At 37.3% G+C, this 144179-nt stretch overlaps 4 protein-coding genes across 7 annotated transcripts; 1 reads left to right on the forward strand and 3 right to left on the reverse strand.

Annotated features, from left to right (window-relative positions):
• Positions 1–8813: 8813 nt before the first annotated feature.
• On the reverse strand, positions 8814–10025 carry LOC107802094 (zinc finger protein 1). Its single transcript, XM_016625534.2, has one exon. The coding sequence runs from the start codon at positions 9724–9726 to the stop codon at positions 8977–8979; it is 750 nt and encodes a 249-aa protein (XP_016481020.1). The 5' UTR covers positions 9727–10025; the 3' UTR covers positions 8814–8976.
• A 21902-nt stretch (positions 10026–31927) lies between these two features.
• On the reverse strand, positions 31928–39207 carry LOC107814325 (Golgi SNAP receptor complex member 1-1-like). Its single transcript, XM_016639725.2, has 5 exons — positions 39032–39207; positions 37095–37325; positions 35764–35931; positions 32496–32609; positions 31928–32204 (listed from the first exon to the last, which is right to left on the reverse strand). The coding sequence occupies exons 1-5, from the start codon at positions 39068–39070 to the stop codon at positions 32091–32093; spliced, it is 666 nt and encodes a 221-aa protein (XP_016495211.1). The 5' UTR covers positions 39071–39207; the 3' UTR covers positions 31928–32090.
• A 4082-nt stretch (positions 39208–43289) lies between these two features.
• LOC107828321 (CHD3-type chromatin-remodeling factor PICKLE-like) lies at positions 43290–102250 on the reverse strand. Of its 4 annotated transcripts, none has more exons than XM_075246446.1 (31): positions 102058–102250; positions 101311–101457; positions 93990–94127; positions 93726–93880; positions 93338–93499; positions 92439–92680; positions 92245–92340; positions 91932–92068; positions 91609–91818; positions 91417–91524; positions 85565–85615; positions 85369–85468; positions 84320–84462; positions 84147–84244; positions 82145–82283; positions 81877–82046; positions 73377–73443; positions 73099–73221; positions 64978–65087; positions 64166–64247; positions 62341–62538; positions 61977–62133; positions 61780–61885; positions 61502–61576; positions 60723–60784; positions 60524–60600; positions 50206–50336; positions 48912–49380; positions 44290–44422; positions 44120–44193; positions 43290–43976 (listed from the first exon to the last, which is right to left on the reverse strand). In XM_075246446.1, exons 2-31 carry the CDS (start codon positions 101452–101454, stop codon positions 43482–43484), a joined length of 4452 nt encoding a protein of 1483 aa, XP_075102547.1. In that variant the 5' UTR covers positions 101455–101457; positions 102058–102250; the 3' UTR covers positions 43290–43481. The 4 variants fall into 4 exon arrangements, with proteins under 4 accessions (XP_075102547.1, XP_075102545.1, XP_075102544.1 ...); XM_075246444.1 differs by lacking the exon at positions 102058–102250 and adding an exon at positions 101824–102047; XM_075246443.1 differs by lacking the exon at positions 102058–102250 and adding an exon at positions 101920–102046.
• A 7731-nt stretch (positions 102251–109981) lies between these two features.
• LOC107828322 (U-box domain-containing protein 45-like) lies at positions 109982–113172 on the forward strand. Its single transcript, XM_016655604.2, has 2 exons — positions 109982–111853; positions 112092–113172. The coding sequence occupies exons 1-2, from the start codon at positions 111267–111269 to the stop codon at positions 113005–113007; spliced, it is 1503 nt and encodes a 500-aa protein (XP_016511090.1). The 5' UTR covers positions 109982–111266; the 3' UTR covers positions 113008–113172.
• The last annotated feature ends 31007 nt before the right edge of the window (positions 113173–144179 follow it).

Genomic DNA, 144179 nt, shown 5'->3' on the forward strand with positions numbered 1-144179 from the left:
CTACGGACACAAAGTGGTATTGGGTGCAAGACAACTAAGTTTGATTTTAAAGGAAACATTGTCTTGCCTTGGGGATAAGGGTCAGCGATACCATAGACATCCATGTATGAAATAGTGGGGGGAGATGTCGGAAAGTCCAGGTCTCCAGAAAGCGATATAGAGTATCCGATCATCTCGATACCACACAGACAGAATCGCTTCTTCGACAGCAGTGGCCGAGAATTCAAGCCACTCAAGGCATCAAGGCCATAAACCCACCACCACATTCAAAACTCACAAATTTTCTATGTTTGAAGCAGGAATAAAGCAATGCAGCAAAAAGATTCTCAAAGGACGAATGTCACCAAAGGTAAGTTCTGCAAAATCTCCATTTTCTTTTATTCACTGCTGTTCATACAGACCATTTTTCGTAGCTTAACCCAGGTAGAACCTTTTCGCCTAGGGGGATCCAGCTCATATTTTCGGACAGAAGTACTCTTCACTCAGTTTGTTTTACGTAGCTTAACTTAGGTAGAACATTTTTGCCTAGGGGGATCCAGCTCATATTTTCGGGTAGAAGTACTCTTCGCTCAGGCTGCTTTATGTAGCTTAACCCAGGTAGAACCTTTTGGCCTAGAGGGATCCAGCTCATATTTCCGGGTAGTGGTATCCTTCACTTAGGCTGTTTTACGTAGCTTAACCCAGGTAGAACCTTTTTCCCTTGGGGGATTCAGCTTATATTTCCAGGTAGAAGTACTCTTCACTTAGGCTGTTTTACATAGCTTAACCTAGGTAGAACCTTTTCGCCTAGGGGGATTCAGCTCATATTTTCAGGTAGAAGTACTCTTTGCTCAGGCTATTTTATGTAGCTTAACCCAGGTAGAACCTTTTCGCCTAGGAGATTCAGCTCATAGTTCGGGGTAGAAGTATTCTTCACTCAGGCTATTTTATGTAGCTTAACCCAGGTAGAACTTTTTTGCTTAGGGAGATTAATCTCGTCCAATTTCACTCCTCTATTTGAAGATATGAAAACGGTAAAAGCAATAGTAATACCCAACAAGAGTCGGGGTCGAATTTCGCAGGGAGCTATGTGAATGGGTGTTAGTAGTATATATCTTAGTGCGTGAGTTTGTATATATAAATTTGCACTTCTGCAATAATTGGTTTTGTTTGAAAATCTAAATTAAACTACGATTGCGATTTAAAAAATGAAACTAGGAAATTATTTTTGGTTGTTTTTTAAATGATATAAAAGACATAGGGCTATGACCTTCACCTAGGTATTTGCCTAATGGGTTGTAAACTTTAAAGCTTGTTTTATTGGTCGGGGTATATTATATCTATCAACATTCAAGTACCCACTCAATACCTCTCGGTCAGAGAGTGGTTTCGCCTAATTTGACTTTCTCAAGTCCAAATGGGTATTGAACAAAATAGTTGATAATAAGTTCAAGTCGGGTTTTACTATATCTATGTTCAACCCATTAATTAGGCTTATCAATCTCTCGATTGACCTAATTTCTCGCTAGCCAAGTTTTCCTAGACTAAGTCTCTCTTTCTCAAGTAGAGACCAAGTCTAATAGGCATGAAATAATATTTGTAACCATTAATTCTTCACATAAAAGCGAGAACTAGTTTATATAATCAACACCCAAACATAAACAAGCAATAAATCAAACACCCATTAAGTTTACACACTAGGGCTGGATCACAAACTTAGTGAAAATCTAGCTACTCATGCTTAAATTGGAAGAAAAAGAAGAAGAAGTGATAATTAAACCCATATTGATAACTAAAATGATGAAATCAATATTCAAAAAGCTCAAAATAGCAAAAACTACAAAAAAGAGTAAAAGAAACCGTCTACTGTAGCAGCTGATGTCAAAACTTAACCTAAAAAAATGAAACTCTTCTATTTATACAGTGCTGGAATTTTCATACAAAAATTCCCTTTTATGAGGTTCTGCGGCCGTACAATTCCATGTGCGGTCCGTACTTTGCTTCGGCCTGACAGGATTGGAAACCTGCGGCCGCACAATTCTGAACTGTGACTGCACTTCTCTCTTTCTACGGACAATACAAATATGTATGCGGCTACACCATGCTCTTCTACGGTCCGCACAAATATGGTTGCAACCGCATCATGCTCTTTTACGTCTCTCCGCATTCTTGTTGAACTTGAGATGCAGGTTCTCTGAACTTTGGCTTTTATCCAGTTTCTGCGGCAGCACAATTTCATGTGCGGTCCGCATCTTGCAACCTTCTCTGATGGAATTGCTTCATGACTTGCGGCCATAGATGGTAATATGCGGACCGCACTTTTAGCTTTCATGATGTTTTTGTCCTTAAAGTTCAGATTACTCCTTCTTGAAGTGAATTTCATCTTTGGAGCTCATCTTCTAATATTCCTGCAATTAAGCATATTTTATCAGTTTTCGGGAATACAATTTAGCGCTTTTGGACTAAAACGAAAGCAAAAAGGCACTAATAAGTAGTCAAATTTCTCAATTATCAACTCCCCCAAACTTAAGCTTTTGTTTGTCCTCAAGCAAATAAGGTAATTCCCACATCTACAAGTTAAGACCCATTCCAACTAATCAAAGGTGAATCAATCACACATCAATTGGGACGAACAATTACCCACGACACTTATGAATTATCAACAAGGCAACAAGTTAAACTTTTAAGCACGAATAGTTCTAATGTGACAGTTGAGCATCAAGAGTTGACTTTATTTATCAAGGAAGCTATGAAGGCTTTTGGATGCAATGAAGGCTTTTGGAATAAGGTTGGATAAGCTATAATATAACAGGTTCATCTTTTCTTAAGCACTCCATTTTCTTTTATCACCTCATGTTTTTGCCAACTCTTTGAAGCATTTTCCTTTCCATAGGGGAACTAGAGAGACTTAGCATCACTCTTTCTTGGACATGTTATTCATTTTCTCCTTCTTCACTTTTTCCATGCTTTGCATCCTTACTTTTCTTTGAATCCCTTCAACTTTTCAACTTATTCAGTTTCTTTTTGTTCTTTCTTTTTCTTGCCTTTCCTTCTCTTCATTTCTTTTCTCTTTTGCCTTGATACTTTTTTTTTCAAACTTCTCGTCTCTCCCCCAAACTTACAATTTTAGCCAATTATTTTACAAGAGTGTTAAGGAAAGCTCGGGTGCAAAGAGAGGGTCACAATAAAATGGGTAAAGGCTTGTAACGTGATGATCAAATGAGAAAGGATTTAGGCTCAATTGGGTTGACTAGGGATAACAACTTTAGTGGGCCATGGAAAACTTCAAACGGATCAAGGAGAGCCTACAATCACTTCTCAATCCAAGCAAAAATTAAAACTTCACCTAGAAACGCATTCGGGACAAGTTCTAGACCATTTGCACGGATACTTGGACTTGCACCAACAATATCTCACCTCTCACGCAGCTGGATTGTTAAAGCGAATAGAGTCGAGGGCCCATAATGACCATATTCAAGATTGAAAATCACTATGGTTCGACTAAACCACTCGATGATTGCCTAAGTCAATACAATAGTCACAAGGTCACTAACTAGAGCTATTTCTTTCCAAAAACTTTGTTTTTAACCATAAACACGTAGTTAAGTGTGTTGGTACCAAGTGAAGCATGTTTGACTCTTCGAGCCTAACTCAATTAGGTCTTTTTATTCATTATTACTACTATTCGTACCTAAACACCAAAAACGGACTCAATCCCTTAAGAAGGTTGCCACGCCATCCATCATTGGGAAGAGACACCCGTTCACACAAAAATTATCTTTGGAAAGAACCGTGGCATTAAGAAAACCAAAGGCTTATTGTTCACTAAAACATAAAAAGAAGCTACAAAACTAAATAGAAGCTACTAGATTAAACATAGACTAATAAGAAAACAGAATAAAGAAGCTAAAAGGAAAACTACTGAAAGCATAGTGAATATACATAATGAGAGAGGAAAAGAGAGAATATATACATCAAAAGAGAACTGAGAGAATATATATACAGAATATAGAGAAAGAAGAAAATATTATCAGTTATTACAAACCAAATGTCTAAAAGTCATCCAAATAGCAAATAACTCCCCCCCCCCCCCCGAATAAAAATAAACATTGTCTCCAATGCTTAATCATAACAAGAATAAAGAAGGGTAAGAGTGCAAAAGACTCCCTATATGGCCTTGGACACCTCCGTGTCCATAGCAGCGTCACTGCCCTCAGTCTCCTCTAACTGGATCTCATCATCATCGGCTCTGGGAGTAACTAGGTTGGTGAACATCTGGCGCACCGCCTCAGCAGTGTCGGCAGCCAGGTCTGTCTCCTCAGACTGGCCAGCTGGTGCCACTGGAGCTGATGGTGCTGCTGGATATGCTGGTGCTGGTGGGTCTGACCCTATGAGCATATCAAATGAAAGATCACTAACTGCTGCTATCTTGGTCGCTCTCTCCTCAGCATGTCAACTGATTTCCTGGATGCCTAGGATTTTTTTATTTTCTTTACCTGCTTCCCCAATTCCTCAATCACTGCTCCATGTGCTACCAAGGTGTCCATGATGGTGGTCTGGTTCTCTAAGATCTTCTTCAATGTATCCTCTAATGTCGGAGGAATCTGGGATGCCAGAGTGGATGACTGTGCTGCAACAGCACTGGATATGTCAGATAGCTTTGCAATGGTTGTCTGCATCTAGTTGTTGAGGATCTCCAGTGTTTGGGAAACTCGCAGCGCAGATAGTGGAATGAAGGCTTGTTTGGTAAGAAAATATATACTTTTGGATAGTTTTTGAACAAAAGTCTATCTTTGAATAGTGAAGAGCAGATTTTATTTGAAAAACTCTCTTTTGGACAAGATTGAACTAAAAATTCTTACCTTTTGAATTTTAGAGCAGATTTTATTGAAAACTCTATCAAAAAAATAGATAGATTTTTAATCATGAAATGCATATTTTTTTCCTATAAAAAACTTACATCTTTAGAGTAGCAAGGAGATATCTACGGACTAGAAAAAAAGGAGAGAATTTTGAGAGATAAAATTTAGTAAAATCATCTTTAGTAGGTGAAAATTGTGAGCTTTGTGAGTGTCTCTTAGAATGCAAAACCTTTGAGAAAAATATAAAGACACTTCAGGCAATTTGTGAAGTTGCTTAGCCACTAGTTTCAAGCATCTTTGTTGGTTTTCTCGGCTGTCTTAACGCCGTTTCTGCTACTGTTTTTTTGCTGCTATTCTTGCTCATTCTACGACTGTATTTTTACAACTCTGCGATCCAGGTATTTGTTTTTACTTTGTATTGCAGATACTTTCAGAAGTAATAAAGATTTGAATTTAGTTTGGATTGTTGGAACATGAATATATTCAATTTTGTCTAAGAATAAATATTATGATTGTGATTGAGCCTGAAAACGTGCTAGAAGTCAGTTAATATTAACTCTCTTTTACATGGGTGGTTGAAACCAATTTTTTTATGTTTATGGATGTTAGTTTTGAATGTTTTATGTTTAAAGTATTAAAAATCGATTAGTACTGGATTTTTGGACTGCCACTCTGATTTAGATCTTAATTAAGATAAAAGTAGTTATTTAGTAAAGTGGTTATTTATGCAGTCATGACTTGGTAGAAATGGTTATAGTAAAATTTGTTGGGTTAATTAATAATCTCGCTTCTAGGTGACTGTCTATGCAAACCCCAATTTCAAAGTATCCTAGGCCAAAACCTAAATATCTGTAGGCCCAATTACAACAAGTTAAGGACTAGCCCAATGTTAAAGTTGTCCAAAATGGGCAAGCAGTGTAAATGCACCAAAATTGGCCCAGCAACTCCAATAACAAAGAAAGTGGCCCAATGCCATTTTAAGCCCAATAAACAAAACTGGTCCAAATTTTCAATTATCAGTTTTTCAGATAATTTTTAATTTATCATATTTCCTTCTAAATTATGTAGCTTAATTACCTATGTAATTTAATAACCTTAGTAAATAATTTAAGCACAAGACAAACACTAGGCGCGCTATAATTGTTTTTCTTCGTCTCGGTCGCACATTCGCTTGCGTGGTGCGGTTAGGATCATTTGATATTATCCAGGTCATTATATAATAATTTTAATAATCAAGCAATAAAAGCTGACATAGAAAAAAATATAAAAATCTTATAAATCACAGTTTGTCCAAAATTAATTCATGCCAAATGTAGTAATTGTATGTAAATTGTATTATGTTGTAAACTAGAAGAAGAAGAAGAAGAAGAAGATCACATAGTCCATGTGATATTCTTCTTCTTCTTCTTCTTCTTCTTCTTCTTCTTCTTCTTCTTCCATGTGATCTTCTTCTTCTTCTTCTTCTTCTTCTTCTTCTTCTTCTTCTTCTTCTTCTTCTTCTTCGAGTTTCAATATGAAATTTAGCCAAAATCAAGTCCAATCTTCACCAAACATTCTCAAAATTGAGATATAAACTCCAAATAATATTTTTAATTGTTTGTAACAACACCCAATCCAAACAAATAATGGTTTTGAAAACCCAAATTCGAATTCAAAGTTTCAAAACTTTTTAATGGTTGTCAATGGTGGAGAGTCAAACACATGAATACTAAAAACTCTTTACTGCTCATCGTCGAGGAGGATTTTCATCCAACTTTGGACAGTAGTATAATGTTTCAACAGAGCCATTCAATGGAAAAGTTAATCACATTCAAAGAGTTCAATACCAAATTTTGCTTATCACTTGTACATACAATTTCTTGAAATGTTTGGAGGTGTTGTAAATATTCTCATCAATGTCTTTACCTATTTTAATATTTCTTTATTTTTTCAATTTTTTCTACATTTCTTGAAAGGGGAACAGACTGCTGGTCAAAATCTATTAGTAGATTTTATCTCATATGGTTCTCGCGGTCCTCTGTTTGATTGAATTTGGAAAGGAAAATACTTATTGAAAGAGGTGTAGAGAGAAAATAGGAAAAAAGGATGTAACTAAATCCCCTAAGGCATTAATAATGGATTGTATATAATTTGTAAGTAATCCTTGTTTAGGGCGGGTAATATACAAAATTAGGACAATTTTGGTAAATAAGTTTCAAATATTGTATAGGAAGAAAAAATGCCTCCATGTTTTCTTTCAAAGGTAGGCTTAGGCTCCCAATCTTTTCAGCTACCAATGTGAGATTTTGTTCGCACACCCAACAATCTCCCCTCGAAGGAAGTTCCACGTGGCTCATTATCACGATCTACAGGTCAATTTTTGAGTTTTACTGTGTGCGACGCATATTATTAGAGTATTTATGGCAACCGAAACCCTCAACAAACTTCTTGGGGGAAGTAAATTGAGTCTCACGCCATCACTCTGCCATTGTTGTACGCGTTCCGTCGAACTTGGGTTCTGATTCCAGTTAGTTGGGCTAAAATAAGTCAAAAATATTCTTAACGTGTTGTGATATTATTCGTTTTGAAATTTAGGACAAACCTGCACGAATTTCTCTAAAATGCCTCACACCTCTTAGAGGTCCTACGCATTACGTATAAGCTTCCAATCTGTTGCAAAACTTTAATTTGTTTGCACGCTCAACATAATACATGTTCGGCCCACACATATATAAGGTCAAAGCAAGGTGTCAAGTGAAAGTCATAAATAAATACCCTATACTTCCAGGCTGGATCATCCTACCAAATGTGAAACAATTATGTAATAAAAAACTAAAATAAATAATTATTAGGCAAAAGTGGACTCACTATCATATTAGATTATAACACAAGAATCAAATCTTGGAAGATCTAGCAATGAAATAATGTAATGTGACACCTTACAGAGTCATTGAAGATGATAAACATTATCTCTATTAATTAATGGCTGATGACAGGGCCATTCAATAAAATATTTGCGTACTGCGACAAAATAAACAGCCAGTTTCTTTAACAACTTCAACAGTTGAAACACTGTCCAATTTGTTCACACATTGAGTTTCTTAATTATGCTGAAATCCAGTTAAACCTAACTAATGGTTTTATTAATAGTATTATTATTGTTAACATGAGTTGTTTAATATGTGGAAACAACCGACAGCTTGCTGTAATTACTGGAAGTCTTGTGAGGGTGCCATAATTGACAAACTCTTTGATTGCAACGTGCTAGCTTCTGGATTAAGTTTTCTTGATTGCTGAAAACCTGGTACTGTTGTCGGGGTACATTAATGATAACTGTAATTTTGTTTTGATACGAGGTCCCATTTGCCTACCTCTAAGACGAGGGACATAATTGAGACGAGGGACATTAATCTAGTAGCTTCTAGATTTAATGATTGTAATCTTATTACATGCATACATTTTAGTTTTTGTATGCAAAGATACATAATTTGAGACAATTCGATCCATAAAACTCGCCCTAAATCCACCCGTGTAATCAATGTCTTCAAATGACAGTAATAGCTACTACTCCCTCTTGTCTAAGGAAATACGATCTTTTAGATAAAAAAAATATATTCATTAAATTAATCTTATTATCTTGACATGTTAAAATACGAAAATAAAGATAAATTTTAATAAAATAAAATTAATTCCTTCTTAATTATATAAATGAGAATACTTTTGAAAAATTGATGCGAAAGGAAAGTACGGTTAAATGATTTTAATTCGACTTTTATGGCTTCTAGAATTGAGAGTTAAATCGTGTTGGAATTCAGAAACTTGGCCCAAAATTAGCCTTATGTTAAACATGTACAAAAAAGAATTTGGTGTTACTTGAAATAATTTGAAAAACCTCTTAACAGAAGGTTGTAATTTGTATGAGACTTGTGATCTAAAGTGGTAGCTTGTATTGAATTTAGCATCATAAATTGCTGAAACAGCTAGAAGTTTGAATGATGGAATCAACAAAAGCTAAAAGGGTTTCTTGATATCAAATGATATATCGTACAGGACAATGTCATACAAAATTAAGAGCTAGCGAAAAGTAACCAAAACCCCGAATTTGACTGAATAATATCACAAAATGAAAAACATGGGTTTTGGCAAAAGGAAAGAACTAGAGCTTGAGAGAAAGATCAATCTTTTGCAAGTCACTTTTGTTCTCTTCTTGGGGAATGAAGTGAATATTTCCTTTAGGAATCATAGACAGTTTTCCTACACCTGGTTGGTGTTTGATGAATTGCCTGTTTGACCAATTTCCACTACTATTTGTTGCTTTATGAATCATAGAATGTGCCTGAATTTCCAGAGAATTGTTCTGATAATTTGCACCATTTAGAGGCAGGGTAGACATACTGCTAACAAAATTATAGTTATTCTGATGCTGTACTCTTAGATATGGATGATGGCCAAAAGCAGCAGCAGCAGCTGTTGGGGTAAAATTGAAAAGGTGATGTCCAATTGGTCTCTGACCAGCTCTTTTGGCAAGTGTTCTTTCTCTCTTATGTGCATTTTGATGTCCTCCTAATGCTTGTGAACTGTAGAATTTCCTTTGACAATAGTTGCACGAGAATACTCTTGGCTCTGCACCATCTGATGTTGGATCATTTTCATTACATATTGGACTATTATTTGTGTTTAAACGTTCAAGCAGATTCAGTTCCGGATTCTTTCTATGGTCCGACTCATCTCCATCGCCATCGCCACTGCTTTTCCCACGGAGTCTGATATCTTCTGTGGCATTCTGATGATCTTCTTCTTGTTTACGATAGTTTCTTTCATCTTGACAAGACGAAGACGAAGAAGAAGAAAGAACGTCTTGACCACCTTTGGGGTGTAAATGTACATCTCTTTTGAGGGTTACCATTGAACTTTATTTTGTTGGAGCCTATGGCTAGAAAAAAAAGAGCTCCAAGTTAATTTGACAAGTACTTTGTAGGAGGAAGAGATATGCTTTTATCAGTGTTTATAGAATAATAGAATACTGATATATGAACTTGATTGTGGAATTGAGAAGAAAGTTTGATAGGATTCTACTTCTATATTTTTAGAACTCCAAAAGTTGATGCTACTGCAATTTTCTATTCTTGACTTTACGCTTGTAAGCAATACCTACCCTCCAAAGCCTTTTACATAAGTCATATAAATATACTACTTTTATCTAGAGTCGAATGCGCGCCTATTGATTCAATCAATTTATTTTAGGAAGGGACCCCAAAAAAGACTAAATAATTTTAATAGGATAATGTCAAGAGAATTACAATAATTTAGAATAATACTATAGTATGTGAAGTTCATTTTGAAGGATAACTTTACAGTTTTGGTTTCTAAATTTAAGACAAAAAAAGAGGGTTTTAAAAAAAATTAACAACAAAATATCGAATAGACTTCCCGGGAAAATTTATGTCGAAGTGGAGAGCAGGCCTAAGTGCAAATTTAACGAAGGTATGTGACTCATATGCTTGATTGGAGAATATAATAAATCTAGGTAGAATTCATTTTCCCTATTATTTGATTATGCGAAAGTCACCTACTATTTGATGTGACTTCAATGATAGACGTACGAAAATAATAGTTTGATTTAATTAAAAAAACTAGATACTAAAGGAAAAAAAAAACTAGATAACATGTCCAATTTCATGCTTAGCAAAACTGTGTAACGTGTGAGATCCAGAGAAGGGGAAAGAGGGGAAGAGGCGTTTAAATTAAAAAGGACAATTTTTATATAGATGTTTGAGTTTTATGCATGTTGTTTTATTATTACGTAAACTTCCTAATTTTAGAGTTAGTTGTCGAAAATTTAATTTTCAGGAAGTAGTCGCATATTGTAGTAGAGGTATATATGTGTAATTATCTTAAACTATAAGTAAAAGACAAACTGAATAACAAAACCTAAATTTTTAAAAGACGATTGTACATAATGACCATCATTGCTATCTAAGAGTCCGAGAGAAGATACTAATCACCTATCACTTAATTCATTTTACAAAGCAATTGTTTAATTCAAGAATAAAAAAACAGCAAATTGAGTTTTCCAATTTTAATTTATATTCATGGGAAAGTTCAGCCTACTTTCTAAAACCTGCTTTCTCTTGTATTTGGAGATATTAGTTATCTCTCTTATTGTGATCTTATTAAACAATTACTAACTTTGTCACTAAAAACTACATCAAATGATTAACATTGATATTTCAGAAATACTCTTTAAATCATCTATTTTTCACATTTATCTCATTTCTTGGTTCTATAGAGACCCTAAACTCATGTTTTCATAAGTAAAGCCTAATATCATATTTCGTCAACCATGACACCTTCTTTATTAATTTAACATTTATTTTTATTTGGCGGTTTTCCCACAACTAGTAATTTGTCATTTCTATTTGTAGTTTCAAAAGAAAAAAATTATGAATTTACGTGTCAAAGACAGATGTGGTTTGTCGTATGTAGTCGTGGATGTCAAAGAACATGAGAAGTGGCCGACAAAGTGAAAGGGGAAACTTTCTTTGATTGTGCCTCGTTAATTATATTTTAATCCTCTAAGTTTAGTGATTTTGTTTGTTTATCATCATCAAATCTTAAAAGTAAACCCTTGAGATAAGTATAATCTTTGCTTTTTAATTACTACTATAATATATTTCCATGATGTAAGTCCTCGTTTACGGTGTTACTCCTTTTCTCTTTTCTTTTTTGTCATGTTCACCCTATTGATGAATGAGAGAAATTTGGTTGTAGTATTATAGAAGTTGAAGTTAAATCCTGATTTTAACACGTTATTAAGATAAGATTAATTTAGAAAATTGGGTTGTTTGAGCATAGCATTTTCTCATTTGAGCCTAAACTGCCTTAGCTAATTTTTCTCCAAGGGCATGCAGTCTGTTTGGCCAAACATTTACAAAATTCTATAGAAATGTCATTTGTCTGGTAAAAAATAAGTACTTATTTTGAAGAGTAAAAGGTGTTTAATCAAGCTTGTGAGAAAAAACAAGTGATACTATTTTTGTCTTATTTTATGTGATTTTTTTTTACTCTCTATCGGAGGATATCTTTATATATTTAAAAATAATTTATCTTTAAATTTTTTATGTTATCCTTAATGATTGTCATGATTTTATAGTTATACAAAGTATCTATGGTATTTTTTTTAGACTACCGTAAATACTTTATACATAAATATATGATAAATTTGAGACTATAAATGTAAAAGTTCTTATAATGCCGAGTTAAATTATACCAAATAAATTGAAAAAAGAGAGATTAAATGTCAATTTAAAGAGCTTTTGGTCGAGGTGCCTCCACTTTCATGCTTGAACTTCTACGTACTCTTTGATTGTTTTCTTTCTCAGTTCAGCACAGGCTAGCTCTGCTGCCTCATTATAGGCGGATTCAAAATTTAAATTTTATGGGTTTAAACTTTAAGGATTTTAACACTTCTATTATATTTTTTAAATTATGGATTCGGTCCTATTATTTATTACAATTTAAGTAAGATTTTGCATTATTTTTACTGGATTCAAATGAATCCGGTGGTTCAATATTGCATCTGCCCTAGCTCATATACCAACAGAAATACTTATTAATCACTTCCGTTTGAATTCCCTTTTTTCCCCCTCAATTTATATACGTGGAAATTGGAATTATTTTCAATGAGTAAAATATCCTGAGAAAGATATCCCTACCCACTATCCTTCTCACGAGAAAGGGGCCGGTACTCAAAGTTGACTTAATCGATTATGAATAGCAAAATCTGAATTACTGAAGATATTGATATAATCAGCTGATATACTTTGAACTTAACATATTTAAAGGGTAAATTTTATGCTGGTAACTCATTTTAAAAAGAAAAAAGAAAAAAGAGAATAGACTCTTTTAACAATTCCTTCATAATCCTAATATTGATATAAAATTTTGAATTATGGTGGATGTCCATAACCACCAAAGGAGTAATGCTCACTACTCTTCTCCATTATCTCCATAACCTCCCACATGATCTTCCTCTCAAATGCTTAATGACATATTCAATGACATATTTATGTAGTGACCATTCCACTCAATAGAGGCCATTTCTCTCAATAGTGGCCATTCCACTCACTATTTTACAATAGTGATTCTTCACTTTTCATGCCTATATAAAGACCTTGTAATAAATAGGAAATAAAAGACAATTGAAGAAGAAATAAGAATCTCTCATCTCTTTCTCTCTATATCTCTGAGCTTGTTTTTCCTTGTTCTATATTGTTACTTTGAGCTATATTTTATAACACGTTATCAATACGAAGTCTCTAACCTCAAGGTTGAATTCCATTTCTGGTAAGGTATATCTCGATGATCTATTGTCAAAATTATCAAGCCTAACAATTCTTTTAGATTTTCATGTTAGATATACATATGAGTATATTCCGCCGAATGAATGTTGGTTCCTTCATTTTTATTTTGTTGTGATATTTCATCATAATAAAATTGAGCATCTTGTTCATGAATATAGTATTGTTAAATTTTCATGAACTAAATAATAGGTGGCATGCGGTAGACTAAATAATCTACAAAGTTAAAATTATACTTTATTATGTATGCTTATGGTTTTACCTTATAATACAATTTTAGTATGCATAGTATAATGATTATACATTAGTTTATTGTCAAATATAATATAATAATAATACTATCGTCACGACCCAAATCGGAGGCCCGCGACGGGCACCTGGTGCCTTACTCCACCGAGTACCAACGTAACATATCTTTCTTACCACACCATCATAGATAAATGGGCCAGAAGGGCCATCATGAGATAACTGGAATAAAATATAAGGGAATACTAGACATAGGACGACCCAACATGATATAAAAACTTATACATGTGACATACGGGCCTATAAGGGCGACATGATCATTTGTACACTCAAAACACAGTCCAATAAAGCCATACAAGTATCCATATACATGACATCTGTCTACAAGCCTCTAAGAGTACATAAACGTCATAAAGGTCGAGACATGGTCCCGCCATACTAATCAATACATGTCCAAATCATACTGACCAAATAGGCAACTCCAGAGCAAATGGAGTGCACCAACACCTTCCGTTGAGCTGATAGCCTACTTGGAGGACTGACAACCTGTCTATCGGGACATGTGAGCATGAAACGCAGCATCCCCAGGCAAATGGGACGTCAGTAAAAATAAAGTACCAAGTATGTAAGGCATGAAAAGCAGTTTATAATAGACATGAAAGAAACATGGAGTAAACGACTCAACCTGTAAGTCTGAATAGCTCTGTGAATCATGAAACATTTCTAATGTCATGCATATGTGTATAAATGTCATACCATGCATAGGTATATGCGTACATAACATCATCAAGCCTCTGAGGGCATCCCATTATATTATCTCGGCCACTGTGAGCGAAATCATCACCGTATACCAGCTGATCAGGTGGTGGTGCGTATATAACGCCATAACCTTTTCCCACCCCATATACATATAATATACGCGTATATAATGCCATTTGGTCATGGGTCAATGTAGATGTATAAATGAATGCAATGCATAAGAAGTAAGTCAATAAGATCTCTCGGAATGTCATAAGATCAATATGCCTTCGAATAAACTTTATCAACTACGTATTTTTCTGAGACCCATGAACAGAAGATACAATAATAAGAACATGGAGAATCAAGAACATAAGCACCCCTAGTGCTTCTATGAATAGAGGTATTTATGAAAGTTGTACGTTTTCTCGTTTTGTTTGTATCGTATGAATCATGCCAAAAGGAAAGAAGGGATAGCCTTTACATACCTTTGTCGTTTACCTAACCACACGACATCAGTTCAGCCCGTTTGTACTTCAATCTACAACAAACAATAAGGGACCATTGTTAAGCTTACGGAAGCTAGAACTCAACACAAATGAGCGACTAGCTCATCTACGAAATTTTGGACAGCACCTCCCCTTATTCTTTTCATTTTCCTCAAATCCACAAACAAGACCAACATGTCTAGAATGCGCAACAAATATATATATATATATATATATATATATATATATATATATATATATATATATATATATATATTTATGAAAGTTGTGCGTTTGCTCATTTTGTTTGTATCGTATGAATCATGCCAAAAAGAAAGAAAGGATATATATATATATATATATATATATATATATATATATATATATATATATATATATATATATATATATATATATATAGAGAGAGAGAGAGAGAGAGAGAGAGAGAGAGAGAGAGAGTTATGAAAGTTGTACGTTTTCTCGTTTTGTTTGTATCGTATGAATCATGCCAAAAGGAAAGAAGGGATAGCCTTTACATACCTTTGTCGTTTACCTAACCACACGACATCAGTTCAGCCCGTTTGTACTTCAATCTACAACAAACAATAAGTGACCATTGTTAAGCTTACGAAAGCTAGAACTCAACACAAATGAGCGACTAGCTCATCTACGAAATTTTGGACAGAGCGACTAGCTCATCTACGAAATTTTGGACAACACCTCCACTTATTCTTTTCACTTTCCTCAAATCCACAAACAAGACCAACATGTCAAGAATGTCAACAAACATATATGTATCAATATTTAACCTCATATTCATTACAATACATCACCAAAACAGTCCACACCATCTCACCCAACAACCAAGTTCTAACTTGCACTTTCCAAGCCTTCTCTTCTTCTAAACACATCAACCACAATAGCAATAGTATTCTTAAGTTATTTCTATTGATATCCAGCCATAAAACATCAAGAATTCAACTCCAAAATAGTCCAGCAACTACAACACTTCAACATGAAGTTCAACATACTTAACAAGTTTCCTTTATCAAATCAACTAGATATACATAGATGATCTTAAATACATATAGGAGAAGTTAAACTTTACCTTGGCAGCAAGAACACTTGTCCAACTAAGCTTTACTTTAAGCTCAAACAAGCTATTTACCCCAAACAACAAAGTAGAGAGAGATAACTAGGCGATCTTGATCTTCAAAGAGAGAAATCACCTTAACAACTTGTGGATTTGGTCTTGAACCCTAAGATAACTTTGAGAGAGATCTTGGGATGATATTTTGGAGCTCATTCACATTGCAATAGAGTGAGAGGGATGATGAATTGTGCTTCTAAGTGAAATTAAGATATATCTATATTTATATGGCCCCACTAATGGGCTTGGGCAGATGGGTCTTGGGATGCCCCAAGACTTGTCCATCTCTATCCTTTTCCATTCCCTTTTAATTTTATCCACAAGCTCTAAGTAGGTGATGCACCTACTTAATCAAGTAGGTGATTCATGTTAGTTTTTTTTTTTCATTTTGAAACATGTGTCTCATCCTCATTAAATAATTTACACATGTGTCAAGTAGCTCAAACAAGTAGGACGGAAAGTAAGTTGGTGAAGCAGGCACGTCGGGTAGGCAGGCGGCTTGTTTTTATTTGTCCAAAATCTCCTTTCTCGCGTTTAAGTGCATTTGTCCTCAACCTAGTCTTTTGTATGCTAAACGAAAATACAGATGTAATATCATTAGATCACTTTATATTCTTTCAAAGATAATCTCATTTTCGAGCTTACATCAATTGACTTATGGCGTACTTTCACGTACGAAAATATGGGGTGTAACATCATTCCCCCCCTTTGGAATATTCGTCCTCGAATGTTGACTGATACACTTATCATTATCATATCCTATAGCTGTTGCGAATACTTTAGTACTATCCTTGCATATAGGCAACTGTTATGTGAATAAATTCAAAGGCCAGGGCATTACCCACTTTAGGCCTCTTTCTCACACCACGGCTTGTGGTCGAATTCTTCCAATCTCGTAACTGTTACTACCTTCTATCATGCAGTCTGTAAGACTTTATCCTTATATGTGCGCCTATGCGACTCTTCTCTCCTTTTTTCTCCCGCTTTAAGCCAATCTCTAGGCCTCACTTTGTGAACATAAACAAAATTATGACAAGTTATCCCTCTGGGCGTCTATGGCTTTACTACATCTAAGTAGGTCATACTATACCATAACTCTTACTTTGATTTATCGTTACCGAGGCCTGCTACCAAACTCCAGGTTACTCTAATTGCTTATCCTATATGTATAAATCTAAGTCCTTTAATGCTTCCTAGTTACTGTTCATCTTAAGAATGACGACCTAATCCCATCTCTTACTTTGTAACTTTTATCCATCCATTGTTGATTCACCTCAATGTTGATCTAAAATCTACCACTGATAACTTGAACCTCTTACGTAATACATTGTTACTAGGGCTCACGTTGCATCGAGTAACATTTGAAGTTATTTTCCTGATCCACCTAGGGGTGATACTATACTTTAATAACCATATTTCATGGCATCCCTTCGTGGTTCATATTATGGGGGTATTATAATCCAATGCAATTCGTGAAATCCCTTCTCTATGAATCATTACTCAATCGAAGGACGTCATTCTCCTATCTATCCCAATTGCACCCTTATTCTACTACCAGGGAATCATTCCATTCTTCTAAATTCTCCTAGTCATAGACTCCTCTGAGTTCATTCATGCTATACTGAGCATTCTATAACTTACGGAAACCATCAGCTCTTTTGTTTTGATGGGCTTAATCCCGAGGCCTTACCTATTCTTGTCGCCATAACCTCTACCTCTTTCACAACCTCCCTTCCACATAGGTATAATTCACATACACAACTTGAAGCTCTATTATAATACTTGCACCTCTGGTGCATACATAATCTGGTGGGAGCTTCATACTAACTTCTTATGAGGCCGGTACTCTTTTAACTGGCTTTATCGTAGAGCCGTTATAGAGTATGGTTTCTGTACTATCTCTCTTGTACCTCTGATATTAAGAGTGATTCTGTAATGTTCTCAATCACGATTTCTATAATTTTCTAGGTCCAATAATCAGGCTCCTAATTTACTTAGTTGATGTAACTATTTAGTTTCCTCTTCCCTCTAATCAACCTTTATGTAGGCTTAGCTATCTTCCAATCAGCGTCTCATGGTATTAGTTATTACTTTAGCCTTTCATGGGCGCTATGGAATATCCGTGATACAATATTCTAACAATTCAATCCTTTGTCTATGACCTCGACTCAATTCTTTCTTTTAACTTATATCGGAGTCTTCTACGGCCATATGAATGTCAACATATATGCTTCATGGATAATACTCCGAAATCCTAAGTACGTTCATAACGTAACTAACTCTCGATCATTGATTGAATAATTCCTTTCGTTCCTTCTCAACTTTCTTTAAACGTGAGCAATTACTTTTCCTGGTCTTTCTGCCCCCTTGTTGCGTGCATGCTTAGCTTATCTTAGTTCCCACGCATGCCGAAATTTTTGTGCAACTCATATGTTCTCGAATATTACTTTTGATTTTACTTCCCGTTCATTAGCCACGGTAGGTGCCACTTTCTTATGGAGTGCATACAATGTTGTAGTGAGACTGTTTTTACATGACCATTTATTCTTCAAGTTACTGTACTTAGGTTGAAGCCTTCTTCCTTATTTCCTCTGCTACTCTTTCATTGTAGTACTTAGAGAGGACCTTCTGACTCTTGTAAAGCTGCGAGCTTATTACATCGTATACTCAACAAAAATTTTGGTGTTCTTCCTCGCCTATAATTATCTGTAGTTACTTACCTCCACGCCCTTGTGCTTGTAGGGTTGCTTCTGAACTGATATTTTGACTGTTTTCCCAGTGGCACTCTCTTTTATTTCCGTAACACTCATACGGTACCTTTAACTACCCCAACTCATATCTGAATATATCTCAAGTATTACAATGTCATAACTGCGAGGCCGAATTCACTATATTGGGTTTTACTATGTTTATCTTGCATGATCTGCTGATTTGTCTATAACCTCTTGTCTAGTCATAACGACTCTTACTGAATCAACTACTAACTGCTCGTTAATCCATTCTCATATCTATATTCTGCGTAATCTCTCTTGGGTTATTTTCTTTGTCTAAATGTGCCTTTCGCACTGTCTCTTTATATATCAAGTGTTCATTTGAACTTATTTATCAATAACATCTGGGCGAGAACCCTTACTGCCTCTCCATGTCATCGTGCTTGCGTAATGTTCTGGAGTCATAACCTATATGTGGGATTTGAATAAGTGCAATCTCATCCCTTTCTTATTTTTATCGCCTTCTTCCTTTACTACTCCATAGTTATCTGAACCATATAACTCTTACTTAATACCATATCACAACATCTTCCCCCCTCTCTTCATCTTTGGCGTCTTTTCACATCTTCTTTGACTCTTACTTGCCTTGCGGTAACCCTTCTGTACCAAGGATAATAAAATTTCTTACTCATGAGGGTGACACCTAGTGTAACTGGCACAATTAGTCCCTTAAGCTTAACTCTGCTCACAATGCTTGCTTTAGGGAAGCGTCTTCCTGAATGAACTTTAAAGGTTATTCTTTTGTTGTCCATTCTATTATTACCGGAAAACTATCTCTGAAATTCTCATGATGCTAACTATTATAAAATCCTTCGATCCCTAATTCATGTTCAATTTATCTTATTCACCAGCCCATACTGATTTCTATTACTCCGGGGGTCTAACTTTTCCTTCTCGTAATCACGTTGGAGTCACCAACTCATTTCTCGAAATGGGGATATCATTTTATGGATTATACTCTTTTATTGCCTCAAGGCTTGTCACCTCTTGTCACGACCCAATTCTTCCTTCGTAAGACGTCATGACGATACCTAGTATCTACGACTAGGTAAGCCTAACAAAATACGGAAATAACAAAAAAAAAATGGAAGCAAAACTTAACAACTAACAGCAACAGATAACTAAATAACTGGTAACAATGCTGTTCGGCATGTACAATAACCAACAATCTAGTAATACACAGTATTCCCAAAACCCGGAACATCATAAGTCACAAGCTACAGAAGGAAACTAGAACCTCTATACACCAGAGTCTAATAAAAGAAATACGGAAGGTAAATGACATAGAAGAGAATAGAGGGGGACTCCGAGGTCTGCGGACACGGCAGATGTATCTTGAAGTCTCCGTACAATAATAAGCACTCTCAGCTAATAGCGGGGCTGATAAGAAACACCTGGATCTGCACACAAAACATGTGCAGAAGAGTAGCATGAGTATACCATAATAGTACCCAGTAAGTGCCAAGCCTAACCTCAGTAGAGTAGTGACGAGGTCAGGTCCGGGCCCTACTGGGATATAATAATAAGATAGATGATATAATAAAATGAACTAAAATGGAGAATTTAACAAAAATAATTCACAGAGAAATAACAACACAACACAATGTGATAATAACAGGGGCACTCCCGAGATACTGTCTCGTAATTCCAAAAGTGAATACTCAACAAGGGATCTCCCGAGATACCGTCTCGTAGTCTCAAAAGTAAATATACGAGAAGATCTCCCGAGGTACCGCCTCGTAGTCCCAAAAGTAAATATGCAGGGAGAACTCCCGAGGTACCGCCTCGTAGTCTCAAAAGTAAACACACAACTCAACCGATAAATACAACAGTTAACAGCAAAAACCCTACAGTTAAGACCAATAAAAATCAAGGAGAAACAGGAATTCAACTAGGCATGCTGCATAGAGTTCAAATAAGCAGATAAAGCACGTAGACATGTGATATTAGACTAAGCAGGATAACTACACATGCTAGTATAACTAAATTAAGATGAAAACATGTTACTACTCAGTAAAAATCGGGTCTTACAACAAATGGCCCATGTACGCACTCGTCACCTCACGCACACGACGCTCACATATCACAACAGTATCAATCCTAAGGGAATTTCCCCCACAAAAGGTTAGGCAAGCCATTTACCTCGAACCAAGCTCAATCAATTCGTAAGAATGCCCTTTCCTCGATTATCCGACTCTGAATGGCCCAAATCTAACCAAAAACAATTACATATCATAAATAAAACTATAATAGACTAATCTAATTAATGAAATCAAGATTTTAACAAGAATTTCAAAAATCATCCTAAAAGGTCGACCCGGGCCCACGTCTCAGAATCGGGTAAAAATCAAAAAATATGAACACTCATTTACTCACGAGTTCACTCGTACCAAAATTATCCAAATTTGATATCAAAATTCCAATCAAAACTCAAAAATTTAGTTGAAGAACTTCTCCCATATTTTCCAAATTTCTCAACCAAATTCCTTAATTAAATGATGAAATCAACTATAGATTAGTGGAATATAACCATAAACGAGTTAAGAATCATTACCCCAAAGTTCTCTTTGAAAAATCCTTGAATTATCGCCTCAATCCGAGATCTCAAAGTCCCAAAATTAAAAATGGGATTAAACCCTCGAACTTGGCCCTTTTCTACCCAGCGATTTCGCATCTGCGGGCTTCCAGTCGCACCTGCAACGCTGCACCTGCGGAAATTCCATCGTAGGTGCAGACTTGACTTAAGTCCCCTGGGTCCGCATCTGCGAGAGGAGGATCGCACTTGAGGATGCGCTCCCATGACCAAGGATCCGTACCTACGACCTCATCGCTTCTGCGCACCTTCCCACCGCAGAAGCGAGGTCATTTCTGCATAAATCTTTCCGCACCTGCGAACCCAGCCTGGGCTGCCCAAATCCGCTTTTGCAATCCTCCATTCGCACATGCGTGTCTGCACCTGCGGCCAACCCCACCCCAGGTGCGATGACACCTGAAGTTGAAAAACTTTAGCAACTACACAAGTCTAAATTTTTATCCGTTAAGCATCTGAAACTAACCCGAGGCCCTCGGGACCTCAACCAAACATACCAACAAGTCCTAAAATACCATACGAACTTAGTCAAGCCCTCAAATCATATAAAACAACACTAAAAACACGAATCACCCTCCAATTCAAACTTAATGAACTTTGAAACTTCAAACTTCTACAACCGATGCCGAAACATAACAAATCATATCTGATTGACCTCAAATTTTGCACACAGGTCATAACTGACATTACGGACCTACTCCAACTTCTGGAATCGGAATCCGACCTCGTTATCAAAAGTCCACTTCCGGTCAAACTTTCCAAAAATTTGACTTCGCTATTTCAAGCCTAAATCAGCTACAGACCTTCAATTCGCATTCCGGAAATGCTCCTAAGTCCAAAATCACCCAACAGAGCTAACGGAACCGGCGAAACTCCATTTCGGAGTCGTCTTCACACAGTTCCAACTACGGTCAAAGTCCTAAGACTTAAGCTTCCATTTTAGGGACTAAGTGTCCCAAATCACTCCGAAAGCACAACAAAACCTCCCGGCAAGTGACATAAGCAGAAAAAGATACGGGGGAAGCAGTAAATAGGGGATCGGGGCTAGTACACTCAAAATGATCGGCCGGGTCGTGTTAACCTCCCCCTCTTAAAACAATCGTTCGTCCTCGAATGAGCATTGAGACATACCTGAAGTGGTGAAAAGATGAGGATAGCGGCTGCGCATATCATACTCGGTCTCCCAAGTCCCCTCCTCGATCGGCTGACCCCTCCACTGAACCTTCACGGAAGCAATGTTCTTCAACCTCAATTCTCGAACCTACCTGTCCAAAATAGCCATCGGCTCCTCAGCATAATATAAATCCTTGTCCAACTGGACTGAGCTGAAATCCAACGCATCTGACGGATCACCATGATACTTCCGGCGCATAGAAACATGGAATACTGGATGAACTGTGGAGAAACTAGGTAGTAGTGCAAGTCTGTAAGATACCTCTCCAACCATGAATGTAACATCGCGAACCCTCCGATCCACATAACTCTTCTGTCTGGACTTGGCTGTGCGAAGTCGATCCTGAATCACCTTAACCTTATCCAAAGCATCCTGAACCAAGTCTGTACCTAATAATCTAGCCTCGCCCTGCTCGAACCAATCCACTGGAGACCGACACCGTCTCCCATATAAGGCCTCATACGGTGCCATCTGAATGGTCGACTGATAATTGTTATTGTAAGCAAACTCCACAAGTGGAAAGAATTGGTCCCATGCACCCCCAAAATCTATCACACAAGCACGTAGCATATCATCCAGTATTTGAATAGTTCACTCAGACTGTCCGTCCGTCTACGGGTGAAATACTATGCTCAACTCAACCCAGTACCCAACTCCTATTGCACAGCCCTCTAGAACCATGATGTAAATTGCATACCCCGGTCAGAGATAATAGATATTGGTACGCCATGAAGCCTGACAATCTTGCGGATATAAATTCGAGCCAACTGCTCAGAATAATAGGTAGTCATCATAGGAATGAAATGAGCTCACTTGATCAGCCTATCCACAATCGCCCAAACTGCATCAAACTTCCGCTGAGTCCGTGGAAACCCAACAACGAAATCCATAGTGATCCGCTCCCATTTCCACTCCGGAATCTTTAACTTCTGAAGCAATCCGAATGGCCGCTGATGCTCATACTTTACCTGCTGGCAATTCAGACACCGAGCTATATATTCCACTATGTCCTTCTTCATTCTTCTCCACCAGTAATGCTGTCTCAAGTCCTGATACATTTTTGCGGCACCCGGGTGAATGGAGTACCGCGAACTGTGAGCATCGTTGAGAATCAACTCACGCAGACCATCTATATTGGGCACACATAGCCTGCCCTGCATCCCCAGTGCACCATCATCTCCAATAGTGACCTCCTTAGCATCAACGCGCTGAATCGTGTCCTTAAGGACAAGCAGATGGGGGTCATCATACTGACGCTCCCTGATACGATCATAAAGAGAAGACCGACAGACCACACCAGACAATACTCGACTCGGCTCCGAAATATCCAATCTAACAAACTGGTTGGCTAAGGCCTGAACATCCAATGCCAATGGCCTCTCTGCTACTAGCAGATATGCTAAGCTCCCCAAACTCTCCGTCCGGTGACTCAAAGTATCGGCCACCACATTGGCCTTCCCGGGATGGTACAAAAAGGTGATATCATAATCCTTAAGCAGCTCCAACCACCTCCGCTGACGCAAGTTAAGATCCTTCTATTTGAACAGATGCTGCAAACTACGGTGATCAGTGTAGATCTCACAAGGACACCATACAAATAGTGCCGCCAAATCTTCAAGGCATGAACAATAGCTGTTAATTCAATGCAGTGGATTGGATAGTTCTTTTCATTTACCTTCAGCTGTCTGGATGCGTAGGCAATCACCCTACCATCCTGCATCAACACCGCGCCGAGACCAATCCGCGACGCATCACAAAATATAGTATAAGATCCTGAACCTGTAGGCAATACTAATACTGAGGCTGTAGTCAAAGCTGTCTTGAGCTTCTGAAAGCTCTCCTCACACTCCTCTGTCCACCTGAACGGAGCATCCTTCTGGGTCAGCCTTGTCATAGGTGCTGCAATAGATGAGAAACCCTCTACAAATCGACGATAATACCCCGCCAAACCAAAAAAACTCCGGATCTCCGTAGTTGAGGATGGTCTGGCCAACTCTGCACTGCCTCAACCTTCGTCGGATCCACCTGTATCCTATCACTCGATACTACATGACCCAAAAATACCATTGAGTCTAGCCAAAACTCACACTTTGAAAATTTTGCATATAACTTCTTTTCTCTCAGGGTCTGAAGCATAGTCATTAGGTGCTGCTCATGATCCTCCCAAGTCCAGGAGTACACCAGAATGTCGTCAATAAACACAATGACGAATGAGTCAAGATAGGGTCGGAACACACTGTGCATCAAGTGTATAAATGCTGCTGGGGCGTTGGTCAGCCCAAATGACATCACAAGAAACTCGTAGTGACCATACCGAGTCCTGAAAGCAGTCTTCGGGATATCTGTCTCCCGAATCTTCAACTAATGATAGCCTGAACATAAGTTAATCTTGGAAAACACTCTGGCACTTTGTAACTGATCAAATAGGTCATCAATACGAGGCAACGGATACCTGCTCTTCACTGTGACTTTGTTCAACTGGAGGTAATCAATACACATACGCATAGAACCATCCTTCTTCTTCACAAATAAGACAGGAGCACCTCAAGGTGACACACTGGGCCAAATGAAGCCCTTATCAAGCAACTCCTGTAACTGCTCCTTCAACTCAGGAGGAGCCATACGATATGGAGGAATAGAGATAGGTTGTGTTTCCGGCAACAAATCAATGCCAAAGTCAATATCTCTGTCGGGCGGCATGCCCAGAAGATCAGCTGGAAATACATCTAGAAAATCCCTCACTACTGGGACTGACTCAACTGTAGGGGTATCAACACTGACATCTCTCACATAAGCTAGATACACGTCACACCCCTTCTCAACCATTCGTTGAGCTTTAAGAAATAAAATAACTCTGCTGGGAGTATACTCTAAGGTACCTCTCCACTCTAATCGCGGTAATCCTGGCATAGCCAACGTCAAGGTTTTGGCGTTACAATCAAGAATAACATAATGGGGTGACAACCAGTCCATGCCCAAAATAATATTAAAGTCTACCATGCTGATCAATAATAAATCGGTTCTGGTCTCAAAACCACTAAGAATAACCAAACATGATCGATACACACGGTCAACAACAATAGAATCTCCCACAAGTGTAGACACATAAACAGGAGAACTCAAAGAATCACGGGCTACACCCAAATACGGAGCAAAATAAGAGGACATATAGGAATAAGTGGAGCCTGGGTCAAATAAAATCGATGCATCTCTATGACAGACCGGAACAATACCTGTAATGACAGAGTCAGAAGCAACTGCCTCTGTACGAGCAAGAAGAGCATAATATCTGGTCTGGCCTCCCCCTCTAGGGAGACCTCGACCTCCCCGACCTCCACCTCGAGCTGGCTGAGTAGGTAGAGTAGTAGTTGGTGCTGTAATCATAGCCTGAAGATCCGGTGGAGCACGCTGCGCTTGAGAAGTTTGTGGAGGTGCACCTTTCCTAGGTTTGGGGCAATCCCTCACCATATGGAGAGTGTCGCCACACTCAAAACAAGCTCTCGGAGGGCGTGGCTGCTGTGACTGGATCGGGCCAGGTCTGCTGGACTAACCGCTAAAAACATCCAGTGGAGGAGGTGTACTAGATACTGGCGGTACATAATAAGGCTCCTGGGGCCTAGAAGGGGCCAGAATACCACTGGCGGCTGGAAGTGCTGAATGAACGGGGCGACTCACATAACCCCTACCATGACGAACTGCAGCTGGGGCATGAGTACCACTATAAGTGCCAGACTCTCGAGACCTCTTGGCCTCCTTCTCCTCTCTCTCCCGAGCAAGCATAACCTCCAATCTCCTAGCAATACTCACAACCTGCTGGTAAGAAGTATCCATCTCCAACTCCCGGGCCATGCTAAGCCCGATACTGGAGTGGATTCCCTGAATAAACCGACGAACCCTCTCTCGAACTGTAGCAACCAAGGCTGGTGCATGTCAGGCCAAATCTTTGAAGCGAACTGCATACTCTAACACAATCATAGCACCTTGATGCAACTGCTCAAACTCCGCGCGCCATGTGTCTCTGAGACTCTGGGGAACATATCACTCAAGAACATGTCTGAGAACTGGGTCCATGTAAGTGAAGCTGCCTCAGCCGGACTACCCAACTCATAAGCACGCCACCACTGATAGGCTGCTCCTCTAAGCTGGAATGTAGTAAAAGAAACCCCACTCGACTCTGCTACACCCATAGTACGATAAATCTTGCGCTTATCCTTGCACAGGTATACATGTGAAAAACTTGATATGCGTATAATGGCGTACATGATTTATTTTTGTATCTAGTGAAATTGGTGCATTATTGTATCTTGCTAGAACTATAAGTATAACAATATACTTGCAAGATATAGTTTAATCCCTATATGAAGATATTGGAATACTATTAGGATTATATTGTAAAAGGAATCCTTGATATAGATTTATTTTTTCTAACAAATATTGCCAAAGTTTTGTTGGTTATGCAAATGCAGGCATTGTTTGAAGTTCGTTCTTCAAACAATCTATTTGTATGTGAGGATACTACCATATTATTATTTCCCAAGGCAGTCAATTGTTGATACTTATTCAAGTCATGTCAATTTACTAGCAACTGATAAATCAAGTCACTCAACACACAACCGATGTGTGATTTTTCTTTGAAGAGAAGACTCCGATAATTGTGAAGACGATAATGTTTGTTTATCTCAATTGAAAGAAGGATATATTGAAGGAGACATAATAAATCATATATTTCATCAAAGTTCTTTATCAGACACAATCTTCACCGAATGGTGAAATAGATGTTCAATAAATTTGTTCGTTTGATAATTTGGTGATTCTATTCAATGAAGCATGATTAACCTCAATATTTGAGAAGTTGGTATACAGGATCAGAACACATCATCTCGGTAAAATAAATTGATGTTTTCATCAGGGGGAAGCAAATACGCGATGTACTCTTTTTCCCTTAGCTACGGTTTTATCCCACTGGGTTTTCCTGGCAAGGTTTTTAATGAGGCAGCAAGCAATGCGTATTACATGATATGTGTACTCTTTTTCCTTCACTAGGATTTTCTTCCCGTAAGGTTTTTTCCTAACAAGGTTTTAACGAGACACATTATCTATGGACATTCAAGGGGGAGTGTTATAAAATCTTGAATTATGGTGGATGTCCATAACCACCAAAGGAGTAATTCTCAATACTTTTCTCAATTATCTCCATAACCTCCCTCCCTCCCCTTCCCTCCCCCCCCCCCCATCTTCCTCTTAAATGCTTAATGACATATTTATGTAGTGACAATTCCACTCAATAGTGGCCATTTCTCTCAATAGTGGTCATTCCACTAAATAATGGCTATTTCACTCACTATTTTACAATAGTGATTCTACACTTTTCATGCATATATAAAGATCTTGTAATAGATAGGAAATACAAAATAATTGAAGAAAAAATATGAATCTCTCATATTTTTCTCTCTATATCTCTGAGCTTGTTTTTTCTTATTCTATATTGTTACTTTGAGTTATATTTTATAACAAATATAAAAAAAATCTCCAAAGTAGTCGACAATCAATCATAGTTATTTATCGATTATTAAAATGTTGATTAAATCACCTGAAATAATTCGAACTTAACTTTCTTTGATTGTGCCTCGTTAATTATATTTTAATCCCCTAAGTTTAGTGATTTTGTTAGTTTATCATCATCAAATCTTAAAAGTAAACCCTTGAGATAAGTATAATCTTTGCTTTTTAATTATTACTATAATATATTTCCATGATGTAAGTCCTCGTTTACTGTGTTACTCCTTTTCACTTTTCTTTTTTGTCATGTTCACCCTATTGACGAATGAGAGAAATTTGGGTTGTAGTATTATAGAAGTGGAAGTTAAATCCTGATTTTAACACATTATTAAGATAAGATTAATTTAGAAAACTGGGTTGTTTGAGCAGCATTTTCTCATTTGAGCCTAAACTGCCTTAGCTAATTTTTCTCCAATGGCATGCAGTCTGTTTGGCCAAACATTTACCAAATTCTATAGAAATGTCATTTGTCTGGTAAAAAATACGTACTTATTTTGAAGAGTAAAAGGTGTTTAATCAAGCTTGTGGGAAAAAACAAGTGATACTATTTTTGTCGTATTTTATGTGATATTTTTTTAGTCTATCGGAGGATATCTTTATATATTTAAAAATAATTTATCTTTAAATTTTTCATGTTATCATTCAGTGGCGGACGCACGTGGTGGCAAGCGGGTTCAACTGAATCCGTTTCATCAAAAAATAATATTGTGTATATGTATAAATTAAGATTAAAGCTGCGTAAATTTTGTATAAATATTTTATTTGAACTTACTTGACAACTACTATTTTACGACTAAAGTTATGTACTTCTAAGATTGAACCCGCTTGCACAAAATTCTGGGTCCGCCACTGTCATCCTTAATGATTATCATGATTTTATAGTTATACAAAGTATCTATGGTAATTTTTTTGAGACTATAAATATAAAAGTTCTTATAATGCCGAGTTAAATTATACCAAATAAATTGAAAAAAGAGAGATTAAATGTCAATTTAAAGAGCTTTTGGTCGAGGTGCCTCCACTTTCATGCTTGAACTTCTACGTACTCTTTGATTGTTTTCTTTCTCAGTTCAGCACAAGCGAGCTCTGCTAGCTCATCACCTACGGATTCAAGATTTAAATTTTATGGGTTTAAACTTTAAGGATTTTAACACTTCTACTATATTTTTTAAATTATGGATTCGGACCTATTATTTATTGCAATTTAAGTAAAATTTTACATATAAATTTGTACTTCGCGTCAAAAGTATTGAATTCAAATGAACCGGTGATTCAATATTGCATCTGCCCTAGATCATATACCAACAGAAATATTAATCACGTCCGTTTGAATTCCTTTTTTTTTCCCCTCAATTTATATACGTGGAAATTGGAATTATTTTCGATGAGTAAAATATCCTGGAGAAAGATACCCCTACCCACTATCCTTCTCACGAGAAAGGGGCTGACTTAATTGATTATGAATAGCAAAAGCTGAATTATGAAGATATTGATATAATCAGCTGATATAATTTGAACTTAACATATTTAAAGGGTATTTTCTATGCTGGTAACTCAGTTAAAAAAAAAGGAAGAGAATAGACTCTTTTAACAATTCCGTCTAATCCTAATAGTATAAAAAAATCTCCATAGTAATCGACAATCAATCGTAGTTATTTATCAATTATTAAAATGTTGATTAAATCACCTGAAATAATTCGAACTTAACTTTAAAGGTATCTTTTTTATGTCAGGAGCTCATCAACAAATTCTTTTAGCAAATATTTTCATACTAGAAATTAAATCATTCTTAAAATTAATTGGATATAAAATACAAATTACTAACTCAATCATGTTAGTATATTAGTGATATATTAAAACATATAAACTCTACTAGAACCTAGCTTAATTATAATCTAGTCTAAAATTCACGTTTATACCGTTTGTTTCTTTTCGTCATGTTTATACCATTGGTTCAAAATATTGTTGTCAAATTGACACGAAGAGTTGTCGTTTGTCCTCATTTAAGTTTTAGGAATTAATGTTATGTATGCTTCCTCTAATCAGAAAAGTTAAATCAAATCTCTTACGAGATCTGTCTGTCTTATCTTAAACGGCCCCCCTTTGAAAATACAGCACAGGAGAAACCTTTGTAAGGACTATAAAAAGAATTTTCAAAAATTACTATAATTTAGAGGCTAATAACTATAATTTATCTAATTATCATTCATAACTACTGTTCAATTGTTAATAACTTGTATCACTTGTATTCAAACGCGCAATGAATACAGCCTGTGTCATCTATATTCGTTCGCGCGATGAACAACCTGTATCAACTGTATTCGGTGACGCAACTGTATTCATTCGTGCAGCGAATACAATATATATTAATTGTAACCAAGACGAAATACAAGGGTGTATATAAAGGATACAACTTGTATCAACTGTATTTGTTTTCGTGCAACGAATATAATTAAGGCGAAATACAAAAATACAGAAAAATAAAATATTCTTGTTGAGATTCGAACTCTTACCTTCACTAACTAAGCATGTACTCTAACCAACTGAGCGATGAAAGCTTGTTGGTCTCTTATTTCAGTTCAAAACAATTAATTTCTTATTGCTATAAAATTCAAATATAGCTACGAATGGTAAATTTGCTGAAAGTATAGCTACGAATGATAAATACAGTGTAAATATTTGATATATCGTGTAATTTTCCCAAGAAAGAAGCATATCAGTAATTTATTTGCTTTTATTTACAATGACAAGACCGAAGTTATGGTCTTGATTAAAAAAAAATTATGATCCTGGTTCTTGCATTGTCTAAATTAGAGTTTGTTTTTGGCGTAAAGTTGTTGCTCAATTCAACAATAATTTAACTGTTGATATGTATGCTTTGACAAATATAATGTACTTAAAGTACTGAGGCATAAAATTTTCTTTCCAATTCAATTACAAACAACTGGATCCTTGTCTAATCATTAATTCTAGAAAAAGATTTTAGAGAACAAACTTACTGTTAAAATATATGTACTTACGAAAAGATTAGTTTTAAAAAAAATAATTGACTGACAAATATATTGTACTTAAAGCTGTTTTCAACCAAATACCAAGATTGGAATTTGTTTTTATATTCTTTTCTTGTATTTTTTCGTATTGCTACCTAGTGTTTTCACTTTAAATTGGGCTATTACTATCACATTTTATATTACACCATTAAAATATGCAACTTTTAGATTATTTATGTGTTTAGTAAACATAAAATCTACTTATAAGTCAAAATCAAGTAAAGTCACAAGTTAATCAACTCCATTTCTGACCGAGAGAAAAAGAAAATTCAGATTTTTCGCAACAAAAAAACACGATTTTTTTTTTTTTTTTTATTTTTATACTGCTATGGGTAACTACTCCATGCCATTTTATATTACACCATGTGAATAGGCACTTTTTGTCTTCTATGGGCGTATTAAACACAAATGTCTTCTATGGGTGTATTAAACACAAAAAATGATGGGCTTTTTTCAATTTTAGCATACGCAAAAAATTATTTATATTTGGTAGCCGAATAAGCATATAAAATTTATATAATTTTATATATAACATATAGAATGTATATGTATACAAAAAATATACATTTTATCGGCTATTATTTTGAGAGCAGCTATACAGTGTCATTTTTCCAAAAATAAATGCGTATGATTTAAAATCAGTTAATTGCCCTCACATATGGTTTTTCAGCTTATATACACTTCTATTTGTGATTGAATCAATTTGGAATTAAAAATCTTGCGATAATCAACTCTTTCTTAGTGATTTAATTGAAGAAAGTGTTGATGAATCATATTAATTAATTATTTATAAGATCAGCTTCTACATTTCAAGTTTATTAGCTACTGTCAATAAGTTAAGTCACACAGACTCCATATAGAAAATGTGCAAGATAAGTTGGAGCAAAGAGTAATAAAAAGAGAAAACAAAGACAGTTACAACTGAATCATATTCATTCCTACAAATCAATAATTCTCCAGAATTAGCATTTATAAGTTGTATTTGAGAAAATCGGGTGCTTGATAAAAGAAATCAATAAACCATCTTAAATGTGTAAGAATGAAAAATTACAAAAATTACTCTGGTGCGTAATATACAAACAATAAAAATGAGCAAAGACCGTGCTCATCCTTCTCTATCAAAAAGACCAGCATAATACCTGATTCATCTCGTCAACCAGTAAATCAAAATGAGAAACAAACATACAGAAGCAACTAATGAAAGAATGATTGTGTCCATTGATTTTTTCTTCTTTATTGCTGAAAGAATATGATTGACCTGCAAAATTGTGTGTCAAACAAATTAGATTAAAGCAAAGAATACATGAGAACAATCTCACCTGCAACAAATCCAAATATATTAAGAATACCGCTCAATGGGTGGTTTACACGATCACTACTGTATCAAGAATTACTTTTATCGTAGTTTTACGTGGACGAGGCATAAGATATTTAAGATCTCAATAGAATTTTCTATCAAAATAATGAGAACTTTAACTTCCCTAAATGCTGGTCAATCTTGATGTTAATGAAATGCATAAATGTTGAATCTTGAAAAGAGTTTCCTTACAGTTGGAAGGCGACTGGTGACATTGCTGAGTTTTGAATTGATGCCACCAAATGTTGATCGTTGAAACACAAGTGCCTTCATGGTTTCTTGAGCATGAGAAATTACACCATCCATCTATACCAGAATAAGTCAACATTTAATCATAAAAATATGCGTAGATACAAGGTAACGACATAATGAAAACCCCATAAAACAAGTACTCAGAAATACAGGTCCAAACTTGGAAGTTGTATGACCATAGGAAGAGATTTACTCTTCTTTTTATTTCTTCATTTCAAATTTTCCTCGACTAATTTTAACTCAAAAATTCATCTAACCATTTTGTTGCAAGATTTTGTATCTGTTAAGATAGACTTTAAACTTAACTCAACCCCAAAATGCTAGCGCACGAGGTAAGGATTGTTCAAGACGATATAAAAAGATTACAACTCATCCTCAACCAATGAGTGACTCTAACATTTCCCTGCTTACTCGTGGTTGGATAACTGAAGTGTGGATAACATTATTTGGGAGCCTAACATTTGGTAACCCAACATCAGGGATAAATCTGACTTTGATACATGTTAAGAAAGATAGACTTTGAACCTAACTTAACCTCAAAAGTTTAGCTCATTTTGCAGTGAGGATTGGGGATTGTCCAAGCCAAGACCATTTTTTGACAACTGTGTCCAAGACCAAGACCATATAAAGAGACTATAGTCTATACCCTTAACCAATATTTTTTTTGCTGCCATGTGACCAGGAGGTCACGGGTTCAGGCCGTAGAAATAGGCTCTTGTATAAATGTAGGGTAAGGCTGCGTACAATAGACCCTTGTGGTCCGGCCCTTCCCCGGACCCCGCGCATAGCGGGAGCTTAGTGCACCGGGCTGCCCTTTTAGTCTATACCCTTAACCAATATGGAACACTAACAGTAATTAAGGACACAATAGCATATTGCTTACTGCAACGTCTATTTTACCCTCCCTATCCGGATCAAGATCGTTAAATCAAGGATAAATTACACTAGACGCCCTTGTAATGTGACTCAGTTGCAGATACACCCGTTGCATTTAAAAATCGTACACTTAACCCTTTAATGCAATGGATATCATACCCAAATATTAGTTCGAATAACATTCTCAATTTACAAGGAGGTTAATAGCCTGTTTGGCCAAACTGGAGAAATCAACTTATTTTGAGAAGTGCTTTTTTCAAAAGTACTTTTTGAGAGAAGCAGTTTGTGTTTGGCTAATCACTCGAAAAACACTTTTGAGCAATAATTTATGTTTGGCCAAGCTTTTCATAAAATGCGTTTAAATATCAAATTATGAATAAGGACATGAATAGATTTACTTAATAGTTAATATTATAAGTAAATAAATAATCTTAAAAATTTGTTATTGTAATAATTAAATCTTTTCATTTTATTTAAATAAAATATGAAAATAAAATTTAAAAGTACTTAATTCTTTTAATATAAGTTAAATATATTAAAATCATTCAACAAATATAAAAGCATTCACCCCTAAAGTCACTATATATTAGAAAGCTATCCTAAAAATAATAAGAAATATTTATACATTAATATCCTACGTATTAGGTTTAACGGTTATTTTGGTATATACTATATTTTGTTAAGGGTATATTTGGTAAGAAGAAAAGTCAAAACTGCTTCTGCTTCACTTTTGGGAAGCTAATTTTTTCTGCTTCTCAGAAACTGCTTCTGCTTCTTTCCAAAAGTAATTTTTCCCCCAAAAAAGCTTGGCCAAACACCTTAAGTTAGAAAAAAAAAGTGCTTTTGAGAAAAAAAGCACTTTAGACCTCTTGAGAAGCTTGGCCAAACAGGCTATAAGTGTTTACCTTTAAAAACATGAGGTATATTCGGAAATAAGTATATGAAAATAGAATAACTAAAAGACAGATTAAACTACAAACAGAAAGTTCCTACTTGTTTAATCTTATGATATTTGAGAAAAGAACAAACATTTAGGTTGAAAAATTTTATTCACGCCTTTGATTAAACATTTTTTTGAAACATGAATCTTCCAAAACTCTTAAATAGAAAATGACCAAATTACTTAATGAGATATATAAATCACAAGCAATAACTTTCTTGCACTTGAGCATGTAAGCTATGTTTTTTTTAAAATGATTATATTTAATATATGAAATTTCCAATTTTAGTTTAGTTTATTTTTTATTGTTCCGGTCAATTTTTTCTTAATTTACTTAGCTAGATGAACGTCCCTTTGTATTAAGGGTTTAAATGTTTGATTTTAAAAATGGGGATACCAAGAACAAACCCAGTGATTTCCCACAAGTGGGATCTGGGGAGGGTAAGATGCACGCAGCTTTACCCTTACCCTGGAAGGGCAGAAAGGCAAAAATGAGGATACCATTTTGTGTAGAATTTCGATTATATAAAGAGTGTAAGTGTTTGATTTTAAAATACAAGGGGTGTATCTGCAATTGAGTCATATAACAAAGGTTTGTAGAATAATTTACTCTTAAATCAGTTACGTGACTAAGGGCTCGTTTGGTAGGGTGTATAAGAACAATGTTGAATAAGGTGTATTAGTAATGCAGGGATTAGAAATGCATGGATTAGTAATGCAAGCATTAGTTATGCAAAGATTATTTTTTATTCACTGTTTGGTGTGGTGTGTTAAAAATTAAAATACATTGCACAATTTTTAAGAAAATTAGTTGTTTACAAAAATGCCCTGCATATTCTTTAACTTTAAGGGACTTTAAGGAATATTTTATCTTTAACCATGCTAATGCATGCATTAATAGCCTTGGTATTGCTAATACCATTATTAGTTATACATAGAATAATACCAAATAGGTTGAAAAAGTGTACCAAACAAGGGATTAGTAATACCAAAAGCTAATGCATGCATTATTTTCTCTAATGCATCCTACCAAACGACCCCTAATTCTCCACAAGTTCAAGTTCTTCTTTCCATAGAATATATATTCATACCCAGGACTGTTACCATACAATCATATTTGAAGAAAACAGGAGATCCACACTGCGAGAGAAGCAACATGTAAAAGTAATTTCAAGGCAGTTTAACTGTTTGGAACTTAACTCTGGAAAGACATATTCAACTTCATAACTAGTGGTGGAACTTTCTAGTTTCCTCACAAGTCTGAAAGAGCCAATGAATTCAGCTCACATTGAAAAACTATGTTTGTTCACTTGTGTTCAACATCATGAGAATATCTAAGAAATTTCATTCCTCATAGCATAACAAGAAAAGCAATTTACTACAAAGATATACCTGTCCAGTACTCCGATGAAGGGAAGCACGCTCATTAAGGAGTGCTTGATCATATGACCCACTGCCATCTTCCAGATCTAATCTAGTCCGATCGAATTCCCTAAAATCTTCAAGCAGTGAAGCATGCTCTTTCTTAGCTCTGTAACTTGAACGAAGCTGATTAAACTCCTATAATCCAACAGGAATTGTAGCTCTCTTTAGTAGTATAAACAACCTTCTTAAGTAAGAATTATAGCAAGTTATGCTACAAGATATCTGTTTCCAAATAAAATGACTGTAATCACATATTTCATTGTTTAAGAATCCCATGTGAAAGGAAAAACAATAATGTGTTGATCCGTTGACATAGAATTACAAGTCACAATATACGAAATTAGATAAGACATTTCATTGATTCTCAGTGCAAGGTTGCGATCTCACATGACAGAATTCAATTATAAAGTTGATGAAGCGCCATTTTATATTGAATCACAAGAATCTTAGGTTTTCGCTTGTTTATTGAACCCTTAATTAACAGAATAACAAGCTTTTTCCATCAGTTGATAAAAGTTACTTATAGTTTTTTATAAGGGCGATGAAGTTGTACAAACTACAAAGTAAGTTTAAAGTGAGTAATAGATCGAAAGTTTATGCAATCTTGGTTATAGAATTATGATAATGTTGATTCGTATCCTGAATATATGAAGTATGGCAGAACACTGTGCAAATGTCCTTGTACTGCTATGAAGGGAAGCGATGCTTTGACTTAAGTCAAAAGACCAGCTGGCATAGTAATGTCTCAGTAGGTAAAGTTGATTTGTAATCCTGACACAGACTGGATTCTGGAACCATAGTAGAACCATTTTCGAATGTTCCAGTTATTCACCTTCACATCATAAGCACAAGAGCGGGCTGCAAATAGCAAGTGGGAAGATGCTAAGCTGGATGGTAAATCAGAACTTATACAAAGGGGAAGTGGTCTTCAATGGACTCAGTTAATTGCTATGGTGATTTGGTCTTCAACAGACTCACATTATAAGCATAATAAAAATGAAAAAGAGGCCTCCTACGAATGACCTCACTTCTTGATGTTATATTTATTTTGATGAAGTAAGGGGAATTCATTAATAGGCATCAAGAATATGCAAAGAGTACAAAAAGGTAGATGATTAGCTCCAGTACATGTGAGTCTCTGCTACTTCTCTATGTTATATTCATCTTAGAACTCCACAAATGAGTAATAATACTTTGCTTGGAATGATTCTGTTAGAAGAAAATTCCCATGCTTTGTCATTGTAGTACTATGACGATAACAGATTACAATGAAAACATTGAAAAAGAATTTCAAGTACCTGAAAAAGATCCTGAAGAATTTCTTGATGGCGAGTCAACGTATGAGAAAAGATCTCAGATCCTCCTGAGGAAACCCAAGCTTGCATTTGTGAATTTACTTGTTGAAGCTGCTTGAGTAGTTGATTTATACTGGATTCAAGATCATTATCATTTGCACTGTCAATTTTTGTGGAAACAACTTTACGATACAAATGCATTTGCTCATCCAGTTGTGCTTCAAGCATCCGTGCCTGGTAGTAAGAACCATCAATAAGGAAGAAAAGACAACGGAAAGAAATGTAACTAAAAATGCAATTCCAAGAAATATTTTCATAGATTGAATAAAATTATTTTCAGAGAACCTTAGCTCGATCAAGCCAAAGCAAAGACGGGCAACCAAAAAGACCCCCTTCACACACAACCCACTTGACATTATTCTCACCGGCTTCCAAATCGTCTAAGGAAGCTCTTTTTCATCACAAGTTTAAGAAAAAGCAACATTCTTTAAGAGTTGAGCGCAAGCAAGAAAAATGCTTTCCCAACCTCCTTCATTTACCACTATCATCACCGAAGAGACTGTGACCATTACAAGCTAGTACAATTTGAATACCCAGAGAGTGCTATAGTAACATCAACACAAAGAAATTAGCACAACCACCCAAAGCCAAAAGCCAAAAGAAAACATCAGCTGTAGTCCGCAGGAAGTTAAAAAGTAACTATGCTCATGTTTCTTCAAGTGATTTTGGCTCTTAGTCGATTTTATATAGTGAACAAAAAGCCACCCTCCCAGACACAATCATTGGACCTTTTTTCTAGCCTCTTAACCTCCAAAAGCAAGTTCGACCTTTCATATGTAAGCCTTTACTTTTGGCGAAAGTTGTAATTTATTGATCAAAAAGAAAAATCTCACATACATGATATATAAGATAAAGTAGGGGATCTAACAAATATAGCTTAGGCACTCCAAGTATCTAACAAAGCAAATATGTTCCAGTGAAACAACTCTTTCGATCAAGTCTACTTTGTACCAAAAAACCTTCCACTACCTTCACCTACTTCTCTCCTTCTATACGGTCCACATAAGCATTAATTTCCAAGCTCTACTTCTCTGTCACTACCTTCTGAACTTCCATTCCTTTGACCTTCTATATGGTCCACATAAGTGTAAGAGGAGTTACTTCCAAGCTCTAATTCTCTGCCTCTTCGTTCTGATCTTCTCTAATAGGATTCCTTTTACGGAGCTTGCATTACCCGTTCAATACCAAACATGTTCCACATAATATCCATAACCAATATGCAACCTTTAAGCCTTATCTGGTCTAGAACTCAAGTCAAGGCTCCAAGGATATATAAACTAAGATTGTTAGACCTCATCTGGTCAAGAACTCAAGATATAAAGCCTCGAAGAGATATTGGACCAGTTATACTTGAGCTCGCAGAAGCAATCAAATGAACAAATATAAAGAAAACAACTTTGCATAACAAGAGCTAGACAACAGTCAAACAGTATATCATTTTCCTTCAGCTGATTAAATATAAGGGATTAGATACGCTTTGTAAAAGCTTGTTCTTATTGGAGACTATATTTTTCACTTGCCTAGGAATATCTCGTTCACTACTTTTAAGTTTCAGATTTAAGGAAAAAGGGAATTGCAATAAGTCTATGAATTTACTGTTACTTTACTTGCATAGATAACTCTTTTATGGCAAAAACTTATGCAAATGGAAGAAACCTAAACATCCTTATAGAAATTACGGACTAATGAAATACTATCGTATAAGCATGATACCAATAACAAAAGAAAAGTTTATTCCTTTTACCTTCAGAATTCACTAATAATATTCAAAAATTAAGAAATCAAATAAAATTCCCCAAAATGAATCCAATTTCATCAACCCAATTCATGTATATACATCGACAAATATAGGCATAATTCATAAAGATGGAAAAAAATACCTGCTTTCGCAAGGAGTCCCAAGAGGTAGGAGGATCCATGAGAAAGCGAGTAACAAAAAAACGATGAAGATTGAAGAATTGCGGGAAATAGAGATTCTATGATATACCCTTTTGGGACTGCCCAATTTTAATTGTGAGAGAAGAAGAAGAAAGAGAGAAAACTGAATTCCGTAGAGAGAGAGAGTCGTCTGAACCGAGAAAAATTACTTTCGCAGTCTCACAATTCAAGAATTTTGTCAACGCAACAGGTTGCTCACTCTATACCCCTTACATTTGACATTTTGCACTTATTTTTACTACCATATATTTCATTAATAAGTAGTTTGTGGATGAAAAATCGTGCTATGTTAAAATAATTGAAGAACCTAATTAAAATAGGTGGAAAACCCATTGTAAAGTTATTGATATCAGAGCTTAGTTTAAAATCCTAAATGGTACATTGGTTATGGATACTAATTTCGAGATAGAATATTAGATTGTATTATTCTCATATATAAATATAGATATTAGTTTAGTGGTGAGATAAATTTTATATCAAAATAGTGGAATTAGCTATAGCATATAGAAGGTAGGATAACTAATTCATGAAATATCCTTGTCTATTATACCTGGTAACCAAATGACCTCTAAGTAGGGGTGTCAATGAACTTTTAAAAATCGATTAAACTGACCGAATCGACTAAGAGATTTTTTTTTATAAAATCGTACATTTTTATGTAAATCTATAACAATACCGAATAATTAGATCAAGTTTTTAATTTTACAAAAATAAATCGAAAAAATATTGAACCATACTGAATAAATTTATATATGAAAAATATATTTATATATTAAGTTAAAGATAAACAATGTTTTAAAAAATTTCCTTAGGCATTAGGATTATGAAAACGACTTTAAGTCAATATGTAATTAACGGCAACGGTCCCAACAACCAAACCTATTTTGCTACTCTTATTAAAACTAAATTAGTTCCACTTCTATCATCTTGATTAATAAGTCATAAGGTATTTGATATATTTTCTCTCATATTAGATTTTTTCTTGTTGGATACTTAATTTCTAATATTATCTATTCTTGAGTCTGCCATACTATAAAAGTTTGGGAGAAGGTGGTGGAGCTAAGGGTAAGGAGGAGTGTGTCTATTTTCGAGAACTAATTCAGGTTTATGTCAGGGCACTCGACTACAGAGGTCATTCACCTTGTTAGGAGTTTGATAGAGCAGTATAGGGAGAGGAAGAGAGACTTGTATATATATGATGTTCATCGACTTAGAATAGGTGTATGATAAAGTCCCGAGGGAGCTTTTGTGGAGGTGTTTGGAGGCTAGAGGTGTACATGCATGTTGCTTACATTAGGGTGATTAAGGACATGTATGATGGAGCAAAGTCCCGAGTGAGGACGGTGGGAGGGGATTTCGATCATTTTTCGATCATGATGGGGTTGCACCAAGGGTCGACACTCAGCCCTTTTTTGTTTGCCCTGACGATGGACGTTCTAACGCGCCACATCCAAAGGGAGGTGTCGTGGTGCATGTTATTTGCAGATGATATTGTATTGATTGATGAGACGTGAGGCGGTGTGAACGCGAGGTTAGAGGTGTAGAGGCAGACCCTGGAGTTTAAAGGTTTCAAGATGAGTAGTACCAAGACAGAATACTTGGAGTATAAGTTCAGTGGTGAGACCCAAGGAGGGGAAAGGGAGGTGAGGTTGGACTCGCAAGTCATCCCTAGAAAAGAAAGTTTTAAGTACCTTGGGTCTATTATTCAGGGGGATGGAGAGATTGATGAAGATGTCACACATCGTATTGGGGCAGGATGGATGAAATGGAGACTCGCTTCTGGTATTTTGTGTGACAAGAAGGTGCCACCAAAACTTAAAGGTAAGTTCTATAGAGTGGTGGTCCGACCGACTATGCTGCACGGGGCTGAGTGTTGGCCTGTCAAGATCGTCTATGTCCAGAAGATGAAGGTAGCAGAGATGAGAATATAGAGATGGATGTGTGGGCACACCAAGTTATATAGGATTAGGTTATTCGCGATAAGGTGGGTGTGGCTCCCATTGAGGACAAGATGCGGGAAACGAGGCTTAGGTGGTTTGGACATGTGAGGAGGAGGAGCACTGATGCCCCGGTGAGGAAGTGTGAGAGGTTGACATTGGAGGGCCTAACAGAGAGGTAGAGGTAGGCCGAAGAAGAAGTGGGGATAGGTGATTAGGCAAAACATGGCGCAACTTCAGCTGACTAAGGACATGACCCTTGATTGGAAGTTGTGGAGGTCGAGGATTAGGGTAGTGGAGTAGGTGGTAGATTGTTCATACCAGTAGTATTAGTACGCACTCTCGCTTTCTGTTGGTAGTAGGTTTTTATTACTAACCGTTATTTTCTTTCATTGTTGATCACCTTACTATCTTGTTGTTTTTATTCTGCTTTTATATGGCTTTTTAGTACTGTCCCTTCGTATTTATATTTTCATTAATGTGATGCTTATTCTTTCCTGAGCCGAGGGTCTATTGGAAACAACCTCTCTATCCTCACAAGGTAGGGTAAGGTCTGCGTATATTTTAGAGACAGTAAAGACCCTAGCACAACAATACTATGAGAGTCATATATATAAGGACGGTAGACAAGCAACTGATCAATAAATAAAAAGAGAGAGAGAGAGAGGGGCATATCATCGATGGGATAACACTGTAGTTGAGGAAGAATAATTAAGGGCCTTGATATTTTTTATGATCAATTTTTATTCTGGTGGAGGAGTCTATAGTTGTTTATCGATAATATAATGTTGCAATACTGGGTAAAGATACGATGGTTTACATGATACTGCCACACATGCATTATAGACTTTGATGTGATTATGTATATTGCTTGATCGATCGGTGCATGCCATGCAACACATTCAACCACCACGTACGCCCAGGTTGTGATTTGTGAAGTTTACATGAATACAGGGTTGTGATTTGTATTTTGAGTTGAAGGGTATGACAGTTGTGCCTAAGAGCAATATCATATTTTTCATGAGGGATTAGAAAAGTATTAATATGGATTGTATGGGCTTATAGCATAGTCAATAACACTCGAGCTGAGGATACTATGCTCGATAGTGTACGTTTGAGTCATATGTGAGTAACCCGATGCATATGTTCCCAAATGACGGCTTCACATGCGGGAGATTGAGTTTTATATTGATTGATATATGTATCACAACTTATTTCTGTTTGAAGTTCAGAGAATTGAAAGGAATAGATACAAGACTTGCTTAATAGGGGTAGGGTTCAGATTTAGTATTTCATCATAGGAAGCACTTGCGGATAGTTCAATATGCACGTTCCTTGATTATCAATAATTAACAAAGCGATAAGTATGTTGCTTCACAAGAATGATTTGCTTGATCAATTGCAGGATGCCACTCATTTCTCTAAGTTTAAGGTAGCTATATAATTATATATGGGGTACAAGACCAATCAATCTTGGCCACCTAACTCATTGCTTGTGTATAATTACATCTCTGGGTTGGTCTCTTACATTGATCAATCTTCATGATTTTTTTTTGAAGAAAACTAACTGATCACTTGCGAACCTCATGGACTCATCTGGTGTCTCACCCGTTCTTGACATGGACAATATAGCAACTCCTTTACTCCATTTGCTTTAAATTTTGAGAAAAACCCTATCTTATAATTCATTAATTAATACCTCATTTTCTCATAGACCAAAGATAATCCAAGATAATGTAACAATGTTAATATAATAGTCTAAAAGACCTTGTAACCCTCGAGATACAAGACAAAGTACCACATTTTAAAGTGTTATCTAGCCCCGTGGGTCTCAAAGAGCAATTTCTTTTTTAAAAAGAATGATAAAAATGTAGCTTTCTCGTAGCTGACTGCTGTAGTGTTGCAAATATTTTTAAAATAATCATAGTTAAAGGAAAATAAAATACCAAAGTAGTATTATCATGGTAAATCTCCAAAGTTTACTACTATAACAAAAGGAAGTCAATACAACAAGTAGAATAAGAGGGATCCGCAACTTCGCCTAGACAGTTTCCCCTTTTCCCTATTTTAGTGAAGCATATGTCATGTCCGCAATGAAGAATGGGAAGCTACAAGACTAACTAAAAGATTTCATCAGATTAAACTGAAGGAATAGACTAAATTCAAGAATACACATCAAAACTCTCTGAAAAACCATGAAGTTTCATTCTACTGCAATAATACGGAGAATGACTCAGTAGAACCTGTGAGAAGACCAGAACTCTGAAGTATGACTATGCTGATTCTCATTTTATAATATGTCCATCAAAACATGGGATATTAGGGAGAATAGAGTACAACACAGAGGCTCCTCCCTCAACAGTGTTTATCAACTTGGAGTAAGAAAAATGTCACCGTCATTTTTTATAAGTGTTTGTAGCAGCTAGCAGACAAAAGTACATACATAGATTCACTTTTAATCATCATCTATACGAACAGCCTCAGAACCTAATTCTTCTTTTCTGTCAACATTGGTGGTGGAAATGTCACTATGATCCACCATCTCTATATCAGCTTCTCCGGTTGATAAACCACTAGGTCTAGTCTCTGGAACTTCTGCAGGAGAAATGTTGTGGTGCTCGTTGCTCTCAGCCATGCTTGCAACTGTACAATTGCTAGCACTCTTGGATACAGATTCTGAATTTTTTGGATGACTGTCATCTTCTTTCTCGGTATTGAGCACCCTATTAACTACTTGAGATGATAGGACTGGAATACTGGATTTACTAGCTTCAGAATCCCTATTTTCTTGAACCAGTTCCCTCTTGAAATTAGGAGTATTTTGATGTGATGAAGAAAGAATTTGGTTCATCTGTTGACAAATCGCTTCCAATGGAAGGATGTTCTTTCTCATACAAGGGTGACTCACATTTAATGAATCTTGGACATCTCCAGAGAGTACCTGGCACATCTGCAGAACAGACAAAAAAACATATAAGTATCATCTTTAGAATACTTGCTGAGAAATATGTGGTTTTATCGTCTTTGTACTGGCAAGTTTGTCAAATTATGCATAAGATGAAGTCGAAGTATGTTTGTCAGTGAAATATTCACCTTGTTATAAAGCTCTGCAACACCTAAACGATCTGGTTTACGATCACAAGCAACTTGAGAGATTCCCTGTGGAGCTGCATTCAAAGAAGAGCATGATTGGATACTAGGTCAGTGCCTTTACTACATGACACACTATAGAAAACTCGAGGAGGGTAAATGTCTCTACTTACAAATTGCTACAAGTCTAGGGAAATGATCAATCATTTCAGTATTGGCTTCATCAAAATTTCGATTTGGTTCATCCGCAGCCTTGGTATCACACACCATCTCTTCGTTAGGGAGTTCATGAGATTTTTCATCACCCTAGAGGAAACATGCAAGGATCAGTATAACATTACAAGTGTAGCTCTCCACAGAAGTAACCAATGGAGCTGCCACACCTGGTGACCTAGATTTCAAAAACTGGTTCACTGACAGAATTTGAAGCAATTAAGCAAGTCCAAGAATTGTAGTGAGTTTCAAACATATCCAACAGTTCTTTCTCAAGAGAGCGGCTCAAATTCTCAAGGCTTGATTGATTATAGAGGAGAAAATCTATCCTTATATACAGTTGGGAACCCACAAAGTTCTATAATAGTGAGAATATGCTGTTCAATTCATGAGCTAACCTGCCAAACCAGGCACATAGTACTATGAATCTCAGAGAACATAAAACAGCTACTCCCTATGTTTCAATTTAGATGACACACTTTCCATATAGGTCCGTTCCAAAAAGAATGACACATATCTACAATTGAAAATAATTCAACTTTAAACTCTTCATTTTACCCATTTTACCCTTAATAAGAAGCTTTTATAATCACACAAATGTCATGGACCCACAAAGTTTTTACCCCTTAAGCTTTTAAGACCACAAATTTCAAAAGTCTTCTTTTTTTCCTTAAACTACGTGCCGAGTCAAACTACCTCATCTAAATTGAAACAGAGGGAGTATTGAAATTACTTGAACTAGCTCTCTAATCTGATTTGATATATACTGAAAGGACATGTATGAAGAAGCCATCACTAGAGGGAGAACAGTAATAGGAGATTTTAAAAAGGAGTTTTCCACGACAATGGGTCTATACCCGGGGATCGGCATTGAGCCCCTACTAGTTTATCCTAGTTATGAATGAGCTAACCTACATAATACAAGATAGGTCTCATGATGTATGCTATTTACTGATGATATGACAGAACCAGAGAGGGTGTCAAGCAAAAGCTTAAACCATGGAGAAGCACTTTATTGAGTAAGAGTTTTAGGATAAGTAAAAGTAAGACATAATACATGCCCAACAAATTTAGCCAACATGAGAAGAGCGAAGTTGAGTGAAACTAAACGGGATTGCTATGCCAAAATGAAAATAATTTCGATATCTAGGCTTTCAATAGAATGGAATGACAGATACAGATGTTACTCACAAAGTTAAAACCGCATGGCTGAAATGGTGAGGTGCTACCAGAATGTTATATGATAGAATGATACTAACCAAAGTGAAATTAAAGTCTACGTAACAACTATAAGACCGACAATGTTATAGGGTAGTAAATGCTTGGCCACTAAATTCCAATATATTCACAAGCTGACTGTTGAGAGATGCGGATGCTAAGATGGATGCACGGCTATACAAGATTAAATAAGATTAATAATGACCACATTCGCCAGAAGGTGCAAGTAGCACACTGAGGATAAAAAGATAAGGTCGCCAGAGATGGTTTGTTCATGTCCTGCGTCAACCTTCAGATGCATCGATCATTAGGTGTGGAACTGTAATAGTGAAAGTGTTAAAAATGGGACAGGGTAGACCTAAAAATTACAAGGAAAGAAATTGTCTCGATAGACCTACAAATGCTTGGAATCAATGTAGACTTAGTTAAAGATAGGGCACAATGGAAGAAAAAGATCCATATAGGCGATATCTACTAGTTGGGAATAAGTTTTAGACTTGTTAGAGAACTTCTAACATTATTAGTATTATCTATTATTGTTTACATATATTAAAATATATTAAGGTATGATGATGACATGAGTTGAGCATAATGGAGAAGTGAGGATTCATATAGCAAACCCCAACTTGTTTGGGCTGAGGCATAAATTGATGGATTTCATAATTAGATCACATGCAATCCAGCATCACATCGGAAAGGGGTATGACGATGTGCATGGCAGTTGAGGATACAAATGTAGGAACTTCTTTGTTGGATTTCGCTGAAGTGTTTGATTTGGTTTTTCAGAAGCAGGAAGAGCACGTGGTCACCTTCCAGAGTGCGGTGACCAAGACCCAAATTGATTACACTCCTTAGGAAGTGTGATAAAGGTTGATGCATGGACTGCAAGGTTACCCGAGTGAGAATCTTATGATCCAACATAAGCTCTTGGTAATGGACCTATAGATTAAGAGAAAGAGGAAGGATGTGTATGGTCAACCTAAGATCAAGTAGGGAGCCTTGACAAGGGAAAAATTTCAGGAGTTCGGGGAGAAGTTATAGCAATAAGGGCTTGGAGGCGTAGTGGGGATGCGAGTAGTATGTGGACCAGGACGACGGATTGCATTAGGGGCACGGCTAGAGCGGTGTTGGAGGTCTCGAGGGATTACTCAGGTGGACACAAAGGGGATTGGTGGTGGAATGGAGATGTCCAAGGGAAAGTGGAAGCCAAGAAGGCCGCATATTTGAAGTTAGTGAAAAGCAAAGACGAAGAGGAGAAAAGGACGAACAAGGAGTGGTATAAAACAGCGAGGAAGGAGGCAAAGTTAGTTGTAACGACAGCGAAAACGGGTACGTTTGAACACATGTATGCTGATCTCGAGGGTAAGAGGGGGACAAGAAGTTGTACAGGCTAGCCAAGGCAAGAAAGAGAAAGGCTCATGACCTAGACCAAGTAAAGTGCATCAAAGACGAGGAAGACATAGTATTGGCAGAAGAGGCACACATTCGACGGAAGTGGCAGACATACTTCCACAAACTCTTGAACGAAGAAGGGGACATAGTATTGCGCTTGGTGATTTGGAGCACTCCGAGAACCGACGAGATTTTGGGTATTGTAGGCATATAAAGGTTGTGGAGGTTGAGAGGGCTATGCGCAAGATTAGCTGGGGAAGAGCGACCGGGTCAGACTCTTCCCAGTGGAATTTTCGAAGAGCGTGGGCAGGGCAGGTTTGGAGTGGTTAACTGGGCTGTTCAAAACGGCGAATATACTCGAAGAATGGAACTGGAGCACAATGATTCCGTTGTACAAGAACAAGGGTGATATTCAAAATTGCAACAATTATGAGGGTATCAAGCTGATAAGCCACACTATAAAAATTTGGGAGAGGGTAGTGGAGATGAGGGTGAGAAGGTGGGTTCCTATTTTCGGAGAACCAATTCGGATTCATGACGGGGCGATCGACCACAGAAGCCATACATCTTGTAAGGAGATTGGTGGTACAGTATAGAGAGGAGAAGAGGGACTTGCATATGATATTCATTCACCTGGAGAAAGCATACAACAAAGTCCCAAGAAAGGTCCTATGGAGATGTTTGAAGGCCAAAGGTGTACTTGTTGCATACACTAGGGCAATTAAGGACATATATAATGAAACTAAGACCCGGGAAGGACAGTTGGAGAAGACTCAGGACACTTCCCAGTCATGATGGGGTTACACCAGGGATCAGCTCTTAGTCCGTTTTTATTTGCGTTGGCGATAGATGAATTGACACATCACATTCAGGGGAAGGTGCCATGATGTATGTAATTTGCGAACGACATAGTGTTGATTGACGAGACGAGAAGCGGAGTTAAAGCTAGGTTGGAGGTTTGGAGACAGACCCTGGAATCTAAAGGTTTCAGGTTAAGCAGGACAAACAGAATACTTGGAGTGCAAGTTCAGTGACAGAACTCATGAGGCGGAAGTGGAAGTGAGACTTGATACACAAGTCATCCCTAAGAGAGGAAGTTTCAAGCATCTTGGGTTAGTAATCCAAGGTAATGGGAAGATTAACGATGATCTCACACATCATATTGGAGCAGAATTAATAAAGTGGAGGCTTACATCCAGTGTCATGTGTGATAAAAATGTGCCACCAAAACTTAAAGGTAAGTTCTACAGAGTGGTGGTTAGACCGACTATATTGTATGGGATAAAATGTTGGCCAGTTAAGAACTTTCATGTCCAAAAAATGAATTTAACATATATGAGGATGCTGAGATGGATGTACGGGCATAATGGGAAAGATAGGATTAGGAATGAAGATAGTGAGGATAAGGCGGGAATGGCCTTCGTGGTGGAGAAAATACGGGATGCGAGACTAAGATGGTTTGGGCACGTAAGAGGAGCGGCACGGATGCCCCAGTGAGAAGGTATGAGAGGTTTGGGCCTAAGGAAAGGTAGGGATAGACCAAAGAAGTATTGGGGAGAGGTGATTAGGCAGAATATGGCACATCATTAGCTTATCAAGGACATAACCCTTGATAGGAAGGTGTGAAGGTCGAGAATTAGAGTAGAAGGTTAGTAGGTAGTCCGACGTATTTCCTTCCCTTACCAGTAGTACTATTATTATTAGTCTTAAATTTCCATTACTACCTAATGTTTCTTATGCTTTGGCTCTCTTATTATCTAGTTGTTATCAATGCTTCTTATTCCACGTCTTTTTCGCTATCATATTTCGTTTTAAACTGCTATGATTTTTGCTTTCCTTGAGCCAAGAGTCTATCGGAAACAACCTCTCTACCTGCACAAGATAGGGGTAAGGTCTGCGTACACACGATCCTCCCCATACCCCATTTGTGAGATTAAACTGGGTATGTTGTTGTTGTAATAAGACAACTTACAAAGGCTTCTTTATGATATTCAGCATTAAGGCCCTTTTCAAGAAGCAGCACCCTTTTCTTTATGAATTCCACTTGTCTTCTCTGCATCTCTCTAAAATGATATAATGAAGATGGATCTTGGTAAGGTTGTGGTCTATTTGAAGGATCGCTTGTCCCATGTGAAAGGTAAGCCCCATGGGCATTCCCATCACCAGTAGCTTTCACCTGGCTTCCAGCAGCTCCAGCAGGCTCAGCATTAGCTGTATTTACACCAATTGCTGCTTGAGAAGCTCCAGGAACAGTAACTTGAGCTTGGGAAACTCCTGAAGCAGGAAGTTCTTGGGAAGCTCCTGGAGCAGGAGGAACTTGTGGCTGAGAAGCTCCGGGAACCGGTAAATTTATGAAGGAAAGATTGAGCTCTTTACAGATGATCTCTTGAATCCTCAACTCCTTATCATCAACAATTGCCTGCCATCTTCCATAACCATGCCTACACAACCAGAAAGACACAACAAATTAAAAACAATATCAGCAGAACTTGGCAATATCTACCGCAGTTATTGATTGAACAGTTATGCTCCCAGTTGCCGAAATCCAGAGATGAACCAATCTACTAAGATGAACTTAATAGAAATGTACAGTGAAAAATACGTGACCCTAAATACATAAACTTGTGTTTCAAGGAGCAAATGTGAGATGATGGTTTCCATGGTGTGAACACACAAAATTGCAGTCTGAAGCAGATTAATAAGAAAGACCAGGCCTCGAAACACAGTGCAATCATTATAAGTTTGGGTCTAGAACATATGCAAGATGCATCTTGGCAATCTTGATGTCAAACAGTAAAAATTATGACATGAAACATAAACTGATCACAGCAAATTCTTTCCAGTTATTCAGCCAAGATTTGGAGCATTTAAACAAGTTTTACATTTATAAGGTGCAGGATAAGTTCTTCCAATCAAGTATTTGGAGTCAAGGGTATCAGTATCTTAATATGTTACTGTGAATTTTTTAGATAAACCATATTTACTTTTTAGCATTTGAGGAAGGGTTCAAGTAGTTGTGATAAATGAAAGGAAAGTAAGCCAATTAAGTATGAGACCAATACAAAGGATCATCTTTTAAGAGCCTTCATCTCTTTAAATTTAATCCAGACTTTTACGTCTTTCTTCACTACTGGTATATGCAATCTAATCAACTCGTATACTTGTCTTTCTTTATAAAGTGCAATTTCAGACCTACAGAGTTATTCAACTGGTTCGACAGTTCCTAAATTCATGATATAGATCAGCAGAGATGAAAAGTTACATACTTTAACACTGCTCGTAGCAGCAGCAGATCATGCTCTTCCTTCCAAAGCTTTCCACCTTTCAATCCAGGCAACCGAAACACAATGTCCTCGGCAAAAAGAGGGCCACCTGTCTTTTCTGAAAAAGCCTTCACCTGAAACAGCAGAAAATACCTATCAACCTTTAACCATGAACACACCTCTATAATTGTAGTTTAATGAATATCTACAGTCATCAGACAATCTAACTTAAGGTAAAAAGCTTCAGTTTTACTGGAAATTAAAGGTCACATAAAAATTTGATAGCATCAAAAGGACTATATAAAAAACAGACATCATACTTATAAATTATTTTACCACTACCAGACATTACAAGAAGAAATCCAGCAACAGCACTGGATTTTGCCATTCTATTTTTGGACAAGTCACATCATATTTATACCTGTCTTATACCTCAACCACATTGCATAATACCATTAACCATGAAATAAGAGAAACTTCCATTTTTTGTCTTTTCAAACATGAAATTCTTTTCTCATATTTTCATGCCAAAAAGACCAAGTTATAATCGTGGTAGCACAAATGAGGACGCAAACGTCGTGTTGGAGGCGAACACAAAAGGCACGATAATTGTAGGAACTTATAAAGACACAAATCGAATTTGGAACTGGATATTAAGTTTAAAACTTAAGATTTTTGTATAACCGTGATAAACAAAAAAGTTGCTAGAAGAATGAGACTAAAGAAACAAATAGGATATGCGTATTGGGAAACATCTAGCACATACTATCGAAGGCCCAGTTTGGGCTTGTGAGAATGCACGGGAGAAAAATCTATTATTGATATTCTATTTAATTATAATACAATGAGCCTTATTTATACAATACATATCATACTCGTATTCTATGTAGGACTAGGACGAATTTATATAATTTACATAACTATCTAACACTCCTCCTTAAGCCGGTGCATACAAATCATATGTACCTAACTTGTTACATATGCAACTAATACGATGACCAGTAAGAGACTTGGCGAAAATATATGCAAGCCGATCATTCGACTTCACAAACTTTGTAGCAATATCTCCTGAGAGTATTCTGACGAAGTGACAGTCAATCTCGATGTGTTTAGTTCTCTCGTGGAACACCAGATTTGATGCAATATGAAGGGCAACTTGATTATCACACACATGTTCCATCTTGCTGATCTCACCAAATTCCAACTCATTAAGCAAATGTTTGATCCAAACTAGCCCACATGTTGCCACAGCCATTGCTCGATATTCTGCTTCTGCACTAGACCGAGCAACCACATTTTATTTCTTGCTCTTCCAAGACACCAAATTACCTCCTACTAAAACACAGTATCCAGACGTAGAACATCTATCAGAAGGTAATCCTGCCCAGTCAGCATCTAAGTACCCAACAATTTACTCATGGCCTCGATTTTCAAACAATAATCCTTTGCCTGGAGCTGATTTTATATATCGAAGAATGCGGACAACTGTATCCCAATGACTATCACAGGGAGAATCCAGGAACTGACTTACCACACTCACAGGAAAGGAAATGTCAGGTCTAGTCATTGTGAGATAATTTAATTTACCAACCAACCGCATATATCTTCCAGGATCGCTAAGCGGCTCCCCCTGTCCTGGTAGAAGTTTAGAATTCGGATCCATATGAGTGTCAACAGGTCTACATCATGTCATTCTTGTCTCCTCACGAATGTCTAAGGCATACTTCCGTGGTGAGATTACAATACTTAAGCTAGACTGAGCAACCTCAATACCTAGTGTTAGTTTACAGATATGTATAGTGTAGTCTTGTCCCATATTGGAAGAGGAGTAATATCTCCTTGTAGTGTATAGCTATAAATAGGGACCTCTTGTATTGTATTTATCATTCAATATCAATAATATATTTTCTCCCGTGCCTTCTCACATGGTATCAGAGCATTAGTGAGAAACCCGTCGTTGTGCATCATTCCAGCGACTTCCGGGAAGAAAGACCTCTTCGCCGTGCAATTTTCCGGCGACTTAGAAAGTTGTCCGTAAGCAAATCACTTTCTGTTGGTGTTGTGCAAAAATCAACACCACCACAAGATTCTTCAGGCTCCGGCAACCAAACCCCAGTCAACTCCACCGGAAAACACACGTCCACGCGCCCTCACGCGCCTGGAAAAGAAAAAAATTTCCGGCAAGATCTGACCCACGCGCCGGCGCGTGAGCACTGTTCCGGCCAGATTTTGAAAAAGTTTCAGTTGAACAATAGGATTGCCTGGTAATTTCGATTCTACACTCACTGGTTTTGTTTCATTCCGACCACTTTGAGTTTTTCCTGCAGCTACAGTAGATTCCGGCGAGCTACAGTGTTTTCAGTGTGAACAGTGTTTCCGGCGCAGAACAGTGTTCTGTTTTCCTGTTGCAAACAGTGTTTTTCAAACTAGTTCTTCATTTTTTTCACAGGAATTACTTATTTCCACTATTTCAAGTTAACCCTACTACTACAAATTGTAGCGACATTGGAACCGATGCTTTGAATAGTCGGATGGTTTCTTTAGCAGATTATATTGAGTTCCTTCAGTACAAAGCATGTAAGAAGACATCTTCTGAGATAGCTTCTGTTGTTCAAACAGGTAATAGCGTGACTTGTTTCTCACAATCTTCATCCTCTGAGTCTTGGGTCATTGATTCAGGTGCATCAGATCATATTTCTGGTAACAAATCTCTTTTCACTATTTCGTATTCTCAATCTCTTCCAAAAGTCACAATGGCCAATGGGTCTCAAACCATGGCAACTGCAATAGGTCAAGCAAGCCCACTTCCTTCCTTACCTTTAGATTCAGTCCTTTATGTTCCTAATAGTCCTTTTAATCTCATAGCTGTTAGTCGCTTAGCCAAATCACTTAAATGCGCTGTTTTATTTCTTGATGACCATGTTTTTATACAGGAATGCAGTACGGGGCGGATCATTGGTACCGGGCGTGAATCAAACGGACTTTATTACCTTATCCTTACTAAATCACATGGACATCTTGTCTTCCTTCTACAACTTGTCCTGTTACTGATTTACCAGATTTATTACATAAACGATTGGTACATCCCAGTTTGTCAAAACTTCAGAAAATGGTATCTGGTTTATCTCACTTGTCAGCTCTTGAGTGTGAGTCATATCAGCTTGGTAAGCATACACGCTCTCATTTCCCTCGGCGTCTTGATAATCGAGCAGAGTCACCTTTTACTTTAGTCCATTCAGATGTTTGGGGTCCTAGTCGGGTCAGTTCCACCTTGGAATTCCGCTACTTTATCAGTTTCATTGATGATTATTCCAGGTGCACTTGGATATTTTTGATAAGAAATCGATCTGAGCTGTTTTCTATTTTCCAGACCTTCCACGCTGAAATTCAAAATCAATTTGGGATTTCTATTCGCACATTTCGTAGTGATAATTCCCGAGAGTATTTGTCTTCCCCGTTTCAGCAGTTTATGAAATCTCATGGGATTATTCAACAAACATCTTGTCCGTACACAACTAAACAAAATGGGGTAGCTGAAAGAAAGAATAGACATCTTATTGAAATTGCTCGTACCCTACTCATACAATCTCATGCTCCGTTGCATTTTTGGGAGGATGCAATTCTTACATCTTGCTATCTTATTAATCGTATGCCATTTTCAGCTATCCAGAACCAAGTTCTATTCTCTGTCATGTTTCCCCACTTACCTTTGTTATCTCTTCCACCCCGTATCTTTGGAAGCACTTGTTTTGTCCATAACCTTACTCCAGGAACAGATAAGTTAGCTCCTCGTGCTTTTAAGTGCGTATTTCTAGATTTCTCGAGAACACAAAAAGGGTATCGATGCTACTCTCCTGACCTCCAGCGGTACCTTATGTCCGCTGATGTTACCTTCTTTGAAACACAACCATACTTCACAGGTTCCGGTCATCACTTAGATATTTCTGAGGTACTACCAGTTTCATCTTTTGGAGATTCAGTCACTCCAGCTCCACCACCTACAGCTCCTGTTGTAGCTCCACCAACTATAGCTCCAGTTCCTCCACATAATCCAGTTCAACCTTCTGCAGCTCCACCACTCTTGACTTATCATCGTCGTCCACATCCAGCATCAGGACCAGGTGATTCACGCCTCGTATCAGATTCTGCACCTACTGCGGACTTGTCTCCTCTTAGTCAACCAATTGCACTCCGCAAAGGTGTACGATCCACACTTAATCCTAATCCCCACTATGTCGGTTTAAGTTATCATCGCTTGCCATCACCTCATTATGTTTTTATATCTTCTTTGTCCATTGTTTCTATCTGTAAGTCTACAGGTGAGGCACTATCTCATCTAGGATGGCGACATGCTATGATTGACGAGATGTCTGCTTTACATACGAGTGACACTTGGGAGCTTGTTCCTCTTCCTGCAGGTAAGTCTGTTGTTGGTTGTCGTTGGGTTTATGCAGTCAAAGTCGGCACGGATGGCCAGGTTGATCGGCTTAAGGCTCGTCTTGTTGCAAAAGGATATACTCAGATTTTTGGGCTTGATTATAGTAATACTTTCTCTCCCGTGACTAAAGTAGCATCTGTTCGTCTCTTTTTGTCCATGGTTGTTGTATGTCATTGGCCTCTTTATCAGTTAGACATTAAGAATATTTTTCTCTACGGTGATCTTGAGGAAGAAGTTTATATGGAGCAACCACCTGGTTTTGTTGCTCAGGGGGAGTTTAATGGTTGTGTTTGCAGATTGCGCAGGTCACTATATGGTTTGAAACAGTCCTCTCGAGCTTGGTTTGGTAAGTTCAGCACAATTATTCAGAAGTTCGGCATGACTTGTAGTGAGGCTGATCACTCTGTGTTTTATCGGCATTTTGCTCCTAATCTGTGTATTTATCTAGTGGTTTATGTTGATGATATTGTTATTACTGGCAATGATCAGGATAGTATTACTAATCTGAAGCAACATCTCTTTCAACCCTTCCAGACTAAGGATTTGGGCAGATTGAAGTATTTTCTAGATATTGAGGTCGCTCAGTCTAGCTCAGGTATTGTTATTTCACAACGGAAGTATGCCTTAGACATTCTTGAGGAGACTGCAATGATGGGTTGCAGACCTATTGACTCTCCTATGGATCTAAATGCTAAGCTTCCGCTTGGACAGGGGGAGCCTCTTAGAGACCCTACGAGATATAGGAGGTTGGTTAGCAAATTGAATTACCTCACAGTGACTAGACCTGACGTTTCTTTTCTGGTGAGTGTTGTAAGTCAGTTTATGGATTCTCCCTGTGATAGTCACTGGGATGCTAATTGGGCAGGATCACCTTTTGATAGACGTTCTACGTCTGGATATTCTGTTCTAGTAGGAGGTAACTTGGTCTCGTGGAAGAGCAAGAAAACAGAATGTAGCTGCTCGATCTAGCGCCGAAGCCGAATATCGGGCCATGGCTATGGCGACGTGTGAGTTAGTTTGGGTCAAGCAGTTGCTCAAGGAGTTAAAGTTCGGAAAAATCAGCAAGATGGAACTAGTGTGTGATAACCAAGCTGCTCTTCATATTGCGTCAAATCCAGTGTTCCATGAGAGGACTAAACACATTGAGATCGACTGTCACTTTGTCAGAGAAAAAATACTTTCAGGAGATATTGTTACAAAGTTTGTAAAGTTGAACGATCAACTAGCAGATATTTTCACTAAGTCTCTTACTGGTTCTCGTATTAGTTACATGTGTAACAAGCTCGGTACATATGATGTGTATGCACCGGCTTGAGGGGGAGTGTTAGTTTACAAATATGTATAGTGTAGTCTTGTCCCACATTGGAAGATGAGTAATATCTCCTTGTAGTGTATAGCTATAAATAGGGACCTCTTGTATTGTATTTATGAGATTACAATACCTGAGCTAGACTGAGCGACCTCAATACCTAAAAAGTACTTTAATCTGCCCAGATCCTTAGTCTGAAAGTGCTGAAAGAGATGTTGCTTCAACTTAGTAATACCATCCCGATCATTGCCGGTTATAACAATATCATTAACATAAACCACCAGATAAATACTGAGATTTGAAGGAGTGTCGATAAAACACAGAGTGATCAGCTTCACTACGAGTCATGCCAAACTCATGAATAACTGTGCTGAACTTACCAAATCAGGCTCGAGGAGACTGCTTTAGACCATAGAGGGACCAGCGCAACTGACATACAAGGCCACTAAACTCCCCCTGACCAACAAAACCAGGTGGTTGCTCCGTATAAACCTCATCCTCAAGGTCACCGTGAACAAAAGCATTCTTAATGTCCAGCTGATAGAGAGGCCAATGGCGGACAGCAGCCATGGATAGAAAAAGGCAGATTGATGTTATTTTAGCCACGGGAGAGAAAGTATCATTGTAATCGAGCCCAAATATTTGAGTATACCCTTTGGCAACAAGACGAGCCTTAAGTCGATCAACCTGGCCATAGGGACCAACTTTGACTGCATACACCCAACGACAACCAACAGTCGATTTACCCGAAGGAAGAGGAACAAGCTCCCAAGTACCACTCGTATGTAAAGCAGACATCTCGTCAATCATAGCTTGACGCCACCCTGGATGAGACAGTGCTTCACCTGTAGACTTAAGGATGGAAACAGAGGATAAAGATGACACAAATGCACAATGGGGTGATGACAGACGATGGTAACTTATACCGACATAATGGGGATTAGGATTAAGTGTAGACCGTGTTAGTTTACAGCTATGTATATAGTGTAGTCTTGTCCCACATTGGAATAGGAGTAGTATGTCCTTGTATAGTATAGCTATAAGGACCTCTTTTATTGTATTGAACATCCAATATCAATAACATTTTTTCTCCTGTGTCTTCTCACAGACCGTATACCTTTCCATAGTGCAATCGGTACTGGCACTCGCACTGATAAGAGCCTCTAGAAAGTTAAGACCGTACTTTCAATGTCACCCCATATGCGTATTAACCACTTATCCGCTTCGTAATATTTTGCACAAGCCCAAACTATCAGGCCGATTAGATAAATGGGCCGTCGAACTCGGTGGGTACGATATCGAAAACCCCGTACGGCCATCAAGTCTCAAATTTTAGCAGACTTCGTGGACGATTTCAATCCAACCCTCGTACCCGAAGTCGAAAAAGAACTGTTGAAATCGGGTACATCATCGGGGGTATGAACCCATTTTACGGACGGGGCTTCGAACGTGAAGGGGTCCGGGCTAGGCATAGTTTTGAAGCCACCCACGGGTAACACTATTAGGCAATCTATTAAAACTACCAGGTTGACTAACAACGAGGCCGAGTATGAGGCCATGATTGCAGGTCTCGAGCTAGCTAAAAACTTGGGAGCAGAAGGCATTGAAGCCAAATGTGACTCTTTGCTGGTGGTGAATCAAGTAAACAAAACCTTCGAAGTTCGAGAAGATAGAATGCAAAGGTATTTAGACAAGCTACATGTTACTTTGCACCATTTCAAACAATGGACTTTACGACATGTTCCACGAGAACAAAACAGTGAGGCCGATGCACTTGCGAATTTGGGATCGTCGGTTGAGGAAGGTGACTTGAGCCCGGGGACTGTCGTTCAACTCTCGAGATCCGTGATCGAAGAGGGTCACGCCGAGATAAATTCTACAAGCTTAAACCTGGGATTGGAGAAATAAGTACATTGAATACTTAAAGAGCGAAAAGCTCCCATCGGACCCTAAAGATTCAAGGGCCCTACGGACTAAAGCTGCTCGATTCACATTGGCTTCAGATGGAACGCTATACCAAAGGACATTCGATGGACCATTGGCAGTATGCTTGGGTCCAGGAGATACCGATTACATCTTACGTGAGGTGCACGAGGGCACTTGTCAGAATCCTTCCGGTGCCGATCCATTAGTCCGAAAAATAATCAGAGCAGAGTATTATTGGATCGTTATGGGCAAAGATGCGAAGAAATTTGTTCGAAAATGTGACAAATGTCCGCAGTATTAGCAGGGTCAGGTGCAAGACGTGAATCAGTTGCGCCTGATGCTGGGCGCGGACGACGACGATAAGTCAGGAGAGGTGGAGCTGTAGAAGGTTGAACTGTACTAAGTGGTGGAACTAGAGCTATAGGTGGTGGAGCTACAACTGGAGCTGTAGGTGGTGAAGCTGGAGTTATAGAGGAAGATGAATTAGAGAAAGTGACTGAATCTCCAAAAGAAGGAACTGGTAGCACATCAGAAATATCTAAGTGATTACTTGGACCTGTGAAGTATGATTGGGTTTCAAAGAAGGTAACATTTGCGTTCTCGAGTAACCCAAAAATACGCACGAGGAGCTAACTTATCTTTTCCTGGAGTAAGGTTATGAACAAAACATGTGCTCCCAAAGACACGAGGTGGAAGAAAGAACAAAGGTAAGTGGGGAAACATGACAGAGAATGGAACTTGATCCTGGATGGCTGAAGATGGCATACGATTAATAAGATAGCAAGATGTAAGAACTGCATCCCCCAAAAACGCAACGGAACATGAGATTCTATGAGTAGGGTACGAGCAGTTTCAATAAGATGTCTATTCTTTCTTTCAGCTACCCATTTTGTTGGAATGTGTATGGACAAGATGTTTGATAAATAATCCCAAGATAGTTCATAAACTGCTGAAATCGGGATGACAAATACTCTAGGGCATTATCACTACGAAATGTGCGGATAGAAATCCCAAATTGATTTTGAATTTTAGCGTGGAAGGTCTCAAAAATAAAAAACAACTCAGATCGATTTTTCATCAAAAATATCCAAGTGCACCTGGAATTCATCAATGAAACTGACAAAGTAGCGGAATCCCAAGGTAGAACTAACCCGACTAGGACCCCAAACATCTGAATGGACTAAAGTAAAAGGTGACTGCTCGATTATCAAGATGCCGAAGGAAATGGGAGCGGGTATACTTATCGAGCTGACATGACTCACACTCTACGGTGGACAAGTAAGATAAACCAGGTACCATTTTTTGAAGTTTTGACAAACTGGGATGTCCCAACCGTTTATGTAATAAATCTAGTGAATCATTAACATGACAAGTTGTCAAAGGAAGACAAGATGTGAGTCCATGTGATTTTGCAAGGATAAAGTAATAAAGTCCATCTGATTCACGCCTGGTACCAATGATCCGCCTTGTACTGCGTTCTTGTATAAAAACAAGGTCATCAAGAAATAAAACAAAGCATTTAAGTGATTTGGCTAAGCGACTAACAATTATGAGATTAAAAGGACTATCGGGAACATAAAGAACTGAATCTAAAGGTAAGGAAGGAAGTGAACTTGCTTGACCTATTCCAGTTGCCATGGTTTGAGCCCCGTTGGCCATTGTGACTGTTGGGAGTGATTGAGAACATGAAATAGTAGTGAAAAGAGATTTGTTACTATAAATATGATCAGATGCACTTGAATCAATGACTCAAGACTCAGAGGTTTAAGATTGGGAGACACAAGTCACGCTACCATCTGTTTGAACAACGGAAGCTATTCCTGAAGATGTCTGTTTACATGTTTTGTACTGAAGGAACTCAATATAATCCGGTACAGAAACCATCCAACTATTCATAGTATTGGATTCCATTTTGCTACAACCAACTTCTCAAATTCTTAATTACAACTTGTATGGTTAACCTTCGAATGCCAAATCAGAAACACCCCTTTTTTTTTGGAAAACATTGTTCACTAGCCGGAAAATAAAAAAGGTTGCCGGAATTTGATGAAACTTGAATGGCCACACTAGGAATAACGTCCTGGGAAAGCTGTCCAAAAGGAGCCTCGTCGGAAACTGACCGGAAAATGGTCCATGCGCCGGCGCGTGGACAGATCTAACCGGAAAATTCTCACTCTGGTCGGCGCGTGACGGCGCGTGGGTGGTGTTTTTCCGGTGGGATTTGGTCGCCGGAGGATGGAGAACACTGTGGTGGTGTTGGTTTATGCACAACACCGATAAAAAATGGTTTTGATGCAAACGGCTTCTCAGCTCACCGGAAAATTGCCTGATTTCTTCCCGGATGTCGTTGGATTGACGCACAACCATAATTATCTCACCAATGCTCTGATACCATGTGAGAATGCACGGGAGAAAACTCTATTATTGATATTCTATTTAATTATAATACAATGAGCCCTATGTATACAATACATATGCGTATTGGAAAACATCTAACACATACTATCGAAGACCCAGTTTGGGCTATAACCTGAAAGTTACAAGCACACACACCAGTGAGAGTTCGATACTGCAATTAGAAGCTATACGGGACATTGGTATATCAGAGATATGCAATAACATATCCTTTGCCATAAATAAAGACTTGCCTTGTCCCTTATAAGCAGCAAGACAGCTATCCTAACAAGCACATCTTGTATTCTAAGTCCTTCTTTTGGAACCCCATCTGCAATCAAAAATATTTAAATGTTTCCTGACCAGCAAGAGGGTAAAGGAGAAGAAAAAGGAGAAACTAAAGCCTATAAGAATCCTAAACCACGAATTTAAAGAGAAATATATTTTCTTCACCTGAAAATGTTGGCGAGTCAATGACATCTTCAGCTATGTGCGACAGAAAGAGAGCTCCATAACTGTATGACAGAGATTAGAACATGTCAGTACATATTATCTGCAAATTTCAGACAAATCAAGTGGAGATCACTAGGGGAGGTTATTCATTTAGTGAAAATTGTGATTGGGAAAAACTTTTCCAGCAGAAATTGGAGCACTAGGTACGTCTATTCAACAAGAGACATACAAAATTAGGAATTTGTCGAAATAATACCACATCATCATAGATGCACAAGAAGAATCTGTTGTTCTTTTGGGGGATAAATTATACTGTCACAGTGATGTTACTTTACTTTTCAACAGGTCTAATTTTACCTATATTTACCATAACATAACATAGCTTTGAAGACGTTATACCACATCAAGCGGTCTACTGATATTGACAAAGCATCAAAATTGTAGAAATTATCGAATTAACACTTGGTGGGAAAGCACAGGACATAATGTTCCATCCACAAGTATCTCAATTATTCAATCGGTATACTCAGATGCATAAAATATCTGGGAGCGAGACAGAGAGAAGGAGAAGAGTAAGAAGATGCATGATGAGCAACTTTTGAGACCAGAAAGAGGTAGTGGTTCAGCAATAGAAGGCAAGTTAGGTCTACCCCTCACTTGCAAACACATTTAGTTGAGAGATAGCTACTGCCTAGAGCAACACAGAATTTGCACGTTACTAATAGCCTAATTTAGAAAATTGGGAAATATACAACTTGAAAGTTGATGTATGCACATACTCTTTAATTTCTTCATAAGTTTTCTGCTTCAATCGTGGAGTGAATTCTGCCCAGTCAAACTCACCAACCCCAAATCTGTCAAGAAGATTAGTTATCTCCAACATTTTCAAGTTTTGCATGCACAAAAGATGCAAATTCAGAATCGTAGAAAGTCAGTGCAAGAACAACAACTATAACAACAGCAACTACGTCTCAATCCCAAACTCAATGGTAGGAAGTTGTGGGAGGAAAATATAAATAAAAATGTAGCAGAAAAAGAATATAGAAAAAAACAAAACCTCATCAAAATTTGAACAAATGCTGCCCTTTGGCTTTGATTGAAGCCCAGTACTCTAAATGATCTTCCTTCTCCTTCCATCAAAGGGTGCGATTCAGCAGAATCCACTGTCAAAAGAAAATATATTCTTCACTAAGACATCATAGTATATTAGTCTTAACTGAAATTCAAAAATGAGATTGAGAACCCATATCCCACCGCGGGCTTTCTTTCTGTGAGCCTTCCTCACAACTGGCGCTTCTAGTGAAGCTGTCTCACCATCACTCGAATCAGCTTCAGCTTCATAGTTGTCATCCTCTCCATCAGTGCTCACGTCTTCCAGACCAGCAAGATCATCATCTTCAACAGACACCATCTAGGAAGAGAATAAGATATAAAATGGAGAAATCAAAAAGGAAAAGTCGCGAGAAATGGCTAGATTAACATGTCCAAGAAAGAGCACATACCAGAAATTATTGAAGAGCATGAAAGAGAGAGGCACGAAACAGTGCTTAATAGGCCATCAAACTTATACAACAGAATAAACGACAAATTGAATAAACATGCAAAGGACAATTCACACCTGCTTACGACTCCTCTTTCCCTTTCCCATAGCATTGAATTCTTCAACTTGATGCACTTCATATTTATCTCGTAGCAATTCTTCCCAATAAGTTGCTCTCTCAGAATTGTTTACAGTTGCTTTATTCTCCATAGGGGCTGGTGGTGCTTCCTCTTCTGCTGTTGCTTCTGCTTCTTCAATGTACTCAAAATTAGCTACCTGAGACATTCAGCAGCTTATATGAACAAATGAAAAAAGAAAAGCCAAAAATGCAGCTATGAATTTTTAAATTATAGCAGTTACCCAACTAAATCAGAAATTTAGTATATCGATGGTCATAACATTGTTTATTTATTATCCTTACAGAAAAGCATAAAAGTCATCAAATTTATTTCTTTCTTATTCAAAGCCAAATATTTATGAACTTTTTGTCATTACAAGCAAGCAGAAAAAGTTAATTCAAGGCCACACTGAGTAGGTGCTGAATATAACAGTTTCACAAACTCAGCTCCACACTAAACTTGGAAGGACCTGAGAAAATCTACCAGAGTATCTAATACGTGTAAATTTAAGAAGTTACACCAAAAAGTCAATCATTATAAGTATTTGCATTTAACTCTATCAACTTGCACTAGATCAAATTTATTGGCTACAACTCCAAACTGCAAGTCCATATGTATAAGAACTCCTTATCCTGGATAGCAAGCCTCAATGGAACACCTGAAAAGGAGTAGCGAACTTTGTGGTATTTGATCAAACCGATAGAATGATCCAATCACACGAGAGTTGCCAATCCCCAAAATTTAGCGCAGAAATATCAAGTTCACACTGACCAGGAATTTTTACTTTAATAGCCAGTCCTGGATCTGAGTCGACATATTCTTTTTGAAATTTACATGAAATTAAATATAAAAACTCGAAAATAATAACTAGCTGAGATTACTATCATCAGTCAAAATATATATAGTTATTTTGGTGATCGATTATTTCAACCTATATATTTATCTTCAGAAAGATGCCTCACCAATACAACAAGTGATATTATGCTACAAGTTAAACATGTTGACAAAAAAAAAAGAAGCAAGTATACTTCATGAAAAGTGTCTTGTTTCATGACTAATCATAACTTGCTTTACAGTTTAACTAAGTAAGTTCGTTTAACATGTATTTATTTCATTCTTTTTACCTTTTTCGGGGGAGTAAATGTACTTAAAATCACAAATGTATTTATTTAACTTTTAATGCATTAAACTTAGCTACTTTAAGATTGTCAAGTCAGCATTATTAAAAGCGATAAGCGGCCAAAAAGAGAAAAAACGAAGCAACAAGACTCTTGGCGCTTAAGAGAGAAGTGCATGCTTTTCGTGGTGAAATTACAAAAAAAAAAAAAAGATACCTTACATATATGAAGTTAGTGTTTATAACATCATCACTATCATTATCATTACTACCTTCAGAATCCAATACATAATAACAATATATTAATCCCAAGTCACCGAGGGTCTATCGGAAACAGCCTCTCTACTCCTCCGGAGTAAGGGTAAGGTATGCGTACACACTACCCTCCCCAGACCCCACTTGTGGGATTCCACTGGGTCGTTGTTGTTGTTGTATTAATCCCAAGTCAATTTAAACATCATTAAAACATAAGTAGAACAAGCCCAAAGAAGAATCATTGCAACATTAAGTTTCAGTTTTCAATTTGCCAACCACGAAATAGAAGTAATTCACAACACTCAATTTCATATTTAATTACTTTAGTGAATCTAGCTATAATTCGCTTCAATTGCAAGTCATAATTCCAAAAAATCAGTTTCTGATCTAAAATGCTAGAGGAGATATAAACCTTAAAAGCCTTCAGAAATGAATCGTCCTCTTCATCATTCACTGCAGCATCTTCATCTCCAACTTGCTCACGATCAAGTAATCTAAGAATTAATAGAATGAATAAATTACTTAAATTATACATTTTATAAAACATCATAAGTACTAAGGTACTCCTTCCACCCAATAAATTAGACCCATTTCGACATGCGCGTAATCTAAGAGTAAAATGTTTGAATAAATTATTACATTGAGTTTGGAGAGTCGTGTTAAAATTAATTGTTTAAAATGTGAAATGCTGAGCATGTAGAAAATTCGTAGAATCAATATAGAAAAAATATAACTATTACCTTCATCTGGAAAAGAATGGTGGGATTAGGAGTACGATGAAGAAATAAATCAATTTTTAGTTCCAATGCGTATATCGATTCCTTTATAACTCAATTTTTATAAAAAAAAAACTACTAAGGACTACAATACACGATTTATTATAATTAACAATATTTATAAAATGTAGGAAAAATCACAGTAAAAATTAAAAAATGAAAAACTGTTTGACTCTCCAAATAGTTACAGTGCCATAAGAAAGTAAAACAAAAGGAGCAATAATTTGTATTGATCTTCTCTCTCAAAGGAGAAATACTAGCCATTTAAGAAATAGGTCAAATTTTTTGGACGCATCAAAAGGTACAACTAATAAGACAGAGGGAGATGTCCTATATGCAATTCAAAAAAGTTACACCCCAAAATTATATTTTAAATGAAGAAAAAGTTAAGAAGCCATTACAGGTAAACAAAACTTACATATCTATTTTTTTTATAAGTAAAACTCACCTATCTATTGCAGCATCATCATAATGAATTTGCCGAGATTTCCCAGCCTCGTCATTTTCATCAGTAAATAACTCTTTTGACCCATACCTTATGATGTCATCAAGTTCTTCCTGCATTAAGGAATCAATCAGAGCCGCCTCACATACATATGAATGGGCATCTAATAGGCAGTATTATATCAAAATGTTGAGCATCCACAGAAGGTTTTTGATATCTAATGTTGAGATTATAAATGTTCTGCATTAATTAGAGCCATTAGATTTGATTTGATTTAATTGCTCTAATTATGCCTATATTAGAGAATGTAATCTTTCCTATAATCAATAATCTACCAAAGTTGGGACATAATAATCTACCAAAGTTATGACATATGTAATCACAATAAATTTCTGACCGAGCAAGGGAATAATCAAGTCTTTTTCACTTCACTCTTTTCATCATATTCTTCAAGTATACGCTGCTCACTGGAAAATCTACAGGGCAGCCAAAGGATCTATAAAGACCAAAATATTCCCAATGATTGTTTGCAAATGTTCGTTCTTTCATCAGTCTTCTAGCCTCACTACCCCGCTAGAAAGGCTCGAGAACCCCAGCGAACAATTTACCTAAAGCCCATTGCCAAACCTTCACAATCGATTGCCACATATCAATAATCTCATGAACTTCAAATACTCGCTTGAAGACGGTGATCCATCTATCCACTAATCTTTACTCTATCTGCTCCACATCATTAACTTGTGACTTCTCAAATTTGAAATACATGCTTCCACAATTTTCTCTATTTGCAACTTGCAACAGTTGATTTCTAAGAGGTCAACGACCTTAACAGGTTATATCTATCCCACTGCTTGTTTCGATATGTATCTTCAACTTCTCTACAGCTTTGGTTTGACCTGCTTCTATGTTTGTCGACTTTTTGTTGTGTGAGATTATTTCTCTTCAGACTCATCTTCTGGTGTTTGAATCAACGTCCTTTGGTCCTTCATTAGTTGGAGTCACAAAAGATACTGTACAATTTTTCTAATCTATGTTATATTTCAACTGAAGTCTATTCAGAAGACCTTAGTTTGAGTGTAGAGCCAAGTGTTTTGTTGTCCATTTTCCTTGAAAAGAAAAGGACTTCACTAAATAAGAATCTTATCTGATTCATGTCTTTTAAATGTGAAGTTCCATGTACGAGCGCCTCTGCGTTCTGCCAATGTTGCTCCAGGGGACTGAGCTAGGATGAAAGATCAAGGGATTGATCATTTAGAGGAGTGCGCCCTATCCACATGTCATACCAAAAAGGTATTGTTCTGCCATTTCCTAAGCTATGCTCAGTTCTCACCAAATATTCAGGCCACATCTTGCTTATGCTTTTCCAAATAATAAAACCATATGTTACTTTGACAACTTCCATGGACCATTGACCTTCCATTCCATTCTCTAGCACTAACATTTCCCCATAGAAATTCTATATCAATATTAAACTTCCAACGCCATTTCATCTACAAGCTTCAATTATACTTCCTCAAGTCTTTGATGAGACCTCCATCTCTTGAATTTGATCAGGATACTCCAGCAGACAAGGCTAAAATGTTCTCTCTTGATTACCTTGCTAAAGAAACCTAGGGTAAAATTCAGCACAAGGGTTTCACTTGGGCGTTTTTAAGGAAACCTTGTTTAAGTTGTTTTCTGTCTTTCAAACTATCTAGGAGACTAGGTGGGCGGGTTCTAAGGCTAGGGATGTAGACGGGTTTAAGCTGTGGTACTTTGGAGTCTTGAAGTGTAAAATCTTGGTTGATAGGGTCTCAGGGGGCAGGTGGTGGAGATTAAGAGGGTGAGCAATAGGTTGATGGCTATTAAACCGGTCCTTGGAAGGCTTACTTTCAACGTTATTAGTGCTTACGCACCTCAAGGGGGCTTGGATGAGGAGGTCAACCGACATTTCTGGGAGGATTCGGACGAGGTGGTGCATGGTATTCCATCTTCCGAGAAACTATTCATAGGAGGAGATTTCAGTGGCCACCTCCGGACTATCTCCCGGGGTTATGACGATGTGCATGGCGGCTTCAATTTTGGAGTTAGAAACGAAGGAGGAACATCGTTGTTGGATTTCGCTAAAGCCTTTAATTTGGTGATAGCAAACTCGAGTTTCCAAAAGAAGGAGGAGCACTTGGCCACCTTCCAGAGTACGGTGGCCAAGACCCAGATTGATTACTTACTTCTCAGAAAGAGTGATAGAATGGTATGCACGGATTGCAAGGTTATCCCGAACGAGAACCTCGTGACCCAACATAGGCTCTTGGTGTTGGACTTGGGGATTATAAAGGAGAGGAAAAAGAAGGTTGTGTATGGTCAACCTAAGATCAAGAAGGGAGCTTTGATTAAGGAGATATCCCAGGAGTTTGGGGAGAAGCTAAGGATTATGGGGCATGGCCGAGTAGTGGGGATGCCAGTAGTATGTGGACCAAGACAGTGAATTGCACCAGGAAAGCAGCTAGAGAGGTGCTAGGGATCTCGAAGGTCTACTCTGGGAGGCACAGAGGAGACTGGTGGTGTAATCGAGAGGTCCAAGGGAAAGTGGAGGTCAAGAAAGCGGCATATTTGAAGTTGATAGAGATCAAAGACGAGGAGAAGAGGACGAAAAAGAGTGGTACAAGACGACTAAGAGGGAAGCGAACCTAGCGGTCAAGGCAACGAAGACAGCAGCATCTGGACGCTTGTATGAAGAACTTAAGGGTAAAAGCGGAAACAAAAAGTTGTATAAGCTAGCCAAGATGAGAGAGAGGAAGGCCAATGACCTGGACCAAGTGAAGTGCATCAAAGACGAGGAAGGAAAAATATTGATGGAAGGGCACAGATCAAACGAAGATGGCAGGCGTACTTTCATAAACTCTTGAACGAGGAAGGGAATAGGAATATTGTGCTGGATGATCTGGAGCACTCCAAAAGTCGCCGATATTTTGGGTACCGTAGGCGGATAAAGGCCAAGGAGATGGAGTGGGCTATGCGTAAGATGAACATGGTTAAAGCGACCGGGCACAACGAGATTCCGATGGAGTTTTGGAAGAGCACGGGCAGCGTAAGATTAATGTGGCTCACAGGCCAATTTAATGTTATTTTTAGGACATCTAAGATGCCCAAAGAATGGAAATGGAGTATGATGATCCCGTTGTACAAGAACAAGGGGATATCTAAAACTGCAACAATTACAGGGGTATCAAGCTGCTAAGCTATACTATAAAAGTTTGGGAGAGGGTGGTGGATATGAGGGTGAGGAGGAGAGTATCTATATCCGAGAACCAGTTCGGATTCATGCCCCGATCAACCACAGAAACCATTCATCTCATAAGGAGGTTGGCGGAACAGTAAAGGGAGAGAAAAAGGGACTTGCACATGGTGTTTATCGATCTAGAGAAGCATACTACAAAGTCCCAAGAGAAGTTTTATGGAGGTGCTTGGAGGCGAGAGGTGTCCCTGTAGCATACATTAGGGCGATTAAGAATATGTATAATGGAGCTAAGTCCCGGGTAAGGGCAATAGGAGGAGACTCGGGATACTTCCCGGTCATGGTGGGGTTACACCAGGATCAGAGCTTAGCCCGTTCTTGTTCGCCTTGGCGATGGATGTATTGACGCGGCACATTCGGGGGTGCCATGGTGCATGTTATTTGAATATGACATAGTGATGATTGACGAGACGCAAGGCGGAGTTAATGCCAGACTGGAGGTTTGGAAACACGCCCTCGAATCTAAAGTTAAGCAGGAATAAAACAGAGTACATGGAGTGCAACTTCCATAGCGGAACTCGTGATGATAAAGTGGAGGTGAGGCTTGATGCTCAAGTCATCCCCAATCGGGGTAGTTTCATGTATCTTGGGTCAGGTAACAGGGAGATTGATGAGGATGTCGCACACCATATTGGAGGCTTGCTTCTGGTGTCTTGTGTGATAAGAAAGCGCCACCAAGACTTAAAGGTAAGTTGTACAAAGTGGTAGTTAGATTGACTATGTTGTATGGGGGGTGTTGGCCAGTTAAGAACTCTCATGTCCAGAAGTTGCAAGTAGCGGAAATGAGCATGTTGAGATAGATGTGTAGGCATACTAGGAGAGACATGATCAGAAATGAAGATATTCGGGACAAGGTGAGGTAGCGAGGATAAGCTGCGGGAAGTGAGGATAAGGGCATGTGAGAATGAAATGCCTGAATGCCCCAGTAAGAAGGTGTCAAAGGTTGCGCATGGTAATCTAAGGAGGGGTAGAAGAAGGCCTAAGAAGTATTGGGGAAAGGTGATTAGGCATGATATGGCGCATCTTCAGCTTACTAAGAACATGACCCTTAATAGAAGGTTGTGGAGGTCGAAGATTAGGGTAGAAGATTAATAGGTAGTAAAGCGTACTTCCCTTACATATCGGTAGCTTTAGTATTACTCTAGTGGTGGCTTATTCTTGAATTCATATTATTACCTGATATTGATTTTGTTTCGATTTGTTAATATCCCCATATTGCTTATGTTTTCTTTCCATGACTAGTTCATTTTTTATATTACATTTTTTTACTGTTGATATTGTGCTTACCGGAGCCGAAGGTCTATCGGAAACAGCCTCTCTATCTGCACAAGGTAGGGGTAAGGTCTGCCTACACATTACCCTCCCCAAACCCCAATTGTGAAAATATACTAGGTATGTTGTTATATGTTGTTGTTGCTGCTAAAATCAGCAATCAATTTGGTGTTTCAATGTAGGTACTACACAGTGACAATGATTCCTTTTACCACTTCCACGTGTTATCAGGAAATCGCCGATCAAATTGTACCTATACTCCTCAACAAAATGAAGTTGGCGAGGAGGAATCAACAAGTCATTGTTTGTACCTTACTTATTTACCATCGTGTTCTTCATTTTTGGCAGATGTTCCAACTACCTGTTATCTATTAATCAGTTGCCCTCTTTTGTGTTATAACATCAGACTCCTCATGAAAGTCTTTTTCCAGACCAGAATCCGCACACCTACCATTAAGAGTGTTTGTTGTACTTGTTGTGTTAATGACCATACATCAACTAAAGATTAAACTTCAACCAAAATTGGTCAAATCTCATCTTAGGAGATGTGAGAAATGCTATTTTTTTATGAAGCAAAAGTAAGAAATGCTATTATCCCACCACAAATGAGTATTTTATCTCAATAGATGTAACCTTCTTTGAAAACTCAACATATTTTTTACCAAGTTCTGCAAGTCTCATCCCAGGGGTTCTACGAGTTATACTTCTACACTACGAGTTTCTTCCTGCTAGCACCAGTGATATTTCTCCCCAAGATATACATCGGCAACTCTTGACGACTCTTTTCCTGCTACTCTGTTTGTTACCTACTCCAGTTATGCCTTTGATAGGCATAGAAACTCCACTTGTTGTCATACGTATAGGTATTTGGTCTTTTCATAATCCACATCTCATTTACACATTTCGGAGTTAACATTGTATTTCTCCATCCTATCTCCATTTGTTGTCGTTTTGCTCTTCTCATAATCTACATCTCATTTACATACTTTTGAGTTATCGTCTTTTCCCATCCTACTATATGTTTCAGTCAACCGTGTCTAAAGTTTTTATATGAAAAACTGTTAGTGATACATTGAAACAATGAGATGCCATGATAGAGCCGGATTCTCTTCATACATGTAATACATGTGAATAGGTCTGGCGCCAAAGGACAGGTCTGTTATTGGCTTTTACTGGCTTTTACTTTTACTAAAGGATACACTCAAATGATGGTTTAATTGTAGAAACACATTCTCTCCAATTAAAACTACACCACATCATCTGACTGCAAATCTCGTTGACAACAACGCATCAAAGAACGCTTCATCAGTTGGTCATTAAGAAGAATGCATTTGTATGGACAGCTAACCAAGGAGGTATAACAGCAACCACTCCAATTAAAACAATACCACATCATCTGACTGCTAAAGATTGGCCTTTGGATTCAAAAGCACATCAATTGCCCGACTCCTGTAAGTTTTATTAGTTTCCAACATTCGCGGATCCAGAAATTTTCACAAGCAGATTCAGTCGAAAACTAAGATAGAACCTTCGTACTGGCCTAAGCACGTAGATGCGGTTTTACCGCTACTCCCTTTTTCTAGATAATGTTTTGAGACAATAAATTAAAAGAAAAAAAATTGATTTGACAAAGAGATAACAATCTTAACATGAGAATCTATATAACAATTTATATATTTACTTTTAGAATTTCTATCTTTAACAAAACTATTTACTGCAAACAGGAAACAACATAAAATGAGTTATACACTAAACTAAATTAACAAAGCCAATAACAATGTCAAAGTTATAAATTAAATTGAACAAACACAACTTATAGATGAAAGAGAGCTTACAAACTAAATTAAGAATTTCAATATGATACAAACTAAGAAATTTTATAAACATTTTATATATATCCACCTCTTGTGAAATTCTTAGCATTTCTGGGTTACTTATTTTTTCCATTGGTATTTAATTAATTTTTAAAATTTTAGCATAACTTAATTCCTAGCCTCAATAATATTTGCATTACTGACATTTCGCGGTAAAATTATCACTACAAATAAACATACAGAAACCTTTCCATAAAAGTCAAAAAAAGAAGTCCAAATTGTATATATCAATGAAAAGTTTTTGACATTTAAACTTATAATAAACTAAACAAAACTAAATTACCAAACCCTAGGTTAATTTGTTCTTTTTTAAAAAGACAGACCGGAAATTGCTAGTAGTATAGAACCACAGAAAACAAAACTACCTATCATTAAAAAAAAGTTACTGACATCAAACAACATAAATCACAAATTAATTTCCTAGTATTAATAATATTAGTTTCCTTTTTACCCCAAAAAAACAGAAAAAGAGTGGGAAAAAGAGCTCTGTAGAGTGTTGAACCCTGGGAACTGAGAGAAAAAAGTACATGTGAATGTTGCGGGTTTGAACACAGAACCTTAGTGTTATATTGAATCCGCTTGAACCACTTAAGCCGTGACTCTGGAAGAGTTCGCTTTCTCAAGCGGATTCCAAAATAACATTTGTACAGTTCCAAAGAAAAATTCACATATGAAAATAGAAACAATATTCAACCAAGCAGATTCAGTTGAATCCACTTGGTTGAAGGTAGGTCTGCCCCTGGTCTCCAATCCAAAGAAGCTTCACTACAAACTTACGAGTTATACATGGCAATCCATCTATCCAACCAGAAACAAGAGAAGTAGGAGACAATGTTGAAGAACACCGTGTTGAGCTGTCCCACATCGGTAGGATTTGAGGTCCTTGATCTCCAATATGATCTTGGGCAATCCTCACCTCATAAGCTAGTTTTGGGGTTGAGTTAAACCCAATGTCCATTTTATCATGGTATCAAAGCCAGACCCATCCCTATTATTGCAACCGATGTTGGGCCCCTATTTATATTATTCACGCTCCAATTTGCAGGTCTGGGCATGAGAGGGGTGTTAAGCTGTCCCACGGTGGGATTTGAGGTCCTTGGTCTCCTTATATGGTCTTGGGCAATCCTCATCGCATAAGCTAGCTTCTGGGGTTGAGTTAGGCCCAATGTATTATCACTGAATTATAGAAAGAAACTCTTATAATAAGGAAAATCACCAAGAAGGAACAAAAGCCACAAGAACTGAAGTTGGTGCTTAATCTTTCTTGATGTACCTAAAAGGAAAACCTCATATTTTTTGTACGTTTAATACAACTCACTTTGGAATGTGAGTTGCGTGTTGTACAAGTAGCTTGCACGCAATTTCAGCCATGCCCCAGAATTTTCTCTTTGTAACTTCCACTGTATTAACTTCCCAATATCAATCTGGTTCACTATCAAGGACTGGAAAAACAACTTTTTTAAGGGTGTCTCAGTCTTTCCCCACACTTTTGAGCTATGATGATATGCAACCTCCCTTCATCACATGGTGACTGGTGAAAAAGTGCAGACCAGACTGTAATTGTACGAGGTACTGAAAAATCACAGCCCGGTTGAGGGGACGAGTAGGACCTTATTCTAAGATGTCTAAGATATCAATCTTATATACCAATGAATATTTGTGTGGTCCTGATGTGCCATAAATTCAAGCTTGTGAATATGTTACCTGATTGATGTTTTGAGCTTTGAGCCTTCCAACAACGAGATGTTCTAAAATCATTTTCTTCTTAGTCATCTGCATCATTCTTTCTTCAATGGTTCCTCTTGTTATGAGTCGGAAGATCATCACCTGCAACAGACAAAAGTATAAGCTATCAATTCATATATACAGGTCGAATTCACTAAGCAAAATCATATGACCTCCATTTTGGCATGGAAATGGGGACTAAACGGTTTATAATCATTTCGGTGAGAGGTGGGGGTTGGGGGAGCAAGATTTATAACCTTATTTGTTTGTCCAAGCCGATGAGCTCTAGCCATTGCTTGCAGGTCAGCATGGGGATTCCAGTCACTGAGATAAACATCCAAGTAAGAGATAAGCTAGTAATCACAAGCATCTGGAAAATAAAGTAGCAGGAGTTTGTTTCTGTGAGAAAGCACGGGAGAAAATATGTTATTGATATTGGATGAACAATACAATACAAGAGGTCCTTATTTATAGCTATACTATACAAGGACATACTACTCTTCTACCAATGTGAGACAATACTACACTATATACATGCTGTAAACTAACACTCCCCCTCAAACAGGTACATACAAATTATATGTACCGAGCTTGTTACATATATAACCAATACGAGGACCAGTGAGAGACTTGGTGAAAATATCTGCAAGTTGATCATTCGACCTCACAAACTTTGTAGCAATCTCTCCTGAAAGTATCTTTTCTGTGACGAAGTGACAATCAATCTCAATGTGTTTAGTTCTCTCATGGAACACCGGATTTGATGCAATATGAAGGGCAGCTTGATTATCGCACACAAGTTCCATTCGACTGATTTCACCAAATTTCAACTCCTTGAGCAATTGTTTGGTCCAGACTAGCTCACATGTTGCCATAACCATTGCTCGATATTCTGCTTCTGCACTAGACCGAGCAATTACATTCTGTTTCTTGCTCTTCCAGGACACCAAATTTTCTCCTACTAAAACACAATATCCAGACGTAGAACTTCTATCAGAAGGTGATCCTGCCCAATCAGCATCTGAGTATCCAATGATCTGTTCATGACCTCGATCCTCAAAGAGTAACCCTTTGCCTGGAGCCGATTTTATATATCGAATAATGCGGACAACTGCATCCCAATGACTATCACATGGAGAATTCATAAACTGACTTACAACACTCACAGGATAAGAAATGTCGGGTCTAGTCACTGTGAGATAATTTAATTTTCCAACCAGCCGTCTATAGCTTGCAGGATCGCTAAGCGGCTCCCCCTGTCCTGGTATAAGTTTAGAATTCGGATCCATCGGAGTGTCAACAGGTCTGCAACCTATCATCCCCGTCTCCTCAAGAATGTCTAAAGCATATTTTCTTTGAGAAATAACAATACCTGAACTAGACTGGACAACCTCAACACCTAGAAAGTACTTCAATTTGCCTAGATCCTTAGTTTGGAAGTGGTGGAAGAGATGCTGCTTCAGATTGGTAATATCATCCTGATTATTGCCAGTAATAACAATATCATCAACATAGACTACCAGATAAATACAGAGACTTGAAGCAGAGTGCCGATAAAACACAGAGTGATCAGCTTCACTACGAATCATGCCAAACTCCTGGATAACCGTGCTGAACTTACCAAACCAGGCTCGAGGAGACTGCTTTAGACCATAAAGTGACCGACGCAAGCGACATACAAGGCCACGAGACTCCCCCTAAGCAACAAAACCAGGTGGTTGTTCCATATAAACCTCATCCTCAAGATCACCGTGAAGAAAGGCATTTTTAATGTCCAGCTGATAGAGGGGCCAATGACGAACCGCAGCCATGGATAGAAAAAGGCGGACTGAAGCCACTTTAGCCACGGGAGAGAAGGTATCACTGTAATCGAGCCCAAATATCTGAGTATATCCTTTGGCAACAAGACGGGCCTTAAGTCGATCAATCTGTCCATCGGGACCAACTTTGACTGCATAAACCCAACGACAACCAACAGTAGATTTACCTGAGGGAAGAGGAACAAGCTCCCAAGTACCACTTGTATGTAAAGCAGACATCTCGTCACTCATAGCCTGTCGCCATCATGGATGAGACAACGCTTCACTTTTAGACTTAGGGATGGAAACCGAGGACAAAGAAGATATAAAAGCATAATGGGGAGATGACAGACGATGATAGCTCAAACCGATATAATGAGGATTAGGGTTAAGTGTTGTCCGTATACCTTTCCGAAGTGCAATCGGTGTAGCAGGAGCAGGGTCCGCAGCAGGAGCAGGGTCAGGTGCAGGACGAGAACCAGATGGGCCTGATGGAAGACGCAAACAACGATGATAAGTCAAGAGTGGTGTTCCTGTGGCTGGGGAACTAGGGGGAACAACACTAGACTCCTCAACGGTTGGTATGGATGAAACCTCTATGGTCGAAGGTGGAGGAGGAGCTATAGTAAGCTCCTCAAAGGTCGGTATAGGTAAGACCTCAGATATATCATGGTGGTCAGCAGAGGTAAAGAAAGGTTTAGACTCAAAAAATGTGACGTCAGCTGACATAAGGTACCTATGAAGATCTGGAGAATAACAACAATATCCCTTCTGAACACGAGAATAACCAAGGAAGACACACTTGAGAGCACGAGGAGCTAACTTATCTTTCCCAGGGGCTAAAAGTTATGAGCAAAACACGTGCTCCCAAAAACACGAGGTGGAAAAGAGTATAAGGGTGACTGGGGAAACAATACTGAATGCGGAATCTGATTCTTGATGGGAGATGAAGGCATCCGATTAATCAAATAACAAGCTGTGAGAACTGCATCGCCCCAAAAACGCAACGGAACACGAGATTCAATTAGAAGTGTGCGAGCAGTCTCAATAAGGTGCCTATTCTTTCTCTCAGCAACCCCATTTTGCTGAGGGGTATAAGGACAAGATGTCTGATGAATAATTCCTTGAGAAGTCATAAACTGCTGAAATTGAGAAGATAAATATTCTAAGGCATTATCACTGCGAAAAATGCGAATAGAAACACCAAATTGGTTTTTGATTTCAGCACAGAAACTCTGGAATATAGAAAATAACTCTAGAACGATCTTTCATTAAGAAAAGCCAAGTACATCTTGAATAATCATCAATGAAACTGACAAAATAACGAAATCCCAAGGATGAACTGACTCTACTAGGGCCCCATATATCAGAATGAACTAAGGAGAAGACAAACTCTGCATGACTCTCAACACTACGCGAAAAGGAGGCTCGGGTATGTTTCCCAAGTTGACACGACTCACAATCTAATGTAGAAAAACTAGATAAACTAGGCACCATCTTCTGAAGTTTGGATAAACTCGGATGTCCTAAACGTCTGTGGATTAGATCTGGAGGATCTGTAACTAGACATGTTGTGGAAGGACTGAGTGAGTTAAGGTAGTAAAGGCCTTCTGATTCACGTCCTGTACCAATTGTCTGTCCCGTACTGCGGTCCTGCATAATAAAAAAATCGTCAATAAAATATATACCACAATGGAGGGCACGAGTCAAACGACTAACAGATGCAAAACTAAAAGGACAGCCAGGGAGATAAAGAATGGAATCTAGGGTGATAGAAGACAAGGGATTAGCTTGTCCAACTCCTTTTGCCTTAGTTTGACATCCATTGGCTAAAGTAACAGTGGGAAGAGACTGTGAATATACAATATTTGACAAAAGTGATATATTACCAGAGATGTGATCAGAAGCGTCGGAGTCCATGACCCATGGGCCAAGAGTGCTAGACTGGGAAACACAAGCAAAAGAATTACCAGTAACAGAAGTATCAGTCTGAGCAACTGAGGCTACTTGTGGAGATGTCTGCTTACTTGCTCGATACTGAAGGAGCTCATTATATTCTTCTTTAGATAAAGAAAATCCTTGGTTACATGGAGTCTCGGTCTGAGCAATGTAAGCATTTTTGGGTGGACGACCATGTAAGAAATAGCACATTTCACGAGTGTGTCCAAGTTTGTGACAATAAGAACACTTGGGTCTAGATCTTCCAAAACGACCTCCTCCTCGTCTATGCTCCATAGTTTGAGATGCCCGAACATTCATTGTCTGGGATGCAAGAACAGAGGAATCAAGTATTTGTGATGAGATCACTGGTGGATTTGGTGCTGCAGCAAGGCGGAGTAATCGAGAGAACAATTCATCAACTGTAGGGACAGACGGACTAGCCAAAATCTGGTCGCGTACTGAATCAAGATCATTAGGAAGTCCAGCGAGGGTAAGAACGAGAAACATCTTCTGTCGTTGCTCTTGTTGTTTTTCCACACTAGCAGAAATTGGCATTAACTTCTCAAATTCCTCCATGACTGCCTGTACTTGACCCAAGTAAGTAGAAATATCCAATTCCTGCTTCTTTAAGTTTGTCATCCGTGATATCACATCATAGAAGCGAGATATGTCATTAGTGTATAAGGTCCGTGCCTTTGCCCAAACCAAATAACATGTCTGGAATGGACGAAACAAGGGCATCAACTTGGAATCAATAGATCGCCACAAGATGCTACATAACTGAGCATCGATTTTTGCCCAAAGTGCTATTGCCTTTTCATCTCCATCGCTAGACTGTTTGATTAGATGATCTTGAACACCTTGACCTCTACACCATAACTCGACAGATGAAGCCCAAGCTAAGTAGTTTGAACCTCCCATTAAAGGTTCCGAGGTAATGATAGCACTAGAGCTTCCAGAACTCATGTTTCTAGACCCAAAAGCATCAAATCACAAAGACATTGTTGCAAATTATTACCAAATAGGAGAAAGAATCAATTGTAATCCACTGAAACAGTGTACGGAAACACAGAAACAGAATACTGAAATACTGTAGCTGCCAGAATCTACTGTAGCCGTCGGAATAGTACTGTAGCTGCCTGAAAAAACTCAAAGTTGTCGGAATGAAATGAAAACAGTAGGGGTAGGATCGGAATTACCAGGCGACCCAACTGTTCTGAAGGAAGATTTTCAAAAAATGGCCGGAAGTGGTCGTACGCGCCGGCGCGTGAGCTCACGCGCGTGAGCTACTGGTGGCGCGTGAGGAGGCTGCTGCCGGAGTTTTTCACTGGGGTTTGGTCGCCGGACAGTGACGACTCTTGTGGTAGTGTTGGATTTTGCACAACACTGACAGAAATGAAGCATATAGAAAACAGCCTTAAAAAAGTACTGATTTCTCTTTCCCGGAATCGCTGGAATTTATGCACAGCGATTTCTCTTTCCCGGAATCGCTGGAATTTATGCACAGCGATAAGTCTCTCACAATTGCTCTGATACCATGTGAGAAGGCACGGGAGAAAATATGTTATTGATATTGGATGAACAATACAATACAAGAGGTCCTTATTTATAGCTATACTATACAAGGACATACTACTCTTCTACCAATGTGGGACAATACTACACTATATACATGCTGTAAACTAACAGTTTCCCCACACACGCTTTTGTTTTGGAGGAGAATTCCTGAAATGGACAACCAGTTTGAAATTTCAACATGGAGAATCTAATTATCCATATTGTTTTAGCTTCGTGCAGAATCACTTCACTATATGCTTAACAAATAGACATTTATCACAATTAACAAAGTACTTACCAAGAGAATCTTATCATTCTTCTCAAAGCTGTATTCCTAATTTACTGACAAAAAGCTCAGAAAGTGTATATAAAGCAATAAAGATTGCTCAAATCGCTCTAATACTCTTGTGCCACATTTCTACTTTGGTATAACAATATAGAGGTAAAGGAGAATACTTGCACTGCTGTTCATGCACATAATGCAACATTAAGGGCTCCAAGGACCAAGTAAAACCCCTCGGTTCTTGCTGAAGCCGGTTTTAGTTTCACAAATGAAAGAGAAACAGAGGGAAACTCCTTAAAGATGATAAACGAAGAGCAACACGGGTAGTTTTCTTTTATACTCTTACAGGTTGTTTTTGTTTTATGTTCTTACAACCTCCAAAGAGCTGGGATTTATGGGAAGGGTCAAAGTGATTCACATTCCCATGACAGAAGGATGAAATGGCAAATATTTCGAGGCAGGAGAGTTAACAAAAATAATTGGCAAATCAAAGATAAAAGGTATTCCTATTCCAGGGGCAAGAGAGCTAATGCACTATCACCTACTTTTAAGGAAACGAAAGAGAAGAAAGAAGAGTAGACCAATAGACCAACATGATAAATTTCCATAGACTAGAATATGTAACAACTTGACTAATCATAGCATCTTAGTTCTCTCTCAGCTCAGAGACTTGTTTGCTTTAATCAACCAATTCAAGCAGAAGTAGGTTCTCCGAAAACTTTCACAACCATTTTCCTAATTGAGGGATGTTCTCCAACATCAAATTATCCAATACCACACGTCCCTCTTAGAAGGGGTCTCAACAAGTTATAGACCTATGTGTACCCCTTGAGAGAGTCATGCACTAGCTTCATTATTTTATTTGCAAATTTTTCAAAGATTTTGAGGAAAGCCAGAAAAAAAAAAACTAGTGCTCGAAAAACAATCTGTAATACAGGTTCCAAGAAAAAAGGAAGCTGATGCTTCCAGTGAATTGACCCATAAAACTTCCTTCGAAGAAGTTAATGAAGAGCAATTGATCTGGAAGGTTAATACACCTAAAAGCAATCCTATGCAAGTGAAAGGCCTGTGAAGATAAAATCACCGCCATCCTACTCACAACCACGTTCATTGCAAGACCGAAGTGAACTCCAAATTGCTAATGACTGTACTATTTTGTTAAAGGCACTCTCATCAAACCTAATGAAACGAAAGTATCATCAGCAAATCTACCAAGACGAGTGATCTTCTACTCAACACATAATAAGCCTCCACCAAACCACTCATCATATGTCCTGAAATAAAACGGCTCAGTATATCAACCAGAGGGGAAAAGGGGGGAATCACCTTTCTTACAGCAGTATATCAAGATCTAATTCCAGGATTGATCATAAATCAGGAGGCACTGGGAAGAGCTCTCATCACTTTGTTTAAGAATTCTCAAAAATTGTTTATTGTCATTATATCATACGCCTTGAAAAATTCAAGAACACCAGTATCTTCAATATGCCTCTAAGATCATCGACCTAATTCACCGGCAATCAAGCAACAACTGAGCTATGTTTCAGTTCTAAAAGCAATTCAAAAGGCAATCTCAAGCACAGAATAGACCGGGCCAAGACAGGAAGAAGCATCAAGGAGAGGTGTTCAAGCATAACATTGTGGTGTATTCCTATCCAAATTTCCATGAAACAGGAGGCGAATAGAGAGAAAGTTGAATTAAATGAAGGAGTACTGTTAACAAATATTGTCAAATACTATATAAGAAGCCTACATCTCATACACTTGATATGGGATCCAAAACAATTCCCTCACGCGCCCAAGGCTAGACATCTGAGAATGGAGTAACATAGTATGTGTGGCTCATCATTAGGTAGCTCAATATCAGGGATGGATCTGGCTCTACACTGATATTATGTTAAGAGTAGACATTGACCTAACTCAACACCAAAACTGGCTCATGAAGTAAGAATATCACATATTATATAAAGAGAGAACAGCATGTACTTAAACAATGTAGGATCTAATATCCTCCCATACGCCCAAGACTGGAAATTAGGAGAGTTCAGTAACATAACACCATGGATCTGCCTATAATACCATGTTAAGTAAAATAGACATCAAACCTAACTTAACCACAAAAGCTACCTAATGTGATGAAGATTGTTCAAGACCGCATAAGGAGACCACAGACCAAACGAGGAGATTATAGGTGGGATTCTAACAAGTGAAGAAATATAAGAGAGGAGAATATATTGAAGACTTAGTGATTTGATGAATGCAAGGACACCTATTTATGTGTTAAATGCAAGATATGCATAATATTTTTCTCCAATGGGGGACAATATCCCAGATAGGAACACAAATGCTCTAATACTTTACATTCTAACATTAACATAATATTCTAACATTAACATAATATTCTAACACGCACCCTCATAAAAAAGTAAATATTGTCGAAAAATATGCCAATAACCCATGGATATCTGGTCAGTAAAGCTCTAGTTGTCAGAATCTTGTCATTCTGCCACCGAAAGAGTCCTCAGAAAGAAGCTAAGTGCTGCTGTAGCTGCCGCATGAGAGATGTGTGGCGTCGGTCGCCAGAGAGAATAATAGTACTAATTGAGCTTGCTAGATAAAGAGGAAGAAGAAAGGCCAATCAGAATGGAACAATAAGATGGACTGAAAAGGGAAAGTACGATCATGGAGGGCGCTCAAAAGACTCGTTAAGTAAAGATAAGAATTGCTTAGCTTAAGGAACGGGATAATGACATCTCAGTTGCATTGCTAACCCTAAGACTTGAAAACTTTAACAATAATTTGTAGAGAAGGTAAGATACGAAGAAGGAGATTAATGAAGGTACTTTCAATTTCTACAAACCAGCAGATAGAGATAAGGAAAGATGAAGACCTGCTCGGATGAAATTTTGTACGATTTAGAGCTTTATCTAAGAACCTTCAAAAGTTTGGCTAAGTTCATCCAGGAGATTAGAAACTCGATTATTTTGTTCCGGCACAAAATACTAACAGGGATGATGCTTCTTTGATAACTGATAGTCTAATACCATTTACTCAAGAAGGTAAAACTCATGCAGGTGTATTCAGGATTACACAGTTATGCTAATATTTCCATCAATATTGCTTTGTAAGGAGCCACGTTTGAGGTAAGGAGATAATCTAGTGGAACAATAAAATTACCTGTCATAAATAACTACTGTGTCAGCAGTTGCAAGGTTTATTCCTAAACCCCCTGCCCTAGTAGAAAGAAGAAAACAAAATCTTGATGAATTCTTAGCATTAAATCGATCAATTCGGATTTGTCTCTCTGCTCCACCAACTTTTCCATCAATCCGTTCATATTGCCATTTCTGAAAAATTACCAGGTAAGTGTACCAAACTCGAAATAAAGAAGACAGACTTTGATATAGCTCTAATAATAATTTAATGAACTAGTTTGTATCCATACCCTATAATTACAGTAGTCTTCTAGCAAGTCAAGCATATGCTGAAATTGAGAATATATAAGAACTCGGTGACCTTGTTCTTTAAGCCTAACCATCATCTTGTCCAGAAGTTGTAATTTGCCGGAAGATTCCAGCAGCTGTCTGTCAAATAAATAGAAGCCATAGAACAAATATATGTGAGGTCAACAGAAAGAGCATAATGACTTTCTTAAACTATGTTAGCTCCATAGGCACACCGTTCTTGTTCCCTAGGTCACCAAGAGTTACACTGCTGAGACAATGCATAACACTTGGAATTTCAATAGGTGGATTATTGCGTTTAAGGGCCACTAACAACGTGAAACTCCTCTTTGATCCTCTGTCACAAGAAAAGTCAATTTTCTTTTTGGAAGGTAGCACTTCAGTCAAAGTTATGATGGTATCCAAGGGAAATACAAGTATCTTAAATGCCACTTACTTCAAGGGAGATTTGGCACATTGAAATAACCAGAGAAAGTAGGCAACTGAAAAGAGAATAAAACATTTTGACCCGAAAAGAAATGAAAAGAAAGAGAGAGAAAGAACTAGGAAAAAAAAGGACCATTGCTCTCTCATTTCTCAAGTTTAACTCCCACATCATCTCTTATCCTACAGAAAGCAACCACCGGCATCCCTATCTTCCTCAACGCCATCATCTCCACTTAACCATATCCAACTTTTTCCCCTTCCAACCGCTTGCCCACCACACCTCATGATCCCCAACCTTCAGTCCGCAAGTCCCCCATCCCTCCCAGGCTGCTAATCACCCTCCAGTTTAACAAAATCTTTAAGATTTTCAACATGAGCAAGCCCACAGCCTCCCTCTTCATCTGCCATTCTACAGTTCAAAGAAGAACATTTCCCTCATAATCCAATATCACCCCTTCTTCACTCCCGGCCCTCACAAACAATGCCAAACTCCACACACCCAGGGTTGTCAAAGGCGAAAAGCATCAAGTCCTATCGAGAATTTAAGCACAAAGCGCATTTAAAGGTGTTCTAATGAAGAAAGACGCAGATGAATAAAAATGATTAAAAAAACAGATGCAAGAAAATAACAACTCCCTCTGTTTTCTATTGTGTAGCACTCTTTCCTTCGTATACTGCTCTTTAACTTTAAACTTCTCACTTTACCCTTAACAGCATGCTCTTACAGTCATAGAAATGGCATGGCATGTTTAAAACCACAAATTCTAAGGGTACTTATGGTATGCCCCAAAAGTATATCTTTCTTCTTTAAACCCCCTGCCTAGTTAAACACCACCATATAAAATGAAGTGGAAGAAACGATACATACATACATACATATATATATATCAAGGCATCAAAAAGCCTGCAATAAATAAGATATATGAAGTAAAAACCATATCAATCAAGTTCAACGGCCATCTTAAATCTCTAATTTCTAATTGCAAAACATGTAGTTTTAACTTTATAATACACATTAACGACTGTTTGCCAACTAAATTTTGTACTTTTTATTCCTTTCACTAAATATACATCCATAACTTGGCCGTAACAAGGAATATATTGATTTAAAAGTTATATTTACTGCTTATTGTTTCCCTCTTCAAGATGAAGCTCATGGGCGTTGCAATAATCGATTTGGTGCCTACCCTAATGCTCCAAAGCGATAGAAAGTACTTAATGTGTGTCTGCACCTTCAGAGCTTCAGTGGGCTATCACATTGCGCTCACAAGTGGCATTTCCTATTTTAAGAAAATGTAGGAGATTAAACTTTAAATTACCTATACATAAAAAAGTATTTGTATAGTTTCATCAACAATTTACTTAAAACTGCCATTTTTGTAGCATTGCAGGTGAATTTTTAATACGACTAGAGTCACAGAGGGTTAAAAAGAGCTTTACATAACCAAAGGACCGACTCAAAAAGAAAAAAGCCCTCATTAAAATCTCCAAGAAAACTCAATCTTAACAAACAAGAATTAACAATCATGCAGTTGACTGTCAAGAAACATGACATACTTGGTAAACTCATTATTATCCTCTGGCTCAACACCTTCTAACATAAACGGATGGCAGCAGAGCTTGCGCAGCTCCATCACCACATTTATGAGTGAAATCTGATACACAAACATCCAGCAAGGTCAGAATTCCTTCGTAGCAAAAAGGGTAACTTAGACAAGAAATTAGCCCACCTGAGCACCTCCCTTGCGAGTCAGTATCTGGAAGTTACGCGTCAGAATAGCTTTGTAATATTCTTTCTGTTTGCTACTCAATTCCACACGTAAAATAAGTTCTTTTTTAGGAGGCAGCTCTGTCATGACATCTTTCTTGACTCCTGAAAAACCAAACTCGCAACCGAGAATAGTCTAAAATAGATGTCACAAGGAAAAATTAACTAAATTCATGTTCTCGAAACATGCCCTGCCTCATGAATCTTTCTAAAATAAACTAAAAGTTATACACTATTCTCAAGAAAATTATAATTCTCAAAAACTAAGTGGGCGTTTGGACATAAGAAATGTAAAATTCCGAAAAAAAGTGAAAATTTTTCAAGTGAAAATGGTATTTGAAAATTAGAGTTGTGTTTGAACATGAATATAATTTTGGGTTGTTTTTGAATTTTGTGAGTGATCCGAGTGAAAAATTTGGAAAAACCTTTTTGGAGTTTTTCAAATTTTCGAAAAATTACAAAATTCAGCTTCAAGTGAAAATTGAAAATTTTATGGCCAAACATTGATTTCGAAAAAAAAGTGAAAATTTTTCGAAAAAAGGTGAAAAAAATTTCATGGCCAAACGGGCTCTAAGAGTTACACACTAAGAATTTATGAGCTGATATTAATTTTTGTTTCATAAATTCCCTCATCGTTGTTGAATAAAGGGTGCAAAGGTCAACCTAATAAGAATTTCTAATGAAATGATAAAAGAGAAGTTTGAAAACTTCCTTGTTGTTGGGCCATTATAAATCTGCAATGCTTATTCTATCATGATAAGCCATAGTGTCCAGAAAAGACAAAAACCAAAAGTTCATGTTTAATATGAAAAGTTTCATATTACTACAAACATGAATCGCAATTTGGAAAGGCTTTTACAAGGATATAGCTAGGATGACATTCAGAAATCAACAAAGAAATTATGACAAACAGGACAAAGGAAAAGCTGATAAGATATACATTTCACCAACCGTATCATCGAACTAACAAATATTCAATCACAAAAGCAGGAAAAAGTTTCAGAATCTTACTTCTGAGGAGATGAGGTGCTAGCATTTTATGAAGTCTTGAAACCTGTTCCTCCTGACTAATGTCCTCAAACTCCTGCTGGAATTCCTCCAAGCTTCCAAACTGCATCCGACATCAGGACCCATGAATATTTCACATGACAACTCAACAAGTAAACTAGTGCTATAAGCTTTGCCAGAAACATGTAGTGGGACTGACCTTCCCAGCATCAAGGAAGTGCATCAGCATGAAAAGTTCATCCAGATTGTTCTGAAATGCATCGAAAGAATTACTATTAAAGCCAAACGAAAGAAATAAAGAAGAGTTGTCCTCGTGCAAGTCAGTTTTTGCATGACAAAAACCCCCATTCTTGTTTATTTGAAGATTATAATTATTACGGAAAATACAAAGTATTGAAAGTGTATAGATTGTTTTAGATAGATGGTAAGAAGCAAAACATGTTGACATCAATCACCACCACTAGCCCACTTTCACACCACAAAGGAATAGAAAAGAAGGACAAGGACAGCAGATAAGAGAAAGAAGCTGGTAAAGTAATTTGTTGCAGATGAGTTGTACATTTAAAGATCTGCAACCAATCAGGAGCAGGTAAATGAGCACTCAATGGTCTCGAACTTGACACTTGACAAACTGAGAGGTCGAGAAGTCAAAAAACTGTAGTTTTTAGAGTTTCCTTGAGACGAATGAAATTTCATTTCACAGGCTGAGTTAGTAACACATTTACCCCAAATTGATCCCCAGCAGGCAGTCATATAGAAAATTAGCATACAACCTCCCTAAACCTATGCACCAAAATTCAAGGTAATACTATGTTCTATAACTCACAAGTTTATGCAAAGCAGTTTCTACTACTAATACATGTATATTGATAAGTCAATACTCGTACTCATATGTTTCTCCAACCAATGAATCCAAAAGAGAACAACTCTCGGACCTACTTTTCCACATTATCATAATAAAAACTCCTTATTTCCACTAAGGGTAAAGTGTGAATTTATCATATCAAAGCAAAGTAATAACAATAAAGCGTCCTAATTTGATATTCCCTTATCTACCACTTCCGTTCAAGTCTCTTTTTTACAGATGTATCAGTAATCCTAATCCGTACATTAAACGGCTGCAGTTCTTTCAGAATTCATGACTCTATCCGAGGAAAGATGGTGAGCTGGAGTTTAACAAAGTTCTATTGCCATAACGACCGGTAACGAAAGAAATATCAGATTTTTATGAGGGTAACCCAGTGCACAAAGCATCCCGCGTTCACGCAGGGTCCGAGGAAAGGCCGCACCCCAAGGGGGTGTGATGTAGGCAGACAACCCTGATGCAAGCATCAATGGCTGATTCCACGGCTCGGATTTTTATGAATAAATCAAATAGTAGGATGCCACGCAGTAACACAATAACCAACATGATGGGAATGACTTTTGAGCTTCAAGAAGCTAGACAATCGAGGACGACCTTTTACACTGGATATGTTGTTGTTGTTGGATAAAAGATTTAACTTCACTGAGTAGATGAGAAGCACATCTTTTATTCATAGATGGCTATTACTACCTAGAATTTGACTGTATTCTTGGATTCGATCTTATTTCATCTTGCTGTTATTCCTACTTGTTGCAATTACCTTTTCTTTTTCATTCGTTCTCTAGCCGAGGGTCTATCGGAAACAGCCTCTCGGCCCTTCCAGGGGTAGGGGTAAGGCTGCGTACATCTTACCCTCCCCAAACCCCACTTGTGGGAAACTACTGGGTTTGTTGTTGTTGTTGTTGAGTAGATGAGAAGCACAAAGGATGCACGTTGTGCATTGAGTACCATTAAGCAGGAAGTACAATACAAAGAATCAGAATTACCCCAAGTGGCTAAGATGGTGCAGATGAAAGTCACAAAGAGCTTGCTTAAAGAGACAATGAAAAAGGGAAGTTGGCAGAATACGGCTTCCTTATAAAGTTGTCAGCGCGAAGGCACCACGATGTGCACAAATCGCATGGGTGCTTGCCCTGTTGTTACATAATTTAGCTATTCTGTGGTGGGTTGAAGCAGATCACATGAGGCAACATGAGAAAGAAGCAAGAAAGAGAAATAGAAACATCAAATCAAGTCGCTATCACCAAAGGTCCATTCCATGTCTGAACTTAGAAAACTGAAAATACATCCTCAGCAACAAAATCTGATCTGGCAGGGAGAAAAGAACCAGAAGGCAGTTGGTAACAGTAAGATATGAACCGGAGGTACTATTATAATGGGCAGATTACTCTAAACCAATTTGGGAGAGGGAGTGGAATATACAGTCGCCCCAAGGAATATTCTAACACTATACAGGTACAGTATGGTTGGTGGATCAAATATCAAAACCAGCAAACAGCTAACGATTCAGGTAGTGGAAGTGGTTGAACAGAATATAATAACACGTTAACCACTGAGAAAAATGAGGGGCAAATTCCTGGAGACCGGAGAGGACTGCAGGAGTGTGTGAGTCGAGTTTCCAAAAGTCCTTAGTGCAAGCTCCAAGGTCACCATAGCATGGAAAAGGCATATGCAGTAAACACTTCATTATAAGTATTATTTATGTTAAAAATAAATAAGTATTATTTAATCTAATCAAGAAATAAATAAGTATTATTTATGTTAGAAAGGTTTTAATTAAAGCATAGAAAGAAATAAGTAAAGCATCCATGATTTTATTGCATTAATGGCACGTATGCAGTAGGCTGATATTAACGTCCCACACCACTAGAGGTTAAGTAGTTCAGTATCAGATTATTTAATACTACCATTCTCTAATTACTTTGGGCATAAGCACAATTCGCAAAGTGATGTAGCACCTAGTCACACTCTTAAATTTTCAGAGTGCGAATTTTGAGGAGTTCAAATTGAATGAGTGAAATCCAGGAATTCTTGACTGATTCAAATGGGCAAAGAAAAATTAGAATTGCAGGGAAATCTAGAGGATGCAAGACAGAGTATAAATAACAGATAGGGTTTGAGGAGAGAGAAGAAAGAAAGAAAGAAAGAAAGAAAGAAAGAAAGAAAGAAGAAAGAAAGAAAGAAAGAGAGAGAGAGAGAGAGAGAGAGAGAGATACGAAGTTATACAGAAATGTAAAGTAGTCACAGAGAGGTCAACTAGAACTGAGGGTTTGAATGTCACATGATCTATGACACTAAGACATATACTTGAAAAATATTTTTTTTTTATAAGGTAAATTTTTTAATCAAAAGGGAGAAAAAACTCCCGCATACAAGAAGTATACAAAAAGTAGAGAATTTACATCAGAACATGATTCTCTACAAATGACGCCCAATCTTCTACACAAGTAGGGGCTACATGTGTGCACCAAAAAGCGATCAAAGATAAAAGACTATTCTTAAGGTGTGAAAACGGAAACTCAATCCCCTCAAAAACTCTCCTATTTCTCTCTCCCTAGACTAACCATATGAGAGCTAACGGGGCGAACTTCCACGCCTTTTGCTTGGTTCTTCTACGGAAACCGGCCCAGCTATATAGCATTTCCTTTACAGTGTTTGGCATCACCCATTAAACACCAAAAAGATTCAGGATTGCCCTCCATAAACCCCAGGACACAGGGCAATGCAGCATAAGATGATCAACTTCTTCCCCTGAGCTTTTACACATGTAGCACCAACTAACATGTGTAATTCCTCTCTTTCGCAGATTTTCAGATGTCAAGATAACTCCCCTCGCTGCTAGCCATGCAAAGAAGCACACCTTCGTGGGCGCCTTAGGAATCCAGATCGATGAGTATGGGAAAGTAGTCTCCTGTCTCACCAACATACTCTAGTAGAAGGACTTTACGGTGAACAAGCCATCGCCACGCAACCCCCATCTCCAAGAATCATAAGATGGATGGGGCATATCTTGCCCGTATAGCAGTGCCAACAAATTTTGGAGCTCCGCAATCTCCCAATCTTGCATGTTCCTTCTAAAAGAGAGGTCCCATACTATCCCCTTCATATTCCTTGCGAATTTGTTGGACCATCAATTCCTTCTGGTTTGAAACTCTGAAGACGTGGGGGAAAGTGACCCTCAGAGTAGTCTCTCCACACCATCTGTGATTCCAAAAGCTGATTCTCCTTCCATCTCCCACCTTGTAAGTGATGTTGCCATAAAAAGCTTCCAGTTCTTCATGATGTTCCTCCACATGCCACACCCGAACGGTGTTGTGATTGCCTTTGTCCTCCAACCCCCTCCCGTGGAATCGTACTTTTCTTCTATGACCTCCCTTTATAGAGCATGCTCTTCTACCCCGAATCTCCACAGCCACTTCCCCAGCAAAGCTCTGTTGAATACCCTGAGATCTTTTACTCCAAGTCCACCCCACTTCTTTGGGGAAGTGGCTGTCTGCCAATTCACTAGATGAAACTTTCTAGTTCCATCTGCCGCATCCCAAAGAAAATTCCTTTGAAGCCGCTCCAGTTTTTCTGTGATGCTCACAGGTGCTTGCAACAGGGATAAGTAATAGGTAGGGATACTCGACAAAGTGTTTTTAATAAGCACTTCCTTACCGCCTTTTGACAAATACCGTTTCTGTCAGCCTGCTAATCGTTTTTCAACCCTTTCAATGACTGGATTCCAAACAGTAGTATCCTTTTGCAAAGCGCCCAATGGTAGACCCAGGTAAGTAGTGGGAAGAAAGCCCATCTTGCATCCGAGAACATGAGACAAAGCATCACTGTTAGCAACCTCACCCACCGGGAAAATCCCACACTTGCCGAGGTTGATTTTGAGTCCTGATACTATCTGATACCACTACAGTACCTGCTTCAGGCAGGTCAACTGATCCATATCGGCATCACAGAAAACCAGGGTGTCATCCGCAAAAAGCAAATGAGAGACCCTTCGGGCACTGAGCACCCCGATCGGAGCTGAGAATCCTCTCAAGAAGCCTCCACTCACGATCCATCATTTTACTCAGAGCTTCCATCACTAAAATGAATAGCATGGGGGATAGGGGGTCACCTTGCCTGAGCCCCCTGGAGCTGCCAAAGAAACCACACGGACTACCATTAACCAGGACAGAGAATCTGACTGATGAAATGCAGAACTTGATCCATCCCCTCCATCTTTTCCCAAACCCCATCCGCTTCATAATGAAGTCCAGGAACTCCCAATTGACATGATCGAAAGCCTTCTCAAGATCCAACTTGCACAGTAATCCGGGTTCTCTATTTTTCCTTCTGGAGTCTACAAGTTCATTTGCCACCAGAGCAGCATCCAGGATCTGCCTACCTTCCACAAACGCATTCTGGGAGGACGAAACAGACACGTCAAGAACCTTCTTGAGTCAGTCTGTTGGAGAGCACTTTAGAAAATATCTTGTAAATGCTCCCCACTAGACTGATTGGCCTATAGTCCCTGATGCAAGATGCGCCTTCTTTCTTAGGCACAATGGTAATAAAAGAAGCATTGATGCTTCTCTCGAAAGCACCATTCAAGTGGAAATCTTCGATGGCTTCCATCAACTCCCCCTTAACGGTGTCCCAACAGAGCTGGAAGAAGGCCAAGGAGAAACCATCAGGCCCAGGGGCCTTAGGCCTTATCACCAGCACAACTCGACACAGCATCGTGCACCTCCTCCTCCTCGAAAGCTCTTTCTAGCCACTCATTGTCTCCCTCCCCTAGATACTTGAAAAATGTTACATGATCTATGATTTAAAAAAACAGACATGCAAGGAAATGAAAATTTACTTGAAAGATAACCTGAAACAACAGGTTAAGGAGGGTTTATACGTTTTCTTGGGGCATATTTATACATCTGTCGCATACAGCTGCAGCCTGCTCTTCCCAAGGGTGTTCATTATTTAACAAATCCATTCACATGTTCGAAAAAAGGGGGGCAAAAGCTATAACCATAGAAGTAGAATAACTGGTCAAACAAACGTAAAGAAAGACGGGATTAAATTTTGTACCAAAAATTTTAGTATGGAGGATGTAACATCAGGATAAATACACTCTGTAATTCTGCATAACTGGGTATCTGAACATGAAATGAGAGAACTACAAGGTGCATAGAAAGCAACCTATTGCAACAAACCTGAAGGGGAGTTCCAGTTAAAAGAACACGATGTCTAGTAGAGTACTGCTTCAAAGTTGAAAATAACTTGGAATCCTTGTTCTTCAGACGATGACCTTCATCAACAATCTAAATGCAAATGTCAAGAATCTTTTAGAGGCAAAACAAATAACAAGCGCTAATGGCACAATTGAGGATTCAGAAAGCAATTACCATGCACTCCCACTTTATTGGCTTCAGAGAGGCACTATCCATGTTGATCATTTCATATGAAGTCAGGAGGACATCAAACTTTATCCTATCTTGCTTGCTTTTAACAGTTTGACCAGATTTCTTTTTCTTGCTCTTCTTGAGATTTTTCGGGAAGAAAAATTCATATTGTCTAATAATAGCACGAGCTTGTGCACCCCCGACATACATAACCTACACACGTCAATTCTCTTCAGGAGAAGCATTATCTGCTATTCATTATAGTAATCATAACAGTAATTATTGTTACGCTATTCATAGTAGGAAATAAATCACCTCAAACTTACCACATTCATTTGAGGAGCCCAAGTGGCAAACTCACGCTCCCAATTTCTCAATGTGGAAAGAGGCGCTACTACTAAATGTGGAGAAACATTCTCTTTAAAAAGGGAGGCTAAAAATGCAATACTCTGTATTGTTTTGCCTGCAAGCTTGGAAATGTATCAGCAAAAATAACCTAATAGTATTCAAGAAGAAACTATAGGCAATAAGGACAATAAAAAACAATTTTTAGAAAAGGACCGTGCAGCAGCAGTATTACGCAAATAAGAAAAAGACGAGGAGAAACTAGAAGCAGTGGAAGAACAAAATATATCTTACCTAGCCCCATTTCATCAGCCAGTATGACATGTGTCTGTTTGGACCAAGCAAACCGCAAGAAATTCAGCCCTTCAAGCTGATATGGATGCAGTGAACCTGTATTTCAACCATAGATGATGATTAAGGAACTTCACTAGATAATAGATATATACAATAACATAGTGTAGACAAATTAAAACCGATATCAGATATACCTCCAGAAAGAAATTCAGGACTGCTTTCATACTGTTGAAATTCTTTGGCTTTCTTGTTAGATTCTGTTGTCTCTTTAAGCTCACCCTTTTGTTTTGAAGATTTTTTATATCTAGACTGAACTCTATGAAATCTTTCAATTTCGTGCTGAAAAGAGGAAATGTCTGATTCAAATTCCCAGTAGCACTCATCATATGGAAGCTCCTTCCACTTTACAAGATACTCTTTTTCTTCACCATCTCCCCTAAGAACAACAGCATATTATTCAATGCAACTTAACCTGAAACTAGAATTTCATGCATAGGCCGGAAAAATTACATTAACAACTAAGCCGCAGTCCCAAACAAGTTGCGGTCGGCTATGTGAATCCAATCTGACCATGCTACTCCATATAAACTTATCTCGGGCTAATATTATTTAATAAAAATAATTAATAAGAAATAATTTTTTTTTTTAAAAGTATTAGAAGTTCATTTTATTTTCTACTGACATATTAATCTCCCAAAGGTAAAACAACTCCTAGAAATGAACAATTTAGGAAAAGAATACAAATAGTAGGTACTTTCACAATCTATTACTACATTTCCCATGCCACAGTCATGGCCCCCATGTGGGCACTAACATGTCTGTGCTTCATCAACACAATCAAATTTATTTCTTAATAGAGGTCCTCTAGTTCTAATCATTAAGAATCCGGAAACTGACAATATGGCAAGAGCCTAATTCTTGCAAACATGGGAAATAGCAAACTTTAAGAACTAAAACTTTTCAGAAGCAAAAGAAAAGCATTGAACAGAAAATTTTGAGGACTAGTTAACAGCTCAACTTATTTTGTTTTGTTTTTTTTTTTTTGGATAAAGCAGCTCAATTGAATATCTACTAGTCAATTCTTTCAAAGAACCTGCGAGCGAGAATTCGATCAACTGTAGTCCACTCAGGACGGATTGCGACGTATTCCTCTTCAGAGTTAGTCATTGATGACATTTGGCGATGGAAGTTATTCACTTTAGTCTTTAAACGGGGATGCGCTTTGTAAGCTTTTAAAAAATCTTTCTCTGGCACCCTGCATGTAAAGCACAATATGACTTCAAATACATAAAAATGAAGCTGTCAAAAGGTCTAAAGGAGATAACGTAACATATTAAATTGATCATTTGCACAAACAAGTGTTATGGTGAAGCATAGAACACAGCTATAAGCACTACAAGATGGCCTTAGTTGCTGTACAACTGTCATAGATATAAAGAGAATCTAGAGCAAATAAAGTAGTAGTTTTGAAATAAAAATACCATGTGCAGTGAAGATAAGACAATCCTTTCCACTTAACAAGGTACTGTTTAACAAATACTTGCTTCGACCCAAGCTTGGAAGCATCATTATCATCAGCAACAGTTGGGCGCGTTTCACAATCCAATATCTTGTCAATATCATTTAGGGGACTCACCTGCAGAAATGGCAACATCGAGAGTAAATTTAGGGGGGAGGGAAAGAGAACTAACAAGAGTATCAGAATTCCATGTGAAATATATAAATTTGATAGAATGGGTACATACACATTCAGGGCACCACCAGCTGCTTGGCAGAGGAGCCTTTAGTGGTGGAACTAAACACTTGGGATGGTAAGCGTAGTTACATGTTTCGCAGTACAAAAGGTTACTATCTCCTCCACAAGCTTGACAAGACTCGTCTTTCTATCAAAAGAGTAAATTTGCATCATAATTTCTGGTGTAAGTAAAACGAATGAAGATCAATACCATGAAATACTACAAAAGAGAGCCTGTTTCCAAGAAGCTGTTGATGCAACCATACTAGAATTGTATTACTATGTACTGGCACGTGTTTATGATTTATGGAGCTATTGTGTCATTTATTCTCTAAATACAAGCAAACTCCATAAAGCAACTTAGATATGCTGTAATCGATCCAAGGACAAAAGGAAATTCACATGATTCAACAGGAGGAGGCCAGTAGTCAGTAGTACTCCTCTTCATCAGCCTATTTGGGAACACTACCACACCACGAGAAACGAAAAACTTTCCTCTTTCTTTTTTAACTTATTGTTAGTAGCCATATCAAAAAAAAAAAACAATAGAAGACATGGCTAAGAGAACTCTAATCGTGAAGGGAGGGGATCCAATCCATTACTGGGGTCAAATAAAGGCAAAAAAGGATATGTCAATTACCTCGCATGAACAAGCGTTATCCGAGGGCATGTCTAATATTTCCACAAAAAATATTTAATTAAAAGAATCTTTCACTAATCCACTCAAAGAGGAAAAAGTGAATTATGCATGTGCCATTTATCATTTTACAGACTCCCGTGGACAAGTTGTTCAGACTCAAAAGAACCCAATCCAATCCAAACGTTAATTAAGCCAGTTCAGTCGTATAAGTATAATACGTCTTAGCAAGTAAACATTTCATTATTTCTGATTATATTTGTTTCCTATGAAAGAATTACTTTGTAAACGCCACATAAATCTTTAAACGCAAAGTCAAGGAGCTAGAGTAGAAAGGTGTCATCTCAATGAGGAAAGAAAGTAAATTTTCAACTTAATCCAAGAGTTGAAAGCATATGAAGCAGGCAACACTCCTCAATTTAAGGCAGCAACTCATTTTGAATTAACTGTAATGCTGGAGAAAGTACAGAATTGAAAAGGAAAAAGACAAGCTTTGCAAAATTAAAATTGAAAATCAAAGTAAGGTACCTACTTGTTCAATATTTGGATAGGATATTTACGACTCAACTATTTTAGCCTATCAATATTTTCTAGAACTGAAGAAACTAACATTCAAATCTGAGCAGTGCACCTGCAGTACTGGTAGGCGATAGCATCTTAACTAATCTAGCAGCTTTCAAATTGAATGCCCAGTACTTCCCGTATGCTTTTTATCATGCGTTTCACATATCTCAACCGTAGACCTTTTACATGATACTTTTAATAAAAGAATTTAAGGTGCACAATTGTCTAAAGTGAGGGTAAAATTAAGGGTTAAACTGCCAGCATTCTCTTTTTCCTTTTTCCTAAAGTTTTGGGAAGTGTCGCTCAATTTTTAACTAAAAGTACATATACTGAACAACAGAAGGCAAAACTTTCAACTTTAGGAAGGTTTCTTAAATTTCTTTTAACAAAAAATTAAAATTAAGATGTTCAAGTCGTAACTTGAAATAATTATTTAAAATCCCCACTAAGCACAGCAAGTGACTACCCGAATTCATAGAAGGAAACACCGTAAAAGGATCTTTGAATTAATTGCTTTCACTGTTTACATTGAATTAAGAGCTACCAGTGACACAAACAAATAAATGAAACAACTGTCGTAAAGCTCATTGACACGTCACCCAGTCTGATACCTTCAGAATCAGACTATAGATTTTATGGGACAGACACATCATATAAGCTACAAATATATAAGTAGGACATCGGACATAAGGAGTAGAACCAATTCTGGCTGCAGCACAGGAGCTCAGGCACTTGCAAGAGGACAACATGCGACCACTAACAACCTCTACACATACTTAAAGTACATGTTAAGGCACTTCATTTGACCTTGTAAAGAAATCTATAATAATTCAACCTATAGTCTTAACTATGTTGGCCACGCAACATGTCCCACCATGGTCAGGCTCGAAAATTCATATAATAATAAGTATCATCAATCATCTTTGCGAAGAAATGTTTCTACCATCGGACATAATGGACTGGTGCTCCACTAACACTCATGTGGCTTATTTGGAGAGAGAGAAACAAAAGAGCTTTTAAGGGGTAGAGATGAGTTTTTTTTCCGTTGAGGAGTAGCCTCCTATCCATTATTTTCTTTTGGTGCACCCATGAAGTTCCTTGTTGTATAGAAGATTGGGTATCTCGTAGAAAACCATATTTTGTAGGTTCGTACAAACCATATTTTGTAGGTTCCCTACTTTTTTGGTATACTTCTTGTATACGGGCGCTTTTGTTTTGGCCCTGATTTTAATGAAAACTTCTTTGCTTGATCAAAAAAATTGGTATAGAAAGAAATTTAACCAAAAGTGAAGATAGGCTAGGAGATGAAACTTTGAAAGATAAACTAACAGTATCCAAAATAAATTCCTACATCCGTTATCATTTCTCAGTATCTTGAAATGCAAAAGTGATGTTTTTAACAATCTGATTCTTTATCTATACAACAACACACTCCCACCGTGTGGGGTCTGGGAGGGACGGAGGGTAATGTGTACGCAGATCTTACCCCTACCTCGCGGAGGTAGAGAGATTCTTTGTCTATAGTATATCCTAAATAGTGGTGTTATTCAGTTAACGAAACTTGTTACGTTTATCTTCAAACTTATAACACCCACCATAAAGAATAAATTGGAGGTTAAAACAGACACTATATTAAGTAGCCGGTTATCTCCTTTACTTCCATGTACTTTCTTTCTCCAGCACCATCCAGTTTGTTACTTTTCCCGACTTATGTTTATGTTTCATTAGAGTTTATCCAAATCTAACTTACAGCAGAGTGTGCCTTGGTATCTAGCTATTTCGTATAAATCAGATATATCTTTCGATTAAGCAAAAAAATTATTGATAAATCAAATATATGCATTTACGTACACTAAGCTGGTGTTATCTTTACAAAACTGACATGGTACAAGTGTGCATTAAGCCTTCCAGAAACTAGCCAACTATCGGTGTGCCCTAGTATCTAGTTTTCAGAAATTCATTTAATTTATGACTGCTTTTTTTAAATCAAGATGACTGTTTTTACTACAGAAATTAATGCTTGCAAATTAAATAGGATCAAAATAATACAGTGAATTACTATATGCGATTAAAACTGTGTCTAAGAATTGCCAAGTACAGAGATTAAATGAACCTGTAATAGCTGCATGTTCTGTACCCAATCATTCTCTAAGCTTCTTTGCTATTATAATTTACTTTCCAAAAAACAAAACATTTGAGTACAGGTTGCACGTAGCGTGAGTCAGATGTAGAAATTTGTACATCTTAGGCTTCCATTAGCACTAAACAAGAAGCCCATTTGCTTTTTGATTGTGTCTGGATCTAATCAAAACAGCTACCTTTTGTCTTATCGTGCAAAGCAGATATGTCTTTGACTAAATACTAACAAATTCTGTTGCTGCCTTTATTTACAGCTCTAACATATAGAATCTATGACCCGAGGTTTCTTTAGAAGACATTTCATGGTTCACAACAAAGAGCCAAGAGAAAAGCAATTTTATATCTTCAGAAGAGAGATAATATAAACCACGAACTTTTGAAGCGATAGTTTTGGACTGTGAGTTTTTTTAATAAGAAAGCTTTAGACTATGAGGTCAAACAAACTTTTCTTGAAGGCAGTAACAATAAACAGTTTAATCACATTCCGAAATGATCATCCTAAGTTTGTGAAACCCCTTAATTGTTTTTTATAAGTATTGTAAACACACAGCTTTTTAGTTTCACATTCCTCAAGTTTTTTTTTTTTTGATGAAGTAATTGATTTCATTTCTTCTTCTTCTTCTCACCCTTTCCGAGCCGAGGGTCTATTGGAAACAGCCTCTCTACCTGCATTAGGCAGGGATAAGGTCTGCGTACAGACTATCCTCCCAAGACCCCACCTGTTGGGAACATACTGGATTTGTTGTTGTTGTTGTTAATTGATTTCATTGCTGGCATCAGGAAGATATATAATAGTTACAAAAGAGTTATAGCAAAAAGGAATAATGCCAGCTCTAATACATATGTACAGGCTAATACTAAGGAGCTAACAAAAATTCACATTCCTCAAGTTTTCTACAACATAACTGCTAAGAACACTTTCAATTTTACTATCTGACCTATAAAGTTGGGTTCGGCAGAAATTATAAATAAATGAGAACATTATGCTACTATTATTCATTTGTGAAAGACATACTATATGTATGATTATGCTATAGCACATATGAAGACAAGATGCTCAATCAAAATGAATTCATCGGAAACAGCCTCTCTACCTTCACAAGGTAGGGTAAGGTCTGCGTACACATTACCCTCCTCAAACCCCACTTGTGGGATTACATTGGGTTTTTTGTTGTTGTTGTTGTTGTTGTTGACAACCCAACAAAGGATTGATTTATCCTAAAAACCACTACGTGTGATTGAATTAAGTAACAGAATGAATGGCCAACAAATAGAGGGCTTCACAACTGATAATCAAACTATTGCATATAGCATATCATGATTTGGCTTGACACAGTGTTAAACTGAAAGCTCCCATATGAATTATACGAAATATTGATGTAGTTGTTGTAAAAAATTTAATTTGATTGATAGAACAAAATCAAAGTTCAATCATGATTAGTTACATAAATATACAAATTCATGAATACATAAATTCAAGTAATTAGTGAAAGAACAGTTTCATTTTTTTTATAAGGTAAATTGTATTAATAAAAAGGGAGAAAAAACTCCCGCATACAAGAAATATACCAAAAAGTAGAGAATTTACATCAGAACATGATTCTCTACAAAAGACGCCCAATCTTCTACACACGTAGGGGCTATATGTGTGCACCAAAAAGCGATCAAAGATAAAAGACTATTCTTAAGATGTGAAAACGGAGACTCAATCCCCTCAAAAACTCTCCTATTTCTCTCCCCAGTTTCATTTAGGCTCCATTTGCTTGCACTTAATGGATGTTGAATTTAACTTGTTCGAACCTCAGATGATTAAGTGCATTTGTTTGTTTTTAAGATTTAACCACTGAATTGGTTTGAATTGACCTGAATCATTCCGACCTTACAAAGTCTTAAATTATTAAGAAGCTATTCAAAGATTTTTAAAGATGATTTTTCACCACCACTCTGTCCACAAACACCACCCGCCACCACTAAACACCACTGTCAGCCACCAGCCAGCAACCACCACAATCAATCAGCCATCACCACCATCACAACAACCATCGCCGCCACTGCCAACTGCCACCACTGCCAACCACCATCATTGCCAGTCACTACCATACCAACCGCTTCCACCATCACCAGCCACTACCACCAACCACTAGCACCAACATCACCACGGCTAACCATCAATGTCACCACCCTTTCCACACAACAACCACCACCATCAGCCACCACCACCAAATACCACCCACCACCACCAATCACCACCTTACAACCTAATAATTAGTGGATATGATGTTTAAATAATTTTATTTGATTTTATATTTATTAATTTTATAAGAAAGATAACTTATATACATTCCGAAATTGAGAAAACAAATAGACTTAATCATTCTGTATTCATATCTAAATGCAACATAATAATAATTACATTCAAACAGTTTAATCATTAAAAATGGCCCCTTAGAATTAGAGTTTTGAGGCATCCTAACAAAGGACGAGAGTTATACAAAATTAGTACAGACAGAATAACATTTAAATATACTCCATCCTTTTCAATTTATGTGACACACTTTCTTTATTAGTCCATTTCAAAAAGAATGGCGCATTTATATACTTGGAAATAATTTAACTTTAAACTTTCAAGTTACCCTTAATGAGAAACTTTTATAGTCATAAAAATTGAAAGCCCCACAAAAGCTTTTACCTTTTCAGCTTTTAAGACCACAAATTTTTTTTAAAAAATCCTTTTTTTCTTAAACTACGTGCCGAGTCAAACAGCGTTACATAAATTGAAACTGAGGGAGTAATAAATTTCCTTTCATGACCGCACACTTAAATCAAACTGTCAAAGAAAGAAAAAAAATTAACGGTCGGTCTCGGTTTTCTTTTAAAGTATGTTAGATATCATTTCTTGTTATCTTGTGACATTTCACAAGTTAGTCTTCCACTTTATAGTTGCACGCTACAAGATATCTCCGCTGAAACAAAATTAAACATGCATCCATCACCAGATACAATCTTCCAAATTAGCGGACAGAGTTGAGACGAACCATTGACCTTGAAAGAATGCATGTTCTTTCATTTTTGACTATATATATTCAAATGGTCCAAATTTTTACTAGCTTGACCGACCGTGATAGTCCTCAAAATCAGTTCCTCTTCATGAAAGTCATCGGGTATATAATAAGAGACAGTGATCCTAACTCTTCATCTTGGAGGATGCTATGATGCTAGATAGGATGATTGGTTATTCCTACTGCAAGCATGTGATGCATTCTCCTCTACTGCATATCCTTCTACAAAAAATTAGAAGGCAACAGCAAAGAAACGTACCAAATAGAAGATCAAGGTGCAGCAGTTACACTTAGAAGGAATTCAGCAAATCTGAAAGGAACCAATCAGGCCCCTTTGGGGACATCCGATTAAAAAAAAAGGATGCAACCACAGTCTACAATCAGTCTTTTACAGACACCATGAAACAGAGGAACGAGCATATTCAATTACTAAAGTTTGTAACTGATCTTGACTCCGGTGTTGCCATTCTAACAATTTCAAGAAAACAGTATAAACATGTATTTATCTTCCGACTAGCACACACACACACAAGCTGGATTAAGTTAACTATGATTAAGTCATCAGACATAGCAAAAGGTACAACTTTCCCCATGATGAACAAGCTAAAGCCCAAGTCGTGTCTAGTCTCTCTAAGTCATATCTTAAAGCTGAAAATAGATTTCTGAAGATGATTCCCACACGTAGACGCACAAAAATTAATAGTAATGTTGGCAAGAGCTATATGGGGGGGAAAGTAAAGGAAAGAGATGGTAAAAGAATTAGCAATAACGATCCAATATACAACAGAAATTTCTAAATGAAATTCACAGTTGTAGTCTTGTAGATGCAATGAAATGACTTGTACCATCCAAAGAAAGAACCCTGCTTCGGAAAATGCCAAGTAAAGAAATGGTAAAAGAATTAAACAATCCCCAATCTACAAGCAATTTACCGCATCAGATCGAACAATTTTCTCAATTTCCTGCTTCTTAGTCCCAGACTTTCCAGGCTTCTCAGCTTCTTCATCAGACTCATCTAAATTGTAGACAGGTCTGCGATCTGATCGCACACGAAGCCTCTCCACCAAGCTAGCCATTTTCTGCATTCACACAAAAGATGAGGAGACCGCCCAAAAAAATTTATACACATTCAAACTTCTACCAATAAAAATAATAATAACAACAGCAACAAAGGAAAACAAAAGAACGAAAAAAGTTTCTATCATTAACAACAACAACAAAACAAACCAAATGGCATGAAAATCAATTGAATTAAGCAAAACATAGAAATGTTTACTTCTCTTCTAAAATTCGGGCTATATGAATCTCAGTTTTTGCTGAAATCAAACAAAGGAGTGAGGAGGGAAAAAAATACACAAAGATCAACCCTTAGCCAGCATCCAATCAAAAGTCCTAAACTTAAAAAGAGGAAGAATGAACTGAGTTGAATTAAATTAAACACAGACACGTTTGGTCCTCCTCAAAATTCAGGCGAACGGAATCTTCGTTATTTCCAGTCCAAACAGGATATAAAAAGAGAGTAGTGGAAAGCACCAAAAAACCTTTAAACGTTAACGCCGTGAAATCAAACACAAACTAAAATGTGAGTTAGAATTCTAAGGAAAAATGGATGAAATGGGACTAGGGCTTGGAGTTTATACAGAACTCCTTTAGATTACAACAAAGAGGGAATGAAGTACCTGGTATCTGTTTGTATATATGCCAGAAAGAGAAAAGGACACGCCAGAGGAAAGCGACAAATGCCGTTGGGAGCACAGATTTGCTGAATTGAACGTAAGGAATAAGAGGGAACTGATGTATGCTAATTTCCACTTTCCCACCACAACAAGAGTAAGAACTTCAGTTCCTCTATTTTGGTACTTAGTTAATTTCGTATTATAATTCTCCTCCCTCTTTAGTTCTTAAAATCTCGACCAACCCCTCTTCTTTTGGAAAATTATTTAAGGAGATTGGATATTTCTTTTCCTTTCCTAATTTGAGGTACTCTAAAATCTTTATTTACCCTTTTTGCTTTTTGGGGTTTGTCAAAAAAAAAAAAAACATGAAAAATGAGGTTCGACGACGTTTTGTCCAAGATGAAAAAGTAAATTTATAGAGCTGACTCAATCGCTAAAGGGTAATGTTATTGTTAAAGCTTTTCTTTTTCTTTTTTTTTAAACCGACCGTTATGTCCATTTATAAGTAGTTCATACAAAAATTGACTAATTCATAAAATATTATTAATATTAGCCATATATTACTAATATTAGCCAATTAGCTATTTGTAGCAAAAAAATATCAAATTTTTGCTTTCTTTTGAGTGGGTGTTATTAGAATAAATTGGGTACATCTTAAGGAATCTCAGTTTTGGGATGATTTGGTAAAATTTTGAGGTGGTTTGAATTAAAAATTCGAAGTAAAAATTGAACATGAAAAAAAATAATATATGTATCACATTGTGTATCATTTGTGTATCACATATGTATCAATTGTGTATCACATGTATACATGTGTGTGAGATACATGTGTCGCAAAAAAAAAAATTGAACTCGATTTAATTACGAATTTTGATACAAAACCAGTCCAAATCACCTCAAATCTTACTCAAATTTTGTATATTGACTTATCTATATGTTTTCAATGAATTTCAACTATACTCATTGAAAAAAAGTTTCTTTTTTGCTTAGATCTTTGGAATATTATATTTTTATTTTTATTTCATCACCTTATTTGCTACCTCATCCATGAAATTTCCTTTCCGTCTTGCATCTAATGTTGGTAATCATGCTTAAAAATATGGAAGGAGATTTTTGCATGTGATTCTTTGAGAGAAAGAACTTTATTTATTTGCTTTTTTAATTTTTATATGTGTTTGACTAGTTTTGGTAAGTCTCTGACTAATGGCTAGAGGTTGGTAAGTTGACACTTATTTGGGACATTTGTGTAAGTTTTCTTCTTTTTTTGGGTTTGATATTGTGAAAGTTTATATCATGTGATTATAAATGTGAAATTTATTAGAATATGACCGCACAATATATGACAAGATAAATCATATTAATATTGTTTAATAAATCTACCTGATATACTATAATCTTAAAATAATTAAAGTGATTCTCTTTCTGTGATGGAGTCTCGTAATTAGGGGTAGGCATCGGTCGGTTCAGTCCGGTTATGAATATTATAATCGATAAGATATTAGTTATCGGTTATCGGTTTACCCGATAAGATAACTCAAGATGATGTGACAAGCCAATATCATGATTAGCATATTCTAAAACTGCACTCTCATATTCAATAGCCTTGTTCAACATCAAGAATGTAGAATTCCACCTTGTAGGAACATCCAAACATAAAGATTTTCTAATTAGATTTTCTTCATCACAACATTCCTGAAACTTTTTCCACCTAGCAGGAGACTGCCTGATATATCTCACTGCTTGCCTAATACATTCAATAGACACAATTGATTCTTTTATACCATCATGAACAACAAGATTCATAATATGAGTCATACACATCACGTGAAGGTTGTGCAACTTTCATAAAATTCATATAACCTTCCTTTTCAACAAAGCTAAAAAGAAGTCTATCAACGATCACCATACGACACAAAGCTTTCCTACATTGTTCTTGATCAAATTTCTAAGGAACAACAGCTATATCACCCTTATTATCCCCCGGAACAGGTTGAAAGGCTAGTTTTGATTGACTTTTTGCAACATCTAAAGGCATTTTTTTACAATTGGTTATATGTGTAAGCAGTGATTTCGTACCATTATCTTTTGTATTAGCAAAATATTCTCTTTTGCAATATTTACAGGCACCCTTTTGATTTTCTTCCGAAATAATAATTTGGTCAAAATGATCTCATGCAGGAGACCTCTTTTTTCTTTGTCTCCTTACTATCGATTGAACTAATTGAGATTGTGCTGTTGCATTTGAATTAGAAGCTCCACTTTCATCAATAACCTTATCAATTATGATATTTTTAGCCATGCATTTGTGTCAATGCGAGTTTGAATTTAAAAGAAATCAAGCAGCGAGGCGACAACATCTTAAAAAACGAATTAGAAGAATCTAGACATAAGGCAACTGAAGATGAAAAATCTAGACATAAGGCAACCGAACAAAATACATATTGGTTATCCTACACCTACTTTCTCTGTGACTTTACAATTAATATTCTCATAAGTTTTTCATTCTTAAAGCTGATTCTATGATTTCCTAGTACAAGACTTAGTTGGAGCAACATAGACAATTATCATATCATCACAAATCCTTTACATACCACTAGGAGTGCTTAACGTGGAAGACCAACTTAAACTTGACTTGAAATTGTTAAATGAGTTCCATGTAGACAATGAGTATGAATATGTACAAGATTAGTTGTTAACTACATTCAAGCAATTAGTGTGTTGCACATTGGAATAGTTACCCAAAGTCTGATCTAATCTGAAATTTTGCATAAAACAGATAAGTTGAATTCAACAGTCAACAAACTGGCCAAACCTAGGGCACAATAGGCAAAAACCATTGAAAAAAATCAATATATTAGCGAGAAACACATAAAAAAATCGAAAACCGCAAATACATTTTCCTTTTTATTTAGCCATCTATCATCCAAAATCAATTGGCCCGACATATTTGGAGTCAGTCGCATTACTAAAAGGGGTAAAACGCATATTCTCAAAAGTTTTTCATTCTTAATGGTCAAACTCAAAATTTCTTATTAAGGATAAAGGAACTTGAGCAAATTAATTTCATACTAGTTGTGGTGGAAAATCAAAATAGAGCATAAACGATTCGGGTAGGCAACTCAAAAATAAACTGATTAGAAAAAATGACACGAAGATGGATTAGAAATCAATAAACGATTGAATCAACTGAAGATAAAGATGAAGGCAAATAGGCAACCGAAGATGAAGATGAAGCAACTAAAAACTTACACGAAGAATGAAGATGAAGCTGAAGAATGCGGTTGAGAAATATGAATTGCGAAGCAACTGAAGAGTGAATAGTCTGAACTATGAAGAATGCGGTTGAGGATGAGAAAGAATAGGAAAGAATGAAGCCCTAGCATATCCGCACATGTATATACTTAAGGGTAAAGTATTAATTTCGTTAATTCTTATTGGTTATCGGTTAACCCAATAACAGAATTGCCAAATCGAGGCCCGAACCGATAACCCAATAGTGAAAAAATTCTAAACCGTTACAGAATCGTTAACCCATTAACCCAATATCGATAACCCAATAAATAATTAACGGTTCGGATTATCAGTTTTACCCGATATATGGCCAGCCCTACTCGTAACTATAATTATAAGATCATTATACATCATTTTTATTAATTTATTCCTTGTCTACTGTGTAATGTATGACTAATTATTAGTAAAAGCATAAGATCCATATATGTTTAATAGAAAGAATTATATCAATTTAGAGCCTGTACTTATTGTGTAACTGAAATGTAACTAATAATTAATAGGGAAAATTAGACATAAATATAACTAATACACATATATTGCAACTAAGTGGGCTATATTTAACCTTGCAAAGGTGTAGTCCAAAAATAAGTGGCTAGGATTCAACATTCAACTTCAAATAGGTTCTCGAAAATATTATTCAATGTTTTTTTAAACGCTCAAGCTTTTAATCTGATTTTCGAATCAGTAATTGTGATATAAATATTAGTTCAACAAATCACATCCATTTAAGTGGTGAAAACTATATTTTTAAGATAATCCACCATCGTTGAACACACTTAAACAAGAAGATGGCATTTGTGCAATAATAAATACATTTTGAGGTTAAGTCTACTAATGAAACTTAGAGGGAATACGACACAAAAGTTCAAAGAAATCTTGACTTCATTTCTTATTTACTTTAAAATATAACAGTTGCACCGTAAACTTTTATATGGCACGTGATGGTAGGTTAGTAACTCGTATTTTAATCATATTTTGCACTCTAATTACTGCACTTTATTCGTGTTTGAGTTTAATTGATGATGATTTGCACTTATTGCGTGTTGTATGCATTGTAAGAGATGATTCTGAGTTAAGAATATATTTTGGAGTTAAATTGAATAATTTTGAGCTTTAAAGCATATGCGGTCTCGGGATTTGAGTATTGCAGGGGCACCACTTTAAAAACAAATAAAAATAAATTGTAGGAGCCCATAAATTAACTTGGATCATCAAATATGCATAGGTACTTAAATAATCCTACAAACCAGTGCCTCTGTCCAGTTTTTGTGCTTTTAGTGGGGGAGCATAAAATACTTAAGGCATCTTCACTGCATATATATAATTTATATATAGTTTTTTGCCGAGACTAACAGGTTCTGGTGACCGCCCTTCCCCCAACGTAGGCCCGCTCCTGCTTTGAAGTATGAGTAAAAACCCAAGAAATTAAATCGGAATCATGTTCGGGGGTCGAAGACCAAGTTTGGATATCAAAAAGTGAGAAAAAATCCCACTCTAAGACTTTTTGCACTAATGCGCCGCATGGGGCGCGGCGCGGCAATGCAACTAAAGATGTCTGACATAATTTTGTTCTCTTAACTTCTCCATTGGCGCGGCGCATGGTGAGCCGCAGGGCGCGTCGCGCCTGTGCAATTTGACAAGTTTTGTCATTTCGGCCTATAAAAGGGAGTTCCGTTCGGACCCACTTCTACATAGTATAAATACACCAAAATACGATTTTGAGAGGACTTTTGACCTACGGAAGATTAGAAAAGAAATGGAGACTCCAAGACATAAGAATTCATCATTCTTCCATCAACTCAGTACCCAATTTGGATTGAATTCATATTTTCTTACTTAATTTTATATGTGGTAATTTCACTATTATGGAGTTGTTTTCCCTTAGGTTTATTATAGACATGGTATATTGTTAATTTGACTAGGAATTTGATTCTTGATAATTGCTTGAATTTATTTATGGAGTTTTGAATTGTATTGTGAAGTTGTTCATTATTTTTGCTTAATCGGAAGAGGAGTTTGATATTGAAGTTCTTCGCATCTTATGCTCTAGTTTAAATTCTGATTCATCTAGGTAATCGAAAGAGCCTCTTGAATTTTTAATTGAATTAGGATATAGAAAAATATTCGTGAGAAGTTACTATTTAGACTAAAACCATCATTATATTCATAGCATTTGCTCGTCGTGTTTCAATTGGATTATATCCGAAAATTAAACTTTAATCGAAAGAGGAACCTTAACTTCAAGTGTAATCTAATAATCTGATGAATTCGCGAGAATCAACAGTATTATAAACTATCTTGAGTTAATTGTCTTACACATGTCTAGTCAATCGCCTTACTTCTCGCATTGATATTTCTGTGTTGCTCAATTTTTATTTTTCGTGATCAATTGATAGTTGTTTTAATTTTAGTTGATAAACATTCCAATCAAAATATTGATCGTCATGGATAGCAGTGAACTAAGAAACTATTCGAACATTGTTTAAATTCAATTCATATAGAGACAATAATTTTACTATACCGTCTTTGACTAACGAGTATTAATTTTGTGTTGTACTTTGCGCTCGTCAGTACGTTATGTATCTCATTTTTAAGGTAATGAATCAACCTTCTGAAAAAAAAAAAAAGTGAAAAGCAAATGTATATAATTGAAGGAAAAAAAAACGTTAAGTTTGAGGAGGCCCGTATATGTTATCCCATAGTATACAGATAACCGAATGATTATTTATTCATTGTAATATAGTTAAGAAGAATTTTCATAAACTATTATAGTTTAATGCCTAGTAACTATAATTTGTCTATTTACCATCTGTAGCTATTATTTAATTGTTACTAAATTATATCACTTGTATTCAAACGTACAACTGTGAACTGTATTCGTTCGTGCACCGAATACAATGTGTATCAACTATATTCGTCCGTGCAATTGTATTCATTCGCGCAACGAATACAATATGTATCAATTGTATAACCAAGGCGAAATATAAGAGTATATACAAATGATACAACATTTGTTTTTATTTTTTTGGTAAGAGGGGAAACGCGCAGCCGTTACAACCTCTGTCCTTTGGGTGAGCACTTTGTGCGCACGGGGTAAACCTCCCCGTGTAATAGCTTGCTGTTACGCCTCGCATTATTACGTCGATGTTACGCTCCGCAGTAATTTATTACGATGATGTTACGCTCTGCAGTAATTTATTACGACGATGTTACGCTCCACAATAATTTATTACGATGATGTCACACCCTGTAGTATTGTACGTTGAATTTGTCGTAAGATAATTGACATCAGTTCAAGGACAAGATTATTTGGAGATTATAAATATTATGTAATTTTAAATAAATGATGAGTAAATTCGTGAAGGTGAAAGGGTAAACGAATCAAAGAAAACGAGTTTCGTCGAAATTTGATAATTTGGGATAAAATATGGTCCGAGCTATAATACCCAGAATTTATGGATTAGTGCCATACAAGGTACCACATGACCATGATGGTATGTATTATAATGTATGTTAAAAGCGGGTAATACTTTAAGTAATTTGAAATAACTCTTAATTATGTGAATAATTGGTTAATTATTGGATAATGAGATATTACCTAATTAATTAGGGAATTGTTGGATAAGGATTTATTTCCACTACGCGGCAGCCCCCCTCCTTCAAATTAAGTGACTCGTACACCTAGATTGAAAGGTGGCAAAGGTGTTATACACAAGACACTTACGTGTAAAGCCATACATAGAAGTTTGGTATTTTTGGCTTCATTTGGCCTTAAGATACGCAAGTAAGTGATCTTATAGTGTTCGTCCTATTATGAAGATTGCAAAACAGATGTGAGAATATATGAAGGGAATTCATAACGTCTTCAACAATTCCTACAAAGATTCCAACGCTAGCAACCTCAATCTAACGAGATTTCCACAAGATTTCTTGAAACAAAAATTCCAACGAGATTTCTTAGCATCTTAAGCAACGTGAGATTTTGCAATTATAAGGGAGTACGGTGCAACCTTTCTCAAGAATATCGTACGGGTTTTTTCCCTACTCCAAGTATGTTAAGGCTATCTCTTCTTTCTTTTTCGTATGATTTATACGACACGAACGAAAGGAGCAAATGCAAAAATTTCATAAATGACTTTATTCATAGAAGTATTAGAGATGCCTATATTCTTGAATTTCCATAAGTCTTATTATTCTATCGTCTGTTCATGGGTCTCAGAAAATACGCAAGTTGATAAAGTTTGTTTCATGATATTAATCAGAGGTATAATGGTGTTATGACGTTCCGAGAGATTTTATTGACGCACTTCTCATGCATTGCATTCATTTATACATGTACATTGACCCATGACCAGATCGACGTTATATACGCGTATATATATATATATATATATATATATATATATATATATATATATATATATATATATATATATATATGGGATATGGGAAAAGGTTACGACATTATATACACACCACCACCTGATCAGCTGGTATACGTTGATGATTTGCCCATAGTGGCCGAAATGATATGATGGGATGCCCTCAGAGGCTTGATGATGTTATGAACGCATATACCTATGCATGATATGACATTTATATGCATATGCATGACATTATAAGTATTAAATGATTCGCAAAGCTATGCAGACGTACATGTTGAGTCTTTTACTCCATGTTTCTCCCATGTCTATTATTTACTGATTTTCATTTCTTATATACTCGGTACATTATTTGTATTGACGTCCCTTTGCCTGGGGACGTTGCGTTTCATTCCCGCAGGTCCCGATAGAGAGGTTGAGAGTCTTCCAAGTAGGCTATTAGCTCAGCGAAAGGTATTGGTGCGCTCCATTTGCTCCGGAGTTGCTTGTTTGGTCAGTATGTTTTAGACATATATTGTTTGGTATGGCGGAGCTCTGTCCTGACCCTTATGACAATTATGTATTCTTAAAGGCTTGTAGGCAGATGTCATGTACGTAAAATATTGTATGGCCTTGTCGGCCTATGTTGAGTGTACGAGTGATCGTTTTGGGTCTTATAGGCAAGTATGTCATATGTATAAGTTTATTCCCTCATGCTTTACTTCGGTTTATTTACCCATGATGGAATGATACGAAAGATACGTTATGTTGGTACTCGGTTGTGTAAGGTACTGGGTCCGTCGCGGCTCTCGGTTTGGGTCGTGACACGTGCAAACTACACAAGGGACGTAAACCGCACTAGACAAGCCATGTGCGACATGTTCAACCCAGAAAGCATTGAGAGAGGAATCGATCCCAGGTCATCCGTAGACCGTACGGATAACCACCCTCCAAACCAACTAGGCAAACCCGAAGGGTTAATACAACATTTGTTGTCGCGTAATTTTCACATATAATTATGGCACTATAACATAATTTGTAACCAAATGACTACCCACGGTTTTGTCTCGTCCAAAAGTGCCAAGCAAAGTGCTAACTGCTAACTTTGGCATTGAAACATTCATGTCCAACTTTACTCAAAGGGAAGAAAAAACAACAATTTATGGCGAAGAAGATTTTTTTTAATTTGGGAGACTGGGGTCGGTGGTGTACTGGGAAATGGCTTCTTTTAGACGGTGTATGCCTCTTCATTCTTCCCTTTTTTCCAACTACTTTCTCTTCCCTCCACACCATTATTGAGTATTACTTTCCTCCACACTGTCACTGTCCCTCTTTCTCTTTCTTTTTTTAATAATTCAATCATATAATATAAATATAGTAGACTCCACAGCACAGCGCTGCACTCTCCACTCCTTGTGCACACCTAAGTAGTGCGCTAGCTCTTCTGCTGCTACTTTTAGAGTTTGTTTAGTTCGGAGAAAGTAAGAAACACGCGCCTCCGTTCTCCGTCCCCGAGGTAACAATCAACCGTCGTGTAATGCAGCATTGCTGAAAACTAGAATGGGCAAGTGTCATCGCGGAAATGACGTGGCATCGGTCGTCCTCGACCGCCCTTCTTCCACTCCTCCCGGACCTGATCACTTCAAGCTATGGTCTTCTTTTTCTCGCGCTTCCTTCCGCCGCATGATCCTCGACGCCTTCCGCTGCGGTGGCGGCGGACGTCACAAGCGTGCTTCCAAGTCTCCTTCCGATCAGCCTCCGCCGGGACCGGGACCTGTCGATCCCGTCAACCTAAGATCTGAATGTGAACGCAACGTAAAACAGAAGAAACCTGCCGGATCCGACAGGTTGTCGGAGCTGTTGAGGCTTTCGGAGTCGTCAGAGAACGAAGAAGACGTCCGGCGAAAGGAGCAAATGTTGGAGGAGTTGAAGGGAGTAGTCAAACGCTTACAGAGTAGCCACGTCGACGCCGTTTTGGAAGGAGCCAAGGAGGTCCGGCGGTTTACTAAAGAGGACTCCGACGCCAGAACCACCCTTGCTTTGCTCGGAGCGATTCCACCGCTCATAGCATTGCTTGATTCAGAAGATTCCGTTTCTCAGATCGCCGCTCTCTATGCTCTGCTTAACCTTGGAATTGGCAATGATGCGTAAGTTTTATTGATTTTCATTGTGCTTGATTCAGTATACCTATTGCTTTATTCTAGTCGAGTTTAAGTTCTATGCTGACGATGTTATTTGTAAGTAACTTGCTAACAAGTTAAATTATTGATGTTGTAAATTTTTTTGTTACACATTCGGTGCATATAGTTTAAATCCATTCTCTAGTATAGTAGAAGTACATAACAATGGTAGCTAATTTTTGCTATTTTTCGTTTTTAAATGTAGAAATAAAGCAGCCATCGTCAAGGCAGGGGCTGTTCACAAGATGCTCAAGCTAGTAGTAATTGAATTTCCAAACCCAGAGGTCGCTGAAGCTGTAGTTGCTAATTTTCTTGGATTGAGTGCGTTGGACTCCAATAAACCCATAATTGGTTCATCTGGAGCAATTGCATTTCTGGTGAAAACTCTGAAGAATGTGGAGAACACAAACAGTTGTCAAGCTAGACAAGACTCATTACGAGCGCTTTACAACCTTTCCATCTCGCCTTTGAACGTTTTCCCCATACTTGAGAGCGATCTCATATCGTATCTCATGAACAAATTGGGAGATATGGATGTAACCGAGAGAATTCTGTCCATTCTTTGCAATGTAGTATCAGTAGCAGAGGCCCGGAAGGCAATTAGTAGTGTACGTGATGTCTTCTCCATGCTGATTGATATTCTGAGTTGGACGGATGCACCAGGTTGCCAAGAGAAAGCATCATATATTTTGATGGTGATGGCTCACAAGTCATACGGAGATAGACAGACAATGATTGAGGCTGGAGTTGCTTCAGCCCTGCTCGAATTGACCCTTCTAGGCAGCACATTGGCTCAAAAGCGGGCGTCCAGAATCTTGGAATCCTTGAGGGTGGACAAAGGGAAGCAAGTTTCTGAAAACTATGGAGGTGGTGGTGTGGGCGCGACGATATCTGCCCCACAAGCTTCTACGGCATATTCTTCAAGTGTTCAATTGAAAGATCGGATGGATGATGATATGATGAGTGAAGAGAAAAAAGCAGTGAAGCAATTAGTTCAACAGAGCTTGCAGAGTAACATGAAAAGGATAGTGAAAAGGGCTAACTTACCCCATGAATTTGTTCCTTCTGATCATTTGAAGTCCCTCACATCAAGCTCAACTTCTAAGAGCCTGCCATTTTGAAATGACTCAGTATTTTGGTAGCTTGGTATTTTCTAGTTAAGGTATGGTTTTGTCTTAGCATGTCTTTGATGCAGTTCTAGTTTTGGAAACTATATGGCAATATAGTCAAACTGGTATATTGTAAATTTTAGTATTAGTAAATTAGTTGCCTTCCTTCTTGCTTAATTTCGTGTTCATGGATATCTACTACTGTTAGAGAGTTTGTCCTTGCTCTATATTTAGTTATTGTAGACCTCCCATGCTAATAAAAAGAAGTGGCATTGTTGTTGATCGGATTCATATACATTTGCTACATATGCAATGGAGTATTTGTTATGTTGTGGGAGAGAGTTTACAAGACTATATTGCAGCAATATCTCTTTCTGAATCTTGATTTTCTAGTCAACTTGATTTGTTATGCAACTTTGATTGCCGTCCGAGTCAGAGGCGGAGCCAAAATTTGAAGTTTATCGGTTATGAACTTATCACTGAATTATAGCTAGTCTCAGTTACTAGATTTGCAATTAGATATTTATACATATTAAATGAATTTTTTAATATAACTACAAGATCTAACCAAAGTAGCTAGTAATTTAGCTCCGCCTTTCGTCCGAGTTGAAATAATTCATTAGGAGATAAGAGATGGGGTTTAAACAAAAGTATAGTGCAATTTCATGAGTGGGATTTATATTTCGACTTGAAAATGGATCAAATCCTGCTTCCAAATTAAGAATTGGTTGGTGGTGTTCCTTATTATGTATGGTAGGAGGGAAGCTGCGTATTTCCTATTTTTATACGTTTGAGGGTAAAATTCTTAAATGCTATGCATCGGATGCGCCTGTACCGTGTACGACACCATCTGAGGTCTTTAAAATTCTGGGTATAGGTGATAAACTTTAATTGAGGTGTCCGATCCAGGAAATCTGAGATCTACCAGTGTCCACTGTCCAGTTTGATTTCACTACGTAGCTAAAAAACTGTCGGTGTCAATGAATGAGTCACTGACGTTTGAATTAGTTGTCTGTCCAAGACTCCAAAGCACTAACTCCTTGCTTCATTATCGCAAAACACTAGAGGTTACATTTCTCTATACAAGCCAAAGGTGTCAAACGGGCGGACTGGTCCGGTTCCGGACCGGCACCGACCGATTTTTGACCGACCTGGCCCGGTAGCAAGGAGCCGGGCTGGGTTGGGACGGAAACTGGCTTGTACCAGGTAGAATTTTGGTACCGGTTAACCGGACCGGTACGACCCGTTAAGGTCAAGTTATTTGGGAACCGATTAACCGGACCAGGTCCAGACCGGTCCAACGGCTAGTTCAATTTTATTTTTTTTAAATAAAGTTGACCGTTGGCAACGGTCAACTGCCATTTTGACCGTTGCCCAACGGCTAATTGCATTAATAGCCTCTTTTTTCTTTAAAATTTAACCTTTTTTCAATTTACAAAATTAACCTTGTCTAAAACTATAAATACCCCCCTCCTCTTCCTCGTTTCTTCACTCATCTCTCAATTCTCATTTCTCAATCTAAATTCTTAAATCTCAATTCAAGTTAAATCATGCCTCGTACTTCTAGAGTGCGCTCATATGTTTGGAAACACTTTGAGGTGGTAGGAGAAAATGAAGAAGGTCAGAAAGTAAAGTGCAAGAACTGTGGTCAAGTCTTAAATCTTCGTTTAGGGTCTGGCACAGGCAGTTTAAGGAGACATATGAAGAGTTGTTTTGTGCGTCCTCCAGAAATTTATATTTAAGTTGATTTGAGACAATTGTGTTATTTTAAAATTATTAGACTTATTTAGGCTTATTGTTTTAGCTTGTTAGATTAATTTGAAGTATTATTATGCAATGAAAATTTAAAATGAAATCCTTTGAAGTTTGATCCTTACATATCAAGTTATCAACACTCCAGTATAAGACTTATACTATAAGTTATATATTTTTTTCATGTTCATTGTATTATCTTAAATTCGTTTTTCAAATATAAGGCTTTAAAGCCTTTTAAATTTATTTAAACATTCTCTTTATACGTTAGTTTTTAGTATTTTACATTTTTACTTTATCTTAATATAAATTAAGATTATTATACAAAAAACAAAAAAAATTTAAATAAAATCGGCCCAGCCCGGACCGGAACCATTCCAATTAAACTTAGCATCGAGGAAGTCCGAAACCGATAAAAAATAACCGAAAATTAGCCTGGTACCAAAACCGACCGATTCCCTATTCCTCTACCCTACCGGCCCGGCCCCTTGACACATTTTACAAGGCCGTTTGTTCGAAAGTCAATACTCATTAGTACAAATTACAGATCTTTGTCGTTTGGTTGATTTTGGAAAAGAAACGGTGTTGTATAGCTGTCACGTTGCCAAAATTAACCTTCATTTTATTAGTTAAATGGACATAGAGATCTAGGATATCTTTTTATTATTATTTACAACGACATAGCAAAATAATCATGAGAATGACATCTCTTAAATTAGGGAAAAAGAATAGTAACTAACAAATTATTGGTCTTGAAAATTTACATGTATCCGGTAAGCAATAAATGCTTGTTCTCAAAATAGCAAATGCGCGGAGATTTTCTTACTCTCCATCTTATACTAATATAGGTGTCCATGATGGTGTGTTTGGTACAACCCAAATTATTTTTGAAGAAAATATTTTGTACAGTGATGTTATTTTTTGGTGTTTAGTTAGAAAATATCAAAAAAGAAAAAAGACTTATCTCATTCAAGGGCGAAAGTCCTTGTCCCTACAACCATTTTAACTCTTAATTTTATTTTACTCCCTTCAACTAAGTAGATATTATTAATTCTTTAATGCGAGAAAATTTTATCAAAATAATCAAAATTTGCTAATATTATTTAATACTCATTTTTAGTATATACTTTTCTTAAAGTATTCTCCACCCACTAACCGAATATCGAAAAATTACTTTTACAGTATCAAACACATGAAAAACTCAATACATCCCCAAAAATAGTCTTTGACCAAAATAATTTCTTTATTTATACGTTCAGTAGTTTTACTTCATCATTCAAGTATCGAATTGGCCAATAGTCCTTCGAATAAAACTTTTGCTCTAGTTAATTGTGTCGGTTAAGTAATATCTGAGGTCTTTCTTTTATTTTCTTTTTTTCCGAAACCATTAGTTTAAGCTAGCGTAAACTTGAAAAAATAGTTTTTGAAATTGTGTTTGGATATGCATTTTATTTGAACAAAAATTAAAGTTTAGGGCAATTTTTGAGAACTTGAAAATTTCTGATTTTTTTCCCCCAAAACATAATCATATTTCATAAACTAACAATATTTTAAAAATAAAATAAAAAATAAAGCCAAAATCTATAAGCAAAGAGAGTTAAGTCCTTTTCATAGACCCTTCAAACAGTCCGTTTTACAGTACAGTACCTTGCCTTGATATGTTCAGGCCTTGGCCCCTGCTCATGATCTCAAAAAATATTTCTTTTCTAATTCATCTGACAATCTTGAGTCTGATTATTTTTGGAGGCATGCAACAGAAGATCGTCTTGTCATTTTCCTTAGCATAACATACTTCAGCTACCTAGTAGAATAGTATTTTACAAGTATATAAGTACTGGTCCCTCTGATTTATTTTTCTTATTATATTGAAAGTCAAGAAAAAATGCTCCTTTGTATAGATTATTAAATTCTGAATGATCCACGAATTGTGGGGGCTGACCCTGTGAGTACATAAACCGTCAATATAAAAAATTATTGAGGTGATCCAAAAAATATTTATAAGTAAGTTTCTTTACAAATACGATTTATAACCTTAAAAATAAGATATGTTATTTGTCACAACAGATAAAAATGACATATATAGTATAAAAAAAATTATAGTTACGATCGTACATTGCAGTTGATGTTATTTAGACTCCTTAATCTTCTTTGATCATTAATTGAGACATAGACGTTATTTATGGAATTTATAAGGAGTACTACTTTTGTCAATTGTGACAGCGTAACTACACGAATTACAGTCTAGTGACTACAGATTTACAACTATGTTTACACCATAAAGCGCAGAATCAATTCTGTAAAGCATTTTCTGTGCTAAAATTCAAAGCTTTTAAGGGCGATTTTTTTTTTATATACATAAAATAAAAAAAAAGGTCTGTCAACAGCTAAAATGCAGCTGTGGCGTTTGGTATCGTTTTCTTTCAAGAAATGCCATAAATAGAGGAGTCGAAAATGAAAATAACATACATTAAATTAGTTGAACTCTGTGGTAGAACATCAAGGGTGTGCAAAACATGGTTGCATCATTAATTTGAAAAATGCATAGTCTTTATTATTGACAATAAATGGTACTATGTCATATTGTCACCGACATTTTTGAAGAGCTGCCCCATCGCAATGACCTCCAAACTGAAGAAAACCTTTTATTGTTTGCAACAAGGCTGAATGCCTTAATAACTGATCTGCTTGCCATTTAAGCTTTATCCTTCTCGGTCAAAAAGTATAGCCAAATACATTATTTACGTTATAATCATGATTATCATACAATTATTATTAGAAGAGTGTCAAAGAGATTTAAGGTCTGACCCAGTTGTACGTAGATAAAAAACTATTGAATGAAGAAGAATAGAAGAATAAGCTCGTTATCCACTGAATTTTGAATCTTACGCCCTAACCCTTAGTAATTTGATTTTATTATCAAAAGAAACATGAAGAAAGTTCTCATTTGTTATTTTCTCTGTATTAATAAGGGGAATAAGCAGGCCTGCTTGGGAAGTAAAGGGCAATTTGGTCATTTTAGTTCAAATAGAGTAATATAACTGGCTAAAAAGGAATCTTGTTGTAGCTTATATATAAACTTTCGAACGTTTTTGACTACATTACCCCTAGCTTATATCATTATCCATCATCACACCCTTTCCTACCCAGCAGATCCCCAGCCCACACGTGCAACCTAACTCATCGTTTCTTCCCTCGGTATTACTTTAACAAATCATAACCTATATTAGCATTTTTATTTATCTAACATTTGTTTCACTGTACTACTATTTTAATATTATCTATTTAATTTTAAATTTACTTGTGTGCTAATTTTGTTTATTAATTAGATAATATAAAATTATTGTAGCTTATTATATGGACTGTCATTTCTATGTTTGATACTTTCTAACATCAAAGACTATAAACCATTTACCAGGGAAAAAATTAGAAAAAATCAAATAAAATATATTCAAATTCTAAGAAATATTAAAAATGATTAAAATATTAAAGAATATAAAGATATATTATTACATTGAAAATTATAGAAGTTTACGTTGCATCTTATTTTTGAGGGATAATTGCATTTTATTAAAAAAAGAGACTAGGACATATTGGAAAAACAAATAGAGTAAAAACAAAATAAAACAAGGGAGGAACAACCTGAAAAAAATTGAAAAAGGGAGCAGACATATTAATTATTTTGTGGTATGTGATTTGGAGTTTGCTACAAAAAAATTTGAACAGTATCATCTAGAACTTAACATTAAGATAATTGTTATCTGTAGAAACAAAGTTGCTTTTATGATTACTTTTATTGTTGTAGAACTAGGTATTTAACTTCCTAATAAATATTAGCAATATTAAAGTTTGTTGGAACAAAAAAAATGAAACTATTTCCATTTGTCGAAGATAATAGTAAAACATATTAGGAAATCTATCAATAAAGGAATTACAAATAAAATCACATTTGAACCTAAATTGTTGGGCTCGTGCTAGCACGAGCCGAAGGCAACCTAGTATGTAAAGAAAGACTCATAATTATGCGATTTTAGCCTTACCATCTGCAAAGGGCCTCATTAGCACGAGCCGAAGGCGACCTAGTATGTAAAAAAAGACTCATAATTATGTGATTTTAGCCTTACCATCTGCAAAGGGCCTCATTGTTTTGAGGATCTCAAGTTCTTCTTCTCGTATCAAAGTTACTCTTCAATTTTGTACGTATTCCAAAACAACAATACTTGTTCCATACTCTTCCTACTTTCTAATTCGAAAAATATTAGGACATATAATGAATCCTTACTCTTCCTATTTTCTAACTCCGATCTACTCATATTGGGGAATATAAAGATCATTTGTAATAAGAACGAACAAGATGAATAGTGTGCGATTCTAGAGAGAGAGGCTCTGACTTCTCTCTTCAATTATTATATCCTCCTAACATGGCTCTACTCCCACCCCCTGTACAAGACCTACTCCCCTCACCACTACGAAAACCGCCTGATCCACCGGATCCCACGGCAGCACCAATGGATATCGAAGCTTCTTCAATGAAGAACTCCTTCAAAGAAGTCCTGGAGACAACCACTTGACAAAGTCAAGCGTCTATCATCCAAACTACCACCAAGTGGAGGCAGCTCTGAAAGCTCCATTGGAAGAAGAAAATACGGGGAAAATCCTTCTAACCCATGACCAAAAAATGAGAATCTATCACCCTTGGAGGATCTCAGTGATCATCAAAATATTTGGGAAGAAAATTCCCCGTCACCTACTCAAACCAAAGTTACAACAACTATGGTGCCCCAGTGAGCACCTAATGATCATAGATTTGGGCTAAGACTTTTTCGTAGTCAAATTTCTGGAGAAAGTTAACACGGAAAAGGCCTTACACGGAGGCCCATAGTCCATTATGGGCCATTTTCTCTTCGTCCCAAATTGAAAACCCATTTTTGTTTCCAAAAAGTCCAAGGTCCAATCAACCGCCATATGGATTAGGCTACCCCAATTACCCACCGAGTTATACGATAAAGATATTCTAGAACGAGTTGGAAAGAAAGTAGAGAAACTATTGAAGATCGATACCTGCACATCTTCCACTCTCATAGGCAGATATTTTCTACTATATAGAAACGCTCTAAAGCAAACATGAGACCATCGACATCCTTGCTTGCCGACCAAGGGCTATTTGGTCATTTCAGACCAGCTGTATATTGAATTATCTATTATGCCCCTCGTGACTATTATTGAATGCTGATCAAAATAGGGTCTATGTGGTCAATTTAACCTAGCCTACCCAGCAATCATAGCTACAGACGTTGCTTTATCGTATTTTCTCACTCTTCACCTTTCTGAACCTTTTCTTCTCTCAGTTATACAAGTTTCAGTTCGTTTCCTTTGTGAATTTTATACCACTTTTGTATTCATGAATTAAATTCATCTGTGCTTGATATTGTATCAAATTCTTTTGACAATAGAAATTGGGGTTTCGGCTGAGTTTCTCTGCCGCCCAAAGTCTTCGCAGCATCTAACGATAACAACATAATCAAGCAGTGACCACCGGATTTTATCTGAGTTTACTCTGCTCCATCATCTTCCCTGTTATACTTATCTATTTTCTTCAACAGTTCTCGGTTTCTCTCATAGATTCTCCTTTTGTGAATATCAATACTTCTGCTGAGGCTTTCTCTATTATTGTATTGCCCTTTTTTAATTTGCTTTGCTTCTTGTTTTGTTAGTGTTTATTGAGAATATGTGAATAAAAAAATATTGTTCTGTTGGTTCTCGAATAAAACACTGATTGAAAATATGTGAATCAATTTTCTATTGGTTCTCGAATAAAGTACTGAAACTTCTTTCTTTGGGTTCATTAATGTATTATGGTTAAAATTTTGATTACATATTCTACAGATTGAGTTGCTACACTTCTAACAAAATTCGTATGATCACTAAAATTGCAAAAGTGCGTGAGATAGATTTCCAAAAAAAATCTTTATTTTGTTTTTCTAACATTGGGTATCGACACATCGAAAGGTAAAACTTTGGGTATTGAGGCAACAAAAGATAAGCACCACAGTAGGATAAGATTCTTCTTGAATGGCTACAAGTCTCTTTGTCTGTGCCCAAGTGAATAATTTATCGATGCCAACAATGTGTTTATTTTATTTAGTTAATGTCATCTTATGTCTTTATGGTAGTAGTGGAGATTTATGTGATGGTTGTGATATTGTCCCGCATAATCATAACACCATTCATATAGATTTTTTTTAAAAAAATTATTCTCTATATTGTCTGTTTTGGAGCTCTTGTGTTATTTTTTCCCTTATTGTCTTCTCTATACTACCCGATTAAGCTGCCTCAACAATGGATAGTTGTTGGAGTTGTCTTTGGGATCAAATGCTCATTATTCAGGTCTTATTGGTTATTACTCTTGGCGATCTTTGACATTGATACTATAATAACTTGAAATAGAATATTTACTGGAGATGTGTAAAATATAATATGAGTTAGCACATATCTATGGTAGGCACCACGCTTAAATTGGGTTCTCGAAGTATACTGCTTTTGGAAGATCTCATCTTTCTTCTAGCTAAACATTGACGAGATTGTTTTGCTCAAGTAATTGTAATTTATATCCCGCACTGCCAGTGATTAATTTATTGTTGGCTGATTTGGTCTATTTTTGAATTAGAGGGTCATAGTCAGGGGATGAAAGAAGAAATACTTTTCTACACTTGTAGAAATTAAAGGTTTACTAGCTTGTATGATAAAAGTGAGGAAGGAAACTGTCAATATAGGTAGAATGGCTTCTGCTTGAATTCTCATCTTATTAAAGTATCTCAGGTATATGAATGCTGTGAGTTACAGAGTATATGTTCGTCTTGATGATTGTGCAACAAATACTTGTCCTCGCATTCATTAGCTGAGGTAATTGAGCAAAGCTCAAAGATTTTCGTTCTGATCACTTTTTTTCCTTTTAGTTGCATTTGTTTTAATCCACAAAAATAAGCCTTGTTATTCAAATAAAATCAAATAGATATAGCATTGATGTATATATTGCGCATCAGAAAATTTTATCCTTTTTTCAGAAGGATAACATTTTAGCAATGATTTGTAAGCACACAAGCCAACCCTTATTTATAGTATAATCACAAAAGGTTTGTTTCAACAAGAATTACTGAAATGAACAATAAGCAAAATAACTGGCAATAGACTTTGCCTTCTTTAGGAATACTGGTTAAAAGCGTCAAACCTCTGTTTCATATACCAGTAGCATTTGTCAAAAAGTTATCAGATTAACAAAGATTTACCAATATGCCTCATTTGTCTTATATGGAAAAATTATCCGTCTTCAGAGAAGCTTGGTATTTGGATAGTCATTAAACACCGCAAGATCAACCGCTATCTTTGACTTGAAAATCTGTGAGATGCTTCAAGAAGTTAAATCTGATGCAAAATGTGGAGAACAAGAGAAATATATTATTACTTGTGAATTGAGAAATGAAGTAATTGATTCCACCCCATAGTATATAAATGCTCATTCGCGTTTTCTTAACCTAGAACGTTAGGAGGAGAGGAAATCATTTTCTGAGGGTGCTCTCAGAAATAATGTAGAGCACTTGATTAGAAACTATAGTCAGGTGTTAGAACCCCTCCTCTGTACAACTGTCCCAAAAAAGAAGTACGTTCACTCTGAGGATAGGAAAATCATGTTCTGAATTCACTCTCAATATCAAAAGCTAGAAATTCTCCTCACTCAAAAGGGAAACCACATGTTGCTCTAACTGTAGGAACATTATGATCAAGTTGAGTAAACTAAAAGCCATGGCACTTGGGTGTCAAAATGAATATCCTATTTATAGTTAGTCAATTCCTCTAGCATAAAAGTTGACCCATATTTTTCTACTTTGCAGCTAAAATAACCGAAACTCCAGCATATTCAGATTCAAGTACAACAAAAATCAATGAGTCATCAGAAGATCAAGATGATCTATTGAAGAAGTTAACAGATTTTGCTGGGTAAATTTCTTGACATTACTCTTTAAATAGGATTTTTCTTGGAAAGTATTTATTTCTTAGTTAAATGCTTATGTTGTTAGAACCACAGAATTCACTTATTTTCCATCTAAAACCATGGGTAGAGCACATTATCATTAACCATATAAGTAGTTTTGCTTTATGAATTGAGCAAACGTGCTAGAAAATAGACATTACTTACATTCACCGAGCCATGGTAGAATGACAACTTACTTGTAGGTTTATATTTTAGCTCGGTGTTGTACTTTGGTTTAACAATAAAATTTGCACCATTGGCATCGTCTTAATTCTACAATAATTGATCTATCCACGTTTTGGTTTAGTTTTCCTTAAAATTCAAGTGCTCTTATTTTGTTTTCCATGTTGCCAATATTTCTTTCTCCTAAGTAAAGGTTTGTGATCGCATGTCTGACGTGAATGGTGCACTAAAATGGTTAAGACATAACCTGTAATCCTTAGTTATGGGATACTGCTTCATACAATCCTCTTTTATATAGGATCTTGAGGCGTTTTATCTCTTAGAATAACTTTTTTATTGTACCATCCTACCATTTTGTATGATATATCAAAAAGCCTACTGGTTATGATAGTCCAATTTCTTATCTACAGACGGAGTACTATTCTATCGGCACCGGAACACTTAAAAACAAACAAACATAATGCTTAATATGTTACACGGGCAATCTTCATCTAGTGCAAGGATATGCATCCAAGTCCCCGTGGACATACCACTTAGAACTTCCATCGTAATTGGAGAGCACACGCATCAAATTGAATGCGAGGAGGAGGGAATCCTGTACTAGGCATGTGGGAGGATAGGCCACACAACGGGGAAGTGCACGGCTAGATGAACTCTGGAAATAACGGAGAAGCCGGAATCATACACGATGGAACCACAACCAAATGAGGCAATGATTGGATAACAACGGAGTTCCCAAGACGGATAAGAAGGAAAGCAAGAGCACATCAACTATCAAAAGAAGAACACACGGTGGATACAGTAGGTGGAAGGGGAAACAACCCGGTATCACCGGCGACATGTAAGTTTATCGTCTTAGAGGACTTGGGGCAAAAGGAGACCATGGCTGAAACCCTAACGAGCCAAAGAGTCCAGGCCCAACGAAAATATAATAGACCTAGGACTTTGAGCCTAGGTGAGCCAACAGAGGGTCTTAAATGGGATGGTCAAAAAAGCCTTGACCGAGCATACTCCTTTCTGAATACAAACGTATCTAAATACAAACGTAAAACTGGCCACATGAAGCCCACACGCCAAAACCAAGCACACTCCTTTCTGAATGAGCACGTGTTCCAAGGGAAACATGAAACAACTAATAGAGGTAAGTTTGATATACCCGCCTCTAACCCAAAAATGATATCAACCACCTTCTCTAAGGGCCATACCATAGGGACCATGACTTGGGTCAAATCTACAAGCCCCAGCCTCAGATTTGATGAAAGGGAAAGAGAGCTCCTTTCTCTGAGAGAGCTACCCACTCAGAGCTCTACCTCTCCTCTCCTCTCCCCTCCCACCTCATTGACCCTTCAATTGAATTCACAGTACTCAGCGCCTCTGAAAGATTTGTAATAATGGGGAAATCTTGTGCACAAAACCTAACTAAGGCAAATGAAGCCTTAAAAACTACTAAAGTGATGCCTTCTACAATCCAACACCCTTCTACTCTCACCTGCTCTGATGGAAAACACTCAAAACAACATGCAACCCATCCATACAAACTTAAAACCTAGAAGGGGAACCGTTTCTTATGATGGTGACAACAGACCCACTACCACCAGACCACCTTCCTACTTCTTGGATGAAAATCGCACTCCAGGGAGCAACCTTTCCACTGACCCTCTCAATAGGGCCAATGCCTCTCACTGTGGTAATCCAGAACCTTCATTACTTAGCCAAGGTAGCCACTGCATGCCTCAATCATGCAATGCAGAACTATGGGCAACAACTGTGGCTGGAAACCTTGGCACAAGTCCAAGTAGCACTCAACCAACAAACAATGTCACTAAACCAGCTGAGTGCCCTGATGGATCATATCAGCCACTCCCTACTCTTCTTCCCCTAGTAATACTAGTGGAGGGGATTGTATGCCCCACATTCTCTCAATGGACACCAGTATGGACCATGACCCCACCATCAAGGGAAACCCAGATGGCAGGATCAGAAAAGGTCCACAAGTACTTCCAAGCCTCTAACACAGAGCTGTAGGCCTTGATTGCAAAACTGGAGTACCTAAAACAAAGGCAATGCTCCTACAACAAGAGGAGTTAATATAATTCAAAGGGCCTGGGGGAGAAATGCTTATCGCACTATGCCTAAGGAGCATGAAACTGTGAGGGGTAAGACTAAAGTTAGCCTCAAATCCAAACTCAAGAGACTAAGTTGTAAAACTAAGTCTAGTCCTAACACATGAAAATAAATAGGTCATCTCTGTACAAGTGAACTTGGAGGCCAATCCTGTGAAAGGGAAGGCGAAATGCCTGAAAAGGAAGTCCCCACCACACTCCAAGTTGTTAATGAATTTCATCATTTGGAATGATAGGGGTGCCAATAGTAGTGAGTTTAGGAGGCATTACGCTGAGATGGTCAAAATGCACAAGCCTGCAATGCTAGTCCTCCTAGAAACTAGGATGACTGAGCATAAGCACCTGATTCATGAACTAGGATTCTCTGGGCTTCCAAAGCCCAGCTATTGGTCTGTCTGGGGGCATAGTCATTATGTGGAAGGATGATCTGCTAAAAATTGATGAAGTCTCCACCACATCTAAGGGCATTAATGTCATGGTCAAGGTAATTCCCTCTTCCAACTCTTGGCTCTTCACTGTTGTTTATGCTAGTAACACTTATGCACTTAGGAGAAATCTCTAGCAGCAACTCAAAACTATACCTGATACCTATCAGGGGAGCAAGCTAGTAGGGGGACTTTAATGCAGTCCCGAGAGCCAGAGACAAGTATGAGGGAATTGCATCTCTGTTCCTAGGACTAATCTCTTTTGGAATTGCATTAATCATTGTAAACTGATTGACCTTGGTTTTAAAGGTAGCAAATTTACCTGGACTAACATGAGATATAAGAATAGGAGTCCGTTAATCTTAAAAAGTCTAGACAAGTGTTTTTCTAATGAAGACTGGATCCAAGAATTCCCTTATAGTACAATTATCCACCTTCCTAGAACTCACTCTGATCACTTCCCTATGTTAATCAATCTTTGGTTCATGCCCAACAGTCTCTCTAAACCATTTATTTATATTTGAGTTCATGTGATGCAGCCACCCCTCCTCGCCAATGTGGTCCAGTATGCCTATGAGGGTAACTGCAATCTACTTGAGGGAACTACCAAATTCTAAGATCAAGTTACTACTGGGAACAAGATAGTTTTTGGTAACATCTTCCATAAAAAGAAGCATCTACTAGCTAGGCTAGGAGGTGTCCAAAAATCTAATGCCTACCCCTTCAGCCTTTACCTTCAGTAACTAAAGTGTCAACTCCTAGAAGACTATTCAACCATTCTAAAAAGTGAAGAGGAATTCTGGAAAACTAAATCTAGGATAATTTGGATAATGGAGGGAGATACTAACACTAAGTTTTTTCACACCTCTACCCTCAACAGGAGAAGAAGGAATAGGATTCTAGCCCTACAAAATGAGGCAGAAGATTGGATAAATGACCATAAGGGAATTGAAGATGCCATATTTCAGTTCTACTCATCCCTATTCACTACTGACTATCAATCTTCTACCAATGATAGAGATACCACCCCATATGACTCACACACTCTTTCACATAGGGAACATTACCTCCTTAGAGCTCCCCTGAGGAATAATGAGATAAAGATTGCTTTATTCTCATTCAGACCTTCCAAAATCACATGGGCCCGATGGCCTACACCTAATGTTCTACCAAAAGTACTGGAATGTCCTTGAGGGTAAGGTAACCAGATTATGTAAGCAAGTATTCCACACCCTTGAAATGAACCCCGAGGTTAACACTACCCATCTGTGGCTAATCCCTAAATGTGCAAATGCAACAGTGCTAAAGAACTTCAGACCTATTGGCCCATGCAATACAATGTACAAATTGATCACTAAAATCATTGTTAACAGAATCAAGCCTACCCTGCCCTCTATCATAGGCCCTAGCCAAGCCAACTTTTTGTCTAATAGGAGGGCCTGTGATAATGCCATTATTGTGCAAGAATACATTAGTCACTTTAAGTAAATGAAAGTCAAAAATGCCAATATGATCGTAAAGATTGATCTGGAAAAGGCCTTTGATAGGTTAGAACGGTCCTTCATCATAGAAACATTGCTTTCCTTTGGTTTTCCTAGTAGCATCACAAAGCTGATTATGTCCTGCATTTTCACCAGTTCTATCTTTGTGCTTGTCAATGTGAGTAGGACTAGGTACTTTAAACATAGTAGGGGAATCAGACAGGGAGACCCCATGTCTCCCTACATCTTCATCATGTGTATGGATAGACTATCAGGAAGCATTGATGCTAAAGTGTAGAATGGGAGTTGATTCCCATATCAAAATCAGTCAATCAGTATCACACCTCCTTTTTTCCGAGGGGATAGGGAGTTTTTCCAATTAAAGTGACATTATTCGAAATGAGATTATTTATTTAATCAGAGTCGCCACTTGGAATAATTTATGGTGTCCCAAGTCACATGTTTATTTTAAATCCCAAATCGAGGAAATTTGGCTCTATTTAAAGTCTGCGAAAATCAGAAAACCGGGTAAGAAATTCTGTTAATCCGAGAGAAGGTGTGAGGCACTCCCGAGTTCCGTGATTTTAGCACGGTCGCTCAATTATTAATAATTGGCTTAATTATCTGATTTATTACATGTTTTAAAATCTATTGTGCATTTTTATCTTCTAACCGCTTTTAATTATTTATGGAATTTGTTTGAACAAGTCACGATGTCGCAACTCATTTGTTTTGTACACATTGCAAACCGCGTCACGTGAAACGCAACCGCGATCTAAAACATATTAATTTTATTATTATTTGAAGTTATGGTCGAGTCACATGAAATATACACTCGAATTGGGGATTACGTATCGTGACCATGCCACGGGAACCGTACCCATATTCACGGTGATTTATTTATTAATCGCGCCTACAACAAACTACGATATTCGAGAGTTGTTTGAGATTGTTGTAAGGCCCCAGAACTTATGGAGTTCATCTATGGATAAAGTATAAACTTACCTAAATGGAATTAGAAAGATCAATGATATATCTAAATTATTGGACTTAACAATAAACATAAAATGCATTTATACACCTAGTTCATCAGATCCGGTTAATAACAAGCTAGCCTATAGCATCCAAAATTATTAACTAATTACACATTCCATGGCAGTAGAACACAAACAAGATTTCTTCAAAAGAAAAATAACTGAAGATTTAATATTAAGCCTAATCTTCAAAGATAAAGTCAATTTCTCCAATCTTTTAATTTAGAACCAAACAGACATGAACCAAAATTTTCACCAGAATTTGTAAACTGCACCATACACCTTCTTAAATCACTTTCTGATTATTTTTATTTAACCTAACTCTTAAATAACCCCAAAACTAATTAACCATGGCTCTTATCACATTCAAATCAACACCAAAATAAGATAGTAAAAAAGAAAGGGATGAACCTGAGATGAAAATCTTTTCAATAAATTAGGCTTCAGATGTACAATCAAGAGAATCCGGCAATGAATTGGAATTGGATGAGTACAACGACCAAAACTGAAGCCAGTAAACTTGCCGTCGACATGGAACCTCGCTCAACTTCAAAACTCCATAGAAACGTGTTATGTGCCTTTTCTTTTGTGACTGTGTGCATGTTTTTATGGGAGTCAGTGGCTGAAGCTTTTTCTGGAATTCAGTGGGGGAAGTGACCATTTTCTGAGAGAATGAGAGCTCTCTCTCATGTGTGTGAGACTGTTATGATTTTGAAGAAGAAAAAGGAGTGTTCTCCTTCCCGATGGTGTTCTGCCATTTTTTGTTTTTGAAAGGAGAATGAGAAATCCCTTTTCAATCAAGGGAGATGACTACCATTTTTTGGGGTGCAGAAAATTACCGCCGTGAGGTCTCTCCTTTGGGAATTTAGGGGTGAGGTCCTTTTTGTAGGGAGTAGGAATTAGGTTAGGTCAAATGGGGAGTGGGTATGCACTTGAGCGAGTTCGGCTCAGATTTGGACCTTTAGTGGCCAAGTTTGTGCTCAAAATTTGGGATTTCAACTCTTAAAGTCCATCAATTAAGAAACTTAATAATTTTAATATAAAATTAATTCCAATTAATTAAGGCAAACTATATGAAACTATTTTTTTATTTGTATTTTTCAATTTTTGTGTTTTAAAACTAGAATTAAAATTAATAAAAAGTGAAATACTACAGAGATAAACTCAAATAAATATTCTAAAAATATTAAGATTATTAAAGAAAATTCTAATGCGCGGGTCAAAAATTACGTGCTTATAGCTGTCCCTCTTTGCTTGGAAACACAAAGTGTTTTTGAGCAAAGAAACAAGTAAGCGACGTAATTGATTTCTGACCCGACACTTATTCAAAAGAAAAGAAATATAGATAAAAGATTGTGACCGAACCCTGGTATCGGAGCTGCCTACATATCCTTGGCTATAAAAGAATCAGGCCACGTGTAGTTCAGAGGTGAATGAAGTGATGGAATATGTGGAGAGGATGAGAGAGTCGAGTGAGATTCTGTCGAGGTTCTGGTCCGCTGTCTCTGCCATTACATCATTAATTGAAAGCAAAAATTACAGCAATAATAAAAGAAAAATACAAGATCCTATCTACTTCTTGTCTTGAATCTTCCTTGAATCTCCATTTGATCCTTCAACATGAAACTGAAAATTCACCCTATTCTTCAGGTGGGCATCCTGCTGACTTGAATTTGAAGAAAAGTGGAAGTTGACCCTATTCTTCAGGCGGGCACCCTGCTGCTTGCACTTAAAATAAACTTGAACTTGCGGTAGACTTGAGCTTGCAAACCTTGTTCTTTAGGCGGCTCGTGCTACTTCTGATTTGACTTGACAAACTGGAGGTTAACCCTATTATTCATGAGGGATCTTGCTGCCTCTGACTTGAACTTGAAAACTGAAAGTTGACCTTGTTCTTCAGGCGGGCTCCTGATACCTCTCTGACTTGAACTTGAAAATTGAAAGTTGATCCTGTTCTTCGGGCGGGCTCCTGATGCCTCTCTAACTTGAACTTGAAAATTGAAAGTTGACCATGTTCTTTAGTCGGGCTCCTGATACCTCTCTAACTTGAACTTGAAATTCAAAGTTGACCATGTTCTTCAGGCGGGCTCCTGGTGCCTCCCTAATTTGGACTTGAAAATTGAAAGTTGACCATGTTCTTCAGGAGGGCTCCTGATGCCTCTCTAACTTGAATTTGAAAATTGAAAGTTGACCCTATTCTTCAGGCAGGCTCCTGATGCCTCTCTAACTTGAATTGAATTCTGAAATGACTTCCCTCGTTCTTCAGGTGGGCGCCTGTAACTGACTTGAAACTTGAAATGAATTTCCTCTTTCTCCAGGTGGGTGCCTGCCAATGACTTGAAAATTGAAATAAATTTTGAAATGACTTCCCTCGTTTTCCAGGTGGGTGCCTGCTACTGATTTGAAACTTGAAATAACTCTGAAATGAATTCTAAAATGTCTTCTCTCGTTCTCCAGGTGGGCGCCTGCTACTACAGCAAAACAGACAAAATAAAAGAAACTTTTCTGCCCTAGTTTGCAATAGGAAGATTTGTGAGTTGTTAGCAGAACTATAAATTACCTATGCTATTGATGAATGATGCAATGATGAGAGTAAAATTAAAGACTCGACTAGGATGTGCATCTCCTAGGGATGAAGCTTGAATAACCCAAACTAGGAAGTGCGTCTCCTAGGGGTGAAACTTGAATGAATCAAATTAGGAAGTGCGTCTCCTACGAGTGAAACTTGAATGAACCAAACTAGGAAGTGCGTCTCCTTAGGGTGAAACTTGAATGAACCAAACTAGGAAGTGCGTCTCCTAGGGGTGAAATCTCAATTTAGGAAGTGCGTCTCCTAAAAGTATATCCTGAAAGACCCAGACTAGGAAGTGCGTATCCTAGGGGTGAAACCTTTAACCTAAAATTAGGAAGTGCGTCTCCTAAAGAAATAAAATCTGAAAAACCCAAACTAGGAAGTGCGTCTCCTAGATTTGAGATTGAGCTTAAGGAAATCTATAAACTGAGCTTTGACTAAACTAAAAACTGACCCTATTCTCCAGGCGGGACCCCTGATTTCGAGAAAACTAAAGATTGATAACTTAAGAAAACTAAAAATTGACCTTTGTTTTTTAAAATCCAGACTTTCCTTTTTAAAAAAAATTATTATCCTAGGAGAAAATTCATCAGACTAGGTTTTAATCTTAGGAGAAAGATTCATCAGACTAAGACGTCTATCCTAGGAAAAAGTTAATCAGACTAAGACTTCGATTCTAGGAGAAAATTCATCAGACTAAGACTTTGTATCCTAGGAGAAAATCCATCGGACTAGGTCCTTAATTTTTGTTATCTTAGGAGAAAGATTCATGAGACTAAGATTTCTATCCTAGGAGACAGTTCATCAGACTAGGTCTTTTATTATTATCTTAGGAGAAAGATTCATCAGACTAAGACGTTTATCCTAGGAGAAAATTCATCAGACTAGGTTTTCTATCTTAGGAGAAAGATTCATCAGACTAAGATTTTGATCCTAGGAGAAAGTTCATCAAACTAGGTCCTTTTTTTTGTTATCTTAGGAGAAAGATTCATCAGACTAAGATTTTTATCCTAGGAGAAAGTTCATCAGACTATGTCTTCTATCTTAGGAGAAAGATTCATCAGACTAAGATTTCGATCCTAGAAGAAAATTCATCAGACTAGGTCCTTTTTTGTTATCCTAGGAGAAAGATTCATCAGACTAAGATTTCTATCCTAGGAGAAAATTCATCAGACTAAGTCTTCTATCTTAGGAGAAAGATTCATCAGACTAATATTTTGATCCTAGGAGAAAATTCATCAGACTATGTCTTTTTTTTTATCTTAGGAGAAAAATTCATCAGACTAAGATTTCTATCCTAGGAGAAAATTCATCAGACTATGTCTTTTTTTTTATCTTAGGAGAAAAATTCATCAGACTAAGATTTTTATTATAGGAGAAAATTCATCAGATTAGGTCTTCTAACTTAGGAGAAAGATTCATCAAACTAAGATTTCGATCCTATGAGAAAATTCATCAGACTAGGTATTTTTTTTAGGAGGAAAAATGTGAAGAGAAATGGCAACATTTTATGCACACTAGCAAGACAAATAAAGGCAAAGATTTAAGAAACTTTCCTTTGTCGGCTCTTCTCCTATTCTTTTTTTTTGAACCACTTTCTTTGCACTGCTTTATTCCTGTTTCACACCCAGTACTATTTGTATTTGTGGCTCAGTCAGCCTTATCTCAAAAAAGAGATTTCTTTTCTTGGATAATCTTTTATGATATCTTGAATGGCTTTGCTTTTGGAGCAATTTGTCTGTCAGAGAGAATCACAACTGGTAAGAGCCTTTTGCACGATGTGCATACTTTATAGTCATTGTTCAGTACTACAGAGAATCCCTGATTAACCTTGAAGTTATCTTTGCTTGCGTTACCCGAATAGGCTGACAAGAGTTTTTTGGGGGAAAGCCTTTGCATGAATCTTCAATGCATGTTGACTGTAAAAACTAAGTGTGCTGGCCAAATTTACTTTGTGCAACTAAAAAGCTGGTAGCAGATTTTAAAATCTTTTCTTGCTTGTTTTGACAAGGACTGACTCAGAGTGAAGGACATAATGATGCAAAGAAACAAGTACTAACAAGAAATGCCCCTATCGAAAGGACAGAAGGAAGAGTTTTTTTTTCTTTTTATTTTTCGGTAACTAACCTTAATGATCCTGACATGCGTTTTGAACTTAACAGTCTGATTTATCAAACTGACCAAATCTTATCTTTTACCATTCTTATGATCTTTGAAGTCGGGCTTGTTCGTGCCAATCCTTTGCATCAGTTTCGTGACTCACTTTAGACTAATGGTACCCCGAGGGATTTTCACCAACAAGTCTCTCTCATTTATTCATTTATGCTTACCGTTGTCTTACAGTGCCCGTGAGGGTTTTCACTAGTAAGACTCTCTTATTTTTTCTTTTTTCTTTTTCCTTTTCTTTTGCTTTCTAGTGTGAGCAACTAACAGTGTTTACATGACAACCGTTGCTCATTGCATGCTTCTCTTGGCATTCTTGAAGGCTGATCAGGAGGTCTTTATTTTGAAGGTTTTTGGATAGGATTGGAAAGAAAGGACCGCATGAAGGCTCAAAGTAGACTTAAAATGAGGGGTTGCAGACTTACAACTCTTGGAATCGACTCCTTAAAAAGTGAAATAAAATCTTTACCCCAGTTTCATATACTGTGGATTTTTTTTTGTTTTTGAATTCTTATTTGGTTAGACCGAACCGTGTAAGGCTGCCTATATATCCTTTTTAAAGGAATCAGGTCAAACGTAGTTCAAACATCTGACCTAACTATTTTTTTTTCATCTTTCTTTCTTTCTTTTTCTTTGTCTTTTTTTTCCTCTTTTATTTTCTCTTTTTTCTTTTTTTCTTAAAACAAGTTGCCCCAACTTTTATTTTCTGGGGGCATGGACCTTTGATTGTTCCTTTCTTCTTCTTTTTTTTTTATTTGAACTTTCTAAGAGTTGCCCCATTTTGTACTCTTGGGGCATGGACTTTTCTTTTTATTTTTTTTATTTTTGAATCTAAACTTGATTCCAAAAGAAGGTGGTCAAAGGTAATAATACAGACTCGAAAGGGGTAACGAAGGTTATAAAGTGTTTGGATAGCAGAAAAATGGCCTCCAAGCCTAGAGAACGCCAAATATATTATCTCTTCACAACCACATCATTGATGAAGATGACGCCTTCTTGGTATGTCGTGGTCGAAAGACACTTTCCATCCATTGAATGTCAAACTTTCTACCGAACTTCAAATGATTCAACATTCTCAAATATGATCTTCACAATGATTTTGAAGGTAAAGATCCTTAAACTCCATGGGTATGAATATTATAGGTCCACTTGAATTTTACTCGGGATTAATTCCAAGGTATTTCAACTCTTTTTCATCCTCAAAAATATTTTTTTCTCAGTTATCCAATTCAAGCTTAAATCAATTTTCTAAGATCTGGCCAAAAATTCTGCGTGCATGTCATGTCACTAGAACTAGCAGCGAAAGAATTAAGCATAGAATGACATAAAGGACAAAATGTATTTTATTGAGTAAAGGATGGAAGGGTTTAACAACAAGAAAAACATCCTAAAATCCGAGTTACAACCCTAAAATAACTCGGATAATGAAAATAGCAACATAACAGACATACAAGACTTACACAAACAGAATAGAGGGATAGAAGAGTTTGATTCAATAAAACAAATAAAATCTGGATCACAATCCTGAAATAACCTAGATAATAGAAAAAACATCAAAGCAAGCTACCAAGATTCCTTCCTAGTGAGGAGGGAATGACTTTTCAATTGCTAAGCCTGACATTTAGCCACAAAATTGCTCATCAGAATCACCGGGGCCTTCTCCAATGTCAACATCATTAACTTCAATCATCAAGTTCCCAAGAGGATACTCATGTTCCATGTCACCACGTATAATTCCCACAAAGTGTACATCATCATGTGCATGTAAAGGATTATGCGCGATATTCTGGGTGTCACTGTCTTGGATCACAATCAATTTTTCCTGGATCATCCTTTCAATTTTTCTTTTCGAATCCCGACAGCTTTCAACATTGTGCCTCTGAGCATTGGAATGGTATTCATGCCTTTTATAAGGGTCAAAGCTTGTTGCACGTGGGTCCATATGATTGGGAGTAATAAGTGCAATCATGTCATAATACTTTAACTTCTCAAACAAGCTTGCATAGGACTCTCCTATTGGTGTAAAATTATCTTTCAACCTTTGTTCCCCTCTATATCCCTGGCTTGGATATGGGTTATGGGGCATTTGAAAATTTTATGTAGGCTGGTGGAGATTTTGCGGTGCTAGTGCTCGCCTTCCGAAGTGTCTTGGTGGCTGGACAACATACTGAGGTGGAACAACATAGTATTGTGGGCTCTGAGGTGCAACAACAGAGTTATGTGGGTTCTGAGGTGGATAGTAGTGCTCAGGGGAATCATCGAAAACCAGACGAGGCTGGTCATACCTTTAAGATGTTCTCTTAGGACCTCTTCTCGACCCTGATGTCATCATGGTTTCTTCATCCTTCTCATTCGTGTCACTAAAATTAACAAATTTAATCTGGACAGCATGAGTTGCGGCTTTGAGAACTGATTGACTTATAATTCTGCCTATCTTAAGGTCATTCTCAACCATTTTCCCAATTTTGATTGCTTCCGAGAAGGATTTGCCCACTTCGGACATCATGTTTTGAAAATAATCTGGCTCCTGAGCCTGAAGGAAGACAGTGATTAGCTCGTGGTCATGCAAGGGTGGCTTAACTCTAGCCGCTTGCTCTCTCCATTTAATGGCATATTCCTTGAAACTTTCAGTTGGTTTCTTCTTTAGGTTGGAAATGGAATTGCGGTCTAGGGCGATGACAATGTTATTTTGGAACTGTTTGACAAAGGCTTGGGCCATGTCATCCCAGACATACCAGCGAGATGTGTCTTGATCCATAAACCATTCGGAGGCTACTCCCGTAAGGCTTTCCCCAAAATAAGCCATCAGTAATTCTTCCTTTCCTCCCGCACCTCTTAGTTGATTGCAATACCTTTTTAGGTGGGCTATGGGGTCTCCATGTCCATCATACTTTTCAAATTTAGGAGTCTTGAAACCAGGTGGCAAGTGGACATCGGGGAATATACATAGATCCTGAAGGCAATACTCTTCTAACCTGCCAACCCTTGTATGTTTTTCAACTATTGTTCTAAGCTTTTCATTCTTTGGGTCATTTATTCCCGTGCCATCTTTCGGGCAGGCTTCTCAATCTTTGCAGGAAAATCAAATAGGTACGAGCGGTATTGAGGAGAGTGGTACTGTTCTTGCTGGATAGCAAATTGTGACTCATGAGTTTTCCTCTGCACCACCGTCGGCTCTGGGATTGTGAAGACGGGCATAACAGTAGTGGTTTTCTGATTGGTTATCAATGGCACACTTTGGGAGCGCGCAATAGAAGTTCCAGTTGTAGTCGTACAGTTGGGATAAAGACTGAACCCAGATGGATAGGATTGATCAGACAATGAGACCGGAATGGTAGTAGTCGAGATGGATGTGAACTCTGGAAAACCATGAATAGAAAAAGGAGGTCCTTGGCCATTGGCCCATGCTTGACACATTTCAGTCATTTGCTGCTTCAATACTCTATTTTCCTCAACCACAGTAGACTCTTATTGAACCTTATGACCCTGAGCTTCTTGAGCACTCGTAATAACTTCAATGTCAGTTGTCATTTTTCCTTGGATCTTGTGTTGTCAGTTTACCACAAACCGACCACCTCAGCCTTTCTTTACAATTCCAAACAAGAGACATGTTAGAATGGACTCAGTCGGTCCTTATTATTATCATCATCATTTTTAACACTTTATTTTAAAATGGTCGAGCAAACCTGATGTGGGTTGCCTACATATCATGTGGGAACATGAATTAGATCTTGCGTAGTTCGGGAAGATCCAGAATAAAGAAAATAAACTAACTCTTTTTTTTGGATTTTGAACTTTTTATTTAATTTCCGAAAGAAAGACTTATAAAGAAGAAAGAAAATATTTTTGGATTTCGATTTATTTATTTTTTCCGGAGAACGACTTCGGAAAAAAAGGAAAATATTTTTTGATTCTGGACTTTGATTTTGAATTTATGAAAGAAAGACTTCTAAAAAAAAATATTTTTTGAATCTTGAATTTTCTTTTCAATTTTCGAAAGAATAACTTTTGAAGAGGAATGAAAGTATTTTTGGATTTTTAGAAGAGATTAAAAGAAAATATTTTTGGATTTTTTGAAAATTGGGGTCTAAAAGAAAGACTTTCTAAGGAAGGAAGTAAAGGAAAATATTTTTGGATTAATTTTTTTTTTGAAAATTGTGGGCCGGAACCGATAAAGTTTACCTACGTATCTCTCATCCGGTGAGAATCATACCCGTGTATTTCGGTAGTTTTGACGGAACAGAGAAAACATGACTTGAAATTTTTGGCTCATTATGAAATGACCTTTTATTTTCTTCTTCTTGTTTTCGGAATGTCGGCAGAGTTTCGAAACTTTTCAGATACTTACCTCTCACTATTATTATTTTTTTGTTTCTTCTTTCTTTTTTTTTCTTTTTTTGATTTTCTTTCCCTATTCTAGAAGCCAGTCAACATGCAAGCCGAAGCAAATAAATGTACAAGTAGCACGTAAAAATGCATCAAGATGGTCTTTTAATTTGGGTACACCTATCCTAGACGGACCCAGTCCCTATGTTGAGTCCCCAAAGTCAAATGCAAATGATGCAAACAAACGTTCCTACTAGGGATCCGGCATGAGGATATGTTATTCTAAATTTAAATCCTGGGGTGTATTGTTCTAGACCTAGCTTACCCGAGCGAACAACTCGAGCCGAGGGGGGCAACGTACCGGGAACCAAAAGGCCGTTCGGTTTTGTAACTGATCCGATCCTTGTTCTAAATTAGGGATATGACATTCTAACAGAAAAGAAGTCACGCCAGCGTGCACTTTCCAAAAGATTTAGAAAACTCAGAGAGAAGAAGGGTTTCGTAACAGTTTAATATACAGTTCACACAATATCAAAGCGGTAAAAGCGGTATTTAGCACATTAGGCTCAATCACGTAAAAATCATATAATAAACAAAAGCCAAGTATAACAGTTATTCTAAGTTTGAATTCTAAACCCTGAACCAGAGATTCTGGGTTTGATCCCCAGCAGAGTCGCCAGAGCTATCACACTTTTTTTTTCCGAGGGGATAATGAGTTTTTTCAATTAAAGTGACATTATTCGAAATGAGATTATTTATTTGATCAGAGTCGCCATGTGAAATAATTTATGGTGTCCCAAGTCACCGGTTTATTTTAAATTTCAAATCGAGGAAATTTGACTCTATTTAAAGTCTGCGAAAATCAAAAAACCGGGTAAGGAATTCTGTTAACCCGGGAGAAGGTGTGAGGCACTCCCGAGTTTCGTGATTTTAGTACGATCGCTCAATTATTAATAATTGGCTAATTATCTGATTTATTACATGTTTTAAAACCTATTGTGCATTTTTATCTTCTAACTGCTTTTAATTATTTATGAAATTTGTTTGAACAAGTCGCGATGTCGCAACTCATTTATTTTGTACATATTGCAAACCGCGTCACGTGAAACGCACCCACAATCTACAACATGCTAATTTTATTATTATTTAAAGTTATGGTCGAGTCACGTGAAATGCACACTCGAATTGGGGATTACGTATCGTGACCAAGCCACGGGAACCGTACCCATATTTACGGTGATTTATTTATTAATCGCGCCTACAACAAACTACGATATTCAAGAGTTGTTTGAGATTGTTGTAAGGCCCCAGAACTTATGGGTAAAGTATAAACTTACCTAAATGGAATTAGAAAGATTAATGATATATCTAAATTATTGGACTTAATAATAAACATAAAATGAATTTATACACCTAGTTCATCAGATCCGGTTAATAACAAGCTAGCCTATAGCATCCAAAATTATTAACTAATTACACATTCCATGGCAGTAGAACACAAACAAGATTTCTTCAAAAGAAAAATAACTGAAGATTTAATATTAAGCCTAATCTTCAAAGATAAAGTCAATTTCTCCAATCTTTTAACTTAGAACCAAATAGACATGAACCAAAATTTCCGCCAGAATTTGTAAACTGCACCATACACCCTCTTAAATCACTTCCTGATTATTTTTATTTAACCTAACTCTTAAACACCCCCAAAACTAATTAACCATGGCTCTTATCACATTCAAATCAACACCAAAATAAGATAGTAAAAAAGAAAGGGATGAACCTGAGATGAAAATCTTTTCAATAAATTAGGCTTCAGATGTACAATCAAGAGAATCCGGCAATGAATTGGAATTGGATGAGTACAACGACCAAAACTGAAGCCAGTAAACTTGCCGTCGACATGGAACCTCGCTCAACTTCAAAACTCCATAGAAACGTGTTATGTGCCTTTTCTTTTGTGACTGTGTGCATGTTTTTATGGGAGTCAGTGGCTGAAGCTTTTTCTGGAATTCAGTGGGGGAAGTGACCATTTTCTGAGAGAATGAGAGCTCTCTCTCATGTGTGTGAGACTGTTATGATTTTGAAGAAGAAAAAGGAGTGTTCTCCTTCCCGATGGTGTTCTGCCATTTTTTGTTTTTGAAAGGAGAATGAGAAATCCCTTTTCAATCAAGGGAGATGACTACCATTTTTTGGGGTGCAGAAAATTACCGCCGTGAGGTCTCTCCTTTGGGAATTTAGGGGTGAGGTCCTTTTTGTAGGGAGTAGGAATTAGGTTAGGTCAAGTGGGGAGTGGGTATCCGCTTGAGCGAGTTGGGCTCAGATTTGGGTCTTTAGTGGCCAAGTTTGTGCTCAAAATTTGGGATTTCAACTCTTAAAGTCTATCAATTAAGAAACTTAATAATTTTAATATAAAATTAATTCCAATTAATTAAGGCAAACTTTATGAAACTATTTTTTTATTTGTATTTTTCAATTTTTGTGCTTTAAAACTAGAATTAAAATTAATAAAAAGTGAAATCCTATAGAGATAAACTCAGATAAATATTCTAAAAATATTAAGACTATTAAAGAAAATTTTAATGTGCGGGTCAAAAATTACGTGGTTACAATCAGGGCCAAAATCTCCCTCATCTTCTTTGAAGATGACTTTACTCTCTTTGCTAGAGCAAACACCAAGGACTGCAATACTATAATAGAAACTCTCCAGGAGTTAGCTGTAAGTCTGGCCAAAAAGTGAATAACATCAAATCCAAAGTTATCTTCTCCACAAATTGCCACCAAGAGGAAGTTGATGGACTAGCCAGGATATTGACCATTAAACTAGTCTCTGCTTTGGTAGGTACCTGGGCTTTCCTATCTTCCACAAAAGACCCACCAATAGAGACTACCAGTTTATCATTGATAATATGCAGACTAAGCTTGCAGGCTGGATAACCCACTTCATGAATATGGCTGGGAGAACTACTCTAGCTAAATCCTCACTTGGGTGCATCCCTAGCCATGTCATGCAATACATTAAGCTCCCAGCCCAGGTGTGCAATCAAATTGACAGTATACAGAGGAATGTCATCGGGGGTATCCTTGCAGCTAAAAGGAAAATGCACCTAGTTGGGTGAAAAACTGTGACCAAGCCTAAGTAGGAGGGTGGCTTGGGAGTGCAGACTACTAAAAGCAGAAACAGTTCCACCCACACTGGTCTGGCATAGAGGATGTACAACAATACCAATGCCCTGTGGGCCAGAGTTCTGTTCCACAAGCACTGTACTAGCAGGAACCCTTCTAAACACATAGCCTCTCGGACTTGGCAAAATGTCAAAAATAGTTGGTCTGTTTGTAGTAAGGCTACTAGGTGGGTAGTACATAAGGGGGATAGAATTAACCTTTAAGGTAACAGATGGATCCCTGGTAAGGAGACCCTTAGAAGCATTATTAGTGGTCCACTCAACAGGGGAGAGGAGAGTTTGAATGTAGGCTCATGCTACACTTAGGGACATTGGGACCTTAGTAATATCTCCTTTGACCTCCCTGAGGAGGTAGTTACTACTATCATCTCAATATTTGTTAATCCTAACTCTGGGAATTTTGATAGGATGGTTTGGAACCAAACTGGAAGTGGCCTCTTCTCAACCAAAAATGCATATACCCTCATAAGAAGTCTGAGCCATCATTAGGACCACAACTCTGGGAAACACATCAACTGGGTTTAAGGCAAAAAATTTCCAAACAATATAAAATACTTTCTTTGGTTAGTTAACCATGTTAGGCACCCTACAACCCAATACCTCCACTCAAGGGGGATGAATCTTAACCCTATGTGCTTCTTCTGTAACAAAGAGGAAGAAACCATTGAACATCTGCTCAACAAATGTGACAATGCTAAGCAATGCTGGAAGAAGTTAGCTGAGCAAAGCCAAACCAACCTCAGCATCCCAAACCTTGTAATTAGCCAAACACACTGGGTGCTCACTCTTAACAAGGTAAAACACCAACCTTTCAATGACATTCTCAACGAGGGCACTTAATCCCTTTCTGCCTTTGGCAAATTTGGATAACCAGGAATATCAACAACTTTAACCATAGAAAGGATCATGTCCCCTTTAGAGTGGCCATTAACAAGGTTGTAGAATTTGCACATAGCAATAGGAGGGATAGAGCCTAGACATAGCATTATTGTGTCAATTAAATGGCAGCTCCCCGAGAGAGGATGTTACAAGCTAAACACTGACAATGCTTACAATAAAAAAGACAACACATGGGGAATATGAGGGGTAATTAGAAACAACAATGGGGATTGGGTAATAGGGTACATGGGGAAAATCAAGAGCACAAATACCCTCAATTATGAGTGTCACGCCCCATTTTCTCGCGAAAGCGGATTTCGACATGTGACAACTCTTTTAAAGGAGGTATTACAAGAGAAGAGTCGCCACCTAACGATTTTGAGGTGCTTTAGGGCACCTATTTGCAAATAACTCTGTTTGACTAGTCAACGCCACCAAAGATCGGGTAAGGGCTTAAATTACCTTAAAGAGAAAGTGACAGGCACTCTTCGAGGTCCACAACTGTGGGTCCCGATCAAACTTTAGACTATGTGGATTATATAATTAAGCTAGGTGATCAAATAAATAAAAGAAAAATTCAGAAGTCGTAGAGTCTTGTTAAACATATGAGAATCGATACAAGTCTTAATGACTATGTAGGTACAAACCACGTTGGTATGGATAACATGCACATAAATAAAAGAGGGGGGGTCCAAAGTTTTTAGCCTAAAGGATCACCCCGTGCAACATAAATAATACTCCGTAACTCCCTTTAGGTAGGGGTTGCTCATATTATTCAGCAGGCACAAACTATCATCTCCTGCTACCCGATTACTATGTTGAAGTTGTTTACCTAAAGGTGTTCTAATTTATTTCTAAGTCGTACCCTATGCGTGCATTACCCATCCCAGGACTATGGTCCAGGAGGTTTTGAACCTACAATTTGGTAGTTCTAGACTCAACTTAGATGCTCAAAATGATAAAACTAGGCGACAATCAAAAACAGATAGGACTGCATATAATTGCAATAAAGGCTCAAGTAACCTCCACACATAAGCAGGAAAGCACGCACACTGATTTTCTGGTTGGGCAGTAGACGCTATTAAGACGTGTTGGAATCCTTAAGTCCTATAGGCATGATTTCTATGTGATCCTGGATTCCAGTATTATATAAGCAGTGCTGTAATTTCTGGACTAACGTATAGACAAATTTGAGTGTTGCAAGCCCTATAGACATGATATCTAATTGTTTTGCGTAATAAGGTAGTGAAAACAATCTCATAATTCTGAATTACTAATGTTGGTTTTTATAGGCGTGATCTCTAATAGTCACATAATTATGCAGCGAAGTCATTTGAAAACACAGGATTAGCAGCGTCAATCAACATCCTATGGATAGAATTTCTAACAATTGACAAATGGACTCGATTTTGTAACACTTTATCCCTATAGGCATGCTATCTAAGTGAAGCCGTACGAAAATAGCACGAAGTAGTTGATCAATTAGTTAAGATCCTATAGTCATGGTATTCAGGTAAGTAAAAGTATTGCATTGATGCATACTATGAACATGTTACCTAGGATTGTTGAATAGTAGACATGGAAACAAGTGTGGCATATTTGACAAATGAAGTGAAGAGTGTGCGTGATTCCTATAGGCAAGTTTTCTATTAGTGTACAACACATGAAGTTAAATAGCATATATGACATGTTGAACAAAATAGCAAATAGACCACGTAGACCCTACAAGCATTTTTCTACCCTTTTTGCAAGCATTAGAATGTACCCGTTTATCTTAATTTCACTAGTTTCCCCCATTATTCAGTTTTACAAGTTATTACAGACCTTATTGAACAGAGCTCCAAACTAATTACACATATATAATAACCTAGTAACACATCTGGGCCTTCCAATATGCTCAGAACTTCACACGGACAGCATGCCCAAACTTCAAATGCGAACATTGCATTTCAGATTTCCAGTACCACAGCAGGACAACCATACTAGGCCCAAATGAATAACTTACTTAACCAAAGGGATACCCAATTCAGCCTTACCAGTGACAAAATACTCATGGAATTGATTAACAATTTTCATACTTAACTCCTAAGGCTAACAACAATTCTAGCCCAAACACATAGACAAGAATACAGATAATTTCACAAGGTATATTCATGCTTGTATTTTAAGAAACAAAGTTAAAGTAACTAAATTGTCATCATAGGATAGTGAGCTATTCCAAAAAAAGAGTTTCAATAGTAAACTGATTCAGAATTAGCCTAAAAAAAACCTTAGACACAAGATTTAAGCATAAAAGTCTAATAGAGTCATAGACAAGAACAAATAGAGCATAGCCTTCTCATGAAAAGTTTCAACATGAAGGCTTAATGAAGACAACATAACAGAACAGGTTCGAACAATCACTTAATCGAGAATGAGAACATTTTAACATGGTGAGTATCAATTACAATACCAGAAGACTTATAATGAACAAAATATGTCACCTTCACACTAGAAAAACATCAAACCTTATGCTAGTTGGTCACATATATGGGAAAATGCAGGTTATGGTATCTACTCTAAAGGTCTCAATTGATATTAAGAAACACAAGATTGAGAAAGTCATGAACTCAGTGGAGTTACAAATAGCATGGGAAAGGATCATAGCTAACAGGTTGGGCATGAATGTCTCAACAGAAATTAGAACACATTCTGGGCATAAGTTAGGTATCATGATAGTACAGAATAAGGCAAAAAACCAAACTCAGAATAAGCAACAGGTATAAGTAACATAATGATCATTCAGGTGGGACACAATTAAGGTTAGCATATTAGGCTAAGCATTTATGCATGACTTGCAAAACAATAGCAAATTAGGCATAAGGGATTCAACATGAAGAGAGAAATTTCGAGCAAGATCATAGTCTCACAAAGGGGTTTCAGTGCAAGAAATCAATCGAAATTCAACAACTATCAATTAGGTTTCAATTACGAATCAGGCAGGAATCATGAATCAACTTAGCTTTACACATATGAGTTAATATCAAGACCTGCACAAAATT

The sequence above is a fragment of the Nicotiana tabacum genome, chromosome 23 (assembly GCF_000715075.1).
Source record: "Nicotiana tabacum cultivar K326 chromosome 23, ASM71507v2, whole genome shotgun sequence".
Taxonomy (NCBI): Eukaryota; Viridiplantae; Streptophyta; class Magnoliopsida; order Solanales; family Solanaceae; genus Nicotiana; species Nicotiana tabacum.

What these genes read in the sequence shown, in the direction of transcription:
- LOC107802094 (XM_016625534.2), bottom strand. Translation starts at nt 9,726, where the DNA reads ATGGTAACCCTCAAAAGAGATGTACATTTACACCCCAAAGGTGGTCAA.
- LOC107814325 (XM_016639725.2), bottom strand. Translation starts at nt 39,070, where the DNA reads ATGGATCCTCCTACCTCTTGGGACTCCTTGCGAAAGCAG. An exon ending in GGGACTCCTTGCGAAAGCAG is followed by an intron (nt 37,326 to 39,031) that starts GTATTTTTTTCC and finishes TCTTACTACCAG; the next exon opens with GCACGGATGCTTGAAGCACA. An exon ending in TTCTTCAGGATCTTTTTCAG is followed by an intron (nt 35,932 to 37,094) that starts GTACTTGAAATT and finishes GTTGGATTATAG; the next exon opens with GAGTTTAATCAGCTTCGTTC.
- LOC107828321 (XM_075246446.1), bottom strand. Translation starts at nt 101,454, where the DNA reads ATGGCTAGCTTGGTGGAGAGGCTTCGTGTGCGATCAGATCGCAGACCT. An exon ending in TCTTATCTTCACTGCACATG is followed by an intron (nt 93,500 to 93,725) that starts GTATTTTTATTT and finishes CTTTACATGCAG; the next exon opens with GGTGCCAGAGAAAGATTTTT. An exon ending in GAAAGAGGAGTCGTAAGCAG is followed by an intron (nt 62,134 to 62,340) that starts GTGTGAATTGTC and finishes TTCTCTTCCTAG; the next exon opens with ATGGTGTCTGTTGAAGATGA.
- LOC107828322 (XM_016655604.2), top strand. Translation starts at nt 111,267, where the DNA reads ATGGGCAAGTGTCATCGCGGAAATGACGTGGCATCGGTCGTCCTCGAC. An exon ending in CTTGGAATTGGCAATGATGC is followed by an intron (nt 111,854 to 112,091) that starts GTAAGTTTTATT and finishes TTTTAAATGTAG; the next exon opens with AAATAAAGCAGCCATCGTCA.